General features: G+C 51.4%; 3 long non-coding RNA genes across 7 annotated transcripts in view; 1 reads left to right on the forward strand and 2 right to left on the reverse strand.

The window, feature by feature from the left end:
- Positions 1 to 18,565, reverse strand: part of LOC123582793 — a 22,250-nt gene extending 3,685 nt beyond the window's left edge. Inside the window, exons 1-2 of the long non-coding RNA XR_006704560.1 lie at positions 17,715 to 18,565; positions 7,544 to 7,731 (exon numbers count right to left, since the gene is read on the reverse strand). This is a non-coding gene — a long non-coding RNA (uncharacterized LOC123582793). The remainder of the gene's footprint in view (positions 1 to 7,543; positions 7,732 to 17,714) is intronic.
- Positions 18,566 to 25,887: 7,322 nt separating this feature from the next.
- LOC123582795 lies at positions 25,888 to 31,631 on the forward strand. The gene is made up of 2 exons (XR_006704566.1): positions 25,888 to 26,174; positions 31,053 to 31,631. It is a non-coding gene; the product is annotated as an uncharacterized LOC123582795 (long non-coding RNA).
- On the reverse strand, positions 31,022 to 112,533 carry LOC123582794. 5 transcript variants are annotated; one of them, XR_006704561.1, is made up of 9 exons: positions 112,442 to 112,533; positions 81,502 to 81,650; positions 66,563 to 66,709; positions 59,218 to 59,285; positions 56,911 to 57,418; positions 55,761 to 55,906; positions 53,931 to 54,093; positions 53,147 to 53,317; positions 31,022 to 31,356 (listed from the first exon to the last, which is right to left on the reverse strand). It is a non-coding gene; the product is annotated as an uncharacterized LOC123582794 (long non-coding RNA). The 5 variants fall into 5 exon arrangements; XR_006704564.1 differs by lacking the exon at positions 31,022 to 31,356 and adding an exon at positions 44,703 to 44,965; XR_006704565.1 differs by lacking the exon at positions 53,147 to 53,317.
- Between the last annotated feature and the right edge of the window lie 30,484 nt (positions 112,534 to 143,017).

The following is a 143,017-nucleotide window of genomic DNA, read 5'->3' on the forward strand; positions in this document are numbered from 1 at the left end:
GCCAGGGGCGGGACATATTGGGGCAGAGTGGAGGCTTGGCGGCAGCCCTGCTGTCCCAGCTCTTGGGCGAGGCCCCTCCCCGATCTGAGCTCTGCTTCCTCACCCGCAGGCAGGGACTTGGGCCAGATGAGCCCCAAGTCTTCTGCCTTCTTGAGCAGGAGATCTGCTCTTGCTTCTCTCAGCACCCAGCTTACACCCAACATACGCACTCCTTGAAGGAACGGGTGAACGAGTGGTGTAGCACAGACACCAAGCCGGTGAGAAAACTAGGAGAACGGACCCCCAAATAAGCCAGTTTTGCATGTTCGGTGTTTCGAGGCACTTCCCCATCTGCCTTTCAAGGCACTGCCCCCACTGGAGGCAGACAGTGGGTTTCATCAATCCCGTCCGACAAGTAGGGAAACTGAGGCATGAAGCGCGTTAGGAGGGATCCGAGGCTTACCTGAATGGTGACCTCGGACAGAAACGGAAACCATGGCCCCGCCCTTCCTGGTGCCGCCTCCTGGGGACCTGCCTGCCTGCGGGGAGGGTGCCTTCGGGCCTGCTGCTGAGAGGGGGTCTGCGGTCAACCATTGGGTCTGCACCTGGGTGGGAAAGTCTGCCCGCAGACCCGAGCCCCATCTGCAGGTGCAGCACTTACCAGAATAAAGCCGCCATTTTGGTTTCTATCTGAGTGGCCCTGCAGGCATCCCTTGATATGTTCTGAACCTCAGGAGGGGGAGAGGAGTGTTGTCTCTGCAAAAACCCCAACAGGGGGCGTGAAGCAACTCGTTCAGAGAATCCCAGACTTTACCTGGGGCGGGTCCCCTGACATTCAGCCTCCTACCCTTTCCAGCCCGATGAACACTGCCAGAGAGGAACAGGGGGTGCGGGAGAGGCACCCTGGTGGGTCAGGTGTGGGCAAGTCTTGCTGGAGACACCCACCTGTTTTCTGGGAGGGGGCACGGTGGGGGGGGGGGTGGGGAGACAAAAGCCTGAGTCTTGGCACCTTTCAAACGGGGATAGTCTGCTGATCACGTGATGTTGATGTGAGCAGATCCTTCCAGTCGGGCAAAGTCACTACACAGGTATACAAACCTGTACCCAAAAAGGTGTATGCGATGAGGGATTTACCGCGAAAAGGTTAATGGAGAAGTAACCTTTCATTTGACCCAAGGATTCTCCGAGTTGCAAAATGACCCACTGGGTTTCTTTAAGTTGCAACCCCCTGCTGGCCCCTCTCCTCTAGGCTAATTTAAAATAGGGGACAGGGGCACCTGGGGGGCTCAGTCAGTTAAGCATCAGACTCTTGGTTTCGGCTCAGGTCATGATCTCACAGTCTGTGAGTTCGAGCCCCCGTCAGTCTCTGCGTTGGCCGTGAGGAACCTGCTTGGAATTCTCCCACTCCCTCTCTGCCCCTCCCCTGGTCTCGCGCACGCTCACACATACACGAGTGCTCTCTCAAAACCAATAAGTAAACATTTAAAAATAAATAAGTAAAGGGGCGCCTGGGTGGCTCAGTCGGTTAAGCGTCTGACTTCAGCTCAGGTCATGATCTCGCGGTTCGTGGGTTCGAACCCCACGTCGGGCTCTGTGCTGACAAGCTCAGAGGCTGGAGCCTGCTTCAGAGTCTGTGTCTCCCTCTCTCTCTGCCCCTCCCCTGCTCACACCCTGTCTCTCTCCCTCCTTCAAAAACTAAACATTAAAAAAATAATAATAAATAGATAGATAAAACAGGGGACGATTGTAAATGCTCTGATTTATCAGGAACGTGTCTGTTTATAGAACAAAGCTCAGGTGTGGAATTCTGTGAATTCATCCCCGTGCTCACCAAGGCCCCTTTACATTCTCTGCGGCCTCAGGATGAGGTGCCAGATGAACCCTACCTGCTAAGTAAGGCCCCGCGCCTCCCACCTATCCGCCAGAGTTCTCCTCCCAGGGCCGCCCGGTGTGAGGGCCTCGAGGACTCAACTCTTCCTCCCCACACTCCCAGGCCAAGTTCACGCCCATCTCCTGCTGCCCGGGACCCTCCTCTGGCAGAGACTGTTGGTTCCCTTCAAGGACCCGCTCTTCCCATGGCCTTTAATAATAGAACTAAAGGCCCTGGTCCCCAGGCCCCCTTGCCGGAGGCCGTGTGGCCCGGAGCCCATGCTCTACCAGTGACACATGAGGGAAATAGTGTGTGCCAGGTCTGGGTCATGTCTGGCCTTAATGGGACTGGTGTTTACTCAACCTCCACTTTTCTTCTTTTCTTTCCGTCGGCTGAACCCATATGGTGGCAGGGGCTGGGTCATCTTGGACCATATGATAAAAGTTGCCAATGGACAAGAGCGGAGCAATACAACGGATGAATCTCGGGTCTCCAAACCCTTGAAACTGCCATCCTGGCCCTGGACTGCTTCAGATATCACCACGGTTCCGTGAAGGAGAAATGCACTTCCATTGAGGTTAAGCCCTCGTTCTTTAGTTATGGCGGCTGGACCCCTTCGGTTTGCAAAGCCCTTTCCAACCATTCTTCAAAACGTACCCAGAGGCCACCAACCCCAGGAAGTATGCCCCGATCATGCCAGTGATAGCCGGCCTCGCCTCCCCCATCCCAGAAGGCATTGTCAGAACCAAATGTTGATGCACCAGACCCTATTGTATTTCATGTTATTCACTCCCGTGTAGAGTGAGGCAGATCAGGAGTGCTTAGCTTGGTGTCTCTTTCGTGGGCACAGTGCCTTCCAGACAGCACCGTAAGCCTCTGCAGGGCAGGGCCAGGTCACAGACCTCTGTCGCCACCATTCCCGGCGTGTAACACTCAACTGAGACTCGGGGGCCTGACCTACGTGTTACCAAAAGGAACTGATAGGAAAATGAAGCAGCCAAGGCCGGTGGGGTGTGGCAGGGGACAGTCCCGGCGCCGAGCCTTTAAATACAACCTGATGTCAGAGAAGTCTATGACATGTAACCCCAGAAGAGGACTGCTATAATCGGATTCTTCCGATGTGGAAAAATAAGGCAGGCCGACTGCTGCTGCCATGGAGAGGCGACAAATGTTTGACCTTGGGTGTGAGGAACGCTGACTGATTCTGTGCTGTCACAGGGAGAAGTGCACACCTGTTCCAGCTGGAACACAGTCAGCCCCAGCCAGCCACCGTCAGAGAGACCAGCTGGAGTCCTGGAAAAAAATGGATCATGCTAGCTATTATGCAACGAAGCTACCCAGCAGCTGTCCAAGATGGAATAAACTGCCTCATGAGATAATGAGCTCCCTGACGCTCGAGGCAACCAAACCAGATGACCACTGGTGGGGATACTTTACGTGGATTCCAGTTTCAGACTGGGGAAGGAGACTGCTCTGGGTGGCGTGAGGTCTTCTGAAACTGATTTTTCAGGCTACGGGTGTGCGTGTCTTCTCCATTGGTTCCAAGTCAACATTTCTCCCCCAGAGCCTACCATTGTGCCTCAAGTTCTACCATGAGAGCTTTATTCATTGGAAGTCAGGCATCATGATCTCCCGGGGATGCCAGTTAAATAAAGGGATGCTATTGGGGCGCCCGGGTGGCTCAGTCGGTTAAGCGTCCGACTTCGGCTCAGGTCACGACTCACGGTTCGTGAGTTCGAGCCCCACATCGGGCTCTGTGCTGACAGCTCGGAGCCTGGAGCCTGCTTGGGATTCTGTGTCTCCCTCTCTCTCTCTGCCCCTCCCCTGCTCTCTTCTCTCTCTTCCTCCCTCTCAAAGAACTAAACATCAAAAAAATTAAAAATCAAATCAAATCAGGGGATGCTACCTAATGTTATAGGTATTGACTCCTGTTTGCCAATTCATTTAGCAGACCCTTCTCCCGGATGGTCCCGGGGGGTCAGGGTTAACTGGGACACTGGTCACCATAGCGGAGGGCTCTGACTAAAGGCAGGTGGAACTGGGATTCCGATTCAGTTACGGGACTTTGTGATTCCCCCGGGAGAGCTGTAGCTCTGAGCTCCTGCTGGCCTGGATACTGGCCCTCTTTTCTCCTTTCTGTCAGCCCTGTCACAATCGGGGCTGTGTCCTAGCGCTGAGGGCGTGGGAGGCCTGGGGCTCCTCTCCCAACATCCCGTCCCCTCACTGGGCATCCTCCCAAAGTGGCCTCCAGGGCTTGGGATCTCTGCCCCCCGCTCAGTGCTCAGGGGAACCGGTCTGGGACCAGCCACGGAGGGTGTCGTACTCACCCATGCCCTTCCTCTGCTGCCCCTCTGCCTGCCCAACCACTAACGGCTGTGTGCCCCGGGCGGGTTACTTTGGTTCTCTAAGCCTCAGTTTCTTCATCTGTAAAATGGGCATCATTGGGTAAGTAGGTAGGTCCGTGCCTGGCACATGGCAGGTCCTCACTGGGGGAAGAAAGGTAACTGATCCCCACTCATTGAGGACCTGTGACATGGCAGACACTGACTGACCTATTTATACACACCGCTCTTCCTATGTCATGACCATTCTCCTCCCCCTTAGCTACCTCAGCATGCATTTTCGAGCAACAAGGACATTTTCTCATACAACCACATCAACACACTCTCATGCCAGTTGACGTATCATGGCCTTTAGAGCAATGTTTTTCTGGCCCGAGATCCAATCAGGTCTCACACGCGATGGTCAGGTCTCCTTCGTCTGGAACGGCTCCCATGCTTTTCTGTCTTTTGTGACCCTGACATTTGGGAGGAGCGCAGGCCATGTATTTTGTAGAATGCCCCTCACCTTGGCCTTGCCTTATGATGCTTCCATGTGATCAGACCCAGGCCCTGCGCTTTGAGCAGAAACATCACGGAAGAGATGCCGAGCCCTTCCCAGGGCAACTCGTCAGGAAAAAGTGACATCGATTCGCCCATCGACAGGGATGTTCCCGCTGATCGATTTGGGGTTAGGGTGACTCAGGTGACATTTTTCCCGTTCTTTGGGGAATGCGGTCCCGTTTTAAGCCCAGGCTCTCAAATCCAACGGAGCTGGCTTGTGTCTGCACTTCAACATTTACCAGCTACGTGGCCTTGGTTGAATTACCTAAGCTCTCTGAACGTGTGAAACAAGGATTGTGCTGCTACCTCTCAGGGATGTTTGCAGGAGCAGATGGGACCAGGTGAAGCGCTGGGCAGTGGGCACCGGTGCCTGGCACATCAGGGGTGCCTGTTGGACATCAGTCGGCTGGGCATCTGCCCGAGGCTCCGGAGGGGACTGATGGAAGGGGGGGGTCCCAGGAAACAGCAGCAGACGAACCCGGTGTCACTGGTGCTGTCATGATGCCCCGGGCTCAGAGAGGTGCCAGGGACGGGAGCAAGTGTCTACTCACGGCAGATAACCCTGGGCATAGGAATGGACTAGCAAGGTAGACCCATGGCCACGAGCCAAGTGTGGACTCTGGGGTCCAGCCCATCTGCGGTTGTAGCCCATGATCTGTGTGAATTAGCTGTCCTTGGGCAAGTCAAACAACCTCTCTGAGTTTCAGTGTCTCCCTCTGTGAAACCGGGGTGATTCCACATCTCTCGTGAAGTTGTAAGGATGGTGAGATTAACGGATGCCAACAGCATGGCCCGGTTCCCGGCATACAAAGCACAGACACTGATCTTCCGGGCCAGGATCCCGGTTCTCAGCTTCCTTCTTTAGAAACGACTTCCCTGGAGTGCCCGGGGGGTTCGGTCGCTTGGGCATCCGGCTCCTGATTTCTGCTCAGGTCACGATCATCTCACGGTTCATGAGATCGAGCCCCACATGGAGCTCTGTGTTGACAGTGTAGAGCCTGCTTGGGATTCTCTCGCTCCCTCTGCTCCTATCCCCTGCTCGTGCTTTCTCAGTCTCTCTCTCTCTCAAAATAAGCAAACATTAAAAAAAAAAAATGCCTTCCCTGACCACACCCCCTGAGGAGAGAATCAAACTTTCCCTAAACGCTCTTGGGGTTGTGTCATCTCACACCTAGCAGGACCAGAAATTGGTACAATTTCTTCCTGGAGGACATTTTGCCAAATGGGGATTTTGTTGGTCAGTGTTCTTAGTTGTTCTTAGAAGCCATTCAGCTAGCTTAAGCAGAAATGGATTTATTAAGGAGAATAGATAGCTCCCAGAATCATCTGGAAGTCGAAGTAACACACCCTGGGCTGGGCGTCCAGGGACATGTCCCAGAAGCACAGACCAGAACTGGCTGTCACCGGAGCGGCTGCGTCTGCCTTGATCAGAAAGGAACGGTCACCATAACTCATGATTCCAGAACTGGGTCACCTGCGTCCTGATCTGGGGTGGCAAAGATGCTCCATACCACTGGCTGTCCCGCCTCGTGACTCAGCCTTGAAGCACACTCCAAGAAGTTCATCTCATTAGCAGAGCCCAAATCGCATCTAGAATGCACGCTGTAATGGAGTCTTGGTTTTTAGCCGTCCATTATCTAGACATACTAGAAGGAGGTGAAATATGTTTTGAACGAGCCGATCCACCAAATCAAGAACCACGAAAATGGTCACCTCTAGTAATTGTCATTGCTTTTCTAGGAATTCATCAGAATTCCGAATTTTCTAGGAATTCATCAGAAGGAAATTGATATAAACAGTATTTTTTATAAAGAGAAAGGAAGGAAGGATGGGAGGGAGGGAGAAATGAAGGAGTAAAAAGGAAGGAAGGAAGGAAGGAAGGAAGAGAGGAAGGAAGGAGAAAGAAGGAAAGAGAAAGAACGAGAAGGAAGGAAGGAGAGAAGGAATGAGAAGGAAGGAAGGAAGGGAGGAAGGAAGGAAAGAAGGAAAAAAGGGAGGAAGGAAGGAGAGAAGGAATGAGAAGGAAGGAAAGGAGGAAGGAAGGAAGGAAGGAAGGAAGGAAGGAAGGAAGGAATGGAGGGAAGGAGGGAGGGAGGGAGGGGAAAAATCCATAAACAGGGGGTTGGTTAGATAAATTTTGGAATTGTCATAGGAGAAAAATTTTTGACCAATAAATATAAATTATTCACAAATTTTGAATAATTTTGCAATGACATAGTATTAAGGAGAAAAGGCAGCAACCAAACTATGTAGAGTGTGATTGCAGTTTTACAAGCAGGGCACATACACGCACGTTATCGAAGGAAGTACCTGAAGGTGTTTGTCTGGAAATCACATGGGATTTTTTTATATTTTCGTGTTTACACTTTGCTAGATCATCTACGCGCTCTACCAAGAACATGTATCGCTTCTTATAACGAATTGTTTTCGAGATTGAACGATGACATAAACAAAACGAGGTAGTCATGACACGAGCCGAGCACGCGGCCTTGCCTTGTGCAGGCGCGGCCTGCGACAAGGACAGGACTGGAGTCAGGGTGGAGGGGGGAGCGGGACTAAGTGATAAGAGTCGATAAGAGAGGACAAGGACCAAGTGTACGCGGTGGGCAGAGGCCATCTCGCACTTATCTGGCATGTAAGGGGATGTCTGTAAACATTTGTTCTGTACCCATACGAAGAAATCGTCAAAGGGCTTGAAAGCAGCCAGTTCACAGCAAAAGGAATACAGACGACTTTGAAATGGATGAAAAGGTACGCAGCCTTAATCAGAATCAAAGAAATGCAAACTAAAACCCGAGCGATTTTCACTTACCAGATTGGCAGAGATCACAACGTTTGCTGAGAACCGGGAGAGGTGCACGACTAGACTCCTGGTTGTGGGCTGTGCCCGGCCCTGAGGGGGATTTGTAACGTCTCTCAGAGAGGGAAATGTGTGCGCCCTTTGATCCGGCTGCTCTGCTCCTGGGAGTTTATACCCAGGCAGAGTTGTGCGTTGCTCGTCTGCAAAAGAGGGAGCGCACAGGGGTGTTTATGGCATTGGTGTTTATCTTACCAAAGATCAGAAGCCGGGTCTTCAGTAAGGGTCTGCCTAGACAGAGGGGTATCCATAGGACGGATTACTTGCTGAAAAGGAATCATCTCAAACATGTATTTTTAAGCACCGAAGTCAAGGTCAAGGGCAAACTACATAATATCCTATCCTTGTAAGAAGAAAAAACACATGCACAGATATCATTGGATACGATAGCCTATTTCTGGTGTCCCTGGGGAGAGAGACCCGGGGAATGAGGGTGTGAGCTCGAGCTGGAATTCGTCATTTATACTTCGGTACTGTGTGTGATTCGATTACATTCATGTGTTACCTTTTCAATTTCAACACAGAATTTGAAAATAAATACTCTTTGAATTAACCGTCGGGCTAGGAAGCCAGAGAGAGAGGCATTTGGGGGTGAGGAGACGAGCCATAGGGAGCCGTCGATGGTTCTTGAGTAGGGCAGCGCAGCTTCTAAGTGGTATTTGGCCGGGAGAGGAGCTGGGAAGCTGGGCCAGTCTGAGGCATGAAAGTCACCGGGCAGGCGGGCTGCCCCCAGGGGTGAGGGTGGGCAGGCAGAGAAGGGTTACTCCATGGGGAGCCTCTTTTTATCCGCCTCTCTCTGGATGATTCTTCCTGTTCCCGACCCGTTACGTCTCACAAGTTTCCCAGGCGAGCTATGGAATAACTCCATCTTTTGTCAGGGCAGATAGTTTCTTTCTTAACCATGGTCTCTCAAGTACCACTCTACTTCTGTCTGCTGGGTTAGAGTCCCTTGTCCTTCCTCTCATTCATTCCCTGTGCTCCCGCCCAGATGGAGCCTGCTCTCGCCCCACACACAGCCTCTATGCTCCGTTACCTGGCTCTCCTGTCTCAGCCCGCACTGCCCCCTTCCCTTCACATGCACACCTGCTCCCCACTTCCTGATACCACCCCAGAGGGAGCCCTGTGAGACAGATCACAGATGGCCTTTCTCCTCATCCTGGCTCAGCCAGGCTCCCAATGAGGTTTATGATGGGTCTTATGCCCCAGGAAGAGGGGAGGGGGGTGGGAGAGTGGAGGGAGAGTGGGGTTGGAGGGGAAGGAAATAAACCTGTCCTGCCTTATTACACCTTCATAGGCGTACTTATTTTAATATGAAATCGTTTTAAATTACAGTAAAACCTCGGGCCACGGGCATATTTCGTTCGGGAAACATGCTTACAATCCAAAGCACCTGCGCAATCAAAGCAAATTTCAAGACCCATTGGCTCGGTTGTGATCACGTGAAGTTCGGCATCACGTCCTACTCAGACTGCAAGCCAGCGCTCATTTATCAAGTTGAAATGTAGTAGAAATGTTTGCTCGTCTCGCAGAACACCCGCAGAACAAGTTACTCGCAATCCAAGGTTTTACTCTATTTGCCATGGAGTAAGACAGATGCTCCTGGAGATGCCCCAAACGGATCCCTTTGTCCCATAGGGTTTCTCAACCTCGGCACTATTGACATTTGGGGCTAGATGATTCTTTGTTGTGGGGTCTGCCGTGTGCATTGTAGGATGTTTAGCAGCACCCGTGGCCTCTATCCACTAGACTCCAGTAGCCCCACCCCCTCCAGACAGACAAAAATGCCCCCCGACTTTGCCAAGTGTCTCCTGGGTGGCAATATGGCCTTAGTGAGAGCCACTGCTGTAATTTCATGTCCTCCCCAGTACAGGACTGTGTGCTCGAGTGGGGGAAGGCATCGGTGCCTCTCTATTATCGGTCTTTACCCAACATCATAATGGGGAATTTTTGGTCTTGTGGGGAAGGCAGGCAGCTGTTGGCTTGGTGCCCCCTATAAATCACAGCACAGAGGGGCGCCTGGGTGGCGCAGTCGGTTGGGCGTCCGACTTCAGCCAGGTCACAATCTCGCGGTCCGTGAGTTCGAGCCCCGCGTCGGGCTCTGGGCTGATGGCTCAGAGCCTGGAGCCTGTTTCCGATTCTGTGTCTCCCTCTCTCTCTGCCTCTCCCCTGTTCATGCTCTGTCTCTCTCTGTCCCAAAAATAAATAAACGTTGGAAAAAAAAATTAAAAAAAAAATAATAAATCACAGCACAGAGACAATCTCTACTTTTCCACGTGTCCCCCGAGAACATTAACCTGGAACCCCAGCCTGAACCATTTGCAAAATCCTGAGATTTTCAACCTCCATGTAACTAGATTCTTTCTGGTTCTTGGGTTTTTCACCCAGAACTACCAAGAGCTCTGCTTCTTAGAGTCTTTTATTGTTAGGTCTACAAGGGCAATAAAAACCCTCAAAGGGTTTCCGGGACTTCAAATAGCTCCTTTAAAAATTAAAAAGAAAGAAAGGGGAAAGGGAGACCTCCGACCCTTGTATTTTGTTACACACTGAATTAGACATAAGGAGGTTGTCCTTAAAATATTTCCCACCCTTTTGTGGCTGCCTCGTATTTTAGGGGAGTTGGCCCGTGTGTTGCCAACTGTGTGGGACGTAGCCTAGGATTCTGGGGCAGTCCGCTGGACCATGAGGAGGAAGCCTGAGTAGCATGGCCCAGGACATCCAAGAGTATGGATATTGTACTGTGGGCTCGAGCTGTCAGGGAGAACCTTGGAAAACAGCAAAGCCTGGATATCTTTACAGTTCTCAACATCTTCTGAATATGAGATGCACTTTCAGCCCCTTGGCTCTTTGCTGAAGCTCTCCCTTCTGCCTAGAAAGGCCTATCTCCTTTGTGTAGTTACTGTCCTTACTCTTCCAGGAGTAACTCAAAGTCTCCCTTTCTTCTTTGCTCATGAAATAATCAGACAAGTGAGCAAAGGGATGTATAAATTTATGTACGCATGCATGGTGAAAATAAAATGTATATATTTCATTGCAATGTGGTTTGTAGTGATGAAAAAGTGGAAATCAGCTAAAATGTCCAATAATAGTTAAATAAATAATAGTTAAATAAATTAGGATATAGTCATATAATGCAAGATCACCCTGCCATAAAATATTGAGGATACAAATGGCTATTGACTCGATTAGTTGAAAGAAAGTTAAAAACAGCATAGATGATTTTATTTTTTTAAAATATGTTATATAAGGAGGACTCTGGGAAGATGATGCAGTTATACAAGGAGGATTCTGGGAAGACGATGCAGTAGTGAGCCCCAGGAATCTGTCTCCCCCCCTTAGACAACAATTGCAGAATCTGTATAATGTAACTATTTTAGAACTTGGAGGGAGGCCCATTGAAGGCTTTCAAGTTCCAGGAGAAGGCTTGGATGGTAATTTGGGTCAATTTCAGCTCTTAACTTAGTAGCAGCTACCCTTTGCCCATGCCCAGCCCCATGGCAGGCAGCTGTGCACATGTTCCAGAAGCAGCCTGCGCACAGCTTGTGGGAGTCAGGACAGGCCCTAAGTACCCCGTCCTCAACCAAGAATCCCATATCCTACAAAACTGGCCTTTTTGCCCTTCCCTTCCAGCTGAAGCAGCTTCTAGGGGATTTAAAGGCCCCGCTCTTTTTTTCTCCTCCCTTTATTTTTCTTTCTCCCCCTTTTGGTAAAAACTAAGGATGGCAGACTCCCAGATTTTAAAGACTAGGACATTCAAAAGCAACTGCATTTATGGGGGAGGGTAGAAACTCACTGAGCATACCCAGGAAAAGGCTCAGAAAAGACCTGAGAAAACCTTAAGTTTGTACCTCGGACTGATCCTCAATACACACAATAACCTAACAATCAAAACAAAAACAAAAAAAAAAATGGTAAATCTGGGGTGGGGAGAGGGCTGGGATCTGACTTCCAGAGTTACAACATTACTATATTTAAAAATTGTTTAATGTTTATGTATTTATTTTTTAAGTTTATTTATTTATTTTGAGAGAGAGAGAGAGAGAGAGAGAGAGAGAGAGAGCACGGGCACAGGGGCAAAGAAGGAGAGAGAGAATCCCACGCAGGCTCTGTGCTGTCAGCACGGAGCCCAATGCGGGGCTTGAACTCACGAACAGTGAGATCATGACATGAGCCGAAATCAAGAGTCGGTCGCTTAACCAACTGAGCCACCCAGTCACCCCAATGTTTATTTATTTTTTGAGAGAGACAGAGTGTGAGAGAGGGAGGGGCAGAAAGAGAGGGAGACACAGAATCCAAAGCAGGCTCCAGGCTCCAAGCTGTCAGCACAGACCCCAATGCAGGGCTTGAACTCACAAACTGCAAGATCATGACCTGAGCCAAAGTCAGATGCTTAACTGACTGAGCCACCCAGGCACCCCGCAACATTATTATATTTAAATGTCCAGTTTTCAACAACAACAGCAACAACAAAATCACACAACATGCAAAGAAGTAGGAAAGTATGGCTTGGTAAAAGGAAAAAGAATAAGCCAACAGAACGGTCACTGAGAAAGGCCAGATGGCTGGCCTGCTAGACAAAGACTTTAAAACAAATGTCTTAACGATGCTCAAAGAACCAAAGGAAGACACAGAGAAAGTCAAGAAAACTGTATGAACAAAACGGAAATATCAATAAAGAGAAAACCTAAAAAGAAACCAAAAAGAAATTTTAGAGCTAAAAAGTACATTAACTGAAATGCAAAATTCACTAGAAGGATCCAAAGGCATATTTGAGCAGGTAGAAGAAAGGATCAATGAACTTAAAGATAGAATGATTGAAATTACTGAGTCTATGTAACAGAGAGAAAAAATATTTAAGTAAACTTAACAGAGGTTAAGTACCTATAGGTACCTTAAGCTTTTAAGCACTTTAAGCACTTTTAAGCACACCAACATATGCAGTGTGGAGATGCCAGAAGGAGAAGAGAGAAAAAAGGGGGCAGAAATATTTGAAGGAAAAAAGCTCGAAACTGCTGAGTCTGATGAAAGACATGAATATAAACATCTAAGAAGCTTAACACACTCAAAGACGAACCCAAAGAGACCCACACAAATACATATTGTAATAAAAATATTGAAAGACAAATACAAAGAGAGAAAATACAAATACAAATACAAAGGATCCTCAAAAATACAAACACAAAGAGAGAAAGCAGCAAGAGAAGCTACTCCTCACATACAAAGGATCCTCAATAAGATTGTCAGCATAAGTTTTATCAGAGACTTTGGAGGCCAGAGGCAGTGGGATGATATATTCAAAGTGCTAAAAGAAAAAGCCTAGCAACCAAAAATCTTATACCCAGCAAAACTGTCCTTTAAAAGTGAGGGAGAGGGGCGCCTGGGTGGCTCAGTCAGTTGAGCGTCCAACTTCAGCTCAGGTCATGATCTCACGGATTGTGGGTTTGGGCCCCACATCAGGCTCTGTGCTGACAGCTCAGAGCCTGGAGCCTGCTTTGGGTTCTATGTCTCGCTCTCTCTCTGCCCCTCCCCCACTTGTGCTCTGTCTCTCTCTGCCTCTCAAAAATAAAGAAAAAAATTTAAAGTGAGGGAGAACTTAAGACATCTTCATTCTCAGATAAACAAAAGTTGATACAGTTTGTTATTATCAGACCTGCCCTGCAAGAAATGTTCAAGGGAGTCCTACAGATTGAAATGAAAGGGCTCTAGATAATAATCCTAAACTGGGTGAAGAAATAAAGATCTCAATAAAGATAACTACATTGACAATTTAAAAGTAGGTATTATTGTAACAACAGTTTGTGACACAACTTTTTGTTTTCTACATGATTTAAGAGAATAAAACATTTTGTAAACATTACAGTCTAAAAGCAAATATTAGGGGCACCTGGGTGGCTCAGTCGGTTGAGCATCTGACTCTTGATTTCAGCTCAGGTCATGATCCCAGGGTTGTGGGATAGAGCCCTGTGTTGGACTCTCGGAGCCTGCTTGGGATTCTCTCTCTCTCTCTCTCTCTCTCCTTGTGCTCCTCTCCCCCACTTGTGCTCACTCTCTCAAATAAAAAATTAAAATAAATAAAAATAAAATAAATAAAGGCAAATGTTTCCTAATTTTGGTTAAAAACTCCATATTATGCTTAGAGACTAATGCACTGAAGAAACAACTTTTAGTTTGTTGTTTGGGATACACAAAGTATAAATATGTAATTTTGTGATATCAATAACTGAAAGGAGTAGGAATGGAGCTATAAAGAAGTAAAATTTTTTATGTTATTGAAGTTAATCTTGCATCAATTAAAATTAGGATATTATAACACTAGAATGTTAATTAATCTCTTGGGTAATCGCAAGGAAAATAGGTATAGCATATATACAAAAGGAAATAAGAAAGCAATTAAAACATTTCACTACAGAAAAAGTAAATAAACACGAGACAGTAATGAAGGAAATGGGGGGACAAAAAGCTATAAACTGCTTAGAAAGCAAATAGCAAAATGACAGAAGTCTCCTTATTAGTAATACCATTAAATGTAAATGGATTAAATTTGCCAATGAAAATACAGGGATTGGAAGAAGGAATTTAAAAAAATTTTTTTTCAACGTTTATTTATTTTTGGGACAGAGAGAGACAGAGCATGAACGGGGGAGGGGCAGAGAGAGAGGGAGACACAGAATCGGAAACAGGCTCCAGGCTCTGAGCCATCAGCCCAGAGCCCGACGCGGGGCTCGAACTCACGGACCGCGAGATCGTGACCTGGCTGAAGTCGGACGCTTAACCGACTGCGCCACCCAGGCGCCCCTGGAAGAAGGAATTTAAAAAACATGGTCCAAAAGTATGCTGTCTACAGGAGTTTCACTTTATGTCCAAAGACACAAATAGGTTGAAAATGAAAGGATGGAAAAAATATATTCCATGCAAACAAACCAAAAGAGAACAAAGTGACTATATTAATAAAATCTTCAATATATCAAGAAGATATAACAATTAGAAATATTTATTGACCTGATAATAAGCCATCAAAATATATGAAGCCAAAAAATGGACAGACTTTAAGAAATAGAGAGTTCTACAACAATAACTGGACACATCAATACTCCACTCTCAATAATAGATAGAACAGCCAGACAGAAATAAGGAAACAGGACGTGAACAACACAATAAACCAATTAGCTCTAACAGACATAAAGAACACTCTACTGAACAAGAACACATGTTCTCCTCAAGTGCACATGAAACATGTTCCAAGATAGACCATATGTTAGGCCACAAATTATTCTCAATAGATTTATAAAGACAGACATCAATACCACCTATCTTCATAATGGGCTGAAGAACAGAAAAAAAACTGGAAAAATTCACAAACTTATGGAAACTCAACAACACACTTTTATACAACTGATGGATCAAAGAAGACATCACAAGGAAAATTAGAAAATATTTAGAGACAAATGAAATGGAAAACACAACATACCCAAACATTGGAGACGGCAGAAGCAGTGCTAAGAGGGATATTTATAGCTATAAATGCTTACACTAAAAAACAATAAAGCTATCCCATCAACAACCTAATCTACAATGAAAGGAACTAGAAAAAGAACTAAACCCAAAGCCAGCAGAAGGAAAGAAATAATAAAGGTGAGAACAGAGATCAACAAAATACAGAATAAAGAAACAATAGAGAAAATCAACAAAACCAAAAGTTGATTCTTCCAAAAGATCAAGATTAACAAACATTTCGATAGACAAAGAAAAAAAAAGACAGGAGATTCAAATGACCAAAACCATAAATGGAAGTGGCAACATTACACCCAATTCTATAGAAATAAAAAGGGCTCAGAGCAATTACACACAAACACATAACCTAGATGAAATAAACAAATTCCCAGAAACACATGATGTATCAAGTCTGAATCACAAAGAAATAGAAAATCTGAATAGACCTTTAACTATTAAGGAATTGAATAAAGCTCAGAGGGAATTTAGGACAAGATGACCTTAGATCTGGGCCACACTGGCTGATCCCCAGACACTGGACCAGGAAACAGGCTTGGACCTCTGCCCGTCTACTCACTCTCAGTGGGAGGCTCCACCAGGCAGAAGGCACCCTCAACCCCTTCCCTCTCCAACCCCATATCCCATCCCTCCTCCCCCAGCCCAAGTGTTGGTGCCCTGCCTATGCACAGAATCAGCAGCTCCCTCTTGGGTGTAGAATGAGGTGAAGTCATACATTTCTCCCTCCCAAGCCCCGGAGATCCCTGTTATTGAGGGACCCAGTGGAGGCAAGCATTACCTTCTCCAGGTGCATCTTTCCAAAGGCACATTCCCCATGTTAATGCCCAGGGATCACAGTGGGACTAGCCTGAGCTCTTGTTTCTGCTCCCTGCTCTGTCTGGAGGAACTTGGGCAGGTGGGAGTCATGGCACGTGGAACCAGCCAGCAGAAAGAGTATGGCTAAAGAAGGACAGGGTGCACCAGCCCTGCTCAGGGCCACACCTCCTGGGGAATTACAGAATCCTAGACTCAAAGCTTGGAAGGACTCTTGCATTCAACTCCACCACTGGGTGGATGGGGAAAACGAGGCTCACAGTGGCAAAAGAGATGCCATGGCTATCAGTGGCAGGACTGGGATTAGAACAAGATGTATCACTCCCCGTGTAGAGTTTTGCTGTTTTCATGAAAGACTTCTGGAATTCTAACGGAGGGCCAGAGAGGGTAAAGAATTCATTCAGTCACAGAGATAGGAAGTTGAGATTATGGGATTTAAAACCACGTCTATAAGACTCAGAAGACCACGATTGTTCCATTAATTCATCATGGGCTGTGTGTGTGTGTGTGCACGCGCCCACGTGTTTGGGGAGTGGGGAGTAGAGAGATTGAGATGGTGACAGGGATGGTACTAAAGAGCTGATTGTCCACTTCTCAGCCACATCTTTTAGTTAGCCCTGCTTTCACTGACCATCCTCCCAGGCCAGGTCAGGCTCTGCTATCGTGCACCTGCTCCCCAAAAACCCTGTATTTTCCTTCACAGTACGTACCACAGCAGCGATTTGGTTCCACATAGTATTATCTTGTTCAATAAAGTCTCTCCCTCAATACACAAGCAGCCTCATGAGGCAGGACTCTGTCTGTTTCAGCCACCCCCGTATCCTCCTAGACCTAGCCCAGGACCTGCACAAAGTCTGTGCTCGCGGTATTTGTTGAACAACTAGATGAAACGGTGGACAGATGGATATGTGGATGTGAGGATGTCTGGATGGATGCCTAGAAGCCTGGGAGGATGGACAGCTGAGTCTCAGCTTAATGGAGACCTGAGATGTGCAGTGACACAGGGCCCCAGGCCTGGGCTCTGGGCTGGGAGTTACAGAAGACCAGGACCCTATCTCTGTTCCCAAACCTCGCCTGTGTGGTGAGTCACCTAATTTCTGAAAACCACATGCCTCTTTCCACCCCGAAGCTGCCCAGAGGGGCCTCTAAGCCTCAAAGACTGTCAGGAAAACTCGACTCACGCACAATTCCTACCGGCCCCTTATCATGGCTGTTTCTTTGATGTGCTCTTTGTGAGTCAGAGAGCTGCTATTGCCTCACTACTGTTGCTGTTTCAGCAGCACGCTGACATTTTTAAAAGAAAAAAATCGGAAGAGGCAGACTCTGTCTTTGGACTAAGACTGCAGACAGCCCTTTGATTTGATTATAAACGGAACTGGGGTTGAAGGAGGCCAGGATGTCCAGGTGAAAATGGCAGGACCCTCCTATTTATGGCACAAGAAAAAACGCTCCAGGCCTTGGGAAGAAACCTCCCCGGCTCCTCCTTTCCTCCAGGAGATCCACTATGGAGCCCCATTCTGATCATTCTGGCATCTGGCTGAACTCTCATTTCCCTTCTTTAAAAAAAAAAAAATTATTTACTTTGAGAGAGAAAGAGAGAAAGAGAGAGAGAGAGAGAGAGAGAATGTGGGGGAGGGGAAGGGGCAGAGAGAGAGGGAGACAGAATCAATCCCAAGCAGGCTCCATGCTGTCAGTGCAGGGCCCGATGTGGGGCTCAAACTCATGAACTGTGAGATTGTGACCTGAAGTCAAGTCGGACGCCTAACCGACTGAGCCACCCAGGCGCCCCTCTCACTTCTCTTCTTACCTACACACGTCTTCTTGCCAGAGAGGCAGTCCTCCTCTCATCTCCACGGCTCACATGTCCAAGTACTGCACAGCCTCTGAGCTCCGCCCAGTTACCTGTTTCTCCACGGCCACCAGCCTCATGACCTGCCTGCTCTCTGATCTCCCGTTACATCCACTCCCCACACGGCAGTTACCTATGTTACTACGTAATGCTAATGTGCATTTTGCAATGTTTCATGGCAACGTAAAGGAAGACAGTTGTGGTATCTTGGTGACAGTGGCATTCTTGGGGCCAAACGAAAGTCGTCCAACTCAGCTACTTTTCTTCCTATCTGATCTCAGAGAAGTTATGACTCTCAGTTTGCTCATTAGTAGAACTGGTGGGCTGGTTTTGATAGTTTTGAGTATCAAATAAGATAACACCATTGATATGCTCTGTGAACCGCAGGATGGTGCGCCTGTATGAAGACTGATCAGTACCTTCATCTTCTTCATTCTCGCCATTATTTCCAGCAGGAGTGTTACATTGCTGCTTCACCTCCCACGCATGCCGGTGTTATCTTCCCAGCCCGACTGTGAGCCTCCGTAGTGTGGGACCCCACCCCCTCCTTCTGCACTTAGCACAGGGCTACGTTCACAGCTGGTATCCCATGAATGTTTCTTTTTTCCTTTGTTTTGTTTTTGCTTTAGCTGTACTTTTTTTTAAGTTCGTATTTTAATTTCAATTAGTCGACCTACAGTGTTGTATTCATTCCAGGCATACAATAGAGTAATTCAGCACTTCCCTACATCACCCAGTGCTCATCACAAGTGCACGCCTTGATCCCCATCACCTATTTCACCCATCCCCCCACCGCCTCCCCTCTGGTAACCATCTGTTCATTCTCTATCGTTAAAGAGTCTGTTTCATGGATTCTCTCTCTCTCGCTCTTCCCTGTGGTCATTTGTTTTGTTTCTTAAATTCCACATATGAGTGAAATCATATAGTGTATATTATGACTGACTTATTTCACTTACCATTATACTCGCCAGCTCCATCCATGTTGTTGCAATTGGCAAGACTTCACTCCTTTGTATGGCTGAATGATGCCCTGTTGTATATACCCACCACATCTTCTTTATCCACTCATCTGTCCATGGACACTTGAGCTGCTTCCATATCTTGGCTATTGTAAATAATGCTGCTATAAACATAGGGTGCAGGTATCCCTTTGAATTCGCGTTTTTGTATTCTTTGGGTAAATACCCAGGAGTATGATTGCTGGATCATAAGGTAGTTCTATTTTTAACATTTTGATGAACCTCCATACTGCTTTCCACAGTGGCTGCACCAGTTTGCATTCCCACCAACAGTGCAAGGGGGTTCCCCCTTTCTTGACAGCCTCACCAACACCTGTTGTTTCTTGTCTTGTTGATGTCAGCCATTCTGACAGGTGCGAGGTGATATCTCATTGTAGTTTTGATTTGTATTTCCCTGATGATGAGTGATGCTGAGCATTATTTCATGTGTCTGTTGGCCATCTGGATGTCTTCTTTGGAGAAATGTCTGTTTATGTCTTCTCATTTTTTTTAAATTGGATTATTTGTGGTTTTGGATGTTGAGTTTATAAGTTCTTTATATATTTTGGGTACTAACCCTTTATCAGATCAATCATTTGCAAAGATATTTTAGTCTTGTTGATGGTTTCCTTCACTGTGCAGAAGGTTTTACTTGGATGAAGTCCCAAGACTTCATTTTTGCTTTTGTTTACCTTGCTTTAGGAGACAGAGCAAAAAAAAAAAAAAAAAAAAAAAGTTGCAATGGACGATGTCAAAGAGATTACTGCCTGTGTTCTCCTTGAGGATTTTTATCATTTCAGGTCCAATATTTAGGTCTCTCATCCATTTTGAATTTATTTTTGTGTATGGTGAAAGAAAGTGGTCCAATTTCACTCTTCTGCATGTTGCTGTCCAGTTTTCCCAACATCATTTGTTGAAGAGACCATCTTTTTCCCATTGAATATTCTTTCTTGCTTTTCCCAGGATTAATTAACCATATAGTTGTGGGTTTTTATTTCTGGATTTTCTATTCTGTTCTGTTGATCTATGTGTCTCTTTTGGTGCCAGTGTCATACCCTTTTGATTGCCACCGTTGCGTAACAGAACTTGAAGTCTAGAATTATGAGGCCTCCAGCTTCGCTTTGCTTTTTCAAGATTGTTTTAGCTACTCAGAGTCTTTTGGGGTTCCATACAAATTTTAGAATCGTTTGTTCTAGCTCTGTGAAGAATGCTTTTGGTATTTTGATAGGAATTGCATTAAATGTGTAGATTGCTTTGGGTAGCGTAGACATTTTAATGATATTTGTTCTTCAAATCCATGAGCATGGACTGTCTCTCCATTTTTTGTGTGTCTTCTTCAATCCATGACTGTTTCTTAACCAACTGGTAAGTTCAGGGAAAAAATAATAATAAGTCAAAGGGAGAAGGTTGTATTCAACAAGGATGTCTTCAGAGATCCTGTTTTCTTACTTCCTCTGTCTAAAACAGAAAAGAAAAAAAAGGAAAGCAAGGACATTGTAAAAGACAGCAACCTCCCTACTTGACAAGGATGGTCTCGGACATTTTTTGCCATGGTCCCTGATAGCACCAGGGCACTTTCCACCCCACGGTCTCAGCCAGCCTTCAAGACAGTCCTGGGAAAGGAGGTGGGAAACACAGGTGCATTAGCATCCCATTCTACAGCCGAACAAAATGAGGCCCAGCAAGGCCAAGGGTCTCACTCACTCCTAGGTGGAACAGTGAGTCATTGAAAAAAGCCCAGCCCGTGTGAAGCAGGCTTCTGACTCTCAGCCCTGGGTCTTTTTTTTTTTTTTTTTAACGTTTATTTATTTTTGAGACAGAGAGAGACCGAGCATGAACGGGGGAGGGGCAGAGAGAGAGGGAGACACAGAACCGGAAGCAGGCTCCAGGCTCTGAGCCATCAGCCCAGAGCCCGACGCAGGGCTCAAACTCACAGTCCGTGAGATCGTGACCTGAGCTGAAGTCAGATGCTTAACCGACTGAGCCACCCAGGCGCCCCTCGGCCCTGGGTCTTTTTAGGAGGACACTCATCCCACTGGAAGAGAATTTCCTACCACCAATTAAGAGGGAGATTTTATAAGCATTACTCAATTTACTCCTCATGCTGTCCTTGAAACGACCTGTCATCATTCCCCTTTTATACACCAGGAAACTGAAGCTCTAAGAAGTGAAATGGCCTGCCTAAGGTCACAGAGAGGAGGTGGAACCAGGCTCCCATTTCCCAGTACCTGCTAAGCACATTCTGAGCACGTGGGCTGAGCCTAGTGCTGGGGTGTGAATCTCTCCCCCTGCTCTCTGGTTCCCCCATTCACAGGAAGCTTGGGTCAACCACATCCTGCCACGTCCTTGCAGACAAGACAACGATCCCCACCACTACCATTCTCTGTTCCACCGCAGCCCAGCCCAGCCTGGCGAAGGCAGACAGACTTCCTTTATTCTGTTGGTAACCACTGAATGTCAGAGCTAGCTGAGGTCTAATTCTATGCTTCTTGGAGCGCCCTCCTTCAGAATCCTCCGGGGGCACTTGTTAATAGTCCAGAATCCCCGAGCCGTCCCTAGAATCGAACACAATGGCTTCGAAGGAGAGATCTAGGAATCTGCATTTTTTAACAGGCACACTTAGTCATTTGATGAGCATACAAGTTTGAGAAACCACTGGTCTCACCATTTAAAAGAGGCAAACTGGTTCCCAGAGGGGAGAAGTGACGTCACCTCCCTCCCTACCCGTACAGATCTCTTACCTCTTTGGCATGCTCTTTGAATCTGCTGAAAGGGACCACCGAATGCTATTGGGTTCAACTTTGCCATTAGGGAAGCCATTAAGGATCCATGACACCCAGCTCCACATAAGCGAAGGGAATGACACTTGCGGAGAGTGAGAAAGACATCTGGAGACCCTCCAGAAGCACTCCCTGCATTCAGGGCTAAATGCACCACAGGCAGACGATCGGAAGTCGCCTTCTTAAGGTGATCTGGAACTGGCCTTCAGTCCAAGGGTATGAACACTTCATCCCGGAAGTGGGCAAACGACTGCCTGCAGGTCAGATCTGGCCCCCTGCCTGTTTTTGTAAAGTTTTATTGGAAGGTAGCCACATCCCACTTGTGGATGTGTTGTCTATGGCTGCTTTTGTGCCACCGTGGCAGGTAGAGCCTAAAACATTTGCTCTCTGGTCATTTACTGAAAAGGTTTGCCAACCCCTGAGTTAGCCCATCAATCAAGCAGTGCAGCTTCATTCCTGAGGGTATTCCAGAAGGTCTCTGGTTCTCCCACTTCTGTACCCAGAGCACCTGGCAGCACTGTGCTTGGCACATCGTGGGTACTAAAAAAAAAATTGTTGAATGAATGAACCATCACAATAGGTTATTTTATTTTATTTTATTTTGTTTTTTTCAACGTTTATTTATTTTTGGGACAGGGAGAGACAGAGCATGAACGGGGGAGGGGCAGAGAGAGAGGGAGACACAGAATCGGAAACAGGCTCCAGGCTCTGAGCCATCAGCCCAGAGCCCGACGCGGGGCTCGAACTCACGGACCGCGAGATCGTGACCTGGCTGAAGTCGGACGCTTAACCGACTGCGCCACCCAGGCGCCCCCACAATAGGTTATTTTAATTCCCATTATACAAATGAAAAAAAAAACACAGCTTTTAGAAGAGTTAAGTATACAGTCAAAGGTCTCTGAGTTAGAAAGTGCTAGAATTAGAAGTCGTCTCGATCCACAGTACAGCATTTTCCTACCAACTCGAAGAAGGGATCAGGTAGAATCTTGAGAGAAATCTGTATGAACGGAGTCAATGGTAGATCTTTTACAAGAAGGGCTGGATTGTGGGGTTGGGAGAGATGGTAAGGACAGAATAGAGGCTCATCTGAAGGGATAAGATGACCCTGTCCTGCTGGGAAAACTGATATCTTGAGATTATAGTAAGCGAATTTATCCTACAGCATGAGCCTCTCTCTGGACCCGCTTTCTTCTTAACTGAACAGAGATTTTTCACCTGTAGGTGAAGGAGGGCCCATCAAGGAGCACAGTAAGGGGAGATGAAATGAGTCAAGCATGCTTACCAGAATACAATTCAAAATGAGCCAGGCTACAGACTCAGGCATACTGAGTCACGGGGACATTCACAGAAAGCCTGCATAGCCACCTAGCCACGGGTCTGTAGTGACGTGCCCACCCCAGGGAGAGCCTCTCCTAATGACCACAAAGCCTCTCCCACTTCAGAGGTTCTCTACAGGACTAGCCCTCTTGAACCTGAGAAGATACAGCTTTCTTGGGGTCACTTGGCCCAAATAGTCACAGAGAGTGGGGAGTCATTTGTGTTAGCTTATTAGATGCCTCTGTTATCTTCCCCCCAAGAAGCCACACCCACGAAGTGCCATCGACGATGTCCAGTCTGTTTCTTTAAAGCGGAGCGAGGACATAAAGCTGAGCGCCAAAGACTCCATTTTCACAGGTTTTGGGTTTTGGTTTTTTTTTCCCCTTTCACCTTTACTGTTATCTCACTTCCATTTAATTCACCAGAGCGCTGTTGGGTTACCGCATGCATTGATTCTCTCCAAAGCACTCCACTTCGCTTGCAAAGACACAACTCTAATTTTTTGCACTCGTACTTCATTGCATTATGGAGTAATTATTGCATTATTGAACTTGAGTGACGGGTACAGATTGAGAATGAATACACGTAGCACTTGAGAAGCACACCCCAGCTCAGAATGAGCCCGGGAAGATCAGAGGGTTCCCTGCTAGCTTCAAGGGTTGGTTGTGTCCTGGGCGCGGGTACAGCGCTTGCTGAGGGGCATGGACAGCCTCCGGCCATCCGGAGAGTTGGTTAATTGAAGGTTGGTTAAGACCGTTCTGCTATTTAAGCACATATGTTGCAGCCCGTTGTCACATGCAGAGCGCTGCCCTGCCGAAGCCTCATGACCCTCTGAGGCAGGCAGAGGAGGCTTTCGTACCTAGTGAGGATCGGGGACAGAAAGGGACTTTCTCAAGAATAAACGCCAAGTAACCATCTCCTTTGTGTCTGTACTGATGGAGCCCAGGACAGAGAAGACCCGTGGAAGAGAAATGCATGGTTTATGGGACAGAAGTGATACAGCTGGGCTCCAAACCCAGAGGATCCACTCTGAGATTGCGAGTTCCTCCCGCTCACCAACAAAGCCAGTGGGAAGCGTGCTCCATGCCTGGCTAGGGTACCAAAGACGCAGCCCCACTGCTTCTCACCCGTTCAGAGCTTCCTGCTTCCTAAGTCTTACTCCTCTCCCCACCTTCCCCCTGGGCCAGGGGAAAAAGGCTGAATCCTCTCTCTCCTTAGGTGTCACTGTTAGACTCTTCTGCAACAAGGCCTGGAAAGGAACAACCCAGCGCGTGGGGGTCGAGGCCAAGGTCCTTCGGAGGGAGGGGAGGGGGAGGGTGCTCCCCCCCCCACCCTGTGTCACCTTCACCTTGACCCCCATCTCTCACTTCCGACTCCAAGACTTCCCACACTTACGCAAAACATCCTGGCCTGACTCCCCGCGAGCTCTAGGGGAAACCCTAAACCTCAGAGTGAAATTATAAGGGGCTGATTTGCCCCGGGGAAATTAGACACAAACAAGCCGGGGGTGAACCGCTGGGCCAGAGCTGTTTCTCTGGATTAGTCACAGGGTTACCCACTCATGAAGGCCCCTCCCCCACCCCACCCCCCCTCCAGCCCCAGTTAATCTGGAAGTTTGGCCTGGTTACAAGCATGGCCAGATGAACAGGAGGTGAAGAGGGGGAGCAGGGGGGAGGCACATTCACCAAAGAAACCACAGCGCCCTTCTGCCTGGGTGGGGCTTCTGTTCTCTTAACTTGCCACTAAACTGCTCTAAACTGCCTGTCAGCACCCCTGCTTCCTGCCGGTGCTACTAGGAGCTCTTTTCAAGTTTAATAGGACGGGGAAGGTCCCCCAGCCCCAGCTCTACTCCCAGAGAAGGCAGCAGTGTTCCCGTGGCTCATTTCTCTGCAAATAGTTACCAAAGCCTGTTTCCCGCCACGTACTGGAGCTGAGGGTCATTAAGGCAAAGACGTCAAATAGCACACTCACCTCACCGAGGGTGGGGGCTTCTGTTTATGTGGGTCGTTGCTGTATCTTCGAGGATGGCATGTTAGTCAGTAGAGGCGCTCGGGAAGTATACATTGAATGAATGAAGGACGTCTGGGTCTGGGTGGTTCCGAAGGTTAAGCATCGGACTCTTGATCTGGGCTCAGGTCACCATCTCACGGTTGGTGGGATCAAGCCCCGCCTCTGGCTCCGCGCTGACAGTGCAGAGCCTGCTCGGAATTCTCTTTCTCTCCCTCTCTCTCTCTGCCCCTCCCCCACTTGCTCTCTCTCTCTCTCTCTCTCAAAACAATAAATTAAAAAAAAAAAAAAAGAATTAAACATACCCCAGGCACCAGGAGAGCGTACCCTGGGATATCTAATCGCCTTTGGGTCCCGGGAAGGCTTCTCAGCAGAAAGGATGACCCGGTTAAGATCCAAGGGGTTAAGTAGGAAGCAGCTAAAGGAGAAAGGGGTGGTATGGGGAAGAGCAGTCCAGGCAGAGGGAACAGCATGGTTGAAGGTCTGGAGGCGGGAGGGAGCACAGCTCACGAGTTGCTGGCTGAGGCAGCAGGAGGATGGTTGGCAAGGGAGGGCTGAGTCAAGGTGACTCTACAGAGGACAGCCGAGCCAGGCTCGTGGGCTGAGGAGAAGACTCCAGCTTCTTCCTCCTTTCGGGTGAGGCGTCGCTCAGTCGCGATCAGCAGGAAGCGATGTGGTCAGACTTGTAATGGCATCATGAGTGCAAAAGCCTCCAGTTTGGGAGCGTTCAGGTGTACGTGACCACGAGGGGAGGACGAATTCACCTCAGCCACGGCTGAAGTTTATTTTTATTTATTTTTTTTTTTTTAATTTTTTTTTTCAACGTTTATTTATTTTTGGGACAGGGAGAGACAGTGCATGAACGGGGGAGGGGCAGAGAGAGAGGGAGACACAGAATCGGAAACAGGCTCCAGGCTCTGAGCCATCAGCCCAGAGCCCGACGCGGGGCTCGAACTCACGGACCGCGAGATCGTGACCTGGCTGAAGTCGGACGCTTAACCGACTGCGCCACCCAGGCGCCCCCAGCCGCGGCTGAAGTTTAAACTGATGTGTTTCCAATCTACTACAGGTTGACCTTCACGTCGTTCTGTAACGTATTTCACTTAACAGACGCCAGTATTGCGTCACCACACGTCAGGTGCCGTTCTACGTGCTTCTTGCTTCGGAAACATCCGCTCGCTCCGTCCTCACCGTGACCTTGTGACTTCAGCACTGTGATTATTATCCTGTTTGAAAGAAGAGGCGACCGGGGCGGGGTGTTCACGCCTAGATGGCAGAAGGCAGCACCAGACGGCTCCAGAAGTTTCCATCGCCTGGTGAGGGGTCTGGGAGGAAGCGGGCTCAGGAGCTGCGGTGGGGAGGCTCAGGAAGCAGATGGGGCTTGATGGAGAGTCAGTCAGCTGTCAGGGGAGACACAGTGCCAGCCACCGTAAGGTGGGGCCTTGACGGCAGGATGAGAGGGAGTGAGGTATCCAGGCCACGACTGCCATCCACGCTCTTAGGGAATCCCTTCTCTTTTTCCACCACAGGATTATCTTCTTTGTGGAGCCGTGTCTGCCTCTTCCCTGGTTGACTCCCTCCTTTTAGCAGAACACTCCCTGTTGTAGCATCCTGAGACGGGAAAGATGGAAAGCAAATGTGGAAGAAATCTGTGTTTTAAAAACGCCCTTAGAGCCTCTGATAGATTGTGATTTGGCTGGACATAAACTCTACATTGCAAATCAGTATTTTGGTCAGAATGTTGAAAACATTGCTTCTTTGGCTTCTAGTTTTCAGTGTTGCTGCTGGAAAGCCCACACTTGGTTAATAGTTTGGCTGGGTATAGAATTCTAGGGTGTAAATCAGCTTCCAGAACTGAGTGTTGAGAAATCCAGTGCCATCCTATAACCTGATCCCTTACACATGTCTTGTTTTTGTTTTTGTTTTTCATTTTTTCCTTTCTGGAAGCTTTCAATATCTTCCCTTTATCCATGGTATTATGAAATTTCACAATAATTTGCCTTGATGTGGGTCTTTTCATCATTGGCTGTGTTGAGCATGTGGTGAATTCAGTCAAGGAAACTCATGATTTCAGTTCCGAGAATTTTTATTTTTGTGTTATTTCCTTAAATATTGCCTCCCCTGTGTTTTCTCCGTTTTCCTCTCTTTGGAACTCTGACTATTTGGATGCTGGATATCCTAGATATACCCTCCAATTTTCTTATCTTTCCTCTCTTCAATCTGGTTATCTCTTGGTTTTACTTTCTGAGAGTTCTCCTCATGTTCCAAATGTTGTGTTATTTAACATGTTTTTTTGGTCTGTTAATGTTACTTTTCAAGAACCCTATTTTATTCTTGGTTTGATTCCCCCCTTGGCTTTTTCCATTGTGTTTTTAAATGCAAAAATCTTCTCTACTCGCTGATGATATGACACATAATTTTTTGAAGTCCATTCACATTCATGGATCACTAGGGGTGCCTGGCTGGCTCGGTCCGTAGAGCACGCCAGTCTTGATCTCAGGGTCATGGGTTCAAGCCTCATGTTGGGCACTGAGATTACTTTTTAAAACGTAAAATTCTCAAAAATAAAATGAGTCACCAAATATCAGGTGAAAATCTCTGTGAGGTTGAATGGGGCTTATCAGTCGGTGACATTCACTCCAAGGTAATTACGTGGGGAACTAAGCATTTCATTGAGGGACTCCCCCTCCCCCCGCCAACCATCGGGAATATCCCCATTATGTAGATGGGAAAATTGAGTGAATAAGTGAGTCACCCACGCTCACGCTGCAAACTGGGGTAGCTGAAATTCAAACCCAGGGCTTCTCCCTCTGGAAGCAGTGTTCTGCACCACGGGGCCACACTGCCTGGCAGAGCAGCATCAGCTGACCCATATTAAGTGCTTTCTGTACCCCAGGCCCTGCCCTAAGCCCCTGAAAACCCTCAATCAATTGAATTCTCCCAACAGCCCTTTGAAGTAGGTGCTATTAGTAGATCCATTATTGACGAGCAATCTGAGACACAGAGAAGCTAGACAAGTCGCCCAAGATCACACAGCTGGTAAGAGTTAGAGGCAGGACCTAATCTTGGCAATCTGGCCCTAGAGCCTTCTTGCTTAGAGTCTGAGTCTCCAATTCCCCCATCTGAAAGTGGCAATGTGGTTCCGAACGCATGGAGTTATTTTCAGGATGAAACAAGAGAACACATGTAAGAAATACGTACATGATAGCCCCTCAGCAAATGTTATTTTCATTAAAAACCCTTCCCCCTCTCTGGGGCTTTTCATTTCTTTAAAACCAGAAGCTACAGTTTGGGACTCCCCGAGGCTTTTCTTGGCTGTGAACTTCATGGTTCCAAGAGCTGGGCTGCAGTGTTGGGGGGGTGCCTAACTCAGAGGGGTGATGGGGAGGGGGTGGGGGTGGCAGTGGGAGGCATTAAGACCTCCGGGGATAGAGGAAGGAAAGAATCAGGAGGTGGGAGCCAGTGCAACATATTCTGGACTGTTCCATTCCCCCACTTGGGCCCAGAGCATCACTTCTGTGTTCCCAAATAGCTGTGAAGTTCAAATAACAGACTCCAACTGACACATAAAAAGGAACACATGTAACCACTTACAGGCCAATTAATATCGGGGCGGGGAGAGAGCCACGGGGCGGGAGGCCACTGGGGTTGAAGTGAACAGAATGAGGGCCGCGCTTCCGGCCCTCCGGCTGAAATGGGCTATTATGTGTCATCAGGAAACTTAAGAAGGGGGGAAAAAACAACCTCTGATCAAAGTCCCTTTTGTCAACTTCTAACAGATTAATAGATGACAGATTTTGCACTTAGAGCTCTACTGCAAGGTCAAGGGCAGTGAAATGGGGCTTGTTGGGACTTTTTTCTTCTTTGGTTCAGCTGTGGGGCTGCAGTACTCATCATTCTGACAACTTGGCTGCCTGAAACGGCTCTAAGAAGGTTTGCCTTCCCTGGGGTTTATGTCGGGGAGTGGGGGGGAGGAGGCCCCTCCTTAGTACCCACAGTGACTTTCCCTGCTCAGCCTCCTGCCAGGAGACCTCTTTCTCTGCAGCCCCAACCCGATCGTGCCATTGCCCCCAATACCCCAACTATAGCCGCATGGCAGCCCTCGACGGACCACAGAAGGAAGACACTTCTAATCTTGGTGTCTAAGTCCCTGGTGACTTGGCCCCACCCCCCATCTCCCCAGTGCACTTGTATCGGTCACACCGGATCACTTGTGGTTCCCCAGATCCCCCTTGCCTTTTTGCCTCCACATCTTGGCCTCCTCTGCCATCCTTTCTGTTCTTCCTTGATGTCCTACTAATCCATCAAGGCTGTGCCAGCGTCAGCCCCTTTGGGAAGCCCTCTCTGGCCCTCTGCCCTGCTCTCCCAGCCCAAGGAGAGACCCTATCCTCTGTGACCCCAGACCCTTCAAATATGCAGCCTTTGGCATGTTGCCTTGCCATAGGGCCACTATCTGCTCATGGGTCTGACATATCCACTTGGCCGTCTGCAGAGACCAGGGTACTGCCTGGCACGGGGCAGGTGCTCCCTGTTACATAGACGTGGGTACACGCAGGGTGATTCACCAAGGTGTGAGGGCTCGTGGAGGAAGACCCCAAGGTCACCCGAATAATTCCCACCCTGGCAGAATCTGTGACTTGCTTCTACCCAACAGTCTATGGCAAAGGACAGCACTTCCATGATTAGGTTATGTTATAGGGCCAGGATGATGGACTTTCAACCACATGATTATGGAGCTTTATATAAAACTCCAGACCTGAGTGAGCATTTCTCCTCACTGGCCTGATGAAGTTATCAGCCGTGTTGAGAAAGTCCATGTGGCCAGAAACTGGGGGGCTGGCTTCTAGGATCTAAGAGTCCTAGGCCTCCAGCTCACAGGCAGCAAAAAGCCAGGGACCTTGGTCATACGGACACAAGGAAATGACTTTGGCCACAACCCGAGCGAGCCTGGAAGTGCATCTTTCCCCAGTTGAGCCTCCTGATGAGACTGCAACCCAGCCTAGACCTTGGTTGCAGTTTTGTGAGCTCTTGTGCAGAGGACCCAGCTGAGCCACACCTGGTCTCTGGATCAATGGAGGCTGTGAGGTGATAAATGGGTGTGTTGTTTTAAGTTGCTCCATTTGTGCTAACCTGTTACTTGGCAGTTAACAAACTGATGCAGAAATCATTCCTAAAGTATGCATTCTTTTGGGTATTGAAGACCCAAATAGTGCAGGGGAGAGTCCTGTTAAGTTTTACTCCTATCCGTCGTAAGTTCTTACATTGGCAAGAAACTTTTGCCACCCATTTCATAGAAGATTCCAGCACAAGGGTCTGAAAAAGGAACATGGGTCAGGCCTTGGGAGAGCAACATAAGAAGATGAGAAACCATAGTCGGACAGGGAATGGGGAGAGCCCTGGATCTGAAATCTGGTTCCGAGTTCCAGGCTCTGCGGTTGATTTGCAACCAGACTTCGAACAAGGCAGCCCCGCGCCCCCACCCCCGGCCCCGGGGCCTCTGTGAGCTCATCCACAGCCCACGCTATGAACTCTCCACCTCCCTTGGCTTTGGCATTCTGAACCAACGATGGTTCTGTTTTACCAAAGAACTCTATATTTTAGAGTATGTTCAATCTTTCACTGTTCACTCGTGCAGAATAAGTGACTTCCACTTTCCATAATTTTAGGATTGCTTACCATGAAAGATGCATATTTACTAACCTCATTTCAAAAGAGAGAGAGAGAGAAAGAGAGAGAGAGAATGAATTAGTGGAGAGAACAGAAAGCTATGCCAGAATCCCAGGCTAAAGTAGACGTCTACTGGCCTAGTTTCCCTCACCCCATATTTCCAATAGGGAATATATTCCATGTGCTTAGGGTGGTGCTAAGTTGGTCCCCCTTCCCACCTACAGGGAGGGTCACCATGGCCCAGATTTAACCAGTCAGAGTACCCCCAAGTCTCTGGCCCCTGTATTAGTTCAAAAACGAGCCTATCTGCCAAGCAGGATTTGCCGACAGGGCTGGTGGAAAAGATTCTTTCTGCTGGCGTTGCTAACCTCTTAGGATGTGATTTTTGCGGGCAGTTTAAGGTATGGGACTGCCTTGTAGAAAAGCCTATCTACAAGGGAGCCCTGGTAACATGAAGCCCTTGAACCCTGCCATTTCTGAAGCCATCTGCACTTACTTAACCTGATAAATTATCTTTTTATTTGAAGGTGTCTGGGCTGGGTTTCTGCCACTTGTAACCCAAAGAATCTTAACTAATGGCGATAGTTATTTCAACTGAGCGTATAATTTCGCCCGAGGTCTCTGGAAAGCCAAAGCAAAAAGTGAACCACACAACTCTCGTGCTCTGACATCACAAACCCCAATGCACCATGAAAGAGCGCCTTTCCTCAAGGGCTCGGGCCGTTTTCTCATGGTCTTTCGCACTGGTGGCCCGGAGCGACGTCTTCCACAGCTGTTTTGGAAATGACGCAGAAACATTCCTCATGTGGCAGGCTGCCTCTTGGACTGAACCTTGACAAAAGACCAGCAACAGAAACCAAGCGTCAGTCAGCGTGCGTGAGGACCTCCTACGTCTTTTACCCAGAGAGGCAAACGGGCCACGGGGCTTGGGGTCTGGCCATTAATTGCCCCTGGCCCCTCTCTATGGCCTCCTCAGGAGCACCTCCAAGTGCCGCTCTGAAGTTCGACTAACCCGTCATCTCTTTGGTTGGAAGGTTGGTGTTTCCTTGCGAGACCACAAAGCCATATTACATTCAAAGTTAAATAAACAAACGTTCGAGTCTGTGTTTTATTGGTTCCATACCATCTGCCATCTGGTTTGGGGGAGCAAGGAAAACTGTGGTTTTGTTGGTTTTGTGTGTGTGTGCGCGTGTGTGCGCGTGTGTGTGTGTTGTTGTTGTTGTTGTTGGGTTTTGTTGTTTTTTTGTTTTTTTTTTCTTTTCCCTGTGAAAATTCTCTAAGGTTGAACACTGACAGCAGTCCGGGCTGGTTAAAAGCCACCTAGTTTCCCACATCTTAACTCTCAGCTAAATGTTGGAGGCTGGTCTGGGTCCCCATCTGCTAAGCAGACTGTTGTGTGAAAATGAGATCTATACATATGCAGAGCTCCACAGCCTGGCTTCCAAGATCTAAAGAATTGTTATGAGTGAACCACAAGAAGTGCTTATTTAATGTTGACAAGCTGCACCCAGACCAAAGGCTAGAGCGGGGCATATGGAAAAGGAACAGAGAAAACCTGGTGTCTGAACAGCCCGGGCTGTCAGGAAAGGCAGCTACGCCTTCAAGACCCTGGGTTGCTAGAGACTTCGAACTTGTAATGACTTGAAGGAGAAAATAAGCCCCAGACACTGGGTGGGAAATATGCCCCAGCCTGCCTGGAATCTTTAATCTGGAAATTGCGATGGCTCTTGGGGGGTTGGGGCACATTCCACGGTGGGCGTGGGGCGAGGGCCGACGTCTCTGAGCCTCCTGTTGGCCCAGCTGTTTTTAGCCAGCAGAGCCTGGAGCTGCTTGAAAAGAGTGGGGATATCCCCAGGGGAGGGGCTGGGGGGGGGGACGGGGACAACAAATATTAAGCTAGGGGAGGTACCCTCAGAGCATCAATTTCCACGCCTCTTACACCAGGTCTTTGGCATCCTTGTCTAGAAAACGAAGACGGACTCGGGCATGGGTCACAAATGCACGTGCCCCGGGGCCAGGAAGGTAATGAAACTGAGCGAGTGGCTGGGTGGGGACCAAGGCAAACAGGATTGGGGCCAAAGGGTGGCGGGGACTGAACCAGCTCCAGCGATGGTGGTCACGCGGGGACTCGGCCCTGCGTGGCCAGATTTCCCAGGTTCTCAAGAAAGGCCAGATTTTTTTTTTTTTTTTTTTTACGTGAAAACGCCCAGTGTTTCAATGCCGGCAGCAATTACAGCTCCTGAAAGAAAATCCCAGCAAATAAAAGCCGTCTCCAGCCCACATAAAGCCCACAGGTGTCCAGTGGGTGACCTCCGTGGGAAAAACTCAAGGAGACAGTCTTGGAAAAGCCTGGAACAAAGACCACATCTTCCCTTGATGAAGGGCAGAAAGGCTAGTCCGGGCACATTGATCCTTCCCTTGTCTACACGGGCCTCGGATGACATGGAGGTATCTCCAGGCACTGACTCCTCCAGGCTCGGTCCACAGGAGCTGGGAAGGGTCCTCCCTAAGAGGTCCTCTCTTTACTAATCCTGAGCCCCAGGGGTGGTGGTGAAATTCCAGTGCTGGGTCACCCATCCTTCCTGGCCCTTAGTGACACAGACTCTGCCCGGCCACTCCAACCCTGAGCTTCCCCGGTCTCTTTGCTTTGCAACTCGCTGCCGGGAAAGCGATGCGTACATCTGATGCTCCTGTGACATACATTCCCAGGTCCCCACAGTCTGGTCCCTTCCCAGCCACCTTTTTATAGTATCACAAGTCAGCAAGCCGGGAACCTGCACAAAGTGAAACACGGCCATTTCATCTCCGGCCAGATGTCACCTCTCTTGGCACAGGGCAAGAGTCCTGACTGCCTCGGCAGCCAAAGAACTTTTAGCTTATTTCTTTTTCTGGGATTTGTTGTTGTTGTTGTTGTTGTTGTTGTTGTGTGTTCTTTCTAATAGAGGTGTGAAAAAGTCCTAGGTTCAGTTTAAGTCCCTGATAAACACAACTCAGATTTTTTCTTTTTCCGGCGTCAAAATCTGCATATTTGTATTTCGAACAATGTAGGCGAAACAATGCAAATTCTTCCATGTCGTTTCCTCTTTTGGCCTAACGAATATCATTTGTTCAGTATGAAATCTCTACACTCGATGTCCCATGCGTTGAAAGCAAAGGTATAGTAAATCTTGATAAGCTATTTAAAAAAAAAAATAGGTAGGAGACCTGGTCTCCCATCAGCCGCCATCTTGCTATGGGGTCTTGCTGAGTCATTCACTCTGAACCTCACTGGCCTCAACTGCCATGGGGACAAGAGGGCATACAGCCCCACCCCCACCCCCGCTCTACATTCCTGCAGAGAGAGCATGTGGGGCGGGGAAAGGGTGAGAACATTTCGAGGAGGGAGGCAAGCATGGTAAGAATTCCCATCGCCAAAACATCACAGGCACACAGACTCTGTGCTACCTAGGCACAAAACCACACAGACTGGGAGTCCGCTTCTAGAAACAAGGCTGGGCTCTGAGCTCGTGGGGGCAGCGGGTAGGTCCTGCTATGGCTAGGTCCCAGGGCCTAGCCCAACACGTGTGCGGAGTCTGGAGAAGTCACTGCGAAATTCTCGCAGGTGAGAATCAGCTGGAAGGGACTGACCTGGCATTTCACAACTTTTCCAACCCCCCCGGAGGCTTGATTGCCCTGTGAGGTAGGATGGGGCCAGGCGTTGCTGTTCTCCAAACAGAACCGGCAAATGGAGGCTTGGTGAGGTGAGGTGAGCTTGGCAGAGCTGGGCTGGGGGAGAACCACATCTAGATCCCAAGTCTCTCTGAGCAGGGACTCTCGGTGACTCTCGAACCTTTATGGGGGCACACGGTCTGGAAGCGAGGGTGCTGTCCGAAAGACCTAGAGACAAAGGAGGTTTTTAACTAGCTGATTTGGTGTCGAATCAGACCCAGACTTACGCCAGATTCGAACATGGAGGTAACATGAGGCAGCAAAAGATTTCAGCAAATCTAGGGGAGGCAAAATTAACACGAGAATTCTATGGCTTGCATGGTTTTATTTTCTATGGTTTCTATTATTTGATTTTCCAGGGGGCAATACCCCACCCCACTTTCATCCGTCTGCGGGCTGCACCCCATTAGCACTCACTGCGGTCTACCCAGGTACACGGGTATCTGGCTGGGTTCCAGAACATCTCAGCACGTCGGGCTGAGGTCTGAGAGTCCTGGGCTCCTGGGATGGACACAAACCCTGCAGCCAGCAAAAGGCAGGTAGCGAACACGCACGCACACAGCCTCACCCCCAAAGACAGGAAACCACATTCGGTCTGGGCTGGCCCCAAGCTGAGGAAGAAACTCCGAAGACGTAACTTCCAGATCTGCTTCACCTACTGGAAGAGGCCAGCTTTCAAGGATCCCTGGATGCCGAAGCCCTTGGCCCCTGGTCCGTGAAGATGTCCAGGCTGCTGCCCAGAATTGAATGCCGGGCCATTTCCTACACTTTCATCTGCCCCATCAAATCCAGCTGAGTGTCTGGGACAATCCCCGCCCATTTCCTGGGCTCCTTTCCGCCCCCCCCCCCCCCACCGCCGGAGGTTCTGTAACCTCCTCTAAGTGCTGTACCCTTTCATCTAGTTAGACACCCCCTCGGGAGCGAAGGTTAAATTACAAGGCTCAGACCTACTTTTCAGTGAACGTCCCACAAAACCTTTGGTTGACGACCAACAGTGGGACCTCTTTAGGTAGAACGCTTTTTCTGTCTTTGAAGCTACTACCCCACCCCTTCCTGCTCCCCTACTCTCCCAGAAGGAAAGGCAGGAGTCTTGGATCCTGGGGTCATGGGCCCTTTGGGTTAGGCACTGAGCCCAAAGTCACGGAGCCCTCTTCGGTCCGCTCCACACTCCCTTGGGCGGGGGCTTATGCAGCCTCTACTTGGCCATCTCCGGCCACAGGGAGCTCACTACCTCTCAGAGAATCTTCTTACAACTCAAGCAACACTGAGCATCAGGATGTACTTCCTCAAAAAAGCTGGCATCTGCTTCTCTGCTCATGAGGACCCACCGGAAAAGACAAATGGCTCCTCAAAGCCACAGCTACACCTGGCAGCAGGGGGCAACAATTTCCAGTCTTAGACTGACTGTCATCTCTGTGTGCGCTTGGGTTAGTCGTTTCCATCCTTTCTGGCCTCCATGTCTCATCTCTAAAACGGGGAAGGCCTTTTCAGTATATGGGCTTTTGTCCAGGTGGGGGCCGCCTTAGACTCAAGGACTCAAAGAAGCCAGCACCACGGAAACCATGGACAGAGCCTGCGTTTCCTGGCTCCTCAGCTGTTGTGCTATTTCCACCCTTGGAGACAAGAGAGCATCGCAAGGATATGAGGAGGGGTACTACGCACTGCTAAAGTAGAAATGACGAGATGGGGTCCAAAACACTTCCGTGGAAAGAGAGAGCTTGTAGCATGAAGGCGACACAGCAGGACACAAAGACCTTGAGCTGAGACACAAGAGACAAAGACCCCCGCATCGCGGCTCAGTCATCAACTAGCTAGCTGGCCCTGGGCATGTCGCTTGACCTCCCCAGTCCTTGATTTCTTCCTCTGCTAATGGGAGACATTGGAATGGCTGATCTGCACCTTAATAAGTCAGAGAATCGATACGAAACATAGAAACATAGAGGTGGACCCCCAAAATAGCTTGGAGTTTGATCAGTTTTAGTAAAGCTATCCACAAGGCTGGTGGCAATGGCACCACACAAATACCAATGAATCTCTAAGAAGGGGCGGGCGGGTGGGTACATGTCTGTCATGGTGAAAGCTTGGTGTCTGGCCAGAGGAGGCCCTTCCTATAGAGGAGAAGGTTCAAGGGCTCAGGTGGCAGAAACAAAGGCTCAACTCTGGGTCTAGGCTCCACCGTTGCTAACCAGGGTCATAAGCATGGCTTGGCCCTCCCAGCCATGGTTCCCTTGTCCTGAACACAAGGGAAATCCCTCCTACGGCATGGAGTTGGCATGAGGCTCAACAGGACCAGGTGCCTGGCACATAGTAGGCGCTGTGCAGGCTACAGAGGTTGTAGCTGGCTATACACGTGCCTGCAGGAGAGGAATAAGCCTTAGTAAAATGCAGAATCTTCTTTAATTCTTTAGCAGTCTCCAAGGACCTTGATCCTGTATCTGACTCAGAAATACTTCTCTTTCTCTGTCTCTGTGTGTCTCTCTCTGTCTCTGTCTCTCACTCTCAGACACACACACACACACACACACGATAAAAGAAAGAGAAAACCACAGTTAGCCTGGGGTGTTCCCAGGCATAGGAAAAACATGTGTGGAACAAGTACCCAATGCAATAAATCAAACTGTGGGATCCAAATCTGAGCCGGGGTCCAACCTCCAGCTCCAGCTGCATCAGAGGGTGGGCCGTACTCTCTGTTCCTACAGCCAGCACTGCCCAGAGCTTCTGGCCCACTCTTCTGGCCACTCCTGAGGTAGTTGACCCCTTCTAGGGAGCTCAAGAGTGCCCGGAGTGGGAGGGAGAGACAAGTGGGCTGGTGGCCATGGGGATGTTTGGCTTAGCTGAGCCAAGGAGATGGCTATAAAGCCTGGCTGTGGCAAACTGCCCTGATTGCCAGAGTGTTAACATTGGAAGGGATGGCAGAAAGACACGGAGGTGTGCACACAGGAGCCCCGGGGTGGGGGGTGGAGACTCAGACTCTAGATATGCCTCAGCCTCTAATTGCTGGATGATTCCGGGCAAGTTTTATCATAGCCAGGCAAGTTTTATCCCAGAAAATGAGGGCCTTAGGTTACTAGATATCCTCCAAGAGCCTTTTCTGCAGTGAGATTTTGCTGAATTCCTCTGATGCCATTTAGCTAGTCAGCTTCTCACTGGGCTTCAATTCATTTCAAGAAAGCAGTTACTAAATGTTGATTGCATGCCAGGGGCTTGTGCTGAGCGCTGGTTGGGCCAAGAAGAAAATACAGGGTTCCTGTTTTGCTGCTGCCAAGGAGCTCACAGTCTTATGAAGGCAAGCCTATCTTTAATCAAATAAATATAATTCAAGACAACACATAAGGTAGCAGCGATCCCCTTTCCTGGGGAGGCTACAGAAGGTTCCATAAAGGAAAGGGATACCTGAGTGAAAGTTTGAGAGATAAGTAAGAACTTTCCAAAATACCAAAGGCAGAGGGTACGACAGAAACCAAATCCAAGGGGGAGTGTCAATGGATACGAATATTCATCCGTGCAGCTGTAGCATGGAGAGGGATGGAAAGGCATGAAACTAGAAAGACTAGTGGGAGACAGAGTGTGGAAGGGCATGTATGAGAGCCGAAGAATTAGTTCTTTATCCTATGGGTAATGGGGAGCCATCGAAGATTTCCTGGCAGGAGAGTGACAAAACCAGATCTGCATTTTAGGCCATTCATTTTGGCAGGAACATAGAGCCTCTGGATCAGCAAACAATAGTCCATGAGCCAAATGTGGTCCGCAGCTTATTTTTATATGGCCTGTGAGCTACAGATATTTTTTTTTACTACAACTTTACTGAGAAATGATGTGCATACCATATAATTCACTTATTTATAATATACAACTTAATGGCTTTTAGCATACTCAGAGTCCTTTACTTGGTCAATGCAATGCAATTGCAACCTTTACTCGGTCAATGTCAGAATACTTTCATCTCTTCAAAAAGAAACCCTATATCCTTTAGCTATCACCCGCCCCATTTCCCCATCTCACCTCAGCCCTACTTTCTGTCTCTATAGATTTGCCTATTCTGGATATTTCCTATAAATGGAACCTATAACATATGGCCCTTTGTGTCTGGCATCTTTCGCTTAGTATAATGTTTTCGTGGCTAAGTAATATTCCATTGAATGGACATACCACATTTGTTTCTCCATTCATTAGTTGGTGGACATTGGGTTGTTTCCACCAAAGAAGAGCATAGACATATATGGCTCACACAGCCTAAATACCTCCATCTTTTCATAGACTTGATGAACACCCTGCATAGCAAGACTGGAAGTCAGAATTCCAGGTCAGGGATTCCAACAGTCCTCAAGTGACATCTGATGATGGCTTCAACTAGAGGGAAGGATGCCATATTGAGTGGTAAAATCAACCGGACTTGGTTGGATGCTTTGGTGAAGGAGAGAACTATTGAGGAAAATTCATTTACCATAAGAGAAGCTGAACTTCAGACAGATAGAGCGGGCAGTCCACAGTGAAATCATGGCTGATGGCAAAGCTAAGCTAAGAATCCAGCTCTCCTCTTGAGTAGAGGAGAGGACTCTCTCTCACCCATGGACTTGTGAGATTTTGGGAAAGCAGACTAAGCTGGTGGCCGTGACCTCGCTATACGATGCTTTCGCCATATGGCTAATCAGCCAAAAATGTGTATCCTGAGCTGGCACGTTGTCTCAACAAGAGCTGACAGTGTCTCCTGGAGCCTCCTGGAGTGTGGATGTCTCATGTGTCCCTCCAAACACCTTTGCAGGCTTCTCTTGATCCAGCCCCTTCCTTCCAACTAAAGAGGTAGGTTGCTCCTCTGCTGTCTTCCTCGATCCTTCCAGTCCTGCCCCCAAAGCTGTGAGCTCATGTCTGTGCTGGGGTATACGTCTTGCTTGGGCACAAAGCAGAAGTGGCTGTGGTGTCCCTACCAAGTTTGCCTGGGAGACGGCAAAGCGATAGGGTGCCAGGCCCGGGATACGGAATGAACCGAGACAAGGAGTTTTCTCTGCAGCACTTGTCTCTGGTAACTGCACCCTCCGATCTCTTTCAACTCCGCTGGATCTCAAAAGAATCCAAACTCTAGCTTGGCAGAGAGGGTTCTCTCCCACCGTGCCTCAACATACCTCTCCAGCCACACCCTCTCCCATGTCTCTGTGTCTCTGTTCTCTGCTTGTCTCATACTCTGTTCCCCAAACTTACCGTGCTCCTTTCCTGTCTCTGCGCTCTCCATGTGCTCCTCCTGCCCCTACCATCATCCTCCCCTACTCTCTTCTCCGCCCAGAAAACTCCTGCTTATCCTTCAAAACCCATTCAAATATTCTTCCTCCAGGAAGTCTCTCCCTCCAGCTCTTGTTCATTGGATTGGCCACACTGAATTGTGCGTCTTTCTCCTCCACTAGACCTTGCCTTTTGTCTACGTCCTAGGAGTTTACGGGAGAGATTGGCCCATAGTCTGTACCCTCTAAATATTTGCTGAATGCATAAGAGAGGGAGCGAGCGAGCGAGCCACCAAACATTCTTTCCCCTCATCCTTCAATTTCAAGGGGAATTGCATTCTTGAAACCCCTCTGGATCTTTCAGAGGAAGCCACTCTCAGCCTCACTGCTTTCCCTTCTATTGATCCTGGGATTTATGGCGCTATTGTTTCCTTTTATTAGGCTGTAATGGCCTCCGTTAAAACATGTTACATGGAAATAGGCTAATTAAGTGTGTCAAATAAGTCACCATCCCACAGAGTGGCCAGCCCTCCCTGGGCAGTGCTGTGGTGACTCACAGTGGAGGGAAGAGGCAGGGCACAGGGACAGCGTGTCCTCAACCCTGTTCCTCAGAGCAGTGGAGGCCCACACGTCAGAGGCTCACGGGGCCTCATGGAGTCATGTCCACCTGCATGACTTGGAGTTGACAGCTCCCACGTTGGGAAACTTGCTTCCTGTTCCTCTGCCTGTTCCTAGTCTGGGTCCACACAGGAAAGGGGAAAGAGTTCAGGTCTCCAGTCCAGGGAAACTTCTAGTAGCAGGCCTGATGATCAACTTTGGTGGGAAACCTGTTTTACCCGCCTCTGTTTCCCATCCAGCAACACTTCCCAAATCCATGCTTGTTCGCAGGAAGCCCGGTCAGCAGGAGGCACCCAAGCTCTTGGGTGAGAGGTGAGGGTCTGCCTTTTGAGGAATTTCCAACAGGTCCTTGGGTTAATGAAGACCGGACTCCCAGACAACGGTGTTTGCTCTTTTAGACAAGGATCTCATCCTGGGCTCTTCTTGTCCATGAGGGAACGGAGTATTTGATCAGATTCTCATGAGGAAGAGTCCCTTGAGGATAGGGACATTAGCTCACACGAACAATTTTCAGTTTTGCTCCCCCCGTGGGAAAAGCATCATCAACTGCTTGAATCCACTCTTCAAGGCCCAGGCAAGCCCGCAGTCTTCTCCTCCCTTGAACTTCTAAAGACGAACTGCCTTCAGGAGCATGTCTCAAAATACTAACCTTGTAGGCTAATAGGAGGGCTCTGCATGCCGAGAAGTTTTGGAGAACATCGTGTGAACAGAGTCACACAGATTTATTTATGCAGGACCTCTCGGAGCTCTCCACATGTCAACGTGCATTACGAATCTTCAAGGAAAGTGTGGCAAGACCCAACTGTTTCCTACCCCTTCCCAATGTTAGAATCGTACATCCCTGCCCTTTGCTGTGTCATTTTGCAGTTCTTCCCACTAAACCAGGCTGTGTACAGTTCTAGGGTCCTCACTAGTGTTCAGCTTGGCCACGTGACTTCTTTGGCCAAAGGAAAATGAGCAGAAGTGGGGTGTCTCAGAGCTGAACCGGTAACAGACATGGCAAGTGTCTGCTCATTTTCTCTCCCATTTTTGTCATTGCCACGAAAAGAGCACAGCCCTTCTCCCAGAATGCAGCTGGTGAAGAGCCTGAACACCAACCTATTATCTGAGACCGAGCGGCTCCCCCCAACTCCTTCCCACCAAAGAATGACAAAGTAACATCGAGCTGGTTTGTTACTTAGCGGTAACTGACTGTATTAGTTTCTCATTGAGGCCGTAACAAACTACCACAAACTGAGTGGCTTAGAGCGGCGTGCATTCATTCCCTTACAGTTCCAAAATCTGGTCTCACCGGGGTGAAGTCAAGATGTTGACAGGGCCAGTTCCTTCTGGAAACTCCAGGGGAGAACCTGTTGCCTTGTCTTCTGCAGCTTCCAGCGGCCACCTGTATTCATTGGTTCAGGGCTCCTCTCTCTGTCTTCAAAGTGCCTCACTCCAATCATGATATCTCTTACTCCTCACTTTGACCTTCCTGCCTCCTTCTCATAGGGACCCTAGCGATGACATTGGGCCCATGTGAATTATCCAGAATAATCTTCCCACCTCAATATGCTTAATTCAATCACACCTGCAAAGTCCTTGTTGCCATATAAGGCAGCATTTATAGGTTCTGGAGATTAAGATGGAAATGTATTTGGGGTCCATGACACAACTTGCTACACTGGCTGATACGAAAAAGGATTAAAATATGTAGGGGTTCTTGGGGCACCTGGGTGACTCAGTCAGTTAAGCGTCCGACTTCAACTCAGGTCATGATCTCATGGCTCGTGAGCTTGAGCCCCGCATCGGGATCTGTGCCGACAGCTCAGAGCCTGGAACCTGCTTCGGATTCTGTGTGTGTCTCTCTCTCTCTGTCCCTCCTCCGCTCACGTGCGTGCGTTCTCTCTCTCTCTCTCTCTCAACAGTAAATAAACATTAAAAAAATTTAAAAATACAGATATATAGGGGTTCCCTACGTTTTTTGGAATTTTTTCTCACAGGGCAACTCAGAATATCTCCTCCTTCCTTCTGAGGATACCCCTTTTGGAAACTGGGCCCTACCTCTATTATTGGGTATTTCTACTGCTAATTTGCAATTAAACTGAAACCCCATTGGCCACTGTAGGATTACAAATTCCTGCGGACTCATTTCGGCCACTTTCCCTTGCCAAGAGGGTCTCCTGCTTTCCTAAACTGTAAAAGAGGGATAACATCTGTCAGGCTTGAACCGATCGAATTCCACAAGATGCTTCTGAGCATGTCGAGGCGGTGACCAGCCGTAATTTCTCAACAGACAGGCCTTGCCTTCCTTCCCTGCCTGCCTTTGCCAGAATGGAGAGCTGGCTGCCATCGTCAGTGGTAAATGCTCTTTGGCTGATAGAGGCAAGGTCTCCCTGATAACCGTGTCCCTGTGGTCCATCCTCTGCCCTTCCTCCTACGGTGTTAGGCATGTGGCCTGCACGGGCCTGTATCTATTTGCCCTGCTGTCCCCTAATATATGGAAGTCCCTGGGGGAGGTGGGCAGAAACCGTGTGCATGAATAGATGAGCCTTATCAGCACTCAATAGCTGTGTGGCATTTGGAACGTTTCTTGTTTTCTTGAGGCTTAAGTTTCCCCACAGGCTACCATGAGACCAGATCCGGGGCCCTGTGGCCTCTCCCTGCTGGATTCAAAGCCCTTGAGTCTGTGGCTCTCCCTCTTCCCACCATTTTGGTCAGCACAGCCATTAGACCCCGTTGGTACTGAATAAACAAACATTTGGTGAGTAGAACATGGGTGCCCCTCTTTGTGCAAGCCTTTCCTATTTTGCATTTTACTGGGTTCTGTAAACCAAAATACCCTTCAAAAACCAAAAGAAAAAATGGCAAGTTACCCAGGCCCCAGAACAGACCATTGGGACATGTTCAGGATCATTGGGCCTTCCCGGAAACCTCAAATTCCCCATGAAAAAACCAGTGCTACAGGAATAAATGACACTAGTGAGTTCTGTACTCCAGACGGACTTGCAGGGCAACCCTCTCCCCCCACCCCCACCACCGAAAGCTTGGATCCTGAAACCCACAAAACTCTTTGGTAGTCACGGAGATTCCCATGGTTAAAAGAAAGATCTATTTTGTGCGAGAAGGGTGACCCAAAAAAGGGTTAAGCCCTAAAAGGTTCATTTCCTCTGCACTGCCTGCTCTAGAATCTGGGATAATTCCTGCCATTAATATTTTAAGCAACTAATTTGACATTTTTCCATTTAATTAACTTGCATACATATGAGAACAGGGTTTTGAGAGTACCATGACATTTAAACAAAGTCATTTAAGTGTTCCCATTTCTCGCGGAGTGCTGCTTTTTCTTTGCCTTTTTTTTTTTTTTTTTTTCTTTTTTGCTCCATTTCTGTTTTGCATTCCTGATCCTGACGCTGGGCTTATTAGCTCAGAGAAGTGACCAAATTTCCCAAAGCAAATGTCCCACAGCCTCAACCTAGGTGACGTGGGTGGGCCTAGAGCTCCGGGCTGCGGCTCTTTTCAACTGGATCCTGCTCTTTTCCAGGCCTTTCTACAAATGGCGTTTCAATCAGAGCAGGCGCGTCACAGGCTAATGTTTTCCTGTTGCCACACCAACCCCGGGTGGGGGTTGGGGGAGGAGCGGCGGGAACGCAGACCATTTATCAAATGTAACCATCTCCACAGAAGAGCTGGGGCTTCAGGAGGGAAACAATAGCTCCGTGACGATTTTCTCTTCCAAATGACAAATAATTGCTGTCATATCATCAAATGATTAAGAAATAAAGGAAAACAGACAAATGGAGTGTATCCATTGAGGGATGGTGGGGGGGGTCTGGGGAGAGGCTCGCTCAATGTTCTGTAATTGAAAAATTGCACCCTAATTAGCTCCCACCCCAGAGAATTCATGAGTTCTATGCGCCATCCAATCCGCAGCCCGCCAAGTCACAGAACTTGCAGCCATTAAAGTTTACTGCTGGTTTCAGAAGGGGCTGTGCAGTCTCCTCATGCATCCAGAGAGCGAGGCTCTTCAGCTTGCCCAGCCCTCAAGAAGGATTCATTACTTCATACTTTCATCTGCCATAATTAATCACAGATTTTCTCTGCCTATCAACAGCTCCGGCTGCTCTCCCCAGATGAACCTGGGCACTCATGCCTCCAGCTTATCGGTGGTGGCCAGGCCAGCCTGGCTTACATAAGGTCACGGGAGCTGTATTCCCAGGATACAAAATGGCGCCCCCTCATCCCAGGCGCCATGGGAGAGAGAGGGTCCTGCATTTAAAATGAAATCCCGTTGCAAACCGAGCTCATGGGACTCTGGAGAAATCCAGTCTTCATTTCCACCCATGTTCCAGATATTCTTTGGGGATTTCTAATGAGGCTGTCAGGAAGAATAGCACTGTAAGAGAGGCGTGTCCCCATTCTCTTCCATTCCCTCCCCCTGGACCTGGGTTTAAATCCCAGCTGCATGACCTCATTAGCTGCATGACCTTGGGAAAGTGACTCAGTCTGTCTGAGCATGAGTTTTTCCTTTTGTAAAACGGAGACCATAGGACCTACCTTTCAGAGATAAGATGGTGGCTGGAGAATGCCATTGTGAAGGACCCGGGTTATGGTTGCTGCCAATGCCTCTTGATGTCTTTACGTAAAGTGGGGATAATGATCTTACCTCCCCACTAGGATTTTCATGAGAATTGAGTAGAGGACGCATTATGTGTGTGTAAAGTGCCTTGCACAAAGTTGGTGCCCAGGAAATATTCGAAATGAACTGAGCTGAATCACACATAATTGGTTCATTCATTCATTCATTCATTCAATCCATCAGCTAATAGCTGTTAACTGCCTACTTTTTGTCAGACACTTTGTTCGGCACGGGATATATGCTGGGGGTGAGACAGAATTGATTCATGCCCTTGGAGGCTCACATTCTAGTGGGGAGCACAATGAAAACCAAAGTTAAGAAAAACAATACACAAGTTGTAAAAAGTTCTATACAAAAAAAATAAATAAATAAATAAGACAAGAACACAGATGAAGGCTAAGAGCTGGTGGTGAGTTTTAGACCTAGCAGCTAAAGACGCAAGCATGTGAGGAATGGTCAGGAAAAGCATTGCAAGCAGAGGACACAGCCTCGGAGAAGCACAAAGTACCTTAACATATTCCAGGAACAGAGAACAGGCGATGAGTCGGGCCATTAGAGCACCCAACCCCAAATCTCAGTGATTTCAGACAATATTAGTGTATCCCTTTTTCTCCTCAGAACCAATCGGGTGTTTGGTTGGAGGTCTTTTGCTCGGTTGCTCAAAACCCAAGCTCCCTGCCATCCTCCGAGGTCTCCTTGGAGTGGTCCATTATAGCCTCTGCATGCAGTCAACGGCAAAAAAGAAAAAGCTTTGGGGGCCAAGACCAGAGGTGATGCATCTTACTTGCACTCATATTCCATTGACAAGAACTCCAAGATACGGCCCCGCCTTACCGCGAGGAGGGGGGGGGACGGTGTCTGGCCATGTGCACAGGAAGGCGATAAACAGCTTGGGAAGACACATAGCGATGTTTCTGCCTCCCAAGGCGAGTAAGGGTAGGTAGCCTGGAGTGAGATGAGACGTGGAAGCCAGGTTGCACAGGGCCATGTAAACAAGGAGAAGTGTGGGGTTCAGGCAAAGAGAATGAGAAGCCATTCCAGGGTATTCCTTACACGCCAGTTTAGATCTAATCCAGTGAGAATGGGAAGCCAGTCAAAACTAATGACATGACCTAAGTTATATCATAAGAGGACCCCTCTGGCTGCTATGAGGAGAACACATCTGCAGAGGGCAATAACAGTCCCTCGAAGGTACCTTGAGTTAGGTGATGGGGAAGGGGATGAAGAGAATGTGACAGATTTGAGAGACTTCAGTCCCTGGAAACTGGCTCCAGTCTCACTGGCTAGCCAGCACGCAGGCGCGTGCCGACCTGGGGCTGTCATGTGCGGACCCAAGAGATGAGAGAAAACATGAAAGCACTGGGCCATGCAGCCGGCCGTGTGGAGAGGAGGAATTCCAGAAGTTTCCACCTGGACCGAAAGCCGGGAGTCTGTCTCCTCGCGGGCCCTCTGGCCCACCGCGGCAGCAGACCCTCCAGGTCCTGCTTCCACGGCGGGTTGAGAGAGGTTAACAGTCAACCAGCCCAGTTCCTGCCAGTCCCAGTGCTGGGGGGGGGAACTGGGATGAAGCGGGCAGTTCTCGCAGAGACCGCTCATAGGGCACAGGCTTCGAGTGGGTCCGCTGAATCCTCACAACTGGGCTGGGAGGATGGAAGGCCCTACCGTGGACACTCCATTTTACAGACAGGTCTTCTGCTCGCGCGGGAGTGTGTGACCGGTGGGCTCTGCCTACACTCGCGCAGAGACCGACAGGAGCGTGAGGATCTGCCCGGGGCTCTTTACGGTCCGTGTTTCGTGCCAACGTGGCAGGGGCCTCCTCCAACCGGATGCCGCCCAGTCCCGTGGTCTTCCAGTGTCCCGTTCCGCGATGCCTTCGGACAGGTCGCTGCCTTATGAAGCCAGCTGATCTTCACAATTGCCCGGCAGCCTTTAAATACACGACATCCTGGGGCGCCTGGGTGGCTCGGTCGGTTAAGCGGCCGATTTCGGCTCAGGTCAGGATCTCGCGGTCCGTGAGTTCGAGCCCCGCGTCGGGCTCTGTGCTGACCGCTCGGAGCCTGGAGCCTGTTTCAGATTCTGTGTCTCCCTCTCTCTCTGACCCTCCCCCGTTCGTGCTCTGTCTCTCCCTGTCTCAAAAATAAATAAAACGTTAAAAAAAATTAAAAAAAAAATACACGACATCCTGAGCCACCCCATACGTATTACGGCAGACTCTAGGGACGAGGGGAGCCAGTCCTCTGTGTTTTGAAATCTCCCCGGGCACACGGCGACATGGCGCTCGGATAAAAGCCTAGCGGTGGGTTCGGTGAGGCTCAGGGAGAAACTGTCATTACAGAGTGAATTCTTGACAGCCAGGAGTAGATAAAGGGTCTCTGGCCCTTCTAGTCTCTTTTCCACAGCACTGTCCTCACCCTCCCAAGGGGTCGTGGAGGCATCCATCCTTACCAATGACCTGGAAACGTCAGAGCAGGCCAGGAGCTCTGAGGTTATCTTTCCAACCCAGGGGTTCCCGCATTTCTGTCGGACCAACCGTGTCAGAGTCGGAGGAGGTGCTCATTATCGTGCCGCTTCCTGGCCTCGCTCCGTACCTCCTGTCTCAGCGACCTTGGGGTTGATATTTTCTAAAACACCTCTGGTGATTCCGCTATCAGCCATGTTTGGAAACCACTGATCCAGCCTTCCCCATGTTGTAAGTCAATAAAACTGAGGCCCAGAGAGAAGTAATTTGCCTAAGATTACCCGGCCTATGAGCCAAGTTTCCTGGCTCTAGTCCTCACCCGTCAGAAAGCCCCTCCACGCGTGGGGGCAGGGGGAGGGGGTGCTCAGCCAGCAGCAGCGGGATGGGCCATCATGTTGAAAGAGCTGCTCAAGAGAGATATCTAATTAGCTGACTGTAGCAGTTTTCCTTCCCCTGGTTATTGATGCTTCTTCTCCCTTCTCTCCCTGGTACTTCCCCTGCTCATCCTAATGTGATCAATTACTCACAGGAATAAATTACGCACACAGCCTACAGTCTATTAGGTAATCGGTGATGCACCGGCTAGGGGAGCCAACAGGCAAGACAGGCTGTCTGGAGTGTAGGCCAGCAGAAGGGACAGTGTGGGCCCAGTGCATGGAGGAGTCTCCAAACAGAAAAGCCCAGCCCTCCAACAATCATCGAACTGTCTGGCCGCCCCCCCCACCCCGCCCCCCGCCCCAGACGGGTTTGCAGGCCAAACTTGAAAACAACTTTTGAAACAGCTGGCCTGCCGCTTTGTCGGGGCTGCAGTTCCGCGGGCCGACCACCACCTTCCCCATCTCCCACAGCCCCAATCCCTGAGGAGGCCTAGCTCCGATCCAGCTGGAACTAGAGCCTGCCTCTCAGATCTTGGGGTTCATTCACATCGCCAGGGATCCTATTAACAAGGAGGAGATCTGGGGCGGGGGGGGGGGGGAGCCTACGACCGCCTTTCCAACACCAGTGCCGCTGGTCTGGAAAACGACGCCCTAGCGATCGGTGTGGGCAGCACTGAGAGGTCAGCTGGCTTGTTCATAGGCAGAGGTTCTTTTCCCGGCCACCCCCTTTGTATGTGCTGTGCCGCCTGCCCGCAACACCCTCCCCACTGGTATCTGCTTCGAAAACTGTTCGCCAGTCGCATATTCTGGCTCGGACGCACCTGCTCTCTGAAAGCCTTCACTGACTCCCCCTGGAGTCTCAACTTAGAGCAAATGATACTTTCACTGTGTCCCGCTCGCACTCCGCTATAGCAACGCTTACCTAAATTAGTTTGCCACTCGATGTGTCACTCGATGGCCTGGGAACTCTGTAAAAACTGTCCCAACTCTTCCGTTTCTCCATGCCTGAGCCTCACAGAGGGCTCTGCTAACCACTGGGCACGGTTACAGGGCCTGGGAACTTTTCAGAGATCCCTAAAAACTGTCTGTAGACCTGAAAACAAAATTATTGGATCCCAAACACGAAGGAAAAGCTTTGCAATGGAAATGAATAAAATTTTACTGAAACGTCCACAAAACAGAATATTACATCAACCGCATTCATGGTTTCATTTAGCATTCCTAAAAATTCGTAAACATTTCACTATCTTTGAGGACGATGTGCAGGTTAGATGTTTCTCACTTTGCAAGAACTCTCGAGCACCCCCATAACTGCTGCGAAATCAAAGCCGGCCGTAGATGGAACGAATTACTTGTAGCCAAATAATTTCAAAAGTGACGTTATAAAATATAATCCTTATTTTTCTTCACAGGAAAAATATACCTCATACGGAATATGGGTGAATTGCAATACATTTGATCCGTGTGAGTAGGCACTTCCAGAGCAAGCGTGTCTAGGTCTTAGAAAGTCTGAACACAATCTTGATGTCTGGCCTAGGGGAAGCACGCAGTACATTTCTCCCAAAGGAAGGGGATGAATGAATGGCAACCCAAAGTGATTCTGAAAAGTGCGTAGGTGGGAGGAGAGGAAGGAAAACAGGCGAGAGAAATATATAAAGCCTAAGCCAAAGTTTTAAGACAACAACAAAGGAAGTCCTTGTTAGGGAGAAACCCTAGGCCCAACTGGAAGACAGAAGCAGGCGATATCGCCCCCTACCGGCTGGAGGAGTCCCGGATTGTCCAGTCTGGCTTCGTTTATTGATCTGTCATTGTTGCTTCTCCCACGCCAAGAACATCAAAGCCCTTTGGAATTCTCTCAAAGAAAGAAGTCAGTGGTCGCCGAGGATCAGCCTCTGCCTCGCTCCGGGAAGGAGGCTCGAGGGGAGCTGTATCACTGGCTTTGTGTCAGACATCCTGAAATGGATCCAAACCCATCTTGAACCTATTTCTACCTTCCTCCTGAACCACCTCTTGGTTAACATGTTCCATATGTTCCTTTCCCTGGTGGAAAATAGGCTTTGCTTTTATTTCAAAGGGCATCACTGGAAAGTCTGGGGGGCAGGGGCTTTGTTCTAAGACAAGCAGTCTTTGGGGAGCTCTTTTAAAGAAGCAGAGATAAACAGAAAGATTTATATACAAGATGTTCACCGCAGCATTATTTATAATAGCGAAAGAGTGGAAACAGTCTAAATGCCCAACAACAAGGGGCTAGTTAATGAAATTATGATCTACCCACACAGTAGATATCACAGCCATTAAAAGCCAGGCTTTTGGAGATTATTTTTATAGAAACATCCAATCTTTTGTGAGCCCTTCATAGGTGCCAGGAGGCATTGTCTCTGCTTTACGTGTCTTACCACAGCCCTGTGAACAAAGTTCTGCTTGCATTGTCTCCATGTGACACGCAAGGACACTGAGGCCCAGGCAAGCCAAGGTCACACAGCTAGGGCTACAGCTGTGCCACCCTAGAGCTGCACCGTGACGGGACGTGCTGCGTGCTGCTGCCTCCGTCTCACAGAGATTCGTGGAAATCCTGAGCCTGGGGAGTTGGGAGGCGAAGTGGCGAATTCCTTCCCGGGTCTGCGGCACGCTTTCAGGAAGGAGGGCGGGTCGGGCAGCACCCCAAGGAGCGGTGAGGTTGTGGCCAGGCAGCTCTCACAAGGAGGGTTCACAGAGGAGGAAAGAGCCCAAGCAAGTTGTGGGGAGAGTTTAGCAAGCACGGAGGACGTGGGGATGGTTAGCGCATCAGGTATGTTGTAACAGCACTGGAAACCAATAGAGAAACCACAAGGGACTGGGCTGAGCCCTGCAGCACGTGCCGAAGCAGGGACAGTGACCATCGAAACCGCTAGTGTTAGTGAGACCATCCAGACACCCGTGCTGCGTGCTATTCCAGGTGTCTCATTAAATCCTGAGGACCACAACCTTTCTTCGGGCTATCATCATGCCCATTTCACAGGAGAGAAAACTGAGACCCGGCAAGATTTAAGTAATGTGCCTGGGATTTCGACCGGTGAGCAATCGTGCCGGAGTTGAAGCGTGTGGTGCAGAGACCAGAGGCCACGTGCTTAACCACTGGGCAACCTCCTCCCTCCTGGAGTTGGGGGGACGGGGGGGGGGGTGGCGTGCCAGGCACAGGGATAGGCGTTCACGTTTATCCCCCAGCAGCGCATGCTGTTTTGTGTTCCATCAGCTACAGCTGGCCTCCTTCGCTATTCAGGGAAACCATTCTATATGGAAACGATTACAGAGCCTCCTGAGTTTATGAGAACCCCCAGGAAGCCCAGCGTCTAGCAACACCAGAGGTGGGGGAGGGGAGAGATTCCTCCACATTTGGGGAAAACCACCCAATGGTCTCTGGTTCCTCCAGCTGGTGCCGTGTGAAGTCCACGGGGCATCTGAAACAAAGGAACCTCGCATGCCCACCCCAGGAGTCTTGGGCCCCTCCTCAGCCCCAAGATGCTGGCTCTGCCCCCGTTAGCCTCCAGCCCTAGGGGGCCTCAGCCTCTTCCTCCAAGATCGGCCACCTCCTACCAGGTCGCCGGGCTCTGACCCGGCTCCCCAAGCCCGTAGCGAAAGGGCCCAGCCCTCCCGCACCCCTGCCCACCACCCCCAGGGCAAGCTCTTCTCGGACCCTTTACTTACCTGCTTTCACTGTTCACAGTAGCAAACATGGGGATTTTTCTGGTCTGTCTCCCTTCCTGAAAAGGTGAGTGGAGGTCTCTGTGGATTCTGACTACTGTGCACCTGGAGGGCAGGCTCACCGGGTCTAATAGAACGGACAGCCCTTGGGGGCCAATCCAGCGCCGGCACCCCTCCCACCCACAAGCCCACCCCCCAACAGACCCAGAGGAGCAGGCTCTGGAGCCCTGCTGTCTAGGACACACCCCCTTTCTTGGCCCCAGGCCCCCTGACCCAAGGCACAGCCCCTCAGACTGCCCAGATCCCAGCGACCAGAGGGAGGTCCTCTCCTCCGCCACTACGGGGCATTTGGCGGTGAGGAGGAGAAGCCGGGCAGTGGGGCTCTCCTCTACCAGAGAGAGCTGGCCCTCTGATGGAGGGAAGAAGGAGGAAGGAGAGCCGCGAGTGTGGGAAAAGAGCCTTAGGCAGGACTCTGCAGTTTTGGACTCTTAGTTCCTTAGAAGCGGGGCTGAAGCTTTCACCCCTGGGTTTTGTGAAACTTTGCCATCTCCCTTCCACAAGGTCATCACTTGGCTTGAGCAAAATGTCCCTTGCAGCCAAATGGGCCCCAGCTAAAGCAGCCTGAACTAGCCCATCGAGGCTGGAGGGGGCCATCCCCCGGAGGGCTGTTCTGAAGGCCTGGGCCCTGCAGGGGAGTTCTCAGCTCGGGGTCCCATCCTCCCCAGACCGGAGCAAGGCGGGGGGCACTGTGTGGGGAAGGTTGCCGCTGAGTCCGTGGAAGTTCAATGGCACTCTAGACTTGCTGTACGATGGGCTCAACCCCAGACAAGTGCCTTTCACGTTGGCCTCTAGGACTTCTGCAGCCTGCCTCCCCTGGACCCACTCGCAGTTGCCATCCTGGTGGCAAAGCCTGATTAATCCTTTATCTCATGCTTCTGCGTCTAAAGTAGCTCCCCGCTACATACAGGGTAAAGTTCAAGTTCCCCACCACGGCGTTCAAGTTCACTGTGTACCTCCTGCAGCCTTATCGCGCCCCATTTCAGATTCTGTGTCTTAGCTGGATAGAACTCCATGCCTTTGCTCATTCGGTTCCCTCTGCCTAGAATTCCCTTAGCTTGCGTCTCTGCTTTGCTAACTTCCACTCCAACTTCCTAGGCTGGGGAAAAGGGTTCCTCCTCTGGGCTCCCGTACCTCTTGGCCTCACTTAGCCTGTCAAAACTCAGACCAGACTACGCTGTCACTGGCTGCTATCTTGTCTTTCCACTGCACTATGGACTCTCCAAGGGCCAAGATCACCACTGCTTCCCTCTTCCCCAGTGCTAGGTCCGGCGTAAATTGGCCTCTGTCCACTCGCCCACCCCACCTCGTGGTTACTCTCTCCAACCAAGCTACCGATTTCCAAGAGAACGTTCAGGCCACCCGTCCGGATCTTAGAGATGATGCAACGGAGGCTCAGAGGCTTGCCTTGTGCCCTTTGAAGCCATCCGTTTCTCTGTGACAATCCCTGGCTCCCCAGCGGGGCTTTGCAACCTACCCGTTTGCTCAGCGTCTGTCCCCTAGGAGACAGTGATCACCATACTATTCAGCTTCTAGCCCAGAACCTGGCCTATTAATAGGTGCTTAATCGAAGCGTGTTTGAAGGAAGGGGCAGGGAAAGGCTTTCACGCTGAGAAAGCCCACCAGCCCCACGATGGGCGAACAAGGCTTAACCCCATTTGGTTTCTCTGCAGCTTCCAGCGAAGAGCTGGGGACACAGTCAAGCGTCAGCTAGCATTTTCAGACCAAATTCTACACACCATGACTTTCTTCGGTATTTGTGCTGCGATTTACAAGGCACTTTTGCAAACATTGACTTACTTAATTTTCATAATAATCATTAGAGGCCTTATAATTTTTTTTTTTTTTTTTTTTTTTTTAGATTTTATATGGAGGAGCCAATCACAGGCCTTACCTGCCGGCAGCCTAGCCCACGGCACACACTCCTATCTGAAGTCAGAGTCCCGCTGCCTAGACAAATCTATATATGTTACAGGCATCCTTGTCCACGCATGGTCCAAACACAGCATGGTTACACGATTGCTGATAGAAACAGGGAATCCTCAGCGAATGAATGGTCTTGCTCCTAAGATCAATGGCCCAAATCAGAGAGCCCAGACACCCCCTGCCTCGTAATTCTGTTCTGTGATTCCCTCTGCCCCCCACCGAGCCATGAAACAGCAGTGCCCGAAGCAGCCAACCGCTCCCAACCAACCCTCTTTCTCTAGCTTCCCCTGGAGCTTGCTGACCTCAGAGTCGCCCTTCCCAGACGGCAAAGCTGTAATAAGGCAACACTCAGAGGTGGCCACCCATCAGAAGCTTCCAGCCCCTCCCTCATCCCAGAGGCCAACCTTTGGTCAACAGTCTCTTCTTTCAAGAGAGAAACCACAGAGTGACCGCCAGCAGAGAGAGAGGGACTGGTCAGGTGAGACCTGAGGTTGAAACCTGGCCTTGCCACCAAATCGCTGTTTTTGCTTGGGCAAGTGGCCCCCACCTCAGGTGGCTCCCTTCACAAGGACGGTGGTGGCTTCCCTGAGCCGTCCATTTCCTCTTTCCTGCCAGGCCTCTCGATAACCAGAAGCCATGGTTCTGGGGCAGGGAGAAAGCTTAGGGCACTAACAGTAAAGGTTCCTCCCTTTCTGCAAAAATAACAAACCAACAATAAAAATAGTAATAGGGCATATGTACTGTTTACTTACACAATTTCACACCATCTTCGCAGAAATGCTAAGAGGTGGATATTCCTTTTGCTCCCATTTTAAAGATGGAAAACAAACTCTCAAAAAAAAAAAATACTCCGTTTCATCCTTGGACACGCAGCTGGAGACAGGTAGAAGCAAGATTCGAAACTGGGCGACTTATCTGCAGAACAAGAACATTTTAGAACATCATTCTTTTCTGCTGGTCTCACCAGCTCAGCTTGTCCTTCCCCATAGAACATTTATAAAGTTCGACCACATACTTGGACACAGAGAAAAAAATCTTTTAATTTAAAACTGGAGAGTCTATAGGTCGCATTCTCTGACCGTAATCCAAAATTTTTAAATAAAAAAATAATGGGGCTGAAAATATTCTTAAGTGCTTGGGAATTAACAAACAGAGGTCTAGATAACCCATGGATCAAAAGAAATATTAAAACGAAACTCAAAAACCATCTAGAAACAGATGAAAAGAGGAACATTTGATTTCAAAATCTACGGGACCCCCAAAAAAGCTCAACTCGGGGGGAAATTATGGCCTGAAACGCCTTCCTTATTAAAGAAGAAAGACTAAAAATAAAGGAGCTGAATACGCATCATAAGGAATTAGAAAAATAAGCCAACAAAAAAGGAAAGCACAAAATGGGAATTGACCAATAGCTGAAATTAATAGCCCAGAAACTAAGAGGATAAAAAAGTACACCAAACAAGTGCTTTGAAACCAGAGTTGATGGGAGGGAGAGGTCAATGGTATCTTGGGGCAGGTGAGGGCCCCCTGATCCGTGAGGGTCTCCCTGGAGCCCCGCCAGCCAGTAATGCAGGCTCCTGGAGCTCGGGGTCCCGCCCCCCAGCAGGTGGCTTGCTCCCACCCCACAGTCTGGCGATGTGACTGCCCACCTGAGACTCCTTGGCCTGGAGTCGCGAGCAGAAATAAAGCTCCTCCGTCTGGGCTTATTAGGCAAAGGAGGCAGTTTTGTGTTTTCAGCAATGAAAGCTGCTGCGGTTTTGTTTTCTCTCTGTTGCCAGGAGTCAAGAGGAAGTCTGTGGTTAGACATCTTCGGGTGGAGACGTACACAAACACAGAGGCTAGAGATGAGCTCCTCGAATTCAGCCCGCCCGGGGCCCAGCCCCATGGAAGGAGGCTAAGGAAACAGAGCCTGGAGCAGGGGAAGGTGGGGGGAGAGACACCGTGGAGACGCCCAGACCCGCAGCCGCACACAGCCTTACTCTATCCGCGGCCCACCTCCCTTTCCCATCCTGACAGCGGGATCCTGTAGATCCATTTTTTCTTCAAGGCATGAGGCAACCCAATTTGCCTTCACTCTGTCCAGAGACCGAGGTCAAATGATCCCTGTGAATTGAGCGCCCGTCTCAGTAGTGGAGCCATGGCAGGCACTGCGGGCCGCCACCTGCTGTGGGTCCCAGCCTCTCCCTCGTTTCCATCAAAACTTTGGATTTGTTCCGGGTCATACCTCCACAAAGTGCTCACACCTCCAGCCTCCCGCGTATCTAGAACCCGGCCATTTGATTGCACTTCTGGCCAATGAGCTATTGCATTCCTAAGAAGACTTTCCCATTCTTCATTCCGGTTCTTCCTCTGTCTCCCTTCTTTGTCCTGCCTGGAGCTGGCATGCAACCCTGGAGATAGGACACCCATCTTGTGTTTATAAGGTAGCAGCAAGAGGATAAAGGGGAGAATAGGAAAACAGAAAGGCCAGGCCCTCCACGGCATAATCCCATCACCTGCCACCCTGCCCTGTGCTACTCTTGTGTCCAGGGAAAAATAACGCTGCATCTGTTAAAACCATCTGTAGCCGGTGCCCCTGTTACCTGCCGCTGAATGAATTCCTTCTTGAAATGACAACTTTGGTCTTTGTAGGGTTTTCGAAGTGTTTTCAGCCCGTCTTCTTACTGAGTCCTCACAGAAATTCTTCAAGGTGGGTCAGTATCTTTCTTCCCGTTCTCAAATGAGGAAACTGGGGTGCCTTGGATGTGAAATGGGTCAAACAAAGAGTTAGGGTCTGAACTCCAGCACTCTGTGCCTCAGTTCATTGCTTCCCCCCCCCCCAAAAAAATCCTTCTTCCTATAAGAAGTTCAGGGCTACCCTTATCCTCACTCTACCTTGCCCCACACCATCTTGCACACAGAAAGCAGAAATCCCTCAGGAACCAAGAAGCATGCGAATGGAGCTTGGTCCCACCTTCTAGTGCCAGGAGTAGACATGCTTTTTTTATTTTAAAATCCATCACTTCCAATCAAAGGATCTGGGTTCAAGTCTTGGGATATCCCCCCTTAACTTGCTATGTGTTCCTGGGTGGGAACAATCTCTGAAAATCTCCCTGCCCATCCATACAGTGAGAATGGCAGCCGTTCTCCTCCAGAGGCTATGATAATAAATTCAGAGATATATGATAATGTATGATGTATGACAATAAGCTCTGAGATAGTAATCTCGAAGCACTCAGGATGTCACGGAGAACACTTTGCACATGATAAAGCACCGATGCCCTTATTACGGGGCTGTTATCATGATGACTTTGGTCTGTCTCAAGGCTGTGACTCCTCCCTCAGCTCAGCCCTCCTTGCGGTTGACATGTAAATTACAGATATGCTTCACATGCCTTCGTGACTACTCGTCACCATTTGTCGACCTCAGGGGAGCCGAGAACGTTGATCTCATGAGCATATACCTTTAAGCAAGGATAATGTTAGTGTTATGATACTTACTTGCTCGTTAAGCCAGGCTATTTGATCTCCTAAGGTCTTTACTTTCTTAGTGACCAAAGCTTATCCATTCATCCACTTTCCAAAAAAAGAAATAGACTCTGGGCTGGAGACTCTCAGGGCTGCACGGGACTTAAAAATCATCTGGTCCAGCCTGCCCTCCCACACCGAGCCCTCCCCTTTCTGGGATGGCGTCTCATCTTCATGCCCCCTCCCCCCAAATCCCCGACGGGCATTGAACCTCCACGTGCTCACCTCAGAGACAAGGGGTTTGCTGCCTCCTGGGGTGGTCCATTTCTCCTCTGAACATTGTCTGCTAGAATACTCTTCCTCTAACAGACACTCCTTGGCAGACACAAGGATGTGCTCTTGGCAAACTTCTAATACTGTGCACATTTGACTGTGTAGGATGGTGACTGGCAGAGTCAGTGGGGGATGAAGAAGCCCACGTGAGGTGTTACCAAACAGGAAGTGCCATCTGTGCTGGATGATGACAGTCAGGGAAAGCGTCAATCAGCTGCCCCGCGTGGCTCCAGAGACAGCTTCTTCCTTCCTCACATTAAAGAGCTCAAGAATAGCAATTACTCCGTTAATTCTGACGCTCTGACTATTCTCGGGGCCAGGCCAGGCCATGTGGCAGTGACAAGACTGAAATCTCAATCTTGAGATGGAAGTTTATTTCTTGCGCATATCAGGTGCCCTGTGAGTTGCGAGACCCTCCCCCTTTTGGCACGCCGTCTGGAACACGGGGCGTCCAAAGTCCCTACGGCAAAACGAGGAGGCACATCAACCCGCGATGGCCTTGGTCTCAGCCCATTGGGCAGAACAAGCCGCGGGGCCCCAATCTAGCTGCAGAGGAGGCGGGGAAGTGTAGCCCAGCACATGGCATCTGTGGTGAGTGCTGTCTCTCCAGCCAGCCTTCCCCCAGGACATCTCAGGGTATGCCATTAAAGAAACGAGAGTCAACCCTGTGGTGGAGAGGAGCCCATGGCCATGGAAATGAACCATGCAAGGTGATGGGGAACTTTTGGGGAAGGCCCTCTGTCTGCTGCTGTTCACTACAAGTAGCCGTCCCACGGCAATCTGAGGTAGGATCTGTACGCACGGGTGGCCAGGCTCTTCCACCCACAGCGACCACGTGCTGACAAACACCGAGGACAAACTTTGCATGCGGAGTGTTCCCGACGTCCCCGCCATCCCTCCCGTCGCCATATTTGCCCCACACACCCCACTCTCCAAAAATGCGGTCTTGGCCTGCTCTGTTTCTTCTCATTCAGCTCCCTCAGAGCTCTATCTTGGCCAGCGCAGTGCCTGGGAGGATAGGAAGGGACAGACAGTGCTGGAGAGACCCAGGTCGCGGGGGAGCATCCGGGCTTGCCGGATCAGTCTCTGAGTCCCCCCACCCTGTCGGAGGGAGGAATTTGGGTCAGCAGTGAAGTGGAAAGAAAACTCAAGAAGAACATAGAGGGGGTAGGGAAGGAGGGACCAGAAGAAAAAAAAAAAAAAGACATAGGTGTTGAGTCCTTTGTGTATAATGGGGATGCAGGAAGTCGAGAGTCATGGTGTGTCAGGTCGATTATGGATGCCCGGAGGGTTTGGGGTGCCTTGGAAGAGTCGAAGTTTCTAAAGAAGACTTGAAGCCCAAGATAGTAAGACAGAAAAGAAAACAGGGCCCTCATTCTTTTTCATCTCTTTGAGAGGTGTGCCTGAAGATGGAAAGCTCTCTCTTTCGCTTGCTGGATTGGGCTTCTTTGAACGTGACTTCATGTAGAAACGAGGTCACAAGGAATCCCCACAGGTACTCAGGTTACGTGAATAAAACCCGAAGTTGAATGAGTAGCGTGTTCTGGAGGCAGGCAAGGCAATCGGATAAGAGCAAGAAGGGGCTGTAATTGTTCAGAAATAGACTAATACGCTTTGGGGATGCCGGAGGACGAGGAAGAGTGTCCAGCAGCAGCCAGGAGCCACCTCTCCACCCCCAGCCTCTGGGTCAGAGAGCCTGGTGAGCTCTCTGCCCCTTTCCCTGACTCAGGTTTCCAGACCTGAGCTCCATTTCCTGGATGCGGACTGACTCGGGAGTATCTCCTCCCTCCCCCACTCGTTGTACCTCCGCTTGGTGGATGCTACAGTGACATTAGCTTTGCTGGCTGCCACCTCCCCCCTGTTGACTCATACGAGACTTCCTGTCGACTAAAAACCCAGCCTCTTTCACTTATGCTGTTGACCTAGGTGTCCCACATCCTGTATGTGTCTGGTGGGTATTCTGAACCCCAAGCAAAGGTCTCTCTTGCCTTTCATCTTGCTATGCATGAATTTGAGCCCATTTCAGCCTGGCCAAGGCCTTTTTCAAACCCTGCCTCTCACCTTCCCTGAAACGTCCACCCTTCCCACTTTCCCACACGCCCCTCGGGGACAAGGCGGTTCAGCCCCATGGGGGAATCACCTGGCCTGTCAAAGGGGTAACACAACCTATCTTACAGGGACCCCATGAGTAGTAAGTCCATTCTAGCCATTGGTAAGTGTTGAACAGGATGTGGCCCAAGACAGTGTCCCTTGGCATACCTCATCTGGGCTGCTCAGCTGGGCTCATGTAGTTAGATTCAGCCATTCCTCTTGCACATGTGGGTACACTGTGGGAAACAAGGCAAATTCTGCACGAATTTTCAAAATAAAACTTAAGATTTATGAGATGTTTCCTCCAACCTGAGGGTCCAAAGTCACTCTCTGCCCTTTGAAAGACACCCCACTAGCCAGGCTATTTGGATGCACAGAGACAAAATGGCGCCTCTTGGCTCCCTCAGTACTGCAAGGAAGAAATCTAGATCTCTAGGACACCTGGGTGGCTCAGTCGGTTAAGCATCTGACTTCCGCTCAGGTCATGATCTCACGGTTCGTGAGTTCAAGCCCGGCGTGGGGCTCTGTGCTGGCAGCTTGGGGCCTGGAACCTGCTTCAGATTTTGTGTCTCCCTCTCTCCCTCTCTGCCCTTTCCCTGCTCGTGCTCTCTCTGTCTCTCAAAAATAAGTAAATATTTTTTAAAAAAGAAACGCAGCTCTCTACTTTCAAGAGCTGCCTCTTCCCCTGGGGCCCACTCCTCCCCACACCGCTCTCTCTCCAGCTCCGGGAGCTCTCCGGATACTCAGAAGGAACAACCTCAGCGGCTGGTCCACTCCCTGCCACAAGCGACGGTCCAAATTGTGGCTGCTCTGACCCTGATCTTCAACCTCACCCCTAGGCTAGCGATGCAGAAGAAAGCACGGGACTTGGAGAAAGACAAGCCCACGTTCAAATTCTGCTCTCTTTCACCAGCTGACAGACTCAGGAGAGTCACCCACCCCCCGCGATCAGATTGGCAGGACTGCAAATTGGGATAACAGGACCGTCCTCGCTGGTGGTTGGGAAAGTTACGAGGAAGGACTGGCTCCCCATCTGTCTTCAACCGCCGTCCCCCACCACCTCCCTCTCTGCCTCAATTCTTCCCAAATGTGAGATTCTCTTTCCTTCTCATTTTTACACCAGGAAAAGAGCCGGCCATCAGGAGGCCTCACCCGACTCATGACGTGACCATCAAGTCACTTACGTGAACCGTGCCTCGGTTTCCTCACCTTTACATTGAGAGGCCTGAGTGAGAGATTGATAATGTCAGCTTCTGCTGGTTGCATGCCTGCTGTGTGGCAGTCATGCCATAAATGTCACCTGTTTACATTAATCCAGTGGCTCAAGGAGGCATTATTATGTGAGAAGGAGCAGGCATAGTACCCATGAGCATGGGCTGTGGCTAAGGCTGCTCCGCCCCATCCCCCTGCTCTCCCTCTGGCTGCTTCGTGGTCTAAGACAAGTAACTCAACCGCCCTGTGCCTCAGTTTCCCCTCTGCCAACAAGGGTGGTCACGAAAATTAAATCGGATCCTGCACCCAGAGGCCTCACCCAAGGCCTGGCACACGGGAAGCCCGGCATGGCTAGTTTCCCAGAGGATGTGAGGTGTCAGAAACCTGTCTAAGGTACCCGGTGCAAGACCACGCAGCTCCAAGACCGTGCCCTGGTCCACTGCAGAACGCAGTCTGTGCGTGACCGTGACTGTGGAGCATCCTCCAGGAGCGTCTCCGGTGTTGACTCTGGAGTTGGTAGGCTGGTAGCCTGGTGTCCAGGAAAACAGGATGTCGAGGGAGAGGCATCAGCCTCTGGGGCGCTAAGGCTTTCCCCCCCACCCATGGCAGGCTACCAAGACCCCAACAAGCATGCCCACGGAGAATACACACACACACACACACACACACACACACACACACACACTGCAGGAGCCATATTCTCAGCTCCACCAGCTTCAAGGCTCCATCCCAGAACCCAAGACTGCTACAAACAGACCTTTGAATCAATCGTCCCATCCATATACTTGCCTGGGCCCCAGCCTCTGCTGGGTGCTGTGATGGACACATAGAAGAATACTCTTCAATGCCATGTTCATTGAGCACTTGCTATGTGCCAGGCACTGTGACTGTAGAGGCAAATAACTCAGGGTCACCAGACTTATGGATGAGACTAGCGCATGGCACAACACAGAATACAGACCAAAAGAGAAGTCCAAGAAACTCTTTACCAGTACAGGGGACACAAGCGGAGTCTTAGAATCCTAAAGTGTCGTCCTCATGGGGACAGGGTGGAGAAAAGGTTTTCCAGGCAAGAGAAACAGCTTCGGTTCTGTGTGGAGGTAAGAGACACCCTGGCCTATCTGGGGGATGGGGAAGGCAGGGATGAGAGACAAGGCTCGGGACCTAAGCTAAAAGTTCTGGCCTTGTCTTATGTCAATGGACAGACACTGAAGGGTGCTAATAAGGAGCACCTGGAAAGAGAGTTTTGAATTACATGCCTGGGAAGACTTCCTGGAAGAGGTGGCTTTTGAGCAGCCCCTTAAGCAATAGCCAGAACTTTGAGAGGTGGAGACAAGAAAGGAAAGCCTCCCACGCGATCAGGCAGCGAGGGAGCCGGGACATGGAACAGGAAGCAAGGGGCCATCTGGAAAACAGCCAGGCCAGCAAGAGATAGCGGGGAGATGTTGCAAGAGACGACAGTGAGGCTGCATGGAGGGGCCACGGAAGGTCAGGGAAGGGAGAGAGCACTTTGGGCTGGGAAGGGTCAGAGGAAGTCTTATGAAGAGAATGAATCAATCAATGAGCCAATCAATCCACGAGTAGGCCTTGATTTGAACCTCCAAGTTTAACAGGTTTGCATGAGCCTGGGTGCCACACCCAGGCAGGCTGCCTCTGCCCGCCCCCACCCCGGCTGCCCTGCTTCCGCCCTTTTAACCACACCTTCATCAAACCTACCCCTTTTGGAACCCCACGAGTAACCTCAAAGTTAACCTTTTGAGCTCATCAAAATCCTAGAGTCCACACAACCTAAGCCCTTAGTTTTATATTTGAGAACATTGAAGCCCAGACATAGGACGTGACTTATCCACGGTCACATCGTGACACTTTGCAGTGTCACAGCCAGAACTAGCACTAGGATCCTCAAGTGCCCTCCTCCTAAACGTCAGCCATCAGGGGTCCACGAACGTCTCCACCCCAAAGACATGTCTTTCATCACAGAAACTTCTTTCTTAGAAGAAAGAAGAAATTGACTCCTTAGGACCCAAAGGAATGAATCTAGGATAGTCATGCTTTAAGCCACATGACCAGTTCTGAAGAAATACCTGGCTGTGGCAGCACCAAAGCTAGACCAGGTGGGTAACCAACCTCTTTCCCCAGATTGGAAGCTGGCCTGAGCCCTATGTGCAGAACAAGGAGGGGTGAAGCACTGAAAATTTCACCTGCTTTGTTTCAGTTTCCATAGAAACCTCACGGGGAAAGATGGGGAAACCCCATCTTCCAAACCACCGTTTCAGGAGGCCAAGAGGTGGCCCAAGGCATGAAGTGTCGTGACAGCATCAGGGTCTGCCCCCCCCCCCCGCCGGCCACTCCCCTCTGGCAAGAGGACACCATCCCTGCAGGCTCGCCCACTGCTTACTCTTCCTTCAGGGCCTGGGCACCCTCACAGGGCACATCTGTTCTTTGCCAGGTCAGTAACAGCCCATCAGGAAGCCCCTGTTTAATAAACCATCCATGTTAAATTATCGAAGGGATAGGAAAGTGCCATGAAGATTCAGGTCAACAGGAGTAGGGAGGAAGGGGGCGATAAAAGAATATGAATTGAGTGCCCACGAGCTAGACGTTCTCTGGGGGTGTGGCGGTTGTACAATGACGTCACACTAAGCCGAGTCCTCTCATTTTACAGAGGCTCAGAGGGGTTTATTGACTTCCAGGGACAAACAGCCATTGAGTGGAGTCCAGCTCAGGTCAGGCTGACTCTCATTGGTGCCGTGCTGCCCCCAGAGCAGTCAGAATGGGGGAGGGAGGGCGGGCTGGAGGGGCTGGAGAGAAGGCAGCGGGAGCTAAAGCAGGGTCAACCGGAAGGAAGGAGGAGATGGGCAAGGGAGAAGCCAGAGGGCTGAGGCGGGGGGACTGGTGAGCCCGATTCTTAGGAGCACCTCGATGTCCCCCTCGAGCTTCTCTTTCCTCCTGACCATTTTTACCAACTTGACTAGAACACGGAGCTGATCCTTGGAGGCGGGGAAGCTGGTAGCAAAGGCGAAAAAGAACAACCTCCCTTCTCCCTGTGTCCCTTTCAGGGGGTTGGGCTTTAACGTATAAATCTGGAGGGATACGATTCAGTCTGTAGCACCAACCAAGGAAGGAATTTAGTAACGACATCAGAAGAGGCCTTCGGCACTTAGCGTTCTTTCTTCCTCTGGACGTTGGGGTTGAAACATCACCTCCTTTGTGGGATTTCCAGAATCACTGGGCTAGATCACATCAAGGGGCCCCGGTTCTCTGCCCCTCCCTGTGCCCGCTGCCTCTGCCTGTGAATTTGGAAAAAACCTCTCACAGCAAGGACACAGAGTCTGTCCCCCTCTTTGATTCAGGGTTAGGCCATGCCATCTTTTGGCTCATGGGATGTTGGCACATGTCAGGCAAGCAGAAGCTTAGGAGAGCACTTGAATGATTGGTTTCTTTGCTTCTGCCCTCCCCCATCACCACATGACTATGCCTGAGCTAACCTGGTGGAGGACGAGAAATCTGTGGAGTAGAGCTGATCTGCCTCAGTTGTCCCAGATGAGGCCAGGCAAGATCAACCAATGGCCCGACTCATTCCCACACCTTTCAGGAACTCAGCCGAGGCCAGAAGGAGCTCCCAGCTGACTCCTTAAATTAAGGAGCTAAGAAACTGTTTATTGACTTAAGCCACTGCGTTTGGGATGGCTTGTTACGCAGTATTGGCACTCGATAGCTGACACAAACACAAGATAGCGCGTAATCGGTGCCCGAAGGGTGGGTATTTCCTCCACCGTTCTACTCACCGCCCTCCCTTCAGACGCAAACATAATTCTCACAGGGATAGTTGGGACGCACCAATCGTGGTCCTGGTGGATGCTGAGCTGCGATCTCATTGTTACTCCCGCTTCAGATTGATTACAGACGCTGACTGCTCAATTTTGATTAAATACTAAATCATAAGCTGCTTACAAAATGCCTGCAAAACGCTGACATTTATGAAGTCCAATAAACTACTTGTAAGAACAGGAGTGCTAGATTGGGAGAAAAAAATAAAATCTTCACCCAAACAAACATCGGTTGACAGCAGGCAGATGGTCAGAATCCCTCACTTGTAAACTAGAAAAATTAAGATTTGGCAAGGGTTGTCTGAAAATAACTAGCAAACATCAAAGTTTCCCCTTTCTATGCTGGTGTTTTTCTGGGCCCAGCTTCAATATTTTCACAGGCTACTGCACGGAAAAGGTGTTGCAGGCCTCCGCGTTGCTGGCAAGGAAAGGCTAAGAAATACCAGCAACGATTTATAGGAAGCAAGGTTGCCAACATCCCAAAGAGTGCGCGTTTAACAGCCAGCAACTGCACATTCCCATAAATCCCCAAAACTCAGCATCAGGCCTTCCCTTAATCTGCTGCGGTGTGAGGGAAAGGGAAGGCAGAATTTTCTAACTCGATTTTCCACTCGGATCGGCTTTCACAGGGGTGACCGTGAGTTAATCTTACGAGGCCTTCAGCGATCTTAATAGAAATGGAATCCAGCCTTGAAACCACAGGGTAGGGCTCTCCTCACCTTTGTTAAGTCAAGGAATGTGGGCGCTAAGAGGGGCTTTGGCTCAGGCTCAAACAAGCCCCACAGGTCCAGGAGAAACACAGGCTTTGGCGGCCCTGGTTCTCATTTTTTCCTGGCCTCTCTGTGACCTCCGAAGGGCTCAGAGAGTGTGCCTGTGAGCTGATGAGGTGGGTTTGTGTACTTACGTGGCTGTCCGCAAGGGTCAACATACCTCCAGAGATGGCCCAGGAGCCATCCCTTGATAGATTGCCCCTGGTGCCTCAGACACACAGCTTGCACACAAGACCATGACCTCACGAATCACAGAATCGGGGCCCCTGCTGGGAGAGCAGTATTTCATGGTGGAAAGATTGCAGACATTAGGTCTGGGAACCAGATTCCCAACCATCTCTGGCTCCTTCTGGCTTCATGGGCAAGACCTTCAGTCATGCTGAGGTCTCCACCCTCCAACTAGGGGAAACCACAGGCACTTTGCAGGGTTGTCGAAGGGCAACATGGACGCGACGTGAAAGAGACAAACTCACACGCAGATCATTGCGATGTACGTTGAGTGCCATGACTAAGTTCTGCCCAGGGCATTACAGGAGCATAGAGAATACCTGGTCCGTCAGAAAGTAACTCCTGAGCTGTCTTAAAGGTTGAAGGAGAGGGAACCAGCGGAAAGGGAAAGGAAAGAACATTCCAGAAAAAGAAGACTAGGTGAGTGAATTATTGACAACCAGCCTCTGTTTGAACCCTTTCAGTACCTCACGGCCTACTGAAGAACCCATTCGACTTAAGGAAATCCTTTCTTTTAGAGAGTCTCTCTCTCTGGCTTCCACTGATTGGCCTTATTCCCTACAGGGCATTTATGGAAGGCAGCTCTTGTGCCTTTCCCTCCTTGGGGAACAGGGTCTAGCCCTATCAGGCATTGCTTGCGTCAGGAAGGAGAGTCTGCACCCTGTTTTCCTTACTTGGGTCACGGCCCAACCTTCCAGAAGAACAGGGGTCAGAGCCCCAAAGATGCTCTACGAACCCATCTGGAAAATAAGTGACCTTGGGATTGGAGCCGAACTTTAGGGGAGAGGGCCCAGCTCCGGGTAGAGGGTCTGGCTCAGCTCTGCCTCCGAGGGCCCAACCCGACTGCAATCGGAAGCCCCAACCAGCGAACAGAGCCTATGGCTTCTTGACGTCGATGGCCAAGAGGAAGAGGGGCAGTGAGGGCGGGTGGAGCACCCTGACCCCCAGGGTCCAGCGCCCAGCTGGGCTGTGAGGAGACCCCAGGCATCCTCCCCTCAGTGAGCAGCGGGTGGGCCAGCCATGTGTGGAGTCAACACACGACAAGCACTAGGAGGCCAGCCCAGCCCCGTAGAGGGCTCTCTGAGTGGTGTCATTGCTACTTCTTCCCCTCAGAGACGGAGGGCGTGTGACAAGCGGGGCTCAAGACAATGCCCAGCCCTAACCCGTCTCCCTACCCGCCTGCCACAGACAGGACTCCACCGGGGGCTGTCCCTTTCGTGCAATACAAGAACAGGTCTCCCCAGCAGAGCCGACTCAGCGTCTCAGATTCCTCCTTCAGACGATGGAAATCGCTCGGTGTGCCCCCCTCCGATGACAACAGGATGAGCGGATCAATACAAAAGCACTCAGAACAGCACCCGGTGCTTAGCGTTACGTATGTGTTAACATTCTTCTTCTTCTCCCGAGTACTCAAGAAGGGAACATAGCATGCAACATATATCAAACAAAATCGCAGCGGGTTTGCCCACTTACCTGGCACACGGAGAACACGGCGAAAGATATGGCTCTGCAGAAAGACAAGGCCTGTCTGCTCACCGCTCGCGACACCTGCCTCGTTCCGGCTCGACGTTCGCTGGAATCCGCCGCCCCCTCGCTTCCCCTGGGAGTTGCTCCTTGTCACTGAAAGCACAGAGACGAAGGATCCAAGCTTGGCGTCGGGTGATCTCCATTCTGGTCCCGGCTCCGCCCGGGGTTTTCCGGATTCTGTGCCTCCTGGGGGCGGGGGGGGGGGGGGGGGGCCGTGTAAAGCGACTGACGGCCACGGCCACAATATTTAAACACATCCTGCGACTCACCTTCCAAATCCCGCAGTAACGTTTCCTAATTAATCACCCTGTGTACTGCATTCTAAATTAATTAAATTAAAAGTCATTAAATCCAGGAAATTGAAATTAGTCTAATTAGATTAGAGGCACATCCAGTGGCTGTGGTGAGGGGTGCCATGTAAATTGGCCAATTTCAGTGTAGAAGAGATAAAGTCAGATTACAGACAGGCTGTTAAGAGGGAGAGGCAAGGCTTACAAAGAATGAGTCAAGGTCGAGGCGATAACGTTATCAAGGAGAATAACGACCACGGTGGCGACAGCCTGCCTAGTTAGTCCCCACAAACCCCCTCTGAGGTAGGTGCTTTCGTCAGCCCAGCTTGACAGATGGGCAAACGGAGGCTGGACTGCGTGGAGGGCCACGGTGGAAGCCCCTGTGGTTTGACCCCGGAGGCCCCTGCTCGCGCTCTCCCGCCAGCCTCCCGGATCATAGGCAGAAAGGACTCTGTGGGCTGGACAAAGGACAGCGTTGGACGGTGGCCCCGCACACACCAGCCAGCCCAGTCCGGCACACAGTCCACGTGATGTGGACTTCTGTCCTCCCGTGATGCCCACGACGGATAACGCTCACGTGCCCACCCCACTTAAGGGTGGTCCGGGCCAAATCATGGCTGTCGAGGACTGGGAGGTGTCCAAGGTTTACCCTACTCGCTAAGAAGCTAGCGCACCTTACAGTCAAGGTTCCTGGGCCAGACACAAAAGACTTTAATCTTCACAGAAATAGTAAGAGGCAGAATAGCAGCCTTTCTTGCCTCGGTTCCCCAAGCCCCAAATCCCATAAGGCAACATCGAAAGGGCCAAATGATGCCTGCGCATTCAATGGGTCGTATTATAGGAGAGAAACCCCAAGCGTAGGGAAGGTGAATCTTTTACAAACTCTTTTTTTTTAAATGTCTTATTTATTTTTGAGAAAGAGAGAGACAGAGTGTGAGCAGGGGAGGGGCAGAGAGAGAGGGAGACACAATCAGAAGCCGACTCCAGGCTCTGAGCTGTCAGCATAGAGCCTGAAGCGGGGCTTGAACTAGTGAACTGCGAGATCATGACCTGAGCTGAAGTCGGATGTTCGAACGACTGAGCCACCCAGGCGCCCCAGGGAAGGTGAATCTCATACAAGGAACAGTGAGGTTGCCTGCCCTGCTCTCCAGAGGGACGCCCTCCTCCAAGGCTATTGGCTGTACCAGGGACTTGAAAGCATAGCCCGGAACAAAGGCAGGTGGTGCCTCTGTTCACAAAACAGGCAGGAACTCCAAAGGCCTGCAGAGAATTTTCTCCCGACCATATCCACCCTTTTTAGTCTCAGCTTCTGGCCGATTTTCCCTTGAGCACCCCACCCCACTGGCCACTCTGATTAAGCTGACCAACAGGGAACGGGACCAAATCTGTTCTGTTAGAGTCATGCAGCATTTAAGTGAGGCAAATATCAACAGGGCTCCAGGCAGCAAGAGGAGACCAACCTGCAGTACCGACCTCAGCTTTGCCCTCCCCAGAGTCCTGGACCCGGCCGTCTGAACAAAGGTCATATTAATCAGGGTCTACCTGAGAAAGCCAGGGGGATTCCGCCTTATGGTTCTGCACTGACCTTTCCGCTTGGCCCAAGGCAGTGATCCAAGTAGACAGAATGCATTAGGGACGGCACAGGCTCCACCTTGACCTCCCAGGAGAAAGTGTGGGGCAGTTCCATCATTCAAAACAACCCTGGCTCGACCCTCGGCTCTCAGTGAGCTGAGATTGACATGAGTGCCTTCCAGATCCCAGGGCAAGGTGAGGGCAGCTAAAGGCGGGGACAGATTTCTTGCTGCCTTTTCTGAGTGGGGGACCCCCATGATAGGGATAACTGACCGCAGGAACACACACAGGTGCCAAGTGGCTTCAGTCATCGGGGGGTTCCCCGACGTGCCAGCGATGTCTACTTAGATACTGAAGGTCTCTTTGATGCCTTCTAAGCTGTAAGTCACCATGTATTCAGAAGGGACACAGGTTAATGTCTGGCTTCCACACGAGAAGTACGGTCTCAAGCGTGCATATGGAGACCCTAGAAAGAAAGTATTTTTTTTTACAACTGTTGGGATCCCCCAAGTGGGGACTTCATCACTCAGGGGACACGGGTTGACGGCACCTCCCATGGCCCTTCAGTGGGTCATAAGCCATGGGGTTCCCAATTCCGCTGCCATCAGTCTTGTCTAGTCCTTGGTGTGGGGGAGATCGCCTGAGGGCAGACTGTCCAACCAGTTCTGTCTGTCCACTCCCCCAGCCGGGTGACATTCACCTGCTCCATGGAATGACCGAGTAACAGCTGTGAGAATCCAGACACCCAGAGGTGCTGACGGTATTTTGTGCGGGAGGTGCAGGGGCTGGGGCCATTCCTGCCTTTCGTACAGAGTTCTCAGTGAGGTTAAGGGGAGTAGGGACCAAATGATGGTCAGAGCTGCCTGGCGGAGGACGGCAGACCCAGCAGTTCGTTAAATTTAAGGCACTTCAACAGTTTGGGAGAAGCTGCGCAGAGCATCTCCTTTCGAGAGGAAGTCCCCAGGAGTGGTTCCAAAAGACCAATCCCACGAATGTCCCCAGCTTCCCAGTAGCTGACCGCCGAGCACAAATCTAAGGTATTTCCTCCGCAGGGGCTGGGTTGTTAGCCTCCTTCCGCTGTCATCCCAGTGGCTAGAACATCACCCTTTCCCCCCGATAATCTCCTACTCATACTCTGTCCAGAAGGTTCGGGTACAAAAGCAGTGAGAAGCGTTTTCATAAAACATATAGAGACGTTACATCCCCCACTCTGGCCCATGGGGGCCACCGTAGGAGGACTTGGTGAGCCATGTACTCATCCACGTGGTCACCGCCCTGATGCTCCAAGATCATGGCAATCCAACAAGAGAATCCAGGTGACCGAACCAAAGTTAAATTTGAACCCCCGCAGGTCCCCCCTTTGCTTTTGGGGGTTGCTGGTGGGAAGGAAAGATACATCCCACCCAGGAATGGTCTGGATGGAATCCCGGAGCTCCCAAACTAGATCTGAATAAACTCCCACCGGATCATTACTCAGGAGGCAGCCAAGGGAAGAGGCTTCCTTTCTGGGTCAGCCGCATCCACACCGCCCGACTAAAGTGACCAGGGGAGGCACAGTCAGCAAGGAAAGGAGCGGGGAGGGAGGGAGAGAGACGAAAGGAGAGACCCAGCCGGGGCATAGCCACACGCAACAAATGCATCTCTGGTGTTTCCCATTTACAACATTGACATTCAGGTTACTTTCCGGTCTCCCCGCAGCTGCAGGAGGAGCTCACTTTATGGACTCAAAGGTCCGTCCTGATCATTTCAGCGGCCCAGAGGAAACATCTGCCCTAAAGATGAAAGCTTCTGCCTCTACCAAGAGAGGAACCACTCGCAGTTTGGAGAAGACAGTTCTCCCATCGTCTGCCTCTCCCAAGATCAGGCCCCTCCCGGGTCCTCCTCCCCGGCAGCGGGCATCCCGCCAGCACGCTGCTCATTAGACAACAGCTCTACCAGGCGCCCCAAACAGCACCGGCAAGCTCCCCAGGTGGCTGCTTAAATGGGATACAAAGGTACATTCTAGACTCTCCAGAGATGAGTCTACATTGCGTATCCTTCCATGAAGCTCGATGATATTAATTTTTACAGCTGAGTTGATAAGAATGAAGCAACCGGGGAAAAAGAGGGAAAAAAAAAATGAAGCTACCCTTCCCTCCAATCCCTGCACTGCTGATGTTGCAAATTAAGAGCCGCGTCATCAGGCGGCTTGGGGTGGGCGTTCAGGTTTGCTGTCCCTTGTAGGCCCTTCTTGGGCAACACGGGGCCAAGTTCCACCTGCCTCGTCTGCCCCCAGACACCGCGCGTGGTGCAGGCGTGTTGGTGGCTGGAACGAGGGGTCCCGGCTAGTAATGAAAGCCCGCGTGGGTGCCCGTCTTTGCAGATGCCAACGGGACACGATGGGGGGCAGGTTAAAGCAGGCAGGGGCAATATGCCTCCTCTCTATGAGCTCCCAACCAACAATTAGCCTGACCCTTTCCTCTTCCACTGCTGCTTTGCCTAATTTGCTTCACTGCTGGGCTTGGGGGGCGGGGGGGGAGGCCGGAAACAAATCCTGAAGACGAATAAAAGCATTGGTCTCTTTCGACCATCAAAGGCAGAACTGGATGCTGCGTGGTGATTTTCAAGGCAATTCCAAATTGACTTCAAATTACCAAGAGCCGACTCCCTCCATGCCTTTCTCTCTCATGCTCGCTGGCTCACGCTGTCCCCCCCACCCCCCGCCTTTAGCCTGACTTTGTTCACAGAGCAGAACAGTTCCCAGCCTCCCTGTGCTCTGCTGTGAAACCAGTCCATGTTTTTCCACTTCACCCCTCCGTCCCCCTGGGCAGCGGCTCCCGCCCCCCCACCCCTCCAAAGGAACCAGCCAGGAGGCTCAAACACCGAGCGAGCGTTTGCTTTTTCCAAGAAGAGGTTCCAAGGGACCGCCGCGCTTTCCAGCCAAGAGACTCTGTTTGGTGTGTGGTTGCTGGAGATTGTAAGACGTCGGCCAGGTAGGGTGCCCCCCCCCCCACCACCACCACCAGAGCCTGCCAGGGCTCAGAGAGTCATTCCTGAGTGCTCCCCAGCCAGGGGAGGAAGAGGTGAGGGAAGGGGAGGAGGCAGAGGCAGAAGTGTGCTAGGGACATGGGGCAGATGGGTCATTCTTTCAGCGATGCTGGCCTGGAGGCCACCGCTCTGTGGGAGCCACGTCCAAGGCCACTCCCGCAGATGTCCTCTCTCACTGCCTCTGCCCCACGGAGCTCGCTTGCTCGCCCGCCTTGCTGGGAATTCGGACTCAGTGCCTGCCCGGCCCCTCGATTCTGGGCGCACCCTGCCTGCTGTCTATCAGGGGCTCCGCGTGCATGAGCAACACAGACACAGCCTGACGCAGCACGCGGTCTCAGCGAGCGTGGTCCCACGCCCCCACTTCCTCTGCCCTGTCTCTTCTCCTAAAAGTAAGCTCCACGACAAAAGGGACCGACCGTGTGACACTCCGGTGGCCCCGATGCCTCGTCCAAGTCCTTCCGCGTCTTAGTCACAGAACCAAACGACTGCTTGTGAAGCGGATGACGGTTCCCTTCAAACGTCCCAAGCTTGCCGCTCTCCTTTAATGACTGAAGAAAACGCACACGTTAACAATGCTTCCAACCTGATCTCTGTTCCTACTTGCCCCGAGCCTGTAGACAGAGTAACCAAATTGCCCCTCCCGCGTTGGACCAAACAGATGGGCAGTTTCTGGTGCGGTTAAAAATTCAGTGGTGAAGGGGTTTCCCTTTTCCACTTGTTAACTGACTCACTTGGAGAAGAGAGGCTGGGCTCTCAGTTCCCGAGCTCCTCCTATTCCGCAGTGAGTTTCGCTTTACCACAATAGGGCCAGGGAGGTCCCAGACAGCTCTGGGATCCTGAAAAAGACCACGTGAGAACTGTCTTCCCAAGGAGACACCCCACCAGCCAGGTCAGGTTGTACAAAGGAAGCTTTGATCAGTTGCAAATCGCCCCCAGGCTGCAAGAGGTGGGGCCTGGTCCTTGAAACCGGGCTAGACTGATGTCTCCAGTAAGAATTTAACAAGGGAGGTCAGGAGAGGCCTCACCAGGGAGGTGACACTGGAGCTGAGGCTTGAATGACAAGGCCACGCCATGGCAGTTCTGGGGAAGGTCATTCCAGGCATGGGGAACAGCTACTATAAAGGCTTTGAGGCCAGAATGAGCTGGGTATGCAGAAGGAATCAAGTGAAAACCAGTGAGACTAGAATATGGTGGGCTAGGGGAAAACAGACGTCGACGAGGGCGCAGAGACCCATGGCGTGGGTCCTTGCATCCTGCGCTAGGGAGTTTAGACTTGCAGTTCGACAAGAAGCGATTCAAGGGCTCTACACAGGAGAGCAACGGTTGGGGGTCATTCTGGCTGCGGATGAAAAAGTGTTGAGCCGTGGTTGGATGCCAGTGCTACTTACTGGGATGGGGAAGACTTGGGGAGGCCTGTGGGCAAGGCTTCTAGCTCACTGTAGGTGATCAACAGGTGGGAGGTTATTGTCACCTCATTGCTACTTTTGTGGCTCCCTTGAAGCTCTGCCCAGATCCCTTCTTGGGAGCAACACATCTCCAGCTAATGGGAAGCTCATCCCTCATCAGAACCTGCCTTAGACCACAGGGATCTGCTCTCTCACGGGGGCCTGTGGCCGATGACCGGGCGATGTGTGGACGCAAGGGCCAGCCTTCTTACCTCGGTCGGAGGCCATTTTGAAGGCCCATCCCACTCCAGAGCCCCCTGTAGGGTCCTGGGGCCTCGTTCACGGCCACACCTTGGGTCTGCTTGCCCCCTTGGCCTGGTCAGCCTGCTCCCCTCTTTATTTGTGATACGTGCTCCCCGGCCTCTCCGAGAACCGTCTCAGAGTCTAGTTCCCGAAAACCTAATCTAAGACAACTAGTGTTACCGTCATTATCATTATCACTAGATCATTCCTAGGGTCCCATCCAATTTGAAAACTCTATTATGAGGAATTCTGAAATAGCCTCTCAAACTTCTCTAATGCCTACTATCTGAAGACTCCCGCCCCCACATCTTGGTTCACCACCAACACCACACTGTCCCTCAGAAGCGGCTTCCTGTCCTAGATTCGCTGAGAAACTGTTTCTATTTTCTATGCCTTTGTCTGCAGAAGCACACTGGTTTAGCTCAGACCCTGGGTCCTGCGTCGAGATGGGGCAGGTGCGTGGTGAGCTACCCACAGGACACCCCGGGGACCCTGGGGGTCTCTCGATAGCCCATCCTCACTCCCAGCCCCCACGGAGGGTGGGCAACAGGAAAGCCCCCTTTCCTGCTCGGGCAAACCGTCTCTACATGTACATCTGCCGTCACACATATACTGCGTTGGCAGAAAACCCGTTTTCATCTGCACACGCGCGTGCATGTGCGACACCCATCTGTAACGGAATGCGCCACATGCCGGAGACGGTGCTGCGAGACCACCGGCCGTGACGGCACAGGTCGCACCCTGTACGAGGGGAAGCGCGCCTTGATGAGAAGGGGGTCAGGAGCTAAAATCCGGCCCGCGGTTTTCTACCCAGCCACACACCCTGGGATGGTTTGTTTCTTCCGGGACGCACCTCCTTCTAATTCCGCTCACCAGACCACGCGCCCTGACACAGGGCCAGCCTGCCCAGAGCAGGTGATTGTCCCTAATCTGCCTCGCAGCTGCGAGGAAACAGAAGCAGGGTGCCCTGGTTATGATACCCTTGTGCCTGCGGCAGACCCACGCTTCAAGTCCACTGGGTGTGGCTGGGGCCGGAACTGTGCAAACCACTCCCCTTTGCTGGCTGCCTCCTGCTGTGCTCTCTGCCGCCTTACTGTCGCTGCAGGGGTGGGGGTGGGGGGTAAGAAGCAGCAAGGCAGGCGGAGGGACTTGGTCTATCTCATGGGCTTCCGCTTCCAGGTAGCGTCACCCCAGTAGCCACAGATCATTTCAGATCAATCACCGCCTTTCCGTCACAGTCTCAGAACCAGCCACAGCCTGTCCCCGTCAGGGACAGAGGTACCAGTCAGCCAGCACCCCCTGCTCCACATCCGAGGCCCCACTCCAGGGCGAGCTAACAACCCCCATCTCCTTCTTTGTTCCCCCCACTCAGGGCAGTAGCTGCCTTTTTGTGCATCCTCAAAGGCCACTCTCTGCCTCTCCAGTCCCGCGATCCTTGTATCATGGATCGTCTATGGTAAGATTCCCCGATACAGTCACTTGTGTGGTCTCTGCTTCCTGGCTGGTCACCCTGGATGGCATAGGTCTCGCGTTTCGTTTTAGGGACTCGTTTATTCAGTCAACAAACACTGGTTTGCACCATAACCCCTGTTGGTGTCTATATGATGCAGGATTTCATTTCGTACACACACAGATGTAAATACCGTTTATATCTTCGGGATATGCGTAGAACATAACCCAGGAAGCCACACAGGATGGCTACAATTCATTCACTCTGGGGACTGGAGGGTATTAGACGGGAAAGAGGACTTTCCACAGGACCTTCTGAGCCTTTTAGAAACAAGCCACTCTTCTATTTGAAAAACTGATGAGCGCTCGTGCGTTCAGTGCCATCTGAGTGCCAGGCATGGGGGGGAGGCCCTGCAGATAGCCAGATGTGTTTACCCTCCGCGACTCTCCCTGCTCAGCCCAGGCCGACACCGCGAACCAGCACTGCCCCGTATCTGGGTTTTCCCTTCTCGTCGACAGAGCCAGAGGAACATTCTGGGAAGATGGGAAGTGGATGGCGCAATCCCCAGCAGGGGAAGCAGCCCCCCGACCACACGACTGAACTAAGGGTGCAGCAAGGAAACAGGCAAGTGGGAGGTGTCTTTGCAATGCCACGTGCACGGGGTGGAAAACGACGTAAGGAAGGTTCGAGTAGGAAGGGCCCCCAGGGCTGGTAGACACAGCAGCCCCGTGTGCGACCTGAAAACCTCTTCACTCCCGCCCCTCCCATAGTGACCATGCCATATGAGCAGAACTAACCTGACCCCCAGCTCTAGCGGTGGGCCTGATGGCTCCAAACCAGCTGAGGCACTCCGAAACCCCCTGCCATGGGGATTGGTTCTGGTAACTTAAGACTTAAACCTATCAGCTGGAAATCCCAGACTTTGGCTTAATGACTGGAAGAAATGGCACTTTTTCCTGGTGTGATGCCCAAAATATTTAATAGCGTCCAGGTCAGTTTCTGACCCACTGGAACCAGCAGGGGCTCAATGAGAACAAAACTGGATCCAAGCAATCTGTCTGCTCACCGTGCTTAATGCCTTTAAATAGCCCTGCCCCCCCCCCCCTCCCTGGTTGTGGAACATGTGACTACGGTTGCTGCTGGCAGCTCTTTTGTGATCATGAGGCTAGCTATCCTGAAGATTAAAAAAGGTACCCAAAGGAGGGCTGAATTAAGATCCCTGGTCAGACCTTGTTTCATCCATGGTTAAACTGGGAAGAGCAGGGAAATGCCTTGTTCAAACTCTTGTAACTCCAGGACTTCAATCTTTTGTCCGTCAGACCAGTGTGACTCTAACAAACCAAAAAACCTCTTATACCGCACTGTTGGCCGCAATGGGGACTCAGTAAGTGTTTGTTGAATGACTTCATTACTGAACATGAATTAGATCAGAGGGGAGTGCTGGCAGGGGCCCCGGATCAGCAAGGGTTTGGAGCGAGGGAGGGATGACCCAGAGGGGGACAAGGAGGAGAACCACCTACGAGTTGACGCTGTTTTGGGTCACGTGAACACATTTGCGGTACAAAAGCTTCCATTAAACGCTAGGCTTTCTGTGGCTAAATCTCTGCTTGCCACGATGTCCAGAAACAATAAATACCCAAAGCACAGAAAGCTTTTAGAAGTTTGCTATAAAAATAACTGAAAAGGCTCTACAGAGATCTTCATATGCCGGATCCCATCAGGGGCTTGGGGTTGAGTGGAGGGGTGTTATGGAGTCTCGGTATTGTTCCCTGATTCTCAGAACAAGAGGGTTTGAAAGGCTGTGACAGTGCAGTTAGAAAACACAGCTGTTCTAACCTCGGAATTCACATGCATTTGAGAAGCACAGTCCCTGTTCCCGGAATCGGAGAGCGCGGGACGGACGGTCAGAGAACCCTGGGTTCAAGACTGCCTGTCGCTTAGGAGTTTCGTGGTGTCGGGCAGGATGGCTGGTTCTTTCCCGAACCTGGGTTTCCATTGTACGTAAAACGGAAACAATGTAGGCTCACTCTAGTTTATCTCAGGGCCAGACACCTCAACATTCAGAAATGTGGGATGTTAGAAAAGTTATACGGCCCCTGACAGCCGATGATGGAACACCAGCGAGTTCCGAGGAACTCTGTAATCAAACAAACACACGAGTATTTCTGTAGGGATATAAATATTTACAGTAAATGGGATAATTGAGACCATAAATAACCTCATATCACCTCGGCCCAGGACCTGCCACCAAGTGAGTTATAAAAGTCTTTGGCTGTCGGGGCGATTTGGAGTTTGGGAACTAGGGGGTCAAGGATCGAGGACCTGAACGAGCACACACTTCATCCGGCTGTCAGAGCACTGAGCGAGATAGAGCACCCCTTTTCATCCAGTAACAAAGGTAAGGCCAGTGCACCGTCGATGGCTGCAGTCTCTTCCAGAATGACTTCCTCTGTCTCCACTGCGGATGTATTTCCAGGAGTTCCCAGGGCTGCCTGGACGCCCGGTGTGGGATCTCTTCTGCCCCTGGGCAAGGGGAACAGTGCACCCCTCTGAACAGGATGTAAGGCTGGTATCTCTGAGCTAAGCTGGTCCGGCACCCCCGCCCTGGAAGGTCGGCCTCAGCAACCAGTCCCTCGAGCCCCACAGCAAGCCTTGGAGGCAGAAGGGGGGCTAGCCAGGCAATCGCTCCTCCACTGTCTGCCTCTCGCTAGCTCCGCAGTCACTATGAACCTGAGAGAGAAGAACCCGCTTGCGATGTTATCCTCCAAAAGATACCACTGCGGGGAGGGGCAGGGGGGCGCTTGGGTGGCTCAGTCGGTTAAGCATCCGACTTCAGCTCAGGTCATGACCTCACAGCTCGTGGGTTCGAGACCCGCGTCGGGCTCTGCGCTGACAGTGTGGAGCCTGCTTGGGATTCTCTCTCTCCCTCTCTCTGCTGCCCCCCCCCCCCCCCGCTCACGCTTTCTCTTTCTCTCTCAAAAATAAATAAATAAACTTAAAAAAAAAAAAAAATCCTGGCTAGGCTCTTGGCCTTGTCCTCCCACTAGCTGTTGGTGTAGCCAACAGCTTCACGGGTGCTGAGAGGAGTGAGGACATCCGGCTCTGGTCCCCAGCTACTGGGATCGTCCATCCAGCAGGTGAGAAAAAGCACTTCCTTGCCCCTGATGCTTTAGTTCACACTTCCGGGTCTTCTGTTCAAGTTGAGCATCTGTCAGACATCGGTGTATTGCTCAGCCCTTTGCCAAAGGCTCCCCCGGGTTCAGGGGCCCCCGGGGAGGGGGGGGGGTTCAGGTTTCCCTGTGGAAGGGCAGCTCTCCAGGCATATCTGACCAGCTGGAGCAGAGCTGTCCCCTTCCTTGTTTTGCATACCATGCTTCTGTTCATCCAGCCTACTGACTGGGCACTGGGCACAAGGCGCTTGCAGAGTAATGCCGCAAGCTGCCATTCCCCCAAGGCGTCGGATGATGTTACGGGGCGACGGCATGGCGGCTTGGCTAACGAGACCAATTTTACGTTCGGGGCCGAGCGTCCTCCATCACACAGCAGGTCGGGACAAGGATGAGACAGCAGAGGGAGGAGCCTCTGGGAGCTGTAGCCTCACACAGGCACAGTGCACAGCGCAGGGCAGGCTTGAGACCCTCAGAGGAGGCACCCACAGGCTGTTCTTTGAGCCACAGCATGTGCACAGGCTGAGAATTCTCCGAACTCAGCACTGACGTCAATCAGGCACCCAGGTCTGACCTGTGAGCAGGGCCAGGACGAGAATGAGGCAAGCGAGGCACCTGGGGTGTCCACTTTAAGGAGGGGCTCTCCCTCAGGGGCCGCCCTGCCTTTGCACGACTCCGGGAGAGAACGCCTCCTTCAAGTTCACAGCCAGGGGCCTCTGTTCGCCAGCCTGGGGCCCAGAGCAGAAGGGACAGTCCCCTGGTCGGTGAGAATCGGAGGGAGAAGTACTGACTCTTCCTCCTCTGTGGCTTTCTAGACCCACACATTGGTCCCGTCATTCTCAGCAAGTCCTGTGATGTCTTTATAATGTCCTGAGTCAATCAGTGGGAAGCGGAAATCAGTGTAGCTATTTGAAACAGAAAGGGATTTAGTAGCAGGTTAAAAACCAAACTGTACCAAACCCAGGGAGGGCTGGAGGGCAGCAGGCTTCTGCCTGGGACCTCCAAGAATGTCTGTGGACACCATAGAACAGTCCACAAGGGGAGCGGCTGCCTCTGGCCCAGCCAGGAAGGTGGAGAATCAGGGACTCTGTGTTCAGATGCCTGGAATCAGCAGCCAGGGTCGCAAAGCCGTCACCTCTGCTTGGCTTGGCTCCAACAAGGCAGGCACTCAGACACGGAGACACTTGTAGCAGGTCCCCACACGTCCCCACCTTGTCTGCCCACAGACATCGGCTAACTGACGGGAAGCTGGCCTCACTCCTTCTTTCACAGCTCGGCCCGACGACATCTGACAAGCAGCACCGGACTCACGATCAGAACTCTAGCTGCAAGGGAGTCTGAGAAATGGTGTTTTTATCCTGCCCAGCTTTGGAGCTGCGGAAGGCGCGTTGGAAGAAGGGGAGGGTGGGTGCTCACTGAGGGCCCGAAAACAATGCCTGGCTTGAGTTCCCGGTTAAAAGGCCCCGCGGAGGCCAGAGAAGCTAGGAGGACTTCACCTGATTGTGGGAGGTAGGGATCCGGTGCTCAGCGCCGGGTGACCCGGGCAGGGACCGCCTGATGGAGCCCTGTCCCCACAGGCTGCCCACCCGGCTGAGCGAGGCTATGGTGACTCACCTACAGTTCCTCCAGCACCCGCAGCCGACTTAGGCAGCCCAGCGCCGCGTGTGACTGACTCACACCTCCTTCTGCCCTCGTCCCACACTCTGGAATGTCAAGAGCCCGAAAGTGCAAACGTGTGATCAATCTCAGGAATAGGCCTTTCTTGAACTGCTAGTCCCGTCCCCGTGACTGCGTTTAGAATCTCTTAGTGAATTTGTGCCTGCCGCGGATCCTTCGCTTGGTTTTACCCAAGCGCTTTTCCAATATCTCTGGCACCGAGATTTGGAAATAAAGTGGCATCTGGACTAATCACTTGGTGGAATCTGTGTGGCATCCCAGCTGTCAGCCGCAGCTCCCCGGCCCCCTTCAAGTCCCGCTCAGTGTGGCTGAAACCATGAATCCGCGCCTTATGGGTGTGCAAGCTCTCCCCTAGATTTGCCCCCATTCCCCGGGCCGCCGCCTGCCTCTGCCCGCAGGCCTCCCTCCCACTGCCCCTCTTCTGCCTGCTGCCGTAGACACCGCCTCCGGGAAGCCCGGCCTCTCCCCAGGCCCGCACAAAGCAGCTCACCAAAGCAGCAGATGGGAGAGATGTCCTAATATGGTCCTAACATTTCTGAACACACACTGCAGGACAAACATCCCAGGGCCGTGCTCACGCCCATCTTTTTTTTTTTTTTTTTTTTTTTCTTTTTTTTCTTTTTTCTTTCTTTCTTTTTCTTTTTTTTTTTTTTATTTAGAAAAGTGGCAAAGTGGTACGGAGCCATACTCTGACTCCTAAAAGCCCCCTTTGACGCCACCCGCCCCCATACATTCCCAGTGGCCTCTGTCACCCCAAAAAGTATCCAGCATCTCACTATCTTATCGTCGACTCTGTCTCTCCCTTTCTGGGTTGGGTTTTTTTTTTTTTTTGTCTTCTTTTTTCTTAACCATCCCCCCCCCACCCCCCAGAAGCAAAAGTTAAATTTTTTTTCCATTTTCGGTAGCAGGCCAGCTTGTTATTCGACGGTCCAGATGACAACGTTGCCTTCAGAGTCTCTCTCTGGTCCGGTGGCTTATCAAGGAAATTTCTCAGGGACTGCCTATGCCCTGTGGGAGTTCGGTGCCCGCTGTGAGGGCAGTCAGTGTTTTGCCTCCTTACATGTGCGTACAAATTTATATATGTATATAGACATTTTACGTGTAGCTATAAATGTCTTGATGTCTTCGGATGGAGACGAACCATGCCTACGCGGTTCTTTGGGGGGGCAGTGATTGAAAGGACGCGCTAATACTCAGGGCTTCGTAAAGCTCTAAAATGACTTGCCCCCTCCTCTCCAGTTCCCCGCCTTGCCTCTCCCTTTCCCTTTCCACAGGTGGGGCTTCCAGCCAGGTGAGCCACACACGACATTAGGTGTTAGTCAACATTTGTCATCAGGAGAAACCAGCAGGACGGCTGTGCCTGCCTCCAAGTGTATTCCTAAGAGTACAGAGGCTGTGTCTCACAGGGGCCATGAGGACCGCCCCCCCTCTCCCTGGCTTGTGATTTGTGGGGGTTTTTTTCTAGATAAGTCCGTCGAGATGGGGATGTTAAATAAGTCAAGGAGATGTGTCGATGATACACTGAAGAAAGGTCCCTGTACTCCACGCGTCTCTGCTGGGATCTCAGCCTCAGCAATACTGACGTCTGAGCCAGATTCGGGCTGCCCCGTGTATTGCAAGGTGTTTAGCAGCATTCCCGGCCTCTACCCACTTGATATTAGTGGCATTCTCTCTCCCTCCGCTGGAACGGCCAAAAATGTCTCCAGACATTGCCAGATGTCCCCTGGGAAGCAACATCGGCCCCTAGTTGGGAACCAGTGTTCCATGTGACACATATTGTGTATACAGAAATGTACATATACATACAAACAATTAAATATTTATATGTCCTTATTTTAAGTTGGCATCTGGCATAAACTTTTCATTCAATCAGCATATGCACAAGACAGAAATGTAACATATTTTCTTCCTTTTCTCTTAAAAATTAATGTCATCTGTGATAATAGTGACATTTGCGGTGATTAAATAAATATAAGCATCTTCTATCTTTCTGTAAAGTTGGCATTGGCCTTACCCGGCCGTGAGATGGGGTCTTGGAGCTCCTTAAATTATCCCCCATGGTCCTTCCACAGTGACTTCTGACTCCTTGAGCTCTGATGGACAAATCCAGTGTCCAACACCATCCACATGTGTCTCTCTCCAGCCACAACATCCCAGAGATCCCTGTGCAAACGAGTTCAAAGAGAAAAGAAGACAGGTTGAAGTCCAGTAAATCCCCCATTGCACAAGGTCACTTTCAAAATCATCCCAAATCCAGTATATTAGTCAGGATAGGCAAGGCTACGGTGCAGTAACAAATACCCATTTAATAGATGTGGCAAGTGAGACTTAGGAAAATTCAGTGACTTCTCTATACTGTGCAATTATTTTTTTAATGTTTTTTTTGATTTATTTTTGAGAGAGACAGGCAGACAGAGTGCAAGCGGGGGAGGTGCCAAGAGAGAGGGAGACACAGAATCCGAAGCAGACTCCAGGCTCTGAGCTGCCAGCACAGAGCCCGATGCGGGGCTCAAGCTCACAAACTGCGAGATCATGACCTGACCTGAAATCAGACGCGTAGCTGACCGAGCCACCGAGGTGCCCCTCTACACTGTGCAATTATTAAGTGGCAGAACTGGGGTTAGAATTTGGATGCCCTGACTCCACAATTGTCTCTTCCTGGTCCCCCGCAAGAGCTTTGGAAGGGCCTCAGGGAGCTGAGAATATTCCTGATGCCACAGCAGGATGATCGTGCTTCCCAGGCCCCTGTGCGCTTCTTTAAAGGTGCCTTTGCCTCAAGAAAGATTGGGATTGTTCTATCAGGAATGCGAGATGTGAAGAGAAAAGAAACAGCCAACTCTTTTCATTTCAAAGTACATTTTTGGTACTCAGAGCAGAGACAAGTTCTTGAAAGCTAAGGCTTTTGATTTGCAGGAACTGCTTTTTAAGTTCTAAATGCCTAATTTTTAGCATCAGAAGCAAAGCTCTGAAGGAAATCGGGCATACATTGTGGATTGGAAAAAGGATAGACGAAGCTAGACTGCCGTAAGGTCAGAGGTTGTCTATGGATAGGCAAGATGAGTGGGGATGGATAGGAGGTGGAGAGGAAAGCAAGGCTCATGTCAACAAGGAAGGGAGCAACTGTCCAAAGACCAGACTAGATGGCAAATCTCAGTAGACACCAGGGGAAACAGATGGTGACAAGGGTGCCTTACCAGTGCGAGGATGCAGTGATGGATGAGAGCGGGGATGGAGAACAACATGGCCAGCAACTATCCAGAGACTCCTTCTGACTGGACCGGCCAGGGTCACATGCCCAAGCCCACTGAACCAATCACCGTAGCCAGAGGAGGGCATGTTCTGATTAGACAAGGCTTGCGTTGTAGGTCCACTCCAAGGACTGCAATCTCGACCAGACCTTGTGGACCAGAGTGAGGAAGGGCAGAGCCCTCCATAAAATGGGGGCTGTTATTAGACGGAGAAACGGGTCCTAGAGAGATGAACGAGTTTCCACAAAAGAAGGGGAAACGTCTCAGGGGGATGCAAACATTACGGCTGCTTAGCAACCCTGTGCTCTCAGTGTCCTCCCTGGGCTCGCAGTATTCCTGAGGGAAGCAGGTGCTCTACTCCATTTTCCACTGGAACACTGACATATAAACATGGGCAAAGTTATCTATTTGTCAGATTTGCCCAGATGAGCTGTTGTATCCCTCCACTGGCTGACTTCGCTTTTAAGACAAGCCGGAGCGGGACAGACTTATCGTGGGGGAAGGTGGGCTTTGACACCAACCTTCCAGAACTTCACACGGAAAGGCTTGGGTTGGGAGACCAGGACTGGAGGCCTGTTTCAGGCAGGGCTGAAGCTGTCATGGTCTCATCTTGGGGGGTCCAGCTGTGTGATCCCAAAAGGAAAGAGAAAGGGCAGTGGGGCAGAGCCCACATCTCTCTCTCTCTCTCAAGACTGCTTGGGCTCACGCTCACGGGTCGCCTAGCCAGTGTCCTAATCATTGAGGCTCAGGGAAATGAGCAAAATTGCCTAAGGACCTATCAGTGTTACTAGAACCATGATTTAAACCCAGAGTTATGAGGTTCTCTTCCCACAGCTGCTATTGCCTGGGGCATCATCCAGCCCCTGAAGCTCGACCCTACTCGATTTTATGGAATGCTGTAGGGAAGCCCCCCCCTCACCCCACGCAGGTGAGGAAAAGGAAACTATGGCGGGCCGCCCGGTGCCACACGGCTGAGTAATAGAGCCAGGTGGCCCCGGGAGAACCCAGTGCTTCTCCCGCATGGCCTGGTGCTCCTCCTCTGCCCACAGCCTGTCCGGCATCCCTGGACCTCCATCTCCAGTGGGCCAACCATCTAGGGTACAGGTCTAGAAGGAGACATGAAGCCACAAGCCAGGTGTTGGCCTTTCTACGTCCCCCTCACGGTGCCAGATCCCAGGGATTCCACAACAGTCTGAACGTACTTCTGCTTTGGAAGAACGAACCCGGTCTGCAACCTTGATATCCAAAGCGTGTTCGGCGAACCAGCGGCAGTAACATGACCGGAGGAGACCTTCTCAGGTCCTCCCCAGAATCAGGGTCTTTACTTTGACCAGATCCCCCAGGGGATTCTTCCGCAAACGTAAATTTGGGAAGTGCTCGCTCTGAGCACCGGGACGTTTCCCAGCCTCAAAGGTTTCCAATCCACAGGCTGTTCCTGCACTTTGCTGCTGCCATAAATACCCTCGCTACTGCCTCCGGTGCGTCTATGCTTGAGGGTTCGCAGATACACCGGGCCCTTGTGCGCATGAAGATGTTACTGGCTCTCCAGTTTCCAAGGAGGGGAGTGAGAAAAGTCATGGCCCTTTGCTGTCACGAAGGACCAGAAAAGGAGGGTCACAGAGGCACCTTGGATGTTCCTGCTTCTGTTTCTCCCTCCTCTCCTGACACTTGATGACTGCTTGCCTTTGCCCTTAAGTACTGTGTTTGTAAACAAACCCACGTGTGAACCTATCAAGGGAAGCCAGGGCCCCAGCATCTGCGTTTTTAGGAAAGTCTGCCCTCCGAGACAGAGATGTTCACTGTGGTTCTCCTGCCTTCACCGCAATTTCTTTAAAAAAAAAAAAAAAACACACACACAAGCCTTAGTTCCCATTTTTTGGTCAATGGGAAGATCCTGGTTTCTCTTCTCTTTCTTCTCGACTGAGCTTCGAATGACCCATACGCACACATCATAGAGAATAGCAGGTATCGGTCCTGTGAAATCTTGGTGAAAGAAAGGCAAGAAAATGGGGAAGCTTTGATCTTCTCCCTACTTAGCACAAAACCACAATGGTTGGAATACTTTCGAATTCCGCGACAAGGGAACGTTCCATCCCCACCCTGAGTCCGTGGACGTACACAGATGTAGGTTGACATCGCTTGGTGGGGGTAGGCCGGTGAGGGGGGTGGGAGGAGGCAGGCCCGTTGGACCATGTGTGCAATCCTCAAGGAATTAAAATTAAAAGCAAAACAAAGTACAGTGCCCCCGCGTCACGTCTTTATCTTCTGTTGATGGGATTTAACATAAAATACTGCTGACCCAGCTGAAATCTTCAGAATTTGAAGTCGACATCAGATCCCCGCGCACCATATTTTTGACTTGCAAATGCCTTCCAAGAATAGCTGGAGTGTCCTTATCGAGCCCGGCTTGTGACGCATCCTCCTTGAGCCAAGTCTCAAGTCCACACGGACTCCGGGGCCACGGGATTCGGCAGAGGGAGACTTAACTCCCAACTTACGCTGGCTCAGGACCTGCCGTCCCTCGTGATAACGGGCAGCCCAGAAAACCGGCCTGTGGGGCCCATGGTATTTGGAGTTGAATTTCGTTAATTTCAACAAGAAAGGGTAAGCCCAGGCACATCATCGTCGCCATAGTTACTGAACGCGAACTCCTCCAGCCTGCCAGGCCCTGGACCCATCATCTCCTTTGAGCCACACAGCAAAGTAGGACTTTCTGTCCCATTTGACAAAGGAAGAAACATCTCAGGTCCAGAGGCTGGCCTAAAGCCACACGGATAATGACAAGAAAAGCCTGGATTCAGACACAGGTCTGTTGGACTCTAAAGCCTACGTTCTTAGTCTGTGCTCTGCACGGCGGGCACAGAAACCCCAGGGCTCCTCAGAGCAACTGGCCCATGGGAAGAAAATAACAGGAATGGTTTTTTGCATATGAAAATCCCATTTAAAAACATCGATACTTGTACATGTTCGTTGTGTACATAACATAGTATGACATTTGAATGTGCCTAATGAATAAACAAATACCTACGCATATATTGGTAACTGTTTTTTTTTTTTTCCTTCATAGGCTCCTTCCTGCACTGACCCCTGCCCAGAGGCTCCAAAAACAAACTCCAGGCAGCCCTGCTGACCCTCTCTCCTCCGGACCCTTTCTGAGACCCTCAGCACCTCAGGACCCTTTCTGAGACCCCCACTCGCATCACAAAGACACCTGCGAGCTTCACTTCTCCAGCCTGCCCAGCCTGCCTAGCAAACAAAGAAACTGATGGATGTGAAATCCAAAGACCACTCCTAAACAGCAGAGTGACCTCCGATCATAAAGATCATAAAAGAGGACCACCCGCCTGGGGATCGGAAGTCCCCCAGGAGCTGGGTGGTCGCGATGGAAAAGTATCTCCTCCATAAAGACGAGTCTCAGAGCCGGGGGGGGGGGGGGGAGGGGGTGCATTATATAAATGTAGACATACAAGCTGCGGTTTCACGCAGAATCTCGGACCCCCTCCTCACCTCCCTCCAGGGAACAGTTCAGTACAAAGAAGAAAGCCCGCAGTTAGCAGCACCCCTGCCTCAGACAGCCCCAACCTCCCCTTTGAGGGGTCGGTTTGGTTTAAGCACCCAAAGGAGCCCCTGCCACCTACGACCAAGGCCTGGGGGACCCGGCCGGAAGCCTAGATGGTGTAGACAGGTCCTGCCCATCACACCTCCTGAGTGGCTCCGTCTCCCGCCCCCGGCCTCCTCCTCCACCGTGACTGGGGCCTCGGCAACTGCCATGCTGGTGATTGAGACGTGACTGGCCTCCGTCTACAGCAAGTCCGCATGACGGTGCTCTGGTCCCCTTGGCAACCACCCACCACCTCCCTAGCTGTGAGGCCAGGAGTCCGTCTCCAGGGCTCCTCCCCAGCTGTGGGCAGACCAGGGGGAGGCCGGTCCCTTCACTGAGTTCCCTGCCTTCCCCCGGGGCGGCTGGAGGCACCAAGGAACCCAGCCTGGCTCCCAGGGTTGACAGTCTGCAGGGCTGGGCACACCGGGCTGCCACCCACGGCCAGTGACACAAGGGCCAACAGGTCCCTGTGTGCCCATAGCTGGACGCAGGCCCCCATGCACACAGGGTACAGGAGAGGCAGGCCTCCCCCAGGATGGGAGGGCCAGGTCCTAGGGGGGAGTGGGGGCACCCGGGGAACCCCTTGAGCTGATGAGAATAGCACGTGCTCGGCCTGGTGCCCCCACTCTGTGTCAGGCGGGGTGCTTGACACACAGCTCATCACCGCCCTCACCCCCCGACTTCACACGGTGAGCCTGAGACTCGGGGTTATTACCACCACCACGTTACAGATGAGGAAGCTGAGGCCCCCAGGGAAGAATTGAGCACCCAAGGTCCCTGTGCTCAGAAGCGACAGATGAGCAATTTGAGCCCTGCCGGCCTGCTCCAGGGGGGCCCATGCCCCCTCTGCCTTCTCAGGGTCTTGAATCTTCGCCGACCGTCAACCTGAGCTGACCCCCAGGGCCGCCGCAGGATATACAGAGTCTCTGGAGTCAACGGGCTGAGTCGCAGAGACAAGACGGCATCCAGGAATCAATTCTAGAATGACAAACTAAAGGAGTGACTAAGGGAGAAAGGCGCATTGAGCTTGGGAGCCCTGGGTTTGAACCTGAGCCTTCCGAACCTCAGCCTCCTCATCTATAAAACGAGCCCTCTGCAGGGTGGCCCAGAAGGACCCGTGAGCACCTGCACTGTCCCCCGCCACGAGTGGGCGCCTCACGAATGCTTCCTTGCTTCCTTCTTCTCTTTTTCTGTCCCTCGAAAGCAGTTCATTAAGATCCTGAAGCAGGGAGCACTCCCCATGGGCTTCCTGGAGTTGCTGACACGTGGACCCCCCCACACCCACCCCCCCAGACCTGCGGCATCTGATCTCAGTAGAGATGAAGGTGTAATTATTCACCCAGCACGTCACGGTTCTGGGCCTCGGCTTCCTCATCGGCAGAGCTGGGATAATCACAGCCACTTTATAAATAATCGTGCACGTAAAGGCGCCAGCAGAGCCTCCTGGGAGAGAACCGGGAGCCCAGAGATTGGTGTTCCTGGCAGAGCTGTGGCACCACCCGGGGCCGACTTCCTTTCCTCATTCTTCTACCGAATAAGAATGTTGGGGCGCCTGGGTGGCTCAGTCGGCTGAGCGTCCGACTTCGGCTCAGGTCAGGATCTCGCGGTTCGTGGGTTCGAGCCCCGTGTCGGGCTCTGTGCTGACAGCTCAGGGCCTGGAGCCTGCTTCCGATTCTGCGTCTCCTTCTCTCTCTGCCCCTCCCCCACTCGTGCACTGTCTCACTCTGTCTGTCAAAAATAAATAAATGTAAAAAAAAAATTTTTTAAAAAAAGAATGTTAAGTCACTGGGTGAGTCGCGTAGCCTCTCTGGGGCTCCTGCTTCCTCAGGAGTTAACTGGCCTGGCTGAAGCTCTTCAGGGTTTCCTCTTGACTTTAAAGCTCCCTGAGGCCTCATTACCAGGCGAGGGCCCACGCTGTCCCTACAGCCTCCCCACCCAACGTGCCATCAAAGACCCTGCACCCCTGGGGAATGGCATTCAGGTCCAGGGTGGGAAAGGTGATGCTTCTGGACCATATCCTGTTTGAGAGAAACAAACAAACAAAGAAGGGACAAAGAGCAAAGAAGAAGAAATTCGCCTTGGAAAAAGATCACAGGACATAAACTCTTCCAGCTGGCTGATGGCTGATGGCAGGGCAGCCCTGTCACCTAGAGAGGGGACGAAGGGCACTTCCTGCCTGGGCGAGGGGCAAGGCCGACCAGGACGTTGGTGGAGACAAGCCCCAGGTAGGGCAGGGCGCTCTGACCACATGCCAGGTCACACACAGGGGAGCAGAACGTCTACTTCTGACCGATGGTTAAGAGCTAGTGGCAGGTGACAAAGCCAGGTGAGGAACCACAAATGGGCCCCGGGCCCCTAGACGTAGAAAGTCTCCCTGCTCTTAGGTTTCCTGCTTCCGGGGTATATTCTTCTCAACGACTTACCCATACCCACACCCTCGCTCAGTTGCGACTGAAAGCCCATCCTTCCTAGACAGGGGTCCACAACTCGCATTCCTTCAGTGGAACTTTGGGGTGGGGTGGTTTGCCATTGGGGTTTTCAGCTTTGAGTCCCCGCTGCTACCCAGAGGGCTCCTCCGAGTAGGGGGCTGGAGAACTGCAGGGGAATTTCCCTAGTCTCTAGAACGGAGCTCTGCTTTGCAGGAAGCTTCCTCCAATGTCCTTCCCTGACACCCTTGCCGGGGTGACCTTCATCAGGAAGAGGTGAAAGTGGAGGAGGGATGGGCGGGAGCCAGCTGATAGGGCTGCACCCCCCAGCCTGACCCCACCTTTCTCTCTCTCTCTCTCCCCCTTTCTTAAGGTGCATTAACTAAGCACCTAATATACGCAGCCCTGTCTGAGTGACTACATACACGTGGCGCATGAAACACCGCTGTCTGGGACTCTAACTCCACGCTCCCGCCGGCTCTCCGGAAGCAGAGGGACTCTGGAGGCCAAGAGCAGAAAGGGGTTCTCAGCCTGTGAGCCTCACCACCAGCCCCATTTCCCAGATGTGGTCGGGGAAGGGGGTCAAGGGCGCCCCTCCTGAGACCAAGCCTTGTGCCTTCCAGGCCTGAGAGGGCCCAGTGTGGGTGCGCGGACTCCAAGCACCTGCTGGGGCACCTGCTGTGCACGCAGCACGGCGGCGGACTGCGGGGGGTCAGGCCTGATCTGGGGGTAGGGGGCGCAAACACACACTGAGCTGACTCACAGCGGGCTGCTGCAGGGGACTGGGGAGGGTGTGAGACAGAAGCCCAGGCTCCCTTAAAAAAAAAAAAAAAAAAAGAGCGAGCCTTAGAGGGTCATCCCTCCCACGGCAGCCCAAGGGCATTGACAGGAGCGGCGGTGAGCATCCCGGTGCTAAGGCCCAGAGAGGTGCCCCACCTTGCCCAAAGTCACACAGCAAGATGGGGCAGCCCCTGGCAGGGAGCCCAGGTCCCCACAGTCATCTCAGACCTCACGGACTCTTCCAAGTGGGTGGCCCCCTCCTGGTTCCACTCCCGGACTGGGTGTCCAGTCCTGGTGTTCCTGCAGCTTGGAGCCAGTGCCTGGGAAGGGGAGGGTGGGGGACGGAGGGGGACTGGTGCAGAGGAGAACACAGAAAGTGCCAGCTGATTCATGTTTCTAAATGTCATGTTATTCTAGGAGCGTTCTCACTTTGCCACCACCTTCATCCACCCCCCGCTTGCCATCTTGAAGAAGGGCTGTAGAGTGGCCAGGGGAGGCGGGGGTGCTGTGAGACCGTGCCCCCTGGGTGAGCGGAGGGGAGGGCGCTGCACAGGGAGCTCGGGTTCAAGACCAGGCCCTGGAATCGGCAGCTGTGGGACAGTCAGCCTGTCCCACTTCCTTTGTATACCTTCCTTATGCAAAACGTGGAGGGCCTGGGCTGCCCCAGACCCAGACCGGCTACATATCGGATTGCCTCAAAAGAAAACAAAACAAAACAGATTCTTGGGCCGCACCCCTAGAGATTCCAATTCAGTAAATCAGAGTTAAGTCCATAATCCCTATTCCCTAACCCCTGGCCACTGGTGGTTCGGGCACAACGGGTCCACAGAGGGGTGCTTGGAAAGCTCCCAGCGACATGCTTCCGTCAGACATCATTTTCTTCAGTACTTACTTCTTTACCTCCTCCGGAAGGCCCTCCCAGATTTACCCGCCCCATCTGCCACCTCCAGTGCTCATCACTCTTGGCCCTGCCTCCTCGCCCACGCTCATCTACCGCTCGCAAAAGGCATTTAGTCATTTGTGCATGTGTGTGCGTGTGTGCGCGTGTGTGTGTCCTCTGTGAATTCAGCGAGGTGAACCTCCCATGCGGCGTAGAGGAAGGCGCTCGGCACTGGAGCCAGTTCGAAGCTGCGCTCGGCTGCCCGAGGTTGGGTTGGGTGACCCGGGGGAAGCGCCTCAACCTCTCCAAGCCTCCAGCTCCACATCTCTTAGATGAGCCTAAACAGACGTGACCTCGGGGGCCGCCATGAGCCCCCCTGAGCTGAAGTGTGCAAGCCCTTAGCACAGGGCTTGGTGGGAGGGGGCAGTCAGAGGCCCCTGAAGGGCCCCAGAGGGCCCCTGACTTGATGGGTTGCCATATGGGAGATTTGGACACCTGCCACCCAGTGTGTGCCTGTAGACAGAGGACTCGGGCAAGCGTGGGTCCTCCACAAAGAACAAGTGAGGTTCAGAGTCCTCAAAGAACCTTTCAAATGACCCTCGGAGCTGTCCTGCAGAAGACAGAATTCCCCGCAAACAGTTCAATAGAAGAGACAGGAGTGGAGGGGCTGCTGACAGAGGCGGCCAGGGTTAAGGGGATCGGAAAGGGTCATGAGCGTCTGTGATAGCAGGCGGTGCTCGTGCCCCAGACCTAAAGAGGCTGGGGCAGACGGCATTGCCAGAACCCAGAGGGAGAGTTGGAGATGTGGAAGAGGGGCCACCCCGGTAGAGCACAGTCACAGAGGGAGGTGGTCATTCCCGGAGCCACAGCATCACAGCAGAGAGAAGCAAATGACATAGAGATCAATCTTTCTCCTCCCACTTTCCCTTCGCATTCTGGTGCCTTCCATTGCCAAGCCAGAGGCACAGGCAGCCCCTAGAGGTCCCCCTCCTGGGGCTCAGAGAAGGGCAGAGAGAGTTTTGCAGGTTACACGGGGGGGGGGGGGGGGGGGGGGGGTGGTGAGAGACAACTCGGGCCGCCTGGTGATCTCCCAGCTCCTCCACACCCCCACCCACCCTCTCCACTCTGCAGGGTCTGGGGGGACGTGCCTGACACAGCCATCCAAAGACAGGGCTTCAGCCCCTTCTCTGCCACCAACACACAGGAGGATGTGTTGGTCCCCGCGTCAGGCCCCGGCCTCCTCATCTGTAACCCAGAGGGGCTAAACGAGCCATCCCCTTCCAGTCCTGACCTGACGTTTTCCTCCCCTGCCCTTTTCTAGAATACAGGCCCGCTCGACAGGAAAACGGGCTTGGAGAAGCAGGGAGCTTAGCAAATGGAAAATTAATTCTGGGCGGTAAAGAGCAGAGGCTGTTGTTTGTGATGTATAACTTACTCTTTGTGTCAAACTGTGTACTGTGAATATCAGTGGGATGGCAAGAAAACCGAGATCTATTGCTTGGAGTTGAATCTGTTGGAGCGGGGAGAGGGAGGGGGAGGAAGACTACAACTTTAATCACAGGCCCAACTCGAGATGTCAAGCTGCTCTCGGGTGTGTTAGTAAAATGATGTTGTATTACAGGCTTCCCAGACAGCGCCCCACACTGCAGCTTTATCTGCCCAGCCGTAAATTAGCACACCTACTTTACGCTCTTCAGGTAAAACCAGTAATTTAGCTGAAGCACACACACGCACGCACAGGGGGGCGGGCGGGAGAGGGGGGAGCTGGGGGGGAGGGGGGCTGCTCCCCTTGAGCAGGGAAGAGCTACAAATGTGCAAACCGGGACGAAACTGACGCCTCGGCTGCACCTCCTGTCATTAGCGTGTGGGCTCCTGGTGCAAACCCCAGAGCCAGCCCACCTTCCCTTCTACCTGCCTCGGTGCCTCCCCCACCCCACCACCACCCCTTTTCGCCATGAACCGTAAATTACATGCTGACACCTTTAATTTGTGCAAAGTATGCCTGGCTGCGCCTGGCATCAGCAGCCGGCTGCTATAATAAGGTCAATCTATATTCATTGTCGCAGAACTTGATGTGCCAGATAACACAGGGAGGCAGCGCTGTGGTGGCTTCTCTGGGCTGGGGGGTGGGGCGGGGGTGCCCGCTGCTGCTCAGCGCCGCCTGGCACCAGTTGGTTCATCACTTATGCATGGCATGAGCGATGTTATGATTTAGCTAATCACCATCAGTTATTCATCCTACCGCTGCCTGGAGACGGCCGCTGTGCGCGCCTGCCCGCCTGCACCAGGGAGGGAGGCCCCCACCCACGAACACCACGGAGAGGCCACACGGTGGGTCTGACTGTCCTTTCTGGGTAGTGGTCCCCGGCAGTCGATGCTTCCAGATCATAGATCCCCTTGCCTCGCAGGGGGGGGGGGGGGAGGGGGGGGGTGTGCTCCGCGGACAGGGGCACGAACGTAGAATGTCTCTGTGTCCTGGGGCCCAGCCAGGGAGGGGTCACACAGCATGAGCCCAGGCACTGAAGTCACAGAGTTCTGGGTTCGAATCTCCCAGCGCTGCCTCTTGCGAGCTGTGAGAGCTTCGTCAAGTCACGTGACCTCTCTCTGGGCCGGATGGAGAGGCAACTCCAATCCCGGCAGAGAGAGTATAATATGGATACGGTTCCTGGTGTGTCCACACATAGCAGGCGCTCGGCCAACGACAGCTCCCATTATCAGAGAGCCCTAGTGGGTCCGTCACATGTGTCGTTGGATGTATGTGCACTTTCAAGTGGGGAATCCAGACCCAAAAGTTTCCTAAAGGACGGGGCTGGTACCAATGGGTAAGCCCATTTGGAGACAGACCCCACTTGCATGGGGTTGCGTTGTGACACTTCCCACATCCTGAAATGTTGAAGCTGAAGAAGATTCGATCCACGGCTGGGGAGGGTCATGGGGGCAGGAGTGGAGCAACACAGGCTGGAGGCAACAAATGAAGCATAAGCAGTCCCAGAAAATAGAGGTGACGGGACATGAGATGGGCCACCCAGACCCCGCCTACTAGCAATGGGGAACGGAAGGCAGAATGGAACCTGATAGGTCCAAGGGGGTCCAGGCAGTGAGCTGGGGTCCCAGTTGGCCTTCCGCTTTCATAGCTCTGCCCGCTGCCTCTGAGGACAAATGACCATCGGTCTCCCAGGGATGCCTGTGGGATGACGGGGACGCTCTCCCCTCTGTGTGGTGCTTAGTTAGGGGTGCACAACATGAGCTCCCCACATGGCTGTGAGCAGTGGGAGGCACAAGATTGAATCCAAAGGCCTCTGGCTGATCCGTTTCCTTATTTGCACAACGGAGCCAATAGCCTCTGCCCCTCAGGGCGGACGAGGAGATTAAGTGAGCCCAAGTGGGCACCTGCGAGGGCCAGATGAGGACCCTTCTCCCTCCGATCAACAAGCGGAGGGTCTAAAGAAGGGGATCACACAAGTCCAGTGACTCCCAAGCCGCAGGATAAACGGTCTGTGATCTGGAATCATGCCATCTCACCCTACAGCCACATCTTTGTCCTTGCGGTTTCCTCCCCCCCCCCCAGGAAGGCCCTTCCTTCTCACACTGGCAGGGCCAGCCCGTCCTCCCAGGTCCTAGTCACATCCTGCTTCCTCCAAAAAGCCCTTTGTCCCTCCTGAGCGTCAGGAATGGCTGCCCCTGCCCGCAGCCCCACCCTTCCTGACGGCAGGTCCCTTGGTGATCCGGCCCCAGATAAGAAAGATGTCGTGGGGAGGTGAGCTATTACGTACGGGCTAAGCAGCCTCTGTGCGTCTCCACTGCTCATCTGCAAAACGGACAGGCAAAGGTGGCTTCGGGTGCCCTTGGTGTCCCCAGGCACCACAGGGCTAGGACCAGGGGGCAGTGGGCATCTCCCTGGAAACCAGCTCCGCTGGGTTGAATTCCGCCCCCTCTTGATAGGATGAGGAAAAAAATGCAAGATTCTCTCCCACGTAGGCAGGGGCACTGAGGTCCCTTCCTGGGGCCAAGAGGAATCACCTGCTGCTGGGCCCACGCCCCCCCATCTCTGGCCGGTGCCCTCTACTCCCGCCGCAGGCCAGCACCGGGCCGCACCTCCACCCCTCTCCCCGCACCTCACTATTACCCACGCACCTGTGCCGCGAGCGCCTGCCAAGACGGGGCGCTGCCAATGTTCAATCGCCCTCGAAATGCGTCGCATCTCTTACCAGGAAAACTTGGACAGAGCGGAGGGCGGGGCCTGCCCGGGGAAGCAGGGCCATCAGCCTCCCACCGCCACCTGGTGGGTTCGCCTGGCTGGATGCTCCCCCCACCCACCCGCCCCCCGCCAGACCCGAGGGCCACCGGACCAGGCCTGGGGCTGGGCCCACACCCCCATCCCAAAGCATCCTTATCGTCCACTAGCAAGTGACTGTGACGCCACTTTGCTGCTGAGGAACCAGAAGCAAGAGAGGCGTGGGGCTGGTGTGTCCTTCACGGAGCGGGCTCTAAGCATCACATAGAAATGGGGGTTTCTCCCCAATACCCGCATCACATAGAAACGGGTCCCTTAGTGCCAGGGACGCGGGGCCTGTCATCGCTGACACCCCTTTTCCTCGACGTCTCTTCTGAACGTCTTGCCCTGACAGATACCTGGTTGTCCCCACACACACCCCTGCCCCGGCGCCTCCCCAGGGGAGACTGTTTTCTCTTCCGTGTCCCACACCGCCTGGGGCCACACCGCCTGGGGCCCGGAGGTGAGGTGGGTGTCCTCTTATCCACCCTCTCCCTCCAAAAGCCCCAGCTCCTCTGAATCCTATGCCAAGTGACTTTACCTGTCACCACTATCCTAGCAGCAGGGCCATCCCCTGCCCCCTGGGTTGCTCCCCTCATTCACTGCAGGCTTACCCGCCACCCTGGCCTGCTGGCTTCCTCTTCAGCCCCACTGGGCGACCTCACATCCACTTGGAGGATCCATCCAACACTGAGGCCTCTCTGTTCCTCCACCTGGCCGGCTCCAACCATCTGACCCACCCCACGGCCATGGGCATCACACCCTGACCTTACCATCTACACAATCTCCACCTCAAGCACCCCACCTGGTCACCACCTGCCACTGGCTAACCTTCCAGATCCCACTCCCCCCAGCCTCACGGGGCCCCCAGGCCACCAACCACCGCCGTCCCAGGACCAATGCCCATCTGCTGCCCTCATGTCCACCCTTCACAAATCCTTCTCCTCTCTTCCTTCTTTACACTTTGAAGCCATGCCCAGCCTCAGCTCCGTCCATCCATGCACCTGCATGATGCCTGTGCCCACGCCGAACACGGCCGGAGAGAAAGCAAACGGCCTTTCCTCATGGCCTCAAGTCTCAGTCACTACCGTGGCACAACCACCTTGGCAAGTACGACCCCGTTCTCCCAAACAAATGTCTTATCCTTTCTCCTCTCCATATGGCCCTCGCCACTCCCACCCTCGGTGGCCTCATGCTTTGCTCTGAAGATAGCAGCAGTCAGAGAGAACGCCCTCATCGTCCCATCGGGAAACTGACACCGGCTCTCTCCTTCCTCCCTCCCGATGAGCGGACGAAGGCCACTGCTCTGCCCAAGGCCACCTGTTCCACCTGGGGCCAGGATCCCACCTCCCTCGCCTGCTCCGAGACCTGGGTGTCCCCTCTTTCTGCGCCCCATCTTGTCCCTGTCCACCGGGTCACCCCCAGCAGGATGCGCATGCCCTAGAATCTCCTATAATGAACACCAAGCTCCATTCACCGCCACACCTCTCCCCGGCTCCCATTCTGGTTTTCCTGCTCCCCTTCACTGCAGAACGTGCTAAAGAATGGTCTGCGGCTCCTGCCTCCTTTTCTCACTGGGCATTCGGGGCCCACAGCTAGACCCCCGCCTGCGTGCCCCCCGGCTGGGAAGGGATGGGCAGTGGAATGTGGCTAGCGCCCTAGAGCAGGAGGAAGGACAGCTCGGGGGGCACAGAAAAGACCCTAACTGTGATGGGCCTCGGGCTCAATCAAAGTTGGCCGTTTCCTGGAGCAGTCTTCAGATCTGTGTCTTGGAAAGGATGTTCTGGTGGCACTGGGTGGGGTGGGCTGGAGGCCAAGAGAGGAGACCAATTAGGAGGTCACGGGAGGGTCCGGGTGAGAAATCAGGAAGGCCTGAGTTAGCCAGACGGGGGAGACAGAGGAGGAGTGGAGAATCATTGTCAGGGCTAACAGGCTAAGCATGTCCAGGGTCAGGTACAGATTTCCCTCAGTCTGGAATGCTCCCCAATACCCGCTACGTGCTGCTTATCACTGGTGCTTTCCCATCACGAAACTGACTGCACCGGGTGACCCTGGACTGGTGACCATCTCTCTCCTCCACCGGCTGAGGGCACCTTACCCTCAGCCCCGCCATCACCTGGGCCTCACTGCCAGCATGAGGTAGGTGCTCAGTGCACGTTCAAGGAAAGGGTGGACCACACAGAGGTGAGGCCAGCTAGAGGGGAGCAAAGGGCCGGACTGTGGAGGTTTAGGTGCCAAGCTCAGACCTTATGCCCTCGGTACCAGGGAGACCCCGGAGGGTTCTGGGTACAGAAGTGGCACAGCCAGCTGTGTGTGTGAGATAAGCCCATCTGGCAGCTGTGGGAGATGAATCTGAATAGGGCGAGACTAGAGGAGAGGACCTGTCCCGGGCCAGCTCTGATACTCCAGGCAAGAGGGGTGAGGCCTGACCTTGGAAAGAAGAGAGAAGAAAGGCCAGCCTTAGAAATACCAAGGAGGGAAGAGTGGCAAGGCAGGTGGATAAGGTGGAACAGCTAAGTGGTGGCTTAGGTAGCTGGGTAGACGGGGCCGTGGGTGGGGTGGGCTGTAATGAACTCCACATTGGACGTGTTGAGTTTCAGGTCACTGTGGAGCATTCTGGGGAGAAATGCACTAGATGGGTATCTGGATACTCAAGTGTGATGCTCAGGATGGGGCCCGGGACTAGAGATAGAAATTGGGGAACCATCTGCCAGGAGAGGCAGTGACCACAGTGGCGTGAAGGTCGGGGAGTCACCTGGAAAGGTCACGTTGAGGGAAAAGAACAGTGGCTCCAGGACAGAGCCATGGAGACTGCCGACCTTTGAAGGTCAGCAGAGCGAAAGGACCTACAAAGAGACAGATGAGGAAAGGAATCAGGGAAAACCAGGACAGAGTGGTATCCCAGACGCCAAGGAAGAAGGTTCAGGAAGGACTGGGGGTCATGAGGTCAGTAGCAGCAGCAGGTCTGGCCTTTATGGGTTTGGCTGTCTGGGGGGGGCCCTGGTGACCTTCGCCCGAAGCATTCCCATCGAATTGGGGACATGGAGGGAGTCACAATGCTCTGGCCTGAGGAATATGGAGTCTGCTCAGTTCGTTAGTTACGTGTTTTATTATCATTGTTACACCTCCTTCTTCCAGAAAGGAGAAACTTCTCAACTATAAAGTACAATGAACACAATAAATCAAAAGATACAGCGTAAAGGACCTAGAACTGGGGCAGATGTCCTGTGCTGGTCAAAACAAGTTAGGTATACTTGCCTCTTGTATAGCCAGCAAGCTGTTAAAATAGGAAACTAAAATTCCTGTGTGGATACATACACAAAAGAATCGAAAGCTGGTTGGGGCGCTTGGGGGGCTCAGTCGGTTAAGCGTCCGACTCCGGCTCAGGTCATGATCGCACAGTGCATGGGTTCGAGCCCCGCGTCAGGCTGTGTGCTGACAGCTCGGAGGCCGGAGCCTGCTTCGGATTCTGTGCCTCCCTCTCCCTCTGCTCCTCCCCTGCTCGCACTCTCTCTCAAAAATAAGTAAACATAAAAAAAAACTAAAAAGAAAAACAATAATTGGAAGCTGGGACTTGAATAGATATCTGTACATCCAAGTCCATACAGCGAACACAACGGCCCCTGAAAACCAGAAACCACACAAGCGGCCGCCGACAGATGAAGGGAGAAACGACATGCGGTATGCACCTCCAGTGGAATTTTATCCAGCCCTTAAAAGGAAGGCTATTCTGACACGTGCTGCAACGCAGAAGAATCTGGAAGGCACCACACTAAGTGAAACAAAGTCAGTCGCAAGAGAGCAAATGGTATCTGATTCCACTCACACGAGGTACCATGACTAGTCAAATTCATAGAGACAGAAAGTAGGGTGGCCGGAGCCAGGGGTGGGGGGAGCAGGGAGCTGGTGTTTAATGGCGACAGAGTTTCAGCTGGGGAAGATGAAAAGAGTTCTAGAGACGGATGGTTGCACACAATGAGTGTACCGAACTCCGCCACTAAACTGCACGCTTAAAAATGGTTAAAATGGGGGCGCCTGGGTGGCTCAGTCGGTTGAGCGTCCGACTTCGGCTCAGGTCATGATCTCACGGTCCGTGAGTTCGAGCCCCGCGTCGGGTTCTGTGCTGACAGCTCAGAGCCTGAAGCCTGTTTCAGATTCTGTGTCTCCCTCTCTCTGACCCTCCCCCCATTCATGCTCTGTCTCTCTCTGTCTCAAAAATAAATAAAAGTTAAAAAAAATGGTTAAAATGGCAAGTTTTATGTTGTGTATATTTTACCACAATAAAAAAAAAAAAACGCACAAGGAGGAGAAAAACGTATATGACAGTATGGGCTCATAAAATGACTAGGAGTGAGCATTTCATGATGTTCTGAGCTTCCTGGTAACCAAGGCATAAAGGGAAACTTCTGAGTCTTGATGTTTAGTCCACGGAAAAAATGACTACCACAAGAGATTTCAAGTCCGCCCGCCCCCATCCCTGGCCAGGACTGGATCGTAGCAGGCATCTGCTTCGGAGAGCCTTACGAGAGGCATCGATAGCATAAAAGACAACGATGAATGCTGACGATGTCCGGAGACATAGTCGTTACCCGGCCATTTCCAGCGGTGAGTCTTGAAGAAACGTGAGAAGAACACCAGTAAGACTTCATTCGAGAAAAGCTTCTCCGGTGGGAATGAAGTTCATAAGGTCTAGATGTGAAGATTCCCAAGAGGCGCTTAGTAGTGGCTATAGGATCTCCAGAGGGAGGGGCCTCAGGAGGTAGCTGGTAACTTGCTGCCCAGCTCGGTGGAGAGGTCCGCTCGGTACAGGTGGGGGTCCGAGCGTCACCAGCACAGAGAGGGTGTCCAAAGCCACGGGCAGGAGTGCAATGGTCAGGGGGGTCATGGAGTGCAGGAAATGCTGCCTCGTGATCACCCCCATTTCCCCGGGGCCCACCCAAGTCTGGAGTTCTCAGCGCAGGAGCAAAAACTCATGCCCTCTGACTTTCTGTCAGCCTACGCCACTGCCCCAGGGCACTTCTCCGCTCAGGAAAAGGAACACAGTGCTGGACATCAGAAGCCTTGGGTCAGAGTCTCACGTCAGCACTTCTGGCGTTGCAGTCGTGGACAACTTACACACCTTCTTGCAACCTCAGGATCCCCAGCTGTAAATGGTGACAAAAATTTCTCAGGGCCGCCCCGTCTCCCTCGCGAGGTTATTGGGAGCAAAAGGGGGACTGGAGAGGGCTTTTGCCTGTGCCTACCCCATTTTCTCTCCCCCCCTCCACCATCCCACATAGATACCAGTCCACATAGAAACAGAGGAGCCCCTAGGCAAAGGTGTTCCAGAAAGTCTCCTTCGTGGCTTCCTGCTGCCACGGTTCGCCTACCTGGATAGTCAGGACCTGCCCCTGGCTGGGATATCCGCTATGATGAGCCACACGATAGCAGAACGGCACTGGTAAACCACTGATACACGTGGGTGATGGCGTTTCTGGGCCTTGAAGCCAATTGTAGCTATCGAGGCAACAGGGAGACCCTACACCAAGCAGGGGAGGCCGGGAGGTTGGGCAGGAGCATGGGAAGCTGCTACATGCTGTGAACATCTCACGCCAAGAGGACCAGAAGTCAGTTGCACGTAGACAGCCTCCGCTCCCCCCCCCCCCGCCCCCACCCAAAGTAGGCTAGGGAGCCAGAGAAGCTTGACGATAGGCAGCAGGTAGGTGGAACCCTTTCAAAGGGAAACTTGAAACTAAAACGATTAGAGCCTTTCACAGCGAGATGGCCGCTGGGCATTGAGAAGGGGCCAGGGAAGATCTGAGAAGATCTGGGGGTTCCCACACGTTCCAGAATTCGCACTGCACCCAGCTGCCCAGGCCAGGCCTGGGTGGGACCCTTACTGTGTGTGGCCCGGGGCGCTTGACAGAGGACAATCTGCAGACAGCAGCCTTGCATCGGGTTGGAGGGACACGCTGGCAGGGCCCTCTCAGACACATCATCTCTTAAAACCGCAGCCTGGATGGCTGTGCTCAGCAATCATGTGTTTAAAAAGCAATAAGACTAAATGCTTTTCCGTTTCCCCTTTGAGAGACCATGTATGATAAATGATAGGCAATTTCATGGTTGGAGTTTCAATTTCCGAAAATATTAGTGCTATTCCCCAAGCTCCACTTCCGAGATAAATTCTTTTTGGCAGCCTCCTCCGTTGTCTCCTAATTCCCTGATTCTGAATATATTTGGAAGTCTGGTGTAAATTTCATCAGCTCAGCCCCAGCATCCACCTGTCTGGTGCACACTGGAAAGGCTGTAACCCACCCGCCACTTTTTCAGCTTCTCTGACATTTGCTTCAAGTCAATGGATATTATTAAGCACCTCCTGTGTTCCCAGCCCTGTGGTGTTTGTGCGGTGGTTGTAGGGAAGCTACAATCAACCATTCCATCAACGAACATTCGTGGCGCATATAGTCTCTTTAAGCTCAAAGCAACAACATTAACTCTCCGATGCCTCTCCAATACTTCACGCTTGTTTCATACTATCTCTATTTCAGTGTCGGGAAAACTGAGGCTCACAGCTAACCCAGTAAAATCAGAATAGACTAGTCAATAGACGGGGCAGGATGAGAGACAGAAGTGAACATTTACTGGGATCCAACAATGCCCGTCCAACCCTCTTAGGCAGGGGCCTAAGCTCTGTCTCCTCACAAAACTCAAGGTAGGCGTTATTATCCCCATTTTACAGATGTGGAAACTGAGGCTCAGGAGAGATAAGCAACTCACCCAAGGATTCTCATTCTACTGGCCCACATTGCCTCTCCTGATGTCACGAGGCCAGATGGTGTCCCAACAGACATCTGCAAATCCCGGAGTGCCCTTGTTTAAAGACCTCAAAGCAACAAGCCAGACAGCAGGGGACTAATTTACCTTCCTCACTACCTCCTGCCTGCCCTAACCTTAGGCTCCCTCTTAAATTTCTCAGGCTGGTGTCCTCAGTTTGTCATCAGCACTTAGACCCATACTGTCCTTCTGTTATATTGTCATCCTCTATTCTCAACCCTCTCTGTCATAGGTCATCTTAGATCCGTGTGACAATCTCTTTCCTCACCACCACTTACTCACCCTCTAGAGGGGATCCCTCACGCCCAGGGTGGCATTTCCTTCTCCTGCAATCCCATAGATCCTTACCAAAAGACAGGGCACGGAGCAGATATTCCAAACTCTTAAGGAAAGCACTGGGGCAAGATGAGAATAAATCTCTCAGAATGGAGCAAATGGAATGAACTGGAACAGAATGTAATAGAGTAGAACCAGGAAGAGTAGTATGGTATGGATAGAAAGAAGTAGAAAGGGGAAGAAAAAAAAAAAAACCAGAATAGACTAGAAGAGCATGGAACAGAATAAAAAGAGGAAGCAGACAAAACACATTGAACTAGACCAGGACAGGTTGGAACAGAATCAACCAGGATGGAACAGAGTAGGTCAGGACAGATTGGAACAAGGTAGAAAAGAAGAGGACAGGAGAGAATAGTGTTCACCAGACTAAAACGGAATAGAACAGACTCAAATAGGTCTCAACAGACTAGAGCACAGTAGCCAGTAACAGGGCTATAGCCAAATGTTATGTAACTGGATGAAATCAAGTTTATTCTGTTCATTTAACACATATTTATCGAGGGCTGATCTATGCTAGGTAACAAGTAGACGTGGTCCCTACCCTCACAGAACACACTGTCTGGAGAAAAGGACCCAAAAAAAGAGACATAAGTAAGCAGTAATAAATACATAATTACAAATCATGAGCTTCCACGAAACACCATGAAAAGAAAGGGCAGGTGGCCGTGCTGAAGAATAACAGTATGAAAGCAATAATATTAATAAGGAGGAGGTCAGGAAAACGGGGACCTCAAAATGAGGAGGAGACAGAGACATTTGAAGAACCAAGGAAAAGCATTCTGGGCAGAGGGAACAGTATGTACGGAGGCCCTGAGACCGGAAAGTGTTTGGCCTGTTCCGGGAACTGAGCGTTCAGTGTGAACAGAGATCAGGGTGACAGGCATAGGGTGATGGGAGAGGCAGGGGAGAGTCAGGCAGGGGTCGATGGCACAGGGCCGGAGTGGGAAGGGCAGTTTGCATTTCATCCTAAGTACAGCGAGAAGCCTCGCAAGGGAGCCACAGGATCTGTGGTATGTTTCATACTTCCTCCTTGGCTGGTGTAGAGGAACGGATTAGGGCATCTACCATGGTCGTCCACGCAGTGGTGATGGTGGCTTGGCACAGAGGGACGGTGGCACCAGAGCGGGAGAGACGCAGCTGGCTGGCCAAATATTCTGAAGGCAAACACGGATGCAGGAGTTGCTGACGTCTGGGACATGGGTCTGGCAGAAAGGGGAATCGCAAGGAAGCCCTGGGGCTCCCGGTTTGGCATGTTCTGGGAAGGAAAAATCACGTTTCCTCGCGGGAATCCTAAGGTTCAGAGGCTTGGGTCGCGTCCAAATAAAGATGACAAGTAGATGTGGAAATACAGGCCTGGAGCTCCGAGGAGGATCCGAGCTGGAGATATCAATTGAGGAGGTGTCAGCATATAAATGCCATGCAATGCCCTGGGATTAGATAAAATCATACATGCAATAGTGCGACGCAGAACTTCATCGAAGTGCGCTCCGTGGATTACCGGCATCAGCATCCCTCAGGGCGTTTGTTGAACGTACAAATCTCCGGGCCCCCGGGCCACGCAGACGGCTCTCTAGGGGTGGGGCTCAGAAGCCTTCACGTTTGGCAACCACCCCGGAGTGTTTGCATGCTGCTAGCGTGTGCGAGACACTGGCCTAGGGAGAGAACAGAGGGCGGAGCGTCTACCACGGAGAAACGCGGGCATTTGCACGTCAGGCAGAAGCCCAGCAAAGGCGCCAGAAAAGGAGCAGCCGGAGAAACAGGAGGAAAATCGGGAGAGAATGGGTGTCTCGGAGGCCGAGAGAGGAGGCAGTGTCAGGCCCAGGGGGTCCATGGAGCCCGACTCGGTCACGCAGGGGGAGCATAGGACGTGCACGTGAGATGGGGCCACACGCACCCCTCCAGGCCATGCCGGGCCCAGCCGGGGTGGAACAGGGCAGGAAGTGAGCGGGCCAGAGGAGGACACTTTGACAGCAAAGTGGGGGGGGCGGAATGGATGACAGCAAGATCTGTTATCCCTCTCCCACCCCCGAGGAACCACCCTGATGCCCCATCTCCTTCCCCAGGCATGTCCCCCCGGTACCTCTCTCCTCTTCTCGCAGAGCAGTTCCCAGGCTGTAGCCACTGATAGAGGTGTTAAAGGACCCACAGCCACCTGTGTCCCCAGGCCTCGCCTCCAGGAGCGAATTGCTAAGGCTACAATTTCCCCGCACACGGCAGGTTGGGAAGGCAGCCACTTTGTGGCCAGAGGACCTTCCTGGCCTCCCACAGAGCATCCCGGCCACTCTCCCAGCAGCTGCCCGGTGGACCCGGAGCCCCGATTCTCAATAGGGTAAGGTGATGACATGGGCACCTTCGGAAAGACACATTCAACTTTCATATTCATACAACAGAAACTGAAAACCCAGTGCTTTCATAACACAAACCTCAAAAAGCAAGCCAACAACATTTCCTTGTTGGTGAGGCTTCTGGAAACAAAACAGAGATGTTCCAACTGGGGAGAAACCCCTGGCGGGGGGGGGGGGGAGGTGGGGGGGAGTCTTTCAGAATCGAAGTGGGTGAGATGTTTATGTTTTTCAAAAGGTTAAATGATATTGGAAGGCAGTGACCAAGTGAGGCCCACCCTCGCTTTCCCCCAGGTCGGAATTTGATTCTGTTATGAATGTACTCCTCCAGCCCACGCCCGTGAGGGGCCACACACACCTCGGAAGACCTGAGGAGCCCCCGTCATCCATCTGGAGGCAAATTCTTGGCAAGGAGCAGCCGGGAGAGACTTCACACAAGTCCCTGAACCTCTCAAGAAGAATCTACAGCAGCAGAGGGATTTTCCCCAGGAGAGCAAATGACAACACAGCGCCTGTTTGTTTTCGATGCAGGAAGGAGCCAGAACATCTGCTCCAAGAAGCCACTTGAAAGATAATCAGGCAGCAGTGTTGGCAAAACAGCTGTGTGGCAGGCAGGGAAGGGGGTGGCCAGGAGTAGGGAGGGGAGGGGAGGGGGAAGGAGGGAAGCTAAGCCCAGAGCTAGGAGCAGCCACCCACCCAGGAACCCTGCCGCCTGCTGGGAAAACCCCTGGCCCAGCCCTGGCCCTGCCCACCAGAGCTCAGGGGGGACCTTCCGCCCAGCTGAGAGCAGCTCATGTGGGGACCCCGCTCTGCCGAGAGCCCCGATTGTCCTCGTGGAGAAACACGGGGTTTGTTCCAGGTTTCCCAAGGATCCAACTCAATTTCTAGGATGGGACGGACAACGTCGAATGTTTCCTACATCTGTGATCCTGGAAAGCAGCGAGGGTGAAGGAAACCCCACCTTCGCCCCCTTTTTGTTCCAGAGAAGGCCATTGCAGTTCCCCAGCATCCTTCCCCATATGACTTAGACGAGATTCACTACGCCCCCTTGTTAGCTGGCCACAGAGCAGACACAGATCCTCTGACTTCCCATTCTTTGTCTTCCAAGTGATGAGCTGTACCGTTTTGTCCCGACTGGTCAAATGGAACACAGGGCTTAGTAACGAAACAGTTCGAGGTCTTCTCGTTTGCCCACACCCCGGATTTGAAGCCCCCTCAGCCAGAACACAGCCCTTCCTGAATGCCTTTCTGCTGGACTCAGGGAAAAGCATTCTCTTATCCCCTGTGTCTTCAGGTCAAGTCCCTCCTGACTGAAGTCTTTGCTTGCTCTTTATTGACAGGATTTGAAGGTCCTCTGGATCACCTCCTGCAGGCCAGCTTGCCCGGTGCCTGAAGTGATGTCACAAGATTAAGAGCTGAAATGAAACTCAGAAGACTCAGGGTCCTGTCTGCCACTCACCCAGGGGACACAGAAGCAAATCACTACTCGGTAAGCACATATTGGGAATAGAGCTCGGCAGGGTTTGGTTTGACAAACATTAGGGACAGGGCCAGGTAGGGTAGGGGTCCCTCAGCCCCAGTGCCTGCTCCCTTTTCTTTCCAAAAAATGTTAAAGTAACCCGCAGAAAGGCAATAAAAGGTGAACAGAGAAACAAAAAACAGAGACAAGAAACAGAAGACAAAAGGCTAAATTACAAACTTAAACTTTGACAGAGCGATAATTCAATTAAATGCAAATGGTCTGTGTACATCAGTTAAAGGACAACGATTAGCAGAGTGAACTAAGAATTATCACCCGACCAAACGTGGCTACAACACATTCACTTCAAATGTGGTGTAGGCAGGTTGAAAGCAACAGAAAGGAAAAAGATAATCATGCAAACATTAATCAAAGGAAAGCAAGAGTAGCTATATGAGCAGTCAGTTAAAGCAGGCTTCAGAGTAAAGAAAATTACCAGAGACAGAGAGGGACATTGTATAATGATAAAAGAATCAATCCACCAAGAAGACCTGGAAACCCTAAACGTGACTTCGTCAAGCGACAATGATGCAAAATATGCGAAGCAGAAGCTGCTAGAACTAAAAGGAGAAATAGTCATCTCCACAATGATAATTAGAGACTTAAATATCCCCTCAACAATTTTTACACAACTAGACAGAAAATAAGCAAGGATATAAAAGAACTCACCACATCAACCATCAGGTTCTCATCAACTTTTATAGAACATTCCACCCAACAATAGTAAATTATACACTATTTTCAAGTGCCCACAGAACATACACCAATACTAAAACAGACGATTTCCCAGGGTATAGAACAATCCTCAAGTCTAAAAACAATTGAAATCGTACAGAGTGTGTTCTCCAACCACAATGGAATCAAATGAGAAATTAGTAACAGAAAGATCTCCAAACACTTTAAACCAACCCATGGGTCAAAGAGGAAGTCTCAAGGGAAATTTAAAAGCACGGTGAACTGAACGAAAATGAAAATAGAACGTATCACAATTTGTGGAACACAGCTAATGCCATGCTGAAAGGGAAATTTATAGCACTAAGTGCACACATTAGAAAAGAGGAAAAATTTCAATCACTCATCTAAGCTCCCGCCTTAGAACCTCAAAAAAGAAGAGCAAAATAAACCCAAAGCAGAACAAAGGAAACAACAAAGATAGGAGTAAACCTGATGAAAACGAAAACAGAAAAATGGAGAAAATGGATGAAACACAGAGGTGGTTCTTTAAAAAGATCAATAGAATTGACAAATTTCTAGCAAAGCTTACAAAGAAGAAAAAGAGAGAAAAAAACATAAATCACCAATATCAGAAATGAAAAAAAAGGATATCACTACAGACCCTGCAGACATCAAAACCATAGTAAGGAACACTACAAGTCTACACACATAAATTTGACAACTTTGATGAAATGGGCTAATTCCTTTAACAATACAAACTACCATAATTCACTCAATATTTAATAGATCATTTGAATAGTCCTACAATCTGTAATTATTTGGGAAAACTGAATTCATGATTTTAAAAATTCCAAAAAAGAAATCTCCAGACCCAGATGGGTTTACAGGAGAATTTGAGTAAATGTTCAAAGAAGAATTGACACGAATTCTACACAATTTCTTCCGGAAAAAAAAAAAAAAAAAAGAGGAGGGAACTTCCCGATTCTTTTATGAAACACTTCCAAAATACCAAAATAGACAAAGATACAATTACCCTTTATGAATACAGATGTAAACATCGCAAACAAAATATCAGTCACATAGAATTCAGCAACAAGTAAAAGGAATTATACACCATGATCAAATGTGGTTTACTCCAGAGTGCACACTGGTTCAGTGTTTGAAAGTGAATCAATGTAGTCAACCTTATTAACAGATGAATAAGGAAAGTTACATGATCATATAATTTGATGCAGAAAAAGGATTTGATGAAATTCAACAACAGTGAAAAATAAGAATAGAACGGTAACTTCCTCAGTTTGATGAAAAGCATTTACAAAACACCTTTGGTTAACATACCTAATGGTGAAAGATTGAATCCTTTCCCTGTAAGGCTGAGAACAGGCAAGGTTATCTGTGCTCACCACTCTTGCTCGACACAGCTCTGAAAGTTTTAGCCAGCGCAATAACACAAGAAAAAGGAAATAAAAAGCAGACAAATAAAAACTGCCTCTCTGTGCAAACAACATGATTGTTTACATAGAAAGTCTCGAGGACTCTATAAAACCAACCAACAAGAAAACCTTCCAGAGCTAATCAGTGCCCTAGTGTCACAGGATACAAGATAAATATACAAAAACTATTACACGTCTATGTACTAGCAACGAACACATAGACACCAGAATTAGAAAAACAATACCACTTACAATTGCTCTCCCAAAATGGGATACTTGGAGTGTAAACATAATAAAACATACAAGGGAGTTACGTGCTGAAAAAGCTGTACACTGTGAGTGAAAGCAATCAAAGATCCAAATAAATGGAGAAACATACGGTATTCATGAATAGGAAGGCTCACCATAGAAATATTGCCAATTCTTCCAAACTGATTACAGATTTAACATAATTCCTAATTCGAAATCACAGCAAGATTTTTTGTAGACAACATTATTCTAAAATTTATAGGGAAATACAAAAAAAAAAAAACCCCACAAAAGTAGCTAAGACAGTTTTTTAAAAAGAATAAAGTGGAAGGAATCAGTTCTTCCAAACTGATTACAGATTTAACATAATTCCTAATTCGAAATCACAGCAAGATTTTTTGTAGACAACATTATTCTAAAATTTATAGGGAAATACAAAAAAAAAACCCACAAAAGTAGCTAAGACAGTTTTTTAAAAAGAATAAAGTGGAAGGAATCAGACTTCAGATGTATATGGCCACTGTAATCAACACTGAATAGTTATGGTGGAGGGAGAGCCACACAGATCCATAGAACAGATCAGAGAATCCAGAAACAGACCCCCACGGATATGCGCAACCGATTTTGATAAGAAAGCAAAAGCAGATCGATGCAGTAAAGGTAGCCTTTTCAAGAGCTGGTGTTGGAGCAGCTGGTCGCCCATAGGCTTGCTGGAGTAGCCTCTAGATTCTCTGGCGTATTTACAGAATCTAGATAACGCACGAAGCAAAAAGAACGTAAGAAGTCCAAGAGGATTAAGTTGCCCTACAACATTAAGGGACAGAGGGAAGGAGCGGGATGAAGGAGAGAGACACAGAAAAGCCTGGTGTTGAAGAGTGTCGATGGAACACCGCGAAATGTGTTTAGATGGGGAGAGGCCATGGAGCCGCTACAGGGCTAAGAGGATGGAAGGAGACACAACAGGATTTAAGGAGACTCATAAAGTGGCTCTCCTTTAACGCCCTGTAAGAGATCCGGTAAAGATTGAAGTCCGTTTTATTTTTGTTTTCTAGGCTGTATTTGTAATGTGACGGCACGGTGAGACAGGACCCTGTGGGGCTCGACCTTCTACTAGAGTTACACGCTCTTCACATTTCTTTCTCCTTCAGTCGAGGAGCCATGGACAACATGGGCAACACCCCTCCAGGCTGGACCTAGACCCTCACACCCACCCACCTGCAAATCACGCTCCCATTCACCTCTTTACCGTCCATTAGGGTGGCACATAGATATCCAGTTGGCAGTGGGGAGCCCTTTCTTTGAAATATTAGGGAAAGGGGTGCCTGGGTGTGGCTGAGTCAGTTAAGCATCCGACTCTTGGTTTGGGCTCAGGTCATGATCTCACAGTTCATGGATTCAAGCCCCGTATCAGACTCTGTGCTGACAGAGCCTGCTTGGGATACTCTCTCCCTTTTTCTCTGCCCCTCCCCCTACTCATTTGCTCTCTCTCTCTCTCTCTCTCTCTCTCTTTCTCTCTCTCTCTCTCCCTCAAAAATAAGTAAATAGGGTCCCTGGGTGGCTCAGTCAGTTAAGTGTCTGACTCTGTTTCGGCTCAGGTCATGATCTCACAGTTTGTGAGTTCAAGCCCCACATGGGGCTCTGTGCTGACGGCTCAGAGCCTGCTTGGGATTCTCTCTCTCCCTCTCTCTCTGTCCCTCCCCCTCTCACTCTCTCTGTCTCTCTCTCAAAAATAAATAAACAAAATTTAAAAATTTTAGGGGCGCCTGGGTGGCTCAGTCAGTTAAGCATCCGACTTCAGCTCAGGTCATGATCATGCGGTCTGTGAGTTCGAGCCCCATGTCGGGCTCTGAGCTGTCAGCACAGAGCCGGGAGCCTGCTTCCAATTCTGTGTCTCCTTCTCTCTCTGCATCTCCTCCACTCTCGCTCTCTCTTTCTCTCTCTCTCTCTCTCAAAAGTAAATAAGCATTTAAAAAACTTTTAAAACTTTAAAAAATGTTAGGGATTAAAAAGTGACCAAAGAGTGCTTTAGGCAGGCCAGTTGGGTAGTGATGTGCAGAACATGTTGATGAGGGAAGAGATCAAGTGCCTGTCCAAGCTGTCACCCTGGCACAGAGTATGTTCTCAGTAAATATTTGATTGGCCCAAGAGTCACCTAACGTGGGCTAGAATGAAGGCGACAGAAACGGAAAAGAATTGACAGAACCGAATGTGGGGCCCTTGGAGGGGACATGACCGTGAGATCTCAGGCACTGGAGACCGGAGAGACCTTGGACTGCAATAAGGGGGGTGACCAGGAGTGGACGGATGACCACAGGATGGGATCTTCTGAGCATGTGGTGCTGTTCAGCTGTCCGAATAAAGCTGTCCAGCGGGTAGTGAACACGGCATTCTGGGGTCCAAGATGCAGCATGGTGGGGGGACTCTTTCCCACCAAGGTGACCTCTGGAGCAATGGAAGCAGAATGAGAAAGGGCCTGGTAAACCACACAGCCCCCTTCGCTCTCTGTGAAGGAGAAGTTTCTAGTCCTGGACGCATGTCCTTCTAACACCCATACCCCCTCTTTCAGCCCCTTCTCTCCCCAGGGGAACAAGGCACCCAGGAGGCCAAATACAAATGTTCCTCACGATGACGTCTGTGCCCGACTGCCAAGCTTCCTGACTCTCCTACACCGGGATACCCCAGCCTTCCGCCGCCACCCTTCCCCACTCCCTTCCCTCCCTGGGTTCTCCCCCTCCTCCGTTGTCCTCTCTCCTCTCTGCTGCCTGCACCCTCCTGCCTCACCCCCATCTCTGTTCTTGCCTTTCAGCCGCTCTCTGCTCCTGCCCATCCTCCCCTTCTGCTCTCTCTGTGCTCACACAAACCAGCACATGTGAATCTTAAGAGACCAAGAACTAACTCAGGGAGACTCATGGAAAGGGCCCTACCTGACTGGCGTCCACAGGCCTCCTTGGCCACCTTCGGCGGGTGATATATTACAGAAATACATTAAGGGGTCGTCCCGCTGACAGCAAGCTAAGGTGCTATGTCAAGGTAGCAGCCCTGGGATGATGTACGTCCCCCATAGATCAGGACACCATCGCTCTGATTGCACTCCAGCACCGCATGTCAGAGCGCCGCGGGGGCGTGATGGACGGTGGGGATCCATCACCGGCCGGCCGGCCATTCCCAGAACAACACTCATATCCAGAGGTGATTTAGGGGCAGCGCTGGGATACCTCCCAAGATGCACACACAGCAAAAGTGGACTCTTTTCTTTGTACCGAGAGAAGTTCAGGGAGAGAAACACTTGTAGAGCGTAGCTCCAAGGTCAAGGGTTTGAGAATCAGACAGACCCGGGTTCAAATCCTGGCTCCTCCACCAGAAAGCTGTGGGACCTTCGGGCCCGTTTTCCTCCCTCCCTGAGGTCATTGCCTTGTGTATAACATGGAGGTCATAATACTATCCTCCCAGGATTTAAGGGAAGCTCAAATTAAATAATACAGGTAAAACACGCAGCACAGAGCCAGGTCCCGGGCCCTGGAAACACCACCCGGACCTGTCCAGTGGGCACACAGCAGGAGCCGCAAGCCGCAGCCTCCCACATATTCTCTTCCTTCACCTTTTACCTTTTACCTTCATCTCCCTCCCTGATGGCTCCGCAGCCCGTGGAGGAGGTCCTGAGGACCCCCGTTCAAGTCAGCCACCCAGCCCGTGTTTCAGGATGGCCCACCAATCCTCTCCCCATTCATTCTCCATTCAGACAATAGGTGTTGAGCACCCACTAGGCGCCAGACCCTGTGCTGGGCACGGGGGACACAGAGTGAATGAAACAGATGAAAACACCTGCCATCACGTGTCAGTATCATCAAGTCCTTCCATCAGGTAACCCGTCTGTGTAGGGGCAGTAGCCTTGCCGGAAGGCCCTGGGAGCCCGGCCTTGACCCATACAGACTAGATGACTGTGACTTCTACCTGTGCAAAGAGAATGGTGCCCTCATGACAGCTTTCGAGGGGACCATAGCTATTGCCTCAGCGGGTCCTAAGTGGCTGAAGCCCAGACGTGGATGGTGAGTTACCTAAGGTCACACAAGGAGCATGAGGGTGAATCAAGGCTGGAACTCAACCATCTCAGAACTTTCAAGTTTGGGGCGCCTGGGTGGCTCGGTCCGTTAGGCAGCTGACTCTTGATTTCGGCTCAGCTCTTGATCTCACGGTTTGCGGGTTCGAGACCCGAGTCGGCCTCCGCACTGGCAGTGTGGGGCCTGCTTGCGATTCTCTCTCCCTCGTCTCTCCGTCCCCACCCACCCTGCTCACACTTGCATGCTCTCTCTCTCTCTCTCTCTCTCTCTCAAAATAAATAAATAAGCTTAAAAAAAAAAAAAAAGAATTTTAAAGCTTACCTTTAGATCCCAATGCACACCAGGCGAATTCCCCGTTTTACAGGTAGAGGAGCCGCTTGATTCGTACTCTTAGGAAAATTCAGCCTCCCTGGAGAGAGAAGATACAGGTGCATGAAGAATTAGAACTTACATCACGTTTGCATGGGGTACTTCCTTCATCCTCACAGGGCCCCGAGAGGCAAGCATTGTGATCCCATTTTATAGGTGGGAGGACTGAGGGCAGGAAATCCAGTAACAGACCATGTCACTCCTGCCTCTTCCCCACACCGCATACAGAGGAGTAGAAACCTGAGATTCGCTACACACACACATGCACACACACACACACACACACACACACACACTCACACACACACACACAGCTTTAACATTCCATGGTAAGCATATTCCCGTATTATTAAATACTTTTTGATATATGCCTTTAAAAATGTATTCTCCTGGGGCACCCGGGTGGCTCAGTCGGTTGAGCGTCCCACTTCGGCTCAGGTCATGATCTCACAGTTTGTGGGTTCGAGCCCCGCATCGGGCTCTGTGCTGACAGCTCAGAGCCTGGAGCCCGCTTCGAGTTCTGTGTCTCTCCCTCTCTCTGCCCCTCCCCCACTTGTGCTCTGTCTCTCTCTGTCTCTCAAAAATAAATAAATGTAAAAAAAAATTTTTTAATGTATTCTCCAACAGAAATACACACTATTTTATCAAGGCTTTGTTGCCATACGTCGTAATTATTTCTAACATTCAGATCTGATAAATAATATCGTGATGAATATGCTGATACCGTCTCCACGGTTTCCTTCCAATAGATTGCGAGAAATAACACCGGTGAGTCAAAACTACGACAACTGTTGAAATTCTTCCACACAGATTGCTGCCAATTTATGTTTCCATTTCGTCACATGGTCACTAACATTTCTGCAACTGCCCTCAGCAGTAGCAGCAATCTTAACAATTGGACAGGTAAAAAAAAATGGAATCTTGTCTTATTATGCATTTCTTTGCCCAATAGTAAAATTAAACATCTTTTCATACGTTAGCCTTTTGTATGTCTTATTTTGTGAATGTTCTTTGCCAATTTTTCTACTGGGATGTTAGGCCTATTTTTTTTTTAGGCTTTCTGAAAGCTCTTTGTATACTAAGGCCATTAACCTTTTGCCATATCTGTTTTTCCAAATATTTTTCTCAGTTTGTCATTTCCTTTTTTTATTTTTGTACTTTCTTTTTTAATATATAGTTGGAGCTTGGGGTAGGCAATTGCTTTAGTCATTTCTCCAATTGTTTCTAAGCTTAAATAGGTGTCACCCCCACACTAATTTAAGGGTTTTTTTAATGTTTATTTATTTTTGAAAGAGAGAGAGAGAGTGTGTGAGCAGGAGAGGGGCAGAGAGAGAAGGAGACACAGAATCCGAAGCAAACTCCAGGCTCTGAGCTGTCAGCGCAGAGCCCAATGCGGGGCTCGATCGAGCTCACGGACCTCGAGATCATGACCTGAGCCGAAGTCGGATGCTCAACCGACTGAGCCACCCTGGCGCCCCGCCCCCATACTAATTTAAATGTCCACTTATGTTTTCCTCTATCGTTATGGGGCTTCTTTTGTCTAATGCTATAATGACCTGAAATTTCCTTTAGAAAAAGGTTAAGATCTACAATGATTATCTCCCAAGTAGCCCATTTCCTCAACACCAGTTGTTGATCTGACCCTTTCCTATTCCTTTGTAATGCTTCCTTCTATCTCGTGTTGCTTTTATACCCATAGTCAAGTTGGTTTTACAGTTATCAGTTATGTGCTATTGACGCCGGCTGGTCCAGGAGCCAACATCACGCTGTACAACCGGTGTACCTTTAAAACATGATTGAATCTTGTTAAAGCAAATCGCTTCTCAGGTTCTTAAGAAGACTTCAGCTATTTTGAGGTTGCCATTCTTTCAGACTCATTTCAGAGTTGTCTTTGCAAATTACCAAAAGTTTCCATTGAGATTCTTATTGGGGTTTTGCCAGATCGACGTACTAATTCAGGGAAGAAGAATGTCTTTTCGTTGTTCCTTTTTCCCAATCAAAACCCGGGTGCATTCTCCACTTACTCAAAAGTTTTCTTGCACGGAACTAATAAAGTTTTGTGGCTTTCTTCATGCAAGTTTCACATAATTCTCAGTGAGAGTCATTCAGAGGTAGATGGTGGTTTTGTTTGCTTCTATGGTCATGGTGGGTGTGTGAGGAATTGAGTTTTGTGTATTTATCCTGTGTATCAGGGAGGAGAATATACTCAGTAGCAACGTTCCCAGGGATTATTCACAGGAACATTGGTAAGAGCAGAAGAAGAGCCGTGATCTCCAGGGACCCAGTCCATCCCTCACTGTGGGCGTGGGGACGACCCACAGGCACAGCGAGGCCTGGTTCTCAGGTCTTCCAGCAAACTCTAAAGTGCTGTACGCACACCTTATTGTGCCTTTTAGCCTCGGCATGAGGCCAAAAGAAGCTGCTGGTGGATCAGGCTCTGCCTGTGTGTGAGCAGGGACCAAGGCCACGCTGCTGGCCAGGAGAGCCCGTATCCACACTGAGGCTGCCTGTGTCCCTCCCTGGCTGCCCTCAAACCACACACGCTGAGGACAAGGAGAGACAAGGATCATGGAATGCGTGGGCCGGCCAGAGACTTGCTCCTGGGAAGGGCTGCAGGCAGGAAAGGCTTCCACCCTTGTGCACCGCCTGCGGTGGAAATGTTGGGTGCCTACCTGGGCCCAGCCCTCCGCTCCCGCCCACACCCCCTTTGGACCGTGGAACTTTTGCATCTGCATTTTGCTGAAGCGTACATTTATACACTCTGATGAAAGAGTCTATTGGGCAGAGGAAGTGGAAAACTTGGGGCCTGATTCACACTTACCAATACTCAGAAAGTCCCCAAAACAGCCCCCGTGATGGGGATCTACCCAACCCACCCCCCCCCCCAGCTTCCCCAGCTGCCTTGTGATGGACATCCCAGTTTGCTAATGGTGGCCACATGGAAGGCACGGCCACGGGGAGCCCTGTGGAACAGCCCCTCTTACTGCAGCCATAAAGGCTCATATTTCGACAGAGACTTGGATCCCAGATGTCAGCTACGCCACAGGTTTTCAAGCGCTTTTTAAGCAATGGAAATCTTTTTCTAATTAAAAACCCTCATGAAACCCCAGTCTTCAGAACAGATATAAGTGGAACTGTCTTCAGTTGGATTGGGGTAAAACGCCTTGAATGCTCCTACACGTGCGCGCACACACACACACACACACACACACACTTGAAGTGTGCCATCCTTTTAAGGCACTTGACACATTTCTACAAATTGCTAGGACCATACCAGACACAACTCTCTTTTAAAGGGTGGGCAAACTGAGGCCCAAAGGGAAGATAACCCTGGGTCAAGATCAAGCAGCATCTTAATGGTAGATGTAGGGCTAGAATCCTGGCTCTGTCTGCCAGCCCAAGACTGGTGCAGAGACAACGGGGTCATGCTCATGGAATTGAACTTCCGACTCAGGGAGTGATGAAGAAGCACCAGTAGGGGTCATCAGGAAGTCTACTTGGACAAGGCGGGCTTGCCCCAAAACCTGTTCCTGATCACAACACTTGCAAGACTGTGCGGGAGTTCCTGAGTGACTCACGGAATCAATTAATCCATGGGAGAAGGAGAGCCAGGGGCCGGGGTTCCAGCATCTGACCTTCCTGTCGCTTGCCAGGGACCTTGGGCCAATGACTGTCTGACTTGAGTTTGACTCATGATCTCCGGGATCCCTTCCAGTTTCTGTACTCCACATACAGGCAATGAATGAAGCTTTATTACCTACCGCTGATACGGGAACCCCTCTACAGAGCAAAAGGTCTCTGTTTGGGGAGATACCTTAAGGAGCGGATGGGGAAGGTCTGAAGGCATGGGGTGTGCCCATTCCAAGGTCTCTAAGGCAAAGGCTGACCCATCCTGCAGGAAATGAGGAAGGAAACTGGGGAGTGCTTAAAAAGAGGAAAGGGAAAGCAGAGGGAATCAGAGAAGGGCGGGGCAGGGGGGAGTGGCTTGGGGAGCAGAAGATACGGTTAGAAGCTATAGCTACCTGGGGGCGCCTGGGTGGCGCAGTCGGTTAAGCGTCCGACTTCAGCCAGGTCACGATCTCGCGGTCCGTGAGTTCGAGCCCCGCGTCGGGCTCTGGGCTGATGGCTCAGAGCCTGGAGCCTGTTTCCGCTTCTGTGTCTCCCTCTCTCTCTGCCCCTCCCCCGTTCATGCTCTGTCTCTCTCTGTCCCAAAAATAAATAAATGTTGAAAAAAAAATTTTTTAAAAAAAAGAAGCTGTAGCTACCTGGAGTAGTGGGGTGGCCAGAGGGGCATTTTAAGAATGGAAACACCTGATGTTCAACTTGAAGTTGTTTGCACCGCCGTGATGTAAATCCTTCCTTCGTTCCCACCCCCGTCCCACCCTGTATCTTCAAATAAATCTGCCTCACCCACGAATGCTTTGTGCCAGCGAGCTGTTCCATGGAAAATGAGAAGTGGCTGAGCTTGCTGTCTGACTCCATGTGCTGTGAGATGAAGACGGAAGGAGCCTGAGGCAGCAGGAGCCAGGAGACTCTGTGTCCCCTAGAGAGTCTCAGAGACCTCAGGGGACTCACGGCTGCGGCTCCACGGAGAAGGAACTTTGAGGGTCTAAGTCAATCTTAACCTGGATCTCAAGAGGCAGAGAAGCCCCCCCCCATAACATGTAAGCTGATTTCGATCATATGAAATATTTATGTTGTACCTAGTACGTGTCCGACCGTGAGCTCTGGGCTGTGGGAACTCCGAGAAGCGGGAGGTAGTGATGATTACATTTTACTGTGTCTGATCAGGACCCTGGCAGCTTGTTAAAGATGGAGGTTCCCAGGCTTAATGCCACAGACTTCTTCGATTCGGTAGGACTTTGACAGACCCTGGGGCATGGTGGTGACACGAGCCAGCCCTCAAGAAGCCTACGATGTCACTGACAACTTTAGTAACAGGATTCACCTCCAGGCTTCTGGCCTTCCTCTGGCCACTGACAGTTCCTATGGGCCCCTGAGTCCCCAGACCCAGCAGAGAGCAGCCAGTCTCAACCGAGAGCCACAGGTCTTCGTGTCTTTTGGCACAGCTACTCTTCTCTGCCAATGCTAGCCCTCAGGAATGCTGTCCCTTCTAGATGGAAAACCATAGACTTGAGCTCTACAACCCATGGTACACACCTGGTCTCATGTCCTCAGTGTCCAGACCTGTTTCCAAGACTTGACTCCTTCCCTGCCGGGACCAGTGATCCCACCTGTCTTTCTCTGCCTCAGCCGGCCCCTTTGGAATAACCCCGGCTAGCTTGCCTTACAGATCTGCTTCCAGGACTTCCTTCAAACGCGGTTTAGTTGTGGGCAGTAAGGCAAAGAATGTCAGAAGGCAGCGAGAAGGATTTCTTCCACATAGCCAAGCATCATCCGGGACGCTGGAGCCAGACGGAGACCAAAGTGTCAAAAGCGTCCACCCCGGAAGTCAGCCCAATGAAAGGAAGAGGGTTCTGTAGGCCGGGGTGGGGGCAAGCTTCTGAGAAGGCTATAAAATGGAATCACGATGGAGAAAAAAAAAAAAGGAAAGGGAGTCAGAGTTCCATTTGTTCATTCATTCACTCATTCACTCATGCAACAGGCATGTGCCGCGGCCCTTCTGTATAGGGATAGAAGCATCAATGAGCTCAGCCTTTTTCTTAAGGACCATACCATCTAGCAGGGGATGGGAGGGGTCCTTGAAGGCTGATAAGATTCTGAGCATCAAAAGTTGATAGAAAGGCGTTCCAGGCAGGGCGAACAGCTCGAGCGAAAGCGTGCAAGCAAATGGAAGGTTCCATTTGCTCAAGAGCCAGTGGGTTGATCGACCTGGGCAGAATAGAAGTTTATGGAAATACGTTCTAATTCGACCTATCTTTCCTGTGCTCCGACCCAGGCCCGGGCCAGGTGCTGGGGACTTAAGGTGAAGAAAGCAATCTCTGCCCTCAATTGCCGGAACTGATATTATCATTCTAGAAAGCGGCAAGGGAGCCACATGACAACCGCCTCCCCTCACAAAGCATTACGGGCGGTCAGCGTGGGTTACCCAGCAGACCCAGGCGGCCTCACCTCCCAGCCAACGGACAGGAGAGCTAGGGCAGGGAGGCCCTCGTCGCCTAGTCAGAGATGAAACTTAGTTGGGGGGAGATGACCTCCCTGTGCCGCAATGAAGTCCCTGGCTCCCCCTGAAGGAGGCAGAGCCTTAAGGCAAACAGCCCAAGAAAGACAAACAGCAGGGCGGCGCTCTTGAAGACATGATGACCCACGTGTACAAATGCAAAGCCCCTCCAGAGGCAAGGCAGGGTGTGATCCCAAAGGGTACTACGTTCCCCTGCAAAATGACCCTGGTCTGAGCGGGCCGTGGGGCAACCCCTCTCTCGGATTCATGCAGTGAAGGCTTCTCAGGTCAGGGCCGGGGAATCCTGGATGGTTTTATTACTTTCTGGTCTTGTTGCCCATCTTTTTGATGCTATTGTCAGTGAGGTCTGAAAAGTCAAGGGGGGGGGGGTGGTTCTAGATGGTGACTCGTGATACCTGGAAGGCAGGCAAGAAGGAAGCCAGGAACCTGAAGAACAACTTGTGGGTGGGGCACGGAGCTTTGGAGGAAAGTGTCCTCACCTGGGAGTCGGGAAGTCTGCTCCACCACCCCCCCTCTGTTCCAGCAGGCTGTGTGACCTCGGGCAAGTCCCTTCCCCTCTCTGGGCCCGCTCCTCAGTTGGCCACTTTCCTCCCCATACCGGGCCAGCGCCCATAACTCTGTAAGAAAGTATTACTTTTACTTTTTTTTTTTTAATTTTTTTTCAACGTTTATTTATTTTTGGGACAGAGAGAGACAGAGCATGAACGGGGGGTGGGGGGCAGAGAGAAAGGGAAACACAGAATCGGAAACAAGCTCCAGGCTCTGAGCCATCAGCCCAGAGCCCGACGCGGGGCTCGAACTCACGGACCGCGAGATCGTGACCCGGCTGAAGTTGGACGCCTAACCGACTGCGCCACCCAGGCGCCCCTTACTTTTACTTTTAAAGAAGAATTGTTACATTTGAAAGAAGTAACAGGGGAAGGGGTAGACGAATGCTGGGGCTGCAGGCAGAGGAGGTTCCAGGAGCAGATCCTGAAATTTTGCCAACGGAACCAGAGGCTGTTAGAAAATGGCCCTGTGACAGGAGGAAGGTCCAAGGGTGGTTCTCGAAACAAACCGCGTGGGGTGGCGGGTGCATTTCATTAAGTTTGGGGGCAGAGCTGGCTTTCTCGTGCCTGCCAACACAGCCTGTGAGCTGAGAGGGCCTCCCAAGTGCCCTGGGAGTCGCTGAAGGAGGGAAGGTCAGGGCAGGACCCTGTATCCGTGTATATGCCTATATCCAGCCTACATCATAAAGGCGTATATATCATATATCATATAAACATATATCCAGCTTGCCTTCAGTTTGGGACGGGGGAAGAGGGAGGGTCCTGGACTTCCTCTCTGCCTCTTTGCCAGTAGGCACCTTAAGTAAAACTCCTTTGGGGGGTTCCCCAGGGTCATTTACAGCTGGTGGAGCAGAGCCTTCCCCCCACGGGCTCACTGCCTCTGCCCAGCATTCAGCGCTGACATTTACTGAGCCTGTGGACCCGTGTCCTCAGCCCCAAAGCCATTGTGTGAATTAGACTTTTCTCAAAACAGAACGTTCCCAGAGTCTGGACAAAGGTCAGGAATGCTTGCTTTTGAAACGTCTCTCCTTTGCCTCCTTTTATGTCCCTTCCAGAGTGCAAAGCCTTGATCTCCTGCTCAGAGGGGGTCTGGGTGACGGCCAAGCCTGGTGGTGATGACCTGTCAAGCCAGTGGGGCCGCACCTCCACGAGTGATTTACAGCAAGGTCTCTTCCGTGTGGTAAATGTAGAGTTTGGGACCAGGGGTCCAGAGGTAGGTGGCTCAGAACTCAGCTGGCTGTGAGGAGAGAAGGTCAAGGAGAGAGGGGGAGAGAGGGAAGGGGAAAGTAGAAGGAGGGGAGAGGAGAGGAAAGGAAGAGGGAGGAGGAGGGGGGGAAGGAGGGAGTGGGGGGAGAGAGGCAGGGGGAGGGGGAGAGGGAGCCCTTTCATTGCCCGAAGGCTCAGTTTCGTCACCTGCAAAATGAGAATACTGTCACCCTACGTCAGGCTTGGGAGAGTGGAAAGCATAACTTCTGTGAACACCCCCATACAAAGCTGGTATTCTGAGACTCCAGAACGTCAAAGAAGGGAGGGAACTGATGGGGACCCACCGCTCGTAACAGGCAGAGCCAAGATTGGAGCCCAGGGGAGTCAGAGTCCAAAGTCAGCACTTGGCACACCAAACTGCTGCGCCCTAACCTTCCTGGAGATAATGTCACCGAGCCTAAGACTTAGTCACATGGTCTTTCCAGACGCCTCGGTGACTTCCACCTCGGGGTGCTCAGAATCCCCCACAGACCCCAAATAATAACCCAGGGAAAAACCAGCTCTTGCAGGGGACTCACCAGAGGAAATGACCTGGGGAAAAACGGGAGGAAGAGTCAGCGGTGGGGGGAGGACCCTGCAAGGCCCTGATTTCTCTTCAGGGTGATGCTACCTAAGAACGGCAGGCCACAGAAGCGGCCCAGCCGTCCTCACGTGCCCCACCCCAGGTACATGCCAGGTCCCACACGGTTTTCTCTCTCCTTGAAACCTCAGTGCCAGCACAGGAGCCCCCAGGCCTCCCTCTTACCGTCAGCCAGCAGCTGGCAAGCAGACCCTGCGGTCACCTGCTAGGCTGGGAGGTAGCATCGGGCTTTGGGGTCTGTCCCTCTGCAGCGGTAGCTTATCTGAAGACACGCATGAGGGAACGAGAAGTTTCCCAACCGAGGTAGAGATTAACATAACTTGCATAGTTCCCAAGACACAACCTCAGTTACTTCTAAATGTGTGGTCCCGAAGACAAGCAGGGCTCTTTTCCCTTCACTAAACAAAGAGATCAGCGTGATCTGGAAGCTTCCTGGGGTGGGGGGTGACAGTATGTTTGCTGCAGGGTCTCCATGTCCCAGGCATTGGGTCTTCAGGTCCATTCGACCTCAAACCACCCACAGGAGAGGCAGAACTTAGTCTCTTGCGGGTGACAAAACTGAAACTCCAGGAGTATAAACGGCTTGCCCAAGGGCACGCCAGATTCCAGCGTAAGGTTGTTTCCGACGAAAGCTGGGCCTCGTTCTGGATTACTCTCGTTCTGGATTTTCCCCACCAAAAAAAGAACCGATCTCCTGGCTCCCCGCCCAAGATCATGGTGCTCCTAAAATCTCCTGGATCCAAAGTCCTCAGCCAGCTCTGCACTTAATTCAGCATAGAGGCTGAGTGCTCCTGGATTTGTTTTCACGACCCCACTGGGGAGCAAAGGTTAAAGTCAATCATCAGGGAGGAAGAAACGTTCAATGTATTTGTTAAAGTTTATCAGCATTGAGGTGCCAGTTAGCAACCAAGCATCAGCCCGGGGCCCACGCCAGGCAACCAGCCTGGGTGGGTTGGACACGACAGGAAACAGAAGAGAACAACCAGTGACAGTTTTTAATCAAGTACACAGAAACATAGCCTCACCGCTACATGATATCAGGCAAGGGTTTTCATCTCTCTGGGGCCTCACTTCCTCATCTGCAAAATGGGGACAGTGACGCTGTCTTCTTACAGTCACCGTGAGGATTACATGAGGCCATCACAATAAACTGTTTAGCGGAACAAGCTCTTAATAAACCCTACTTACTATCATTGTTGTTGCACGGGAGCTTGGGGACTGATACATATTTATGTATTTATTTATTTTTTAATGTTTTTTTTTTGAGAGAGAGAGAGACAGAGAGACAGAGAGCAACCAGGGGAGGGGCAGAGAGAGAGGGAGACCCAGAATCGGAAGCAGGCTCCAGGCTCGGAGCCATCAGCACAAGAGCCCGACGCGGGGCTCGAACTCACGAGCCGTGAGATCACGACCTGAGCCGAAGTCGGACGCTCAACCGACTGAGCCACCCAGGTGCCCCAGGGGAAAAGGTTTCTAATACATATTTGACGCCAGATGCCATTTGAACAAAGTATGGCACGCCTTGAATGCTATACGCAGTGAGATGGCGGCCATTCTTTGACATTATTTGGCAACTCCCAGGAAAGTATATTGACCTCTGCCACCTTTATAGCTGAGAGAACGTGGGCCCCTTGCCTGGCTTTACAAAGATGGACCTGTCAGCCCATGCTCATGCTCTGTCTGTCTCTCTCAAAAATAAACATTTTTAAAAAGCTTAAAAAAAAAAGATAGGTGAACAAATTCTGACTATATTTCTCGGAGGAAGGAAGGAAGGAAGAGAGGGAGGGAGGGGGAGAAAGGAAAAGCACTTGGGCTGAAATTTTGCCAAGATACCACAAGAAGAAAAAGATTGTGGCATCATTTGCTTGCCCCTGTTTATTTTCTGAGTGTCAGGATGACCGTACGTTGATCTGCAGCAGTCTTCTTTTTTTTTTTAAGGATGTTATATTATCCTTTTTCACAGGTCATTGATAACATTAATTACCTAAGTAGAACTAAAACTTCAGGGTTAAGTGCGATTGCTGACTTGTTTGCATTTTTTTTCCGCCATCCCAATTAATCCACGTGGCTAGAAAGTCCACCGTGAAGAACACCCAGAAGGTTCCAGTGACCCATTAGAAGCATTGCCGATTAAACCACTGCTCTGTGAGAATCATTAACAAATGACATTGACGAAATCCAAAGTATCCGTATATTTGCATGGAATGGTACAACATGTCTACATGTTTTTCTGCAGACTGTTATCTGTTCATTTTATTTTTGACAATCCCTGCCCCGGTATCTCAAGCAGAACAGCCTTCCTCCGAATTCAAACCAATTAAAAACTATCTAAGGAACCCTCTGTGACAACAACGTTTAACAGAATTAACACCACTCCCTGTAGAAACAAGGCAGCAAAAGTTGTGAAACTTGCCGATGCTTTCGCTAAAGCCAAATCACAACGGAGGCACTAGTTTGCTCCTAATTTCCAAATCTGTCTGTGTTGACTGAATGTCTGGGTGCTGACATGTCTTACTTTAGAGGATAAGTTTTGAAGTTTATTTCAATAGTTTTTTTTTTTTTTTTTTTTTGGTTGTATCAGGAAAGATCGTGTTTAGTAATTAATACAGTTTTTTATTTTACCGGTTTTGTCCGATGATGCCATCACACTGGAAGAGAATCTACAATGGTTATATCTGTGTGGCAAAGAGCAAAAACTAAGCCATTATGGTTGTTCAGAAGGGCAGAAGGGGGAAATTGAGGGCTCTATCTGTTCTGTGCACCGGACCGTGCATTTTACTACATTATTAATTTTTCTCTTCTCAACAACTTTGAAAGGCCAGAATGTTTACCACCTTTCTTTTTACAAGTGAGGGGGCCTTCACTCAAGGAGGGGAAGTAACCTGCTCAAGGTCACATAACGTGGCCAGACGCCAACCTGCGTCTGTCCGGCTCCAAAACCTTCGTAAGGTCAAAGAGGGCCCTTTCCCACGAACCCAGATCACGGGATGTTTCCTGCCTGCCTAATGACTGTCTGAAATGGTGGAGCCGGGGGTCACTGAGGCAGAACTTGGCCTTCTGACATGATCCGAGGGCACATTTGGCATCAGTCCAATCCCCTGGCATAGCTCCGAGCACGGCCCCATTTGAGTTGAGGGCGCTTACAACATTAGCTCACCCCATTAGGGCGGCAAAGTAGGCGCTCAAAGGAGAGACTTGGGCGTGAGTCTCAGCTCTGTCATACGTAGACCTTGGGCTAAGCACCAAAACCCACTGCATCTGCAAAAAAAATTTTTTAAGTGGGTGGTGGGGGTTGGAAATAATCTATCCAACATCAAAAAGCTGGTGAGAGGAATAAATTAAATGATCCGTGAAAAGCCCTTGGGAAAAAAGCATAGACACAGAAGGTGCTTAACGAATGGGGGCTGCATTGAAATCAAGCCTGCAGTAAAGGGGCCCTGCCCTAGGTTCAGAGCACTGTCTTAGATCCCCCTGCTGTTCAAAGTGCGGGTCATAGACCAACAGCATCGGCCTCACCGGGAGATTGTTAGAAATGCAGGAAACGGGCTGTACCCCAGGCCTCCGGATTTAGAATCTGCATTTGCAACAAGGTTCCAGTTTGAGAAGCACTGCCTTAGACCTCCCGATCTGGCTCTCTAGGTCTCCACCGTCAGACAAGGAAGTTAGCGTGGTTCACTCCTCCATTATTCCTTATCAAAAAGTAGAATCCAAAGGGCCCTTGAAAGTCATCCAATCCCGGAATGCTCAATGCATGACATGGGTGCTTGCTGCCCTTCCCTTCCCAGTGACCGGGGCAGACATCGATAATCAACCATCATCAATCAGGGAGCTGTTTCACCAAGCTAAGAAGTAGTAGCATCACACTCCAGGAGCGTGCTGTTTTTCTTAGAGTCAATACGGGTGTGAAATCTACTTACGGCGCCCGCCGCTTGCCATGTGGTCTAAGCCCTCTTTTTTCAGAGGTGGACCCTATCTCCGGTTTATGCCTGTTTCCCCAACATTCCATCCCATTTCATATTCTCCCCTACAGAAGTGTTGAATAAATTACATGGTTACACTGATTAAGCAGAAACTGAATGCCATCAAGGTAAAACGATGTCGCCCAAAGTGGAGAATCCCACTCCTCTGCCTCAACTCCTCTGGTCTTTTTGTCACGGCCCCACTCCGTTCCACCATCGGCGTTTTAGACCAAGGAAAGGAAGACTCAAAACCCCACTAAGAACCCAGGACATTCCCGGGATGCACTCAAAAGCCAAGGTAGAAACACACTAGAAAGCTTTTACGGTGTTCTAGGACTTTGCACCGCACTCCCATGTGCCCTGGCAACCCAGCCCTGTCTCCTGCACGCTGAGCCAGCCTCCCTCCTGTGGCCCTCACCCCGTTTCCCAGCGGCCTGCCTCAAACGCTATGTGCAAAGAGTTCCAAACTAGGAGTGATATTCCGAACTTAATTTTTGTTCACATGTATGTAATAGGAGACCGGTGCCCCCACCAAGCCACTGGGCCAATTAGCCAGCGGGAAGCAGCCCACATTTCTGGAAGGCAAATCATTGAGAACTGGGGTACCATGGAGGCATATCTACAGGCTGGACCCAATTTTAAGTGAAAATTAATGGCAAATTCTTGTAACCACATTAAGGCCCATTGTCGTTCACTCGAAATCAGTTAAACATGAAAACAGTATGAAAACCATCTTGAGTTTACGGAATATAAATATTTGTCTGTATTTTTTTGCCAGTGCCCCAGAGAAACTCGGAGGTACCAGCAGATGTGCTCTACAAACATGCTCACAAAGGGGGGTGGAGGTTGGGATAAGGAACCCGATGCTTGTCGGGTCAAAGCTACTTGTCAACTTTTCCATTTCCTCAGTCGGAAGATAATTAAACAGTAAGCAGATGTCAGAATCAAATTGGTTCAAGGAAAGATTGCCCAATGACTTACAGTGCTTGTGATTTTTAGGGACTGTCCTCAAACAACACTTTGGTTGATACAGGAGGCAGAAAAGCAGTATTTTCGAGGTCAGTCCTGAGCAGAAGGTTTTGCTCCCAGGGACGCAAAGGCTCTCCTAGCAAAGCCATCTCTATTCGGACATGCTTGATATCAGGAAGCAGGCAAGAAAGTTCCTGAAACTCCCGCTTTGGACCTATCAGGCTGGAGAGAAGCCTTAGCTTTGTAGAGGGAGAGAAGGAAAAAGGAGATAGAGAGGAGAGGACGGGAAGTCAGGAGATGAAGAAGGGAAGGCCGAAAGGAGGAGGAGGTGGGCTGAAAGAAGGAGAGAGAAAAAGAATTGAAGATTCAGAGGAAGGCGGTGTCTGGACAGGGAGGGGGCCGAATATGTCACAAGGTCTTCAGACCAAAGCCCTTTGGTGCCATGACTTTCTACCTGTAGGACCTTGGACCATTTGGGGACCTCCCTGAATTCATTCCCTCACCTGACATTTGGAGCCTGGCCCTGTCACGGGCTTGCTGTGAGATTCAGAGTGAGAAACAGAAAGGTCTCAAAACTATAACACGCTGTACGATTGCCTGAATTTGTCATCAAAGAGCAGAGGGAAATTGAGTGAAAGAGCGTAGAGACAAGGTGAGGTCTGAGGTGGGGTGAGGGCGGACCCTTCTCCGGTTTTCTGTGTCACAGTCTGTTATAGGGGTCCCACAGTGGTGTCGCCTAGAATCCGGTGTGTTTCCGAGTTTATTAAAAGAGCTCTTTCAGATTCTGCTACAGAACCCCCTCCGATAGCGTGTGTGTGTGTCCGCACGCATGCGCACACACACACACACACACACACACACACACACACACACACTGTTTTCTGTGGGACTCAAGCGCTTGTCCAGGGAGCCAGGTGAGGAACAGGCTCGAAAAACCCTCACCACGCTGTGTTCTGAACTTCTATTCACTTGACACTCGGGTTAACGCACCGGTAGCAGCCTTTCCCTTCAGGATGAATCCCTTCCCTGGAGGATTGTCAACTACCCCTTGCAAACTGACCCCCATTAGGGGACAAGCATGGTCAATAGGCCTTCAGCTCATTCTCGCTGTGGAATAATGTATCAGGTGGTCTGTTCCAAAGAACCCATTTGCTGATGAACTATGGGTTCGCACGTGCCCTGGTCTCACCTCTGAAACTACCTTGCTGTGTGGCCTCAGACCAGCACGAAGCTGCTTGGGGCTTTTGTCTTCCTATCCGTGATATCAGGTTGAACGGCTTGATCCTAAGACCCTTTCTACTTGTGACTTGAAATTCTCACCGTTTACACACTGGAAATCTAAGGTATGCGATGTCATGTCTTTCCCCTTCCTCTGCCCTTCCAGACTCCTCTCTGCTCTGCTCCCTCACTCTGCTTCCCCGTGGAAGGTCACAGTGCCTGGGTCTTCTCTTCAGACTCTCTCCTTGCAGATTTTCTTACCGTCTCTTCCCCTTGTTTCTCCAGGCCCCAGGGTAGGAACAGCCCTACGGTGACTGTGTTATCCCTCGTGGTTCTACTACTCCCAGACAACACCTCAGCAAGCGGTCCTTTGTCAACAAACCCTCCTCAGTGGGGGACATCGTGGGTGGTCGGTCATGGAAGAATGAACAGGTGGTCCTATAGGGCTTGGGGGGGAATGAGGAGAAGGATCGGGAAGACCTCCCAGGGAAGAGGCAAGGTTTGCAAGGTTGGGCTGAAGCCTGTCTGGAAGGACAAGAAGTTTAGATAGGCAACGAGAGGGTGGGAGAAGGCCTTTTAGCCAAGAGAGTGGTGAGGAGGCCGCCATGACGTCTGTCTCTCTGGAGGGAAGAATTTGGTAAAGAAGGAACCAGAATGAGGGTCACGGTTGGAAAAGCCAGTGAAGCCTCAGTTGCAGGGATCTTGAAGGTGAGACTGAAGCCTGGGGCTTTGTTTCTAGGGGCAATGAGAGACTTCGGATGATTCTGGAGCAGGGGAATGGCCCAATCGCACGCACAAAGCCATTTTAGGAACGCTAATGTAGCAGTGGGGAGCAGACTGTAGTGTCACCGGTGGGGCAGCCCTGCGGGAGGGGCACAGAGGGTGAGGCCAAGTGTGACTCACCCACCCCCTACTTCTGCTAGCAGGAGTGGGGGAGGGGCAGGCAGTGCGGGCGATACCCCCGAAGCAATCTCACATTCCTGCCAGCCTCAAAAGAGCAGAGAGTGAAATGCACCGCATCCTGAAGATGTAAGAGAAAACACATTCTTGGAAGAGATCTCCTCTCAAAGCCGTCCGCCCACAACCCCCAGAATAAGGGGTTGGCAATCTGCTTCTCCTGGCATCTGATTCAAAATGCTCCCGAGGCCAAGAGGACCTAAAAGAATACCTCTGCTCGTGTGTGCAAGAACAACCCAACGGGGGACCATCTGTTTCAGGATGGGCCCAATGTGGGGGCAGAAACAGTAGCCCCCAAAGGGGTGCTATTTTGGTTTCCAGGAAAGCATCCTGTGAATATCCCCAGCCACCAACTGGAGATCTCTCTTTAGCTCTCTGCTTAGTTCTTTGCTAAATAGAACCCCCCCCCCCCACCAGGTGGTGAGGGTCACTCTCTAGAAGGTTCTCTGTCACTGACATCTCAGCGGGTGGAAGGAGTCCAGGGGTTCTGGTCACCCGAGACAGGGCAGACCCAGTAAGCAACAGAAAGGTTAAAGGGCGGCAGATTCAAGGACAGAGACCACTCAAACTCCTGCAAAAACTTCTGTTAAGGATGGGCCCTATACCTCCTCCTTGACAGATTGTTTTTAGTACCAAACGTGGCTAGAAAGGTCCTTCCTCGAGGTCCACTTCCCTGACCATCCCCTGGTGATGTCCGGATGATTGCCGTGTTCCAAGGGAGGCACGGTGGTTGCATGGATGAAGAAAAGAGGGGGCTATCTCCAAGCTCTGGAACACTCTAACATTTAGACGTCCAGTAAAAGAGACAGAGCCAGCAAAGGAGGGGGGAATCTGCGAAACCCAGAAAGTGAGCGTCACAAAAGCCAGAAGGAACCAAGGCAGAGGAAGTGGCCAAATACCTCTGATGCTCCTGGGGAAGCGAGTACCAAGGGACAGTTACGGAGGTCATCGATGATCCGGACAAGAGTACTGTCAGTGGCGTGGAGGAACCAGAACCTTCGGAGGTAGATACGTTTATCTCCACTTTGTAGACGGGGACGCTGAAGCGGAGAGAGGTAACCTGACTTACCCAAAGCCTAGACACCCGTTAGACCGTGACCCTACTGCCTGTGATCACGGGGTCCCAAAGGGTGTTGCAGACGCGGTTGATGGTGACACCAGTGGATGTCAACGGCGATGTTGATATTGCTGCTGGTGGTGATGGAGATGATGATGGTGGTGGTGACGGTGATGCTGTTAGTGGTCGTGCAGATGGGGAAGTTTGATCATGACTGTGATGTAGACATTGGTCTGTGGAATCAGACAGATCCGGAGCTATATCCCGGCCAGTCAGAGACGCATAAGCTTTTCAACCTTTGAGCCTGCGTCCCTGGCTGTGAGACGGAGATACTCCTGCCTACCTCAGAGGCAGTGGACACAATGCATTGTGGGAATGGCATGGATGGGGAGGCACCTGAAGCACCGGGTTGCTAGCCGACCCTCAGGAAATGGCTCATTCATTTGTCCTCAGGGCCAGTTTAGGGAACACAGTGGCCATCGCTCCATGAGCTGAGCTTGTCTCCCTAGACCCATCCTTCCAGGGTAACTGCCCTCCCCAACCAGAGTCAACTCCATCCTCAAGGTCAGTCATGGCCATCTTGCGGACCATCTGCTCCCCAGAGTCACCCCTCGAGGCCCACGCCCTGCTCCAGCAACGCTGCTCTGCCGGGACCCCCACCCTCGTGTCTGCCCTCCCGGCGCGTGAACGCCCAAAGAGACCCTGAAAGGAAGAAGGTGGAAAGAAGCCACCACTTAATACTGTCATGTGCTCAGCTCTCTGCTCTCACGCAGCCGGGAAAGAGGGGGTGTAGGCTTGCATCGGGGTGCTGGAACCAGACGTGCCCGGAACGAAGCCCCTCCCTTCCTTGATGTCTACTCAGATAGCGGCTTCTCCACGAGGCCCACCGCGACTGCCATCTCTCCTGTGCCCTCACCCGCAACCCCTTCCCTGCCACCCTCATCCTGCTCGTTTCTCCCCATTCCCCTTTCTAACTTGCTACATGTTCTTCCCGTGTATTACATCTGTCTGTTTCTCACGGAGATGTAAATTCCAAACGGCAGAGTCTAATACCTCTTTTGTCCACCGAGGCGTCCCTAACACCTGAGACGGGGCTGGGAGCTAGGAAGCGCTCACTAAACATTTATTTGCAGCGTCAGGTACCAGCTCGGCCCCCAGTAACACACACATACACAGCCGGCCCATAACGGTCGGTGAACCGGCCCCGCGCGGCTCCAAACCCGGGCCCCTCGCAGACAACAAAGTCAAGTTTTTTCCTTGGTCACAGCCCCTCACCTCACCCCACCCGTCATTCTCCAGAACCCTTTCATTTTGAAGTCTCCCTCTTGGATCAAGCCATTTAAGCATTACAGGGCTGGGCTGCTATGGGAGGAAGACAGAATGTTCCCTGGACTCTAGAAGGTGCCGGGCCCAGCACGCTTTGAGGTAAAGCAGAGAGGCTGGTCTGGCCCACCCCGGCCTGGCTGGAGGCCCTTTCGGTTTAAAAGCTCCTCAGTCAACTCCACGCCCAAGGGGCAGAAGGCAGGTCCGCGCTGTGTTTGCTCCGAGGGGTCCACCTACTGGGAAGACGCAGGTAAGTCAAACAAGGCTATTTGTTCTCCCAGTACAGCAAACAAAAAAAAAAAAAAAAAAAAAAAAAAACAGGACAAATTCTTCTCCAAGGCCTCCTCACTGGACCCGAGAGGCATAATTCAAGTGATGGGAAGACAAATGTTTTCCCGGAAAAAATGATAAAACCCGAGGCAGGAAAAGCAAACAGCATCTTCAAAAGGGCAGCGGGCGAAGTTGGTATGGAGCTGCCCCAGGAGCAGGTAGGGAAGATTCCAGAAGTGGGAAGCACTTGGGCGGGCTCCTGGTTTAGAGGGATGGGCCAGCCATGCTTGGGCTCAAACTCATTCACTCATTCACTCATTCATTCGGCCAGTCAGTCCGCCCTTTCACACATGTGTGCTGAACAAGCAGGCTCTGGCTGGTGCTATGTGCCTGAGGGCCTCCACGTTCTCATCTGTGAAATGGGCTGGTGCCGGATTGCCGGGGAGGTAAAAAGTGATGTGAGAAGCCCTACACAAGGGCCTGGCTCATGACCAGATTCTCTGATATGTCCCCTCGGGCACCTCCTCCCTCTGATCTTCTGGCTTTATCTCTAGCTCCCCTCTCCCCTTTCCCAAGCCCCAGCCAAGTGTCCTCTTTGTCCCACCTGCCTCTGCCCCATTCGCTCTGGCCTCTTGGCCTTCATCCGCACCGTTCTCCCCACCTCCGGTGCCCTTCCCACCAAGGGATCTCCACACAGTAACGTGCACCAAATTCCCAAATCGAACAGGCTCCTGATCAATCCTCTGCACCCCACTGTGCCCCCAAACCTAGTCTTCCTGTGTGTTTCGGTGAAAACTCCATCCCAATAGTGCTCTTGTAGAAACCGGGGGGGGGGGGCATGGGTCCCCCTTTCTGCTCACCCAGCATGGCTGCTGTCTGCAAGGTCACACCAGTCTTGGCTCAGCCCTCCTGCAGGTCCCAGCCTGCTTTGCGCATCCCGGACTCTAGCTGGGCATTCACTTCCCTCCTTCCCTTTTTGGCCTCAGATAGCCTCCTGAGACCTTAAAACTCTAGTTCAGCACTTCCTTCAGGAAGCCCTCCCTTGTCCCGTCAGGCTGGGTTACCTGCCTACCCACCCCCCCCCCCCCCGCCCCTTCCCAGAGCACCTGGGCTTACCTTGGCCCCACACGGTCCCATCTGGCCCGGACCTGCCTCCTTCTCGTGGTGAGCTCATCCAGGCCTAGGAACCTGGCACACTTACCTCTGCCCTCAGGTTTCTAGCCGAGGGCCTAGTACTTGGAAGACTCCAGAAAGGCTGCGGTGGGTGGCTCACGTCTAGGCCCAAGAGCTGAGACAAGAGGCGGGGGCTCTGGCAACGTGGGATAAGTGAACTCATCCCATCAAGGGGGGCTGAGGGTGGAAGAATGAGGGTGTCAAGGACAGTTGTCAAGAGGAGGAAATGTACAAGCTAAGACTGCAAAGAGGAGAAAAAATTAGCTAGACAGAGAAGGTGGGAAAAGCTTTCCCAAGCAGTGGGCGGCAGGGGGGAAGCATTTGCAAAGGCCCGGGGGAGGCTTTGATGGCCCCTGAGAGGTTGTGGGCAAGTGTAGCTAAGGGACTTCTGAAGGTGTCTCTGGATCTTTTCTTACACGGATGGACGGGTGCTGGGGAGTCCCGAACTGAGCGGGGACACGATCACACCGCATCAGAAAGATGCCGCCGAGTGCTGTGTGGATGGACAAGGGGGTCAGGAAATGCCACACTCCTGGTTGTTTGGCCAATGCCAAGGTCCATGGAAGAAATGCAGGAACAGGTGGTGGCAATGAAGATGGACAGAAACGGATGGATGCGGGGGCATTTCAGGCAGAGTCAACACAGTTTGGTGATGGATTGTGTGTGGGACCCAAGGGAGAGAGAGAGAGGTCAACAGCCCCATGCATGAGTGAATCCTTTGCCCCAAGGTCCAAGGGCTCCCAGCCAAGTCTCCCGTGGTGCCCTCTTTCTTCCCCGAATCGAGACAAGAGGCCAAACCCAGCCACCTGTCAGCTAGGCTCTGTCTTCCTCTGCCAAGAGCAGACATGGCTACCAGGGGTCCCAACTGTCAGAACGTTCTTCCTGTCCTAGCGCAGGGGAAGTGAGCGGGGAGAAGCAGCAAGGGGAGAGAACCGGCCCTGATGGAACACCTCCCAACAAACGCACGTGCCAGGCATGGTAAGTGGTACTTTAGCTCTGAGCGTTCATCCGCTCTTTTTTATTTTAGGTTATTTATTTTGACAGAGAGGCATGAGCAGGGGAGAGGCAGAGAGAGAGGGAGAGAAAGAGAATCCCCAGCAGGCTCCGCGCTGTCAGCGCAGAGCCCGACTCGGGGCTTGAACTCATTGAACCGTGGAGATCACGACCTGAGCCGACACCAAGAGTCGGGTGCTTAATCGACGGAGCCAGCCAGGCGCCCCTGAGTTTTCATCCACTCTCACGATAATCTCTGAAGTGATAGATGTATCACGCCTAACGGCTGGGGGCGGGACAGACTGTGGTCTCCGTTGCCACTCTCCACCCCCGTGATCCTGAGCAAATTTCTTCACCATCCTGAATCTGTTTGTTTGGTTGTTTTTTTTTTTTTTTTTTTTTTTTTTTTTTTTTTTTTTTTTATCTAAAACATGGTGATATTAATGATCCTTAATGCACTGGGGTTTTTAGCAGACGGTTTATGGCACAGGCTCAGCACATACTATCTATTTGTAGCGCCCCTTGTATAGGTGGGGAAGCGGCACGTGATCACGCGCTGGGGTTGGGCTTCAGACCTGGATCTCTTGGCTCCGGGGCCAGATCTCTTCCCTCCCCCCTACTTGCTTGGTAGCTTGTGACGCCACTAGGAAGCCAGTCTATGGGTGTGGTTCAAATAGGGGGCGTTCTGGGCACCAGAGCCAGCTGCTGGCGGCGCTGTGGCCAGGGGGCATCGACCACAGCTAGAGCTGGGGCTAAGAGAAGCAGCGGTGGAAACTCAGACTCTCAGTCGGGCCGAGGAATCCTCGTGGAGCACTTACTGCTTGCAAACCTTCGTGCCGGGCCCTGTGGGCAATAAAGCATATCCTCTGCCCTCAAGGAACTAGCAATCTGCTCCGATATCTGAGACACACATCTGAATCTGTCAATTGCCAATTCACAACGGCGATGTAAAGAAATCAATCCCCACTGTTGTAATATCAGCCCAAATCGCGAAGACCACAGTCGTAACAGATGCCCAGGCCTGCCCTGGGGTTTGGAACGATTAACCGCGCCAGGAGCGTCTTGATCTGGCCACAACCCGTGGGAGCAGGGCCCAGGGGCTTTAGGTGGCCCCAGAGCTTCATGTGAGCCCACACAGAGCTGTGACTGCTTCGGAAGCGAACGCGATCCCGGGACCGGAGACACAGGCGTGAGGTTCAGGCCAGCAGAGGTAACGGGCATAGGGCTCGGGCTTCATTTGGAAAGGTTCCAGCCCTGGGGGCCACATTCACTAGGAACGAAGACCGAGAACGTCCCCCGAGGGGTGGGAGGTCAAAGAGCCACACCCCTTGAAGAATTATCTAAAGAAAATTGGATAACTGGATCACGGTCCCGACCAGGGCAAGGAAAGGCGTGGCTGGGCGTGGGCACCATCTTCAAATACCTGTCGAGGGCCTGAGTGAGCCTAGACAGTCAGCAGACCCACATCCGAGGGCCGGCCCCACCACGTCCCGAGCTGGGGAACACTGCAGGTTACTGAATTCTCCCGGGCCTCGGTTTTCTCATCCGAAAGATGGGAATAAGGGCACGGATATGAAAATTAAATGCGATGGCAGAGCTGGACAGAGGGCAGCGCTCAATAGAGCCTACTCCTTCCTCCTCTGAGACATCGAAGGCCTGCTCTCAAAGGCACAAACTGTGGGGGGAGGGGAGGAGGGGAGCCACAGGCACCCATTAGCGTGTTGGCCAGGCGGGAGCGCGGACCCCAAGGAACTGGCTCACCAGGGGTCAAGGGCCCCAGAAGGTGGTTCCACAGAAGGGACTCAGGGAACCAGGGTCATATCAGAAGACCTCGAACGGATGCAACCAGTGTGGAAAGGCACACCAGGGAGCCTCTGGGCTTCACTGGGGACAACATTCCCTGCTCCCGCATTGCCGTCAGCTCATTCCCCGTGTTCCGTGGGAACAGCCATCTCCAGAGTGTCGGTTTGGGTCCCCCCAAGAAGCAGGGCGTGAACAAGGACCCGGGTACATACAGTATAACTGGCAGGTGACCCCAGGAAGTGAGGATGGGGCGAGGGCTGGCGGGGAAAAGCTGTCCCTGTGCACTTACTGAGAGGTCACCACTGTGGGTAACTGAGAGCCACCCGTCGGGGTCCCCTCTGAGGAACTGAGCCTACAGAGCTCCCTGAGGCTGGGACGCTGGGGCACTGACCTCGCCCCCACCTTGCAGCGTATGCTACGGGTCTGACTGCGCGAAACCCCGAGTTCCAGGCTTTGCCCCCAGACCTACGACCCAGCCTCTCTGGAAATGGAGCCCACAGATGTGCCTTTTAACCAGCGCCCAAGGTAAGGCTGGTAGACAAAAGTCAGACGCACAGAGGTACACCATATTTGAGACATACTTATACTAAAATATTACTTGTTTATCCCCAGCTGATTCCGATGTACCGTAAAATTCAAGGATCTTTTTATATACTCTCCCCAAGTTATTCTATCCATGCCCCTAATTTTAATTACCAACTACACCTTAGTGGCTCAGACTTCTTTCTCGCCCAGACCCCTCCCCCAAGGTCCAGAAATGGTGGGCCACTGGACATCTCAAATTTGATGTGTTCAAAATAGAGCTCACTGTTCACCGCCCCGTCCCGCACTGCTCTCCAAACCGGCTCTTCTTTCTTTCCCTTTCTCAGCTGGTAGCCCCACCATCCCCTTGTTGCCCAGGCGGGCTATCCCAACACTCCTTCCTCCCCATCACCCCCTCGTCAGTCCCTGGAATGGGCTGGCTGTGTTTCCCAGGGCCCCTGGCATCCGTGTGGTGGCCTGAATACCAGCCTTCCAGATATGTTCACGTCCCAGTCCCTGGAACTGGGGAATGGTAACTTCTATGGTAAAGGGAATTTGCAGATGTGATTAAGTTAATGGCCTTGAGTTGGGAGAGTATCCTGGATTACCCAGGGCCGGGGGGGAGGGGAGGGGCGAGGCTTGGACCTCCACGACCATCCTTATAAGAGGGACGGAGGAGGCTCAGAGCCAGACAGAAGGAGAAGTAATGATAGAAGCAGAGACTGGCGCGATGTGTATTAAAGATGAAGGAAAGGGCCACGAGCCAAGGACCGAGGCAGCCTCTCGAAGCTAGAAAAGGCAGCCTGGAAACAGATTGTCCCTGGGGCCTCCGGAAGGAGCCAGTCCTGCCAGTACCCTGATGTAAGCCCAGTGAAGCAGATTTTGGACTTCTGGCCTCCAGAACCGTAAGATAAATTTGTGTCGCGTGAAGCCACTAAATCTGTGGCCAGGGGTTACCGCAGCGAAAAGAAACGAATACAATCCATCAACTCTTCTCCTTTCGCACGGTCCCTGCCTGGCTTCTGTCCCCCGTCTGCTGCAGACTCCTCCTGAGGGTCTCCTGCTTCTGGGCTTGCTTCCTCCACGGCACCACCAAAGTGGTCTCTCTCCCGCCTCCCCTCCTTTCGCTCTATTCCTTCAGACTGCTGGCTTCTGGTTTCATAAGCCCTTGTTCTTCTGTCTTTTTCTTTTAATTTTCTTAACATTTATTTATTTTTGAGAGACAGAGACAGAGCGTGAGCAGGAGAGGGGCGGAGAGAGAGAGAGAGGGAGACACAGAATCCGAAGCAGGCTCCAGGCTCTGAGCTGTCAGCACAGAGCCTGACGCGGGGCTGGAACCCACGAACGGCGAGATCATGACCTGAGCCGAAGTCGGACGCTTAACCGATGGAGCCACCCAGGCTCCCCACTTGTCCTTCTTTCTGACAGGAATGCCTTTCCCTAACTTTTTTTTTTTTTTTTTTTTTTGGCCAAACTCCTATTCATACAACAAAACCCAACTCAGGTATAACTTCCTCCAGAAAGCCTTTCCTGGCTGTCTCTCCATCTTAAAAGAGTTCATGAGACCCCACTCTAACCTCGTACAACCTTTATTCCTTGACCAAGTTCCCACTGTTGCAGGGGAGTGGGGATGCGTCGGTGCCCCTACCAGACTCTGAGCCCTTGAAGACAGGAACAGTTTCTTGTGTGCTTTTGAATCCCCAAGAGCTCAGAGATAATCCATATGTGTTTGTTAAATGGGGGCAAATAAAGGTTTCTCTAAGTTCCAGCATTTTATGATTTTATGCTGCTGTTTCGTAGGGCTCTCTCTAAATCCGCTGTTCTCTACAAAGAAGCAGAAAGACAATTATTTTTCTTTTCCATTGCTAGTTCCTGTTAATTCAGTCAAGATAAATAAAAATTAATAGGCACTCATTTGTCATGTGGATTTAATAATCCAAAATTACATTTGTCTTGGCCCAGAGTGTTAATACATCTCATAATATTTGCAATTTGCTGAGAAAAATTTAGGATCCAGTGTTGTCTCTCTCACTTACATGAACACACACACACACACACACACACACACACACACACATACTAGCAGGAACTAGGGAAGGAAGATAGAACAAAACTGTGGATTCACTCTGCAGAAGCCCCACCCAGACCAGGGCACTGCTCCTTGTCAACAAGGTGTCCCCAGTCCCGCCAGCCAAAGCTACTCAGAAAAAAGATGATGAGGACCGTGGAAAACTGTCGTGGGAGGGACATAACTTTCTCCTTAGCTCCATTCCTACATAATGAACCTTACTTAAGGCCACACTCGGCCTAAAGAAGTCTAGTCACCGGGGCGCCTGGGTGGCTCAGTCAGTTAAGCGTCTGACGTCAGCTCAGGTCATGATCTCCAGGTTTGTGAGTCTGAGCCCCACACTGTGCTCACTGCTCTCAGTGCCGAGCCCAGTTCGGGTCCTCTGTCTCCCTCGCTCTCTCTGCCCCTCCCCCGCTCAAGCACTCTCTTCCAAAAATAAATAAAAGATTCAAAAAAGACCACAGGATGGAAACGGACACCCCAAGCATTTAATTCTAAAGCAAGAAATATTATTTCAGAAGGGAGGGGCCTAAAATGTGTAGTCTGTAGTTCGTCCCCTCCACGGCCACTGATGCTTGAAGGGGTTTCGGACAATTCTAGAGAGTGCCAGGGGCAGGAAGGACAAAAGTCCCTTATAAGGAAGTGTGATGAGAGTCAGTGTGGTTTGGGAAATGGAGCGGAGGGTTGGAATTTCTGCAGACCTTAGTTCAGACTCCAGCTTTGCCCAGCAACAGCCATGCTGGACTGGTCTGTCGGTCCACCTTGGTATCCTGCCACCTTGCTGTCCTACAGACTCGTCCAGGAACTGGGGTTCTCAGGCTCCTCTTCTGCACAGGGTCCCAGGCTAGATTCTGCCCAGGAGACACTCACGAGATATCTGGAAGGCTAAGGAAAGAGTCCATTCTCCTCCAGAGGCAGTTGGAAGCAGACCCTCCCGGCAGATGGGAGATTTGCAGCCGCTGCTCACAGCCACCGGCTTCTAGGAGGTTCCGCACAGCTTCCAGGGGAGTTTCAGGGAACCACCCATTCTGGAGCCTGCAGGGTGACCTTCAGCAATGACTTCGTGACCTTCACTCACTCTCTACCCTTCCAGCAGCTGCGAAGGTGCTAATTCCCTGAATTAACACCCTTTGTACTTAGAACACACAGAATCCGTTCTGACAAGCAAACCTCAGGCAAACCACCTTCCCTCTTCAAAGGCAAAATGGGGTGATTAACACCTGTCCCAGGAAATCCTCGGAAGGACTAAACAGAGAACTCCTGGCAAGCGCCCCGCCCAGTCCCCGGTTTCTCTGCCCTCTGACATGCCATCGCCCACCTTCAAAAGGCCATTTTATTTTACGGCTGGTTCTTTGTGAGCAATCCTGTCAATAAGACCTACTTGCATGAAACCCAGCGAACAGTTAATGTTATTACTGATGATAAAAGGGAAGCGATGTAGCCGGAAGGGATGAGGCAACAGAGAAAAGAGGTTGAATGTGTGGGAGCTGGTCCCGATGTCCGGGGCGGGGGGCGGAGCACAGGGGACGCCCAGCCCGCAAGCACAGGGGCAGAGACCAGGTGGTTGTGGGGACCGCAGGTGTGCAGACGGTGCAGGGGCCACTTAAGGGCCCCATTTTCCCTGTGGGGCAGGAGGCCGGGCATTGCACTTGGCCTTCTTCAGGAGCCCTGGCGATGGTTGCTTGTCTGTTTCCCAGGTTAGGCTGCGCGCCTCGGGGAGGCAGGGGCCCTGTCTGTCTTGCTCAGCGTTTAGCAGGTGCACAAGGTGATGGGTGCTGAGAAGGGGGGCGGAGGAAACAGGGGAAGCTTGAAACGGTTGTGGAGGGGATGGGAGACGGGGCCGCCAGCTCACAAGAGGATGGCCAGGTGCCCCGTGGACTGCCGGGAGTGTGGATTTCCTGCATGGGCACGTGGCAGTGACGCCAGGCGGTGTCGGGGACAACCTCATGTCCGGGGTGAAGGCAGACCTCTGGTTTTATCAGACAGGAGTAGTGGGAGGCAAGCAGGGACAAGAGACAGGGGTATGGGCACAAGTGTCAAAGTGTGGCTCCTGCTGCCTGGACAGGAGGACACCGGTGGACAGGAGGAAAAAAGAGGGTTGGAAGCCTCCATGACTTGAGGAGGAAACTCAGGTACGGGGGGGAGGGGGGGGGCCTGGAGGTGACCAGTTGTGGTGGGGTTGTGGTGGGGGGGGGGTGCTGCTGTCGGGTTGAATTCCAAAGGGAACCTCAAGAGAGGGTGACAAGTCCCAGGGGTCCCCACCCTGGCTGATCATCAGAAAGCCAAATCCTGTTCCTGGGTCTCATTTCTAGAATCTCTGGGACCTGGGAATCTCGTTTTTAAAGCTCCCCAAATGGCACTGACGATCAGCCAGTGCCAGGAATCCCTAACAGTCAGGGCGGAACTGAGGGCATGGCACTAGCAGGGAGTGGCAGTGACGGCCATCGGATCTGAAAGGTGTGGGATGCATATGACGCGTGGGTGACAGCAGTGTCATTCACGAGGCCCCCGATGTCCCCTGGGACGGTGGCAGGCCTTTGGGAGGAGGACGACTGTGATCAGGTCGTGGGGGATGTGATCTCATAGGGGTGGTGGCCACGAGGAGGTGTACTGAAGGTCGGAGCCTCAGGCATCCCCGGGCAGCACCACCGGTGGCAAAGAATAGAGCGGAGGAGAGAGCAAAGACCGGCCCACAGAGCAGCCTCCGGAGCCTGCCCGGAGCTACCCGCCGGTCCGCCAGCACTTTGGGGCTTGTACTCCGCACAAAAGAGTACAAAAGGGGGGAAAGAGGGGAGAACCACGTCTGCCGCATCCGGACCTCAGCATCCGGCACAGAAGGGCTGGCATCCGTCCCCTGCCCAGCCCTGGGACTGTTTTCCGCTCCCGTAAGGGTCCTGGCCGGAGGCCTTGAGGAGCTTTTAGTATAAGGCACTTTGTAGCGTTTCGTGCAGTCTGGGGGGCTGATTCTCTGCCCTGGACCTACTCCCCATCTGACACCGCGTCATGGGTACTTTTGGACGCGTCTGGGGACAGTGCCCTCGTCACAGACTGGGAGGACCACTTGAGCAGCCTTGGGAGAGAAGGGCACGGATGGGTGGGGAACGGGGCAGGACAGAAAGAACTGGGCAGGCACGACGTGGTGATGGCAACGTGATGGGGCACTTTGGGGGGAGTCTCAGGAGTACTCAGGGAAACTTAGCCGGTAGCCCTGCCCGAGAAGCTGGAGGCAAGAGTGTGTGTGTGCAAAGTGGTGCCCTCCCAGGTACACACCATCTGGTGAGGCCCCAGGACACCGGGATCACATACACACTGTCTACATCACGATCACCTGCCCACCGATCTAAAAATGCAGCTTCCTGGGCTCCACCCCAGACCAACTGTGTCAGAAACTCTGGTAGTGATACCAAGAAAGTGGCGTTTTTTAAGTAGGCTCCACGCCCAACATGGGGCTCAAACTCACGACCCTGAGATCAAGAGTCACGAGCTCTACCTACTGAGCCAGCCAGGCCCCTCTGAAATCTGTACTGTAAACAAGTTCCAAAGGGGGCCTCATCACTATTCCAACATTTCCCACACCTTCCTGTCACCTCTGAAGAAAGTATCATCAGGCCCATTATACAGACGAGGAAACCAGAGCTCAGCGAGGCTAAGTCCCTGGCCTGAGGTCTTGCAGCCGCTAAGCTGCTGAGTCGGGGTTCAAAGCCAAGTCCTTCCATTCCACTGCCACTGATGTTCTTTCAGTTACTCTCCTCTGTCAAAGAGGGAGGATGTGATTGGCAGCTCGAGAGGCGGGGCCGTCGAGACTCCCTGGGGGGTACAGGCCGGGGGCGGGGGGGGGGGGGTGTTGGGGAACCTTGCAGCCTTGTCTTGCAACAGCAAAAGCCTCTCTTCAAATGAAATCTGACACAGGCTCTCAAGATGCAAGAGTGAGAGGGAGAGCTTCGGGCTGGGGCCCACTGCAGGACCCAGAGCCGCCCTTTCCAACCCCAGGGCTGCCCCTGAGGCTTCTTGTCACCAGTCACAGCCGCTCAAGGCACACGCACGGCCTCCCCAGCAGGAAGAGAAATACACCTGCGGGGAGCCGCGAGGGGGACAGCCAGGATCAGGCAACAGTGAGGCTCTGACTGGGGTGAGCCATGCCCCAGGACTCTCTCCCCAGGTGCTCCAAATACAGACCCCATTTCCCCATGCGACCCCACAAACAGGGTGGCTTTGTAAGGAAGGCCTTTGGGAAGGAATATGTGTGGCAGGTTTCTCGAATACCTTCTTTCAACTCTATCTAAAGAACAGAGGCGCGAGGAAGGAGGGGAGCAGGTGGCAGGGAGGCCAAGTGGTGTGGGGCATGGAGAAGTGCGTGTCCGCTTCTGGAAAGACAAAAACAAAACAAAAGCTTGCTGCCTTTCTGCAGCTGCTTAAATACACAACAGCTGCCCACCTCTGCCTGCCCGTGTCCCTGCTCCCCGACGATAAACACATTTCCTTCTTTCTCTGCGTCTAAGCACCCAGGAGCCTCCCTTCCTCCTAAGATGCTACCTCCTGGGGCCCAAGCCGATGGCTGTGGTGGTCAGGACCCCATACCGACACAGCTGCTCAGACGACCCGGCTCCCGGTCCCATCACAGCAAAAGAGATCAACATGTAGGAAAGGAATTGCACTCTGCATCCCTTTGCTCTGGATGTTGTTGTCTTCGTTGCTAATCCACCCCAGCCGGGGCATCTTGAGAGCCCAGACTGGAGAGGAAGGTTCCAGGCGATAGCACGCGGCCAGAGCTGTTCAGTGTGGGCTCTCTGACCATCGCCTCTGGCCCCAGTGTCAGGCCCAACAGCCCAGATGTAGTTGTGACCCAGACAACGCCCCCCACAGCCTGTCCCTGCCCCAGGCTGTCTCCCGCCCTCCTGAGGAGGGACCCAAAGTGAGCTTGGATGGGACCCTGCAGAGCTCTAAGTGGCTCTAAGCCTGTCCCCAGGGAGGCCTCTGTGGCTGGCACGCCCTGCTGTCCTCCCCGGCACATGCCCTCCCACGGGGCCCAGCCTTGGCTGACTACAGGACTTGAGCGAGCACAGGACAACCCTGGGCGACAAAGAGGAGGACGGACAGCCAGGGACAGATTGTTATAAATAGGCATGTGTGACTGAGAAGGTCACCAGCCAGAGTGAAACATGCCAGAAATTCTACAAGAGAGAGACAGATGAAGCTCATCTGAGCATCTCACAACCTCTCCGTCTCAGGGCAGAGAACAGGAGTGGGTTCTAAGACGGGGCGAGAAGGGGGAGAAGGTGGCCGCGGACCCCCGGCCAGGGCCCGAAAAGGCTCTTCGATGAAAGGGGCACTTTCATATTGCACTGATTTCTTAAGGAGGCTGGCCTTTCTTGGCGCTCACCAGATTGGCCAAGCAATCTGGAGAGCGAGAGGGTCAGGAGGGGAGAGGAGGCCCTTCCGACCCCTGTCCCTTCGCCCCCTCCGGCTCCTCGGCCTGGCCCAGGGCTGTGCCAGCGCATGGCAGGGGAGGGAGAAGCCCCCCAGGGAGTATTTGGCCAGGTCTAGAGACATTTGTCACACCCGGTCGGCGGGGGGGGGAACTCCTGGCATCTCGTGGTTGGAGGCCAGGGATGCCGCTTAACGCTCCCCAACACAGAGGACAGCCGCCCACGACAGAAGATTGCCGGGCCCCAGTTGTGAA

The sequence above is a fragment of the Leopardus geoffroyi genome, chromosome B3, assembly GCF_018350155.1.
Source record: "Leopardus geoffroyi isolate Oge1 chromosome B3, O.geoffroyi_Oge1_pat1.0, whole genome shotgun sequence".
NCBI lineage: Eukaryota > Metazoa > Chordata > Mammalia > Carnivora > Felidae > Leopardus > Leopardus geoffroyi.